At 39.3% G+C, this 144,179-nt stretch overlaps 2 protein-coding genes across 11 annotated transcripts; both read right to left on the bottom strand.

The window, feature by feature from the left end:
* Positions 1 to 18,041: 18,041 nt before the first annotated feature.
* On the bottom strand, positions 18,042 to 20,631 carry LOC115905581 (baculoviral IAP repeat-containing protein 5.1-like). Its single transcript, XM_030951966.1, has 4 exons — positions 20,480 to 20,631; positions 19,735 to 19,844; positions 19,331 to 19,445; positions 18,042 to 18,230 (listed from the first exon to the last, which is right to left on the bottom strand). Exons 1-4 carry the CDS (start codon positions 20,615 to 20,617, stop codon positions 18,042 to 18,044), a joined length of 552 nt encoding a protein of 183 aa, XP_030807826.1. The 5' UTR covers positions 20,618 to 20,631.
* Positions 20,632 to 26,498: 5,867 nt separating this feature from the next.
* On the bottom strand, positions 26,499 to 98,961 carry SLC39A10 (solute carrier family 39 member 10). Of its 10 annotated transcripts, none has more exons than XM_030952187.1 (11): positions 58,568 to 58,603; positions 57,259 to 57,343; positions 44,344 to 45,417; positions 43,269 to 43,470; positions 39,105 to 39,274; positions 37,934 to 38,152; positions 36,508 to 36,628; positions 34,825 to 35,193; positions 32,934 to 33,014; positions 31,018 to 31,208; positions 29,538 to 29,696 (listed from the first exon to the last, which is right to left on the bottom strand). In XM_030952187.1, exons 3-11 carry the CDS (start codon positions 45,406 to 45,408, stop codon positions 29,538 to 29,540), a joined length of 2,577 nt encoding a protein of 858 aa, XP_030808047.1. In that variant the 5' UTR covers positions 45,409 to 45,417; positions 57,259 to 57,343; positions 58,568 to 58,603. The 10 variants fall into 10 exon arrangements, with proteins under 10 accessions (XP_030808044.1, XP_030808047.1, XP_030808048.1 ...); XM_030952188.1 differs by lacking the exons at positions 57,259 to 57,343; positions 58,568 to 58,603 and adding exons at positions 49,216 to 49,320; positions 49,829 to 50,383; XM_030952184.1 differs by lacking the exon at positions 58,568 to 58,603 and having other exon boundaries at positions 26,499 to 29,696; positions 57,189 to 57,335.
* Positions 98,962 to 144,179: the final 45,218 nt, after the last annotated feature.

Here is a 144,179-nt window from a genome sequence, read left to right as displayed (position 1 = left end):
TAGTGCTTACCCAAATCAAGACCACTCGAGCTTTATATTTCAGTTTCATTATGTATGACAGGGATTACAAAGAGCACGTTCGAAGTTCAGAGTCACCTGATGGATTCGGGTGATTTTACCCAGGTCAGCTGTAATGCTGCTGATGAACCCGAGTCCATCAGATCACCTCGGGCGGGTTATGGGGCTGGCGCATTTGGGGTGTGAAGGGTTCCTGAGGGAACTGTGTGTGTTGCGAGAAAATAACGAGGTGCAGGGATGTAGTTACAGCCTGCAGAGCAAATGGTGCGGGTTCCTCTCGGAGCTTTGCTGCAGCAGCCGGAGCGGCAGCTCCCTCAGTTGGCAGCGAGGGGAATTCCCACCAGGCATGGGGATGATGTTCTTTGCAGTGAATGGTAATACAGGGGAGAAGTTTGCCTGCAGAGGCACTGGCCTTGGAAAGCTTCAAATCTCTGCTGGACAAGGCTCGGTGCAGTTTCTTTCAAAAATTTTTAATGTGATTTTAAAAATTCAAAAATGCAGACCTTCCAGTCAGTTTGCAAGAACAGTAAAGTGACATCAGGGAAGGTAAAAATAAACTATAGAAATTTAAACAAAAATCATTGCATAACTGGTGAATGGGATCATGATTTATTAAGCCCAGCCAATTATGCAATTCTTCAATTTGAACCTGTCATCAAACTAAGCTATGACAGCCATTAAAACAAGATGTTGAAATAAACTGAACTTAGACCTTTGAATCTCAAAATATTGAACCAATATTGAATAAAGCATATTCAATCACACAATTTTTCTCACTTAAAATAGTAGTAGTAATAGTACAATTAGTAAAAGGAAAAAAGTTTATATAAAAGCTAATACAAATTAATTATAATATTGTTGATTTCATCTTAACTTGTTCTGGTTTTAACTTTTGTGTATGTTTTATTGTGTATATAATATGTTAATACAGTAGCTTGTGTGTACAACTTGTAAATAAATGTATTGAGGGGGTGTGCTCAAAAATTTCTTGCTTAATCTTTCTTGTATGATCAAGAAAGTTTGGAGGTCACAGATGTAGAGGAGTATGGTAGTAAGCAGTGTGGCTGGTTGGTAATGTAGGTATTTAGAGAGTAATATAGGTATTTAGTTAGTGATATGGGCATTTAAAAGCTGTTTTTCAGAAAGCACTGTGTTTGTGTGTGATGGCTTGGGGTTTATATTGATGCCCATCTAGCCACTGTAAGCAGCAGATAACAGGTAATTTCTGTAGTGTGGGCAGCATGCCAGGAGAGTTGAATTGCATGTTGTGCAGGCTTCTGAGCAGGCAGGGCAGCCAAACAGTGAATATCTCTTGGTTTCCCTGAATTAAATTCAAGCAATTGAATTAGCTGTGGAAGACTCAATATCCATTCCCAGTACACTGAACTAATCAAAGACCTGAAACCTGAGGGGTAGAGAACTTGAATATGCATTTACTGCGGCACAAGAAAACTTTAAAAAGCACTCACTGGCAAGGTGTGTGAAGTAATTTTGCCTTTACAGCCTTTGTTGAATGATCATTTAAAATTTAGCAGATGTAGAGGTTGCAGTTTGGGAACTGTAAAATCCCATCCCCTCACTTCACAAATATCACTTCAGTAATCAACCCCTGCTGTTTCTTTGATGTATTCATGTTTCAGTTCAGCAAAGCACTTACATTCACCCTTGAAATGTAACTTGTCTTTAGTCACTTGCTGCTCAGCAAAGTTCTGGTGCATGTGCTTGGTATTAAATGTTTGGAATACAGGTGGGTGCCTCAGCTGAATTTGGGTCTGAGTGATTTGAACTTTTGTTACAACGAGGTTTAATATCAGGCATAATTGCAGCAATTTTTTTCAAAGAAAAAGTGAAATGTTTGCTCTCTGAGAATGTGGTGCCTTTAAGATGAACATGTGTTATGCTATAATTTTGTGTTGGCGAATAAACAAATTGCATTTCATCATGGGTAATGTGTGATATTATACTGGCATGAAACCCCTTCTGAGATTTAAACTGCAGGTTTACTGAGCATGGTGAGTTATCCCTGTATGATCCTGAGTTGATGTGTCATCTCAGTGGTGTGACTGGAATACTACAGAGAACAGACTGGACAGAGAAGTGAACACAGATGAAGTAAACTTCTGGCACAGGCTGTGTAAACTTGTCAAAGCCTCCCACATTTCTCCATGTGCATTAACCTGCCTTGTTACTGGTAAATGCAAAGCAGAAGATTTGAGATGCTGCATTCCTCTAATCCAGGTGATTCATAGTCCTGGTCTGCAAGAAAGACACTGGGAAAGATGTCCAAAGCTGTGGGTTTACCACTGTCTTCTTCTGAAGACTTAAATGTTTTGTCATGCATTAACTTGCATTTTGAACCATTCCTAGAAAAGTTTGAGCCTGTCAGTGAAACAACCAGCAAAGAACTTTTGATTGAGAAAGCTTTAACGAAAAGGGATTGCAAATGAGATTAAATGGAGTTCTTGACTATACAGAAACAGGAGCCCATATTTTGTCATCTGTAGATGATATTCAGACCACATTGTCAAAATTCAGACTATGAGAGGATCTCCTTTCATTAAACATTATGAAAAGAGAAAAGGGTAATTTTCTGTAATAGTACATCACCAATTATTGTAACCAACAAGAAATCTCTTCTGCTTAATCTAAAGCATTGAGACTTCAAATGCTTTTGTTTATCCTCCTTAAGCAGCAAATTAATCTTGTTTTAAAGGGATAAAGCTTTTGTCCCTTGTCAGCCACACACTATTTAATCCCTTCAAGCTGATTTTTACTCTTAATTAATGATGTGGGAGTACTAATGCATTGGAGATGTCCCTACATATTTTTAACACACTCTGGTACTTAAGACAGCAGATCTATTATATCAAGACCTCTGTCTTACCAGCTAAATCATTACCTTTGTTTTACCAGCTAAAATATATCTGAAGTAGAGATTGAAAGGTTGAAGGCTTAGAGAATTTTGTCTAAACTTCCTACTTAAAATATAAAGCTACTGAATTGTTTCGCTCTTCAACAATTAAAAATGTTAGGGCTTATGTAAAGGAGATGAAGAAACTGAAGAAAGACAAATTTCAGGGATGTGATGAAAGAGTTAAATATTTTTCCCAAAGCAGAAAATTAAATTCTAACATTAAGCATTGTGTTCAAAATTCTGTACTTCCATTTTTGAGCATAGATTTTAATCTGGTTTTGTCTCTTTTCTCAATGAAGTACTAACTTCTTAAATCCTCCAAACATAGCCATATTGTGAAAACCCAGAAGCCTTTCCTAGAAAGCTTGGCTGTAGATATCTAGCTACTATGGATACCTCAAAACTCCCACTGACCTGCAGAAATGCTCTTTCAGATTTCATTACATATTCAGTAAATACGAATACATATCCCTGCATGTGCATTCCAATACGTATTTATTCTCTAATTGCTGCAATATCATAGTATAGGAGCTCCTTCCTTGTTAATGTCAAATAGTTGGGTTTGCCTGTTTAAAAAGAGTAATGGTGATGCCATGGTGATTTCATCATTTCAGTTTTCAGGGTGTTCTGATGACTGACAGTGCCAATGCAAGGTATTACTTCAGTAACACTGGGCTGTTGCTTCAGTCCTTGAGATTAAGGCAATTACACAATGGCTGCTCTCTTAATAACCTAACAAAGCATGGAGAGTTCTGGGCTGATGCCAAAAAGAATTCCAAATTCCTTGTCTTCATTTTGGTGTAAGCAAATAAACTGACCTTCCTAAACTTCCTCTTAGAAACTGCATTTTCTCTAGCTCTTGGCAGAAGCAAGGTCACCAGAGATGAGGTACCAGAGCTAAAGGGTGAGAGAGGGGCTTTGTTTAGAGGAAATGGTGCATGTTGGGTACAATGGTCTGTTGTTTAGAACCTGTGGCACTGAATAAAGGAAGAAGTTAAATAAGTTTTCATATATTTTATTTAACAGGATTTGGTGCAGCCCATGTATGGGTGTGCTGTTGGGAAAATTACAGCTATGGTTCCAGTGATGTTGGATGAATTGTATATTTGTACAACAAATGAGTTGTTGAACCAATATACAATATCTATCTTAACAGCATGCCCTTTTGGTAATAATTCCATCTCTATTGCCCAGTAGTATGGGAATTGTAAAAAATGTTCCTGTTTCTATATGGGAAAGAAGAATATAGGGATTTGTTATAGGGTTATAAATAGCATTTTATCTTAATTTTTTTTTTTTTTTTTGCAAATTGCTTATATCAGTGAATTGGGAATAGGGAGAACTGCTATCATCACATCTGTGTGATACTGCTGAGATATAAGAAGTGTCAAACGGTGGTGATAAATAATTTTTAAATGATGCAAAAAAATTGAGAATACTTAGAACAAATGATAGACTAAAGGACCTTGAATTTTTTGCTTTCAAAGGAAAGACTGAATAACTATTGAATTACATTAATATGTACTCATAATGGGTGCAGTAATACTGAACTCCTTAATCCATCAACCCAATATGTTCCACATCCACACTTGGAATTTGAAGTCAGATATAAAATATTACTTAAGTATTGGGCTATTTACTACTTGAAATGTTTTCATTAAAACCACATCTTTTTGTTGTCCTGTATGCAGGACAAAGCCTGCTTAGTTTTGGTTCAGTAGTTTAGGTGGCTTTCCTGTCTTTCTTCTGCAATCCCAACCTCTCCTAGTAAACACAAATAGTGGTTGGGGCTTGGGTGTTTGTCAGAAGCCAGATTCCATAACCTGTTAGAGGGAATTAGTCCACAAATACTGGCACATGCTAAAACACACTGTTTGTCTGTTCATTGGATTCACCTCATTCAGGAGCTCCTGTCACCAGCCTTACAAATGATCCAGTTGCAGAAAATAATGTGGCATTTGTTATTGCAGGAAATCATATGAGGTGAAATCTGCTGAAATCTTAAAGCTTCCACCTGTTGCACCTGCTGCTGAATATTCAAATTGCCCCAGAGGTCTCAGCAGTCTACTGAAAATGCTTTGCTGGAAGGCCCAGTTAATGCATCTGAGCTGATGTTCCTCTGTGGGCAATGCAAAGGAAACTGTTGTTCATACAGGAGGTTCTGGGTCAAAGGCTGAAGGTTCAGGCTGCTTGGCTTTATTTGGAGCTAATTTTCAGTTCTGACATCAGGGCCCAGATGCCTGAAGGAAAGTGTATAATTCAAAAATTGACTAAAAGAGTTGATCAAATCAGTTTTTCAGGTACATACTGCTGTCTTAAGAGTATAGAGTGAATTTGTAGTGTGTACCAAAAAATTGCTTCTGATAAAACAGTGATCCGTATTCTGTTTCATCTTAGCTTCCTTACTTAGGTTCTTTAAAAAAATCATTGATTCAGACAGAATCAGAGAAACATTGGTTGGGAGGGGCCTCTGGAGTTCAGTTAATCTGACTCCTTTCAAAAAGCAGAAACTTTTGGCACCACTCCATCAGGCTAGGTGCAACTTTGTGGATCCAAATTTTAGAAATCTCCATGAACACAGATTTCTTGCAGATTATCTCCAGAGGCTTCAGAACTCCTAGGGAATAATTTTTTCCTGCTGTCCAAGCTGAATCTCCCAAGCAAAGATTTGTATGTGTTACTGGCTACAGTTAAACTCTGCCTTAATTTCCACTTCACCAAACTGAGCAAGTCCAGCTCTCCCAAACTCCTCTCATGCATACTCTGCAGATTCTGATCCTCAGGGAATTACCAGCTACCCTGTGATTCTGGTAATCTTGTTATATAATTCTAATAATGACTCAAAAAAACTGCCTTCATTCTGAAGATGTTTGCTAATATCAAGGGATTTCTAGTAGGATATTGCATTTTTAGTGTATTTGTAAGTGGGCTTATTGAACTGTTCAAAAAAAGGCAAGAAATTGAGAACTTTGCTGGGTATTTCTGAATATTGTGTGCTGAATGATCAGTTTTGATAAAATCATCTAATTCAGATATTCAGTGCAATTACAAAGTTGGTTGTTTTTTGGTTTTCTTTTTTTTTTTTTTTTTTAATCTGCTACGTGCTATCACTGACAGGGAAAAAAAAAGTTCGTGCAGGAGAGTGTAAATGAGAGAATGTAAGTTCAGCAGTGTCAGGCTGATGTTGGCTAAACGAGCAGGTACCAGTTTCCAGAAGGTGGCACTGTCCTTCCACAAATGCAGAGTCTGAGGTTCATGGCTTAAAAGGATGCTCTTCTCCAGACTGTATGAATGGTCTGTGTGCTTCTTAAAGCATAAAGCTAATTTCAGTCTGTTCAGGCTGATTTTTTTTGCATTTATATGACATTGGGTAATAAAATTGCTTTATTGGCTCAGTTTTTCATTGCAAATTTGAATAATCATACATTATTCCTTCATTATAAATATCTAATTCAAGCAAAGTGTGTTGATGAGGTTTAAATTACTTAGTGGTTTAATTTCCACTTCTCATAAATTTTAAGAAAATGTTGGGTACAGAAGTTTTTCTGTCTTTCCAGGGCAGAAAGCAGAAGGGAAAAAAAAGACGAAAAAAAAAGCAAAGCTGAAAAAACATCCCAGGCTGCAATCTGTGATATATTAAAAGTTATATTTAGAAACTATATTATTGATGGTCTTTTAATAGGGTACTCAGGCTACTTTTGTACACTTGATTTATGTTCTTTCCTTGATACTCCCCCCACCAATTGACACTGGCAGTGTCACTGACAGAATAAGTTACACTAATGTTTTGAATCACTGGGAATGATGCCATTCCCTTTTTTATTTCATGCCTTAGTTGTAAATAGGAAACTATGTTGAAGCAAAAATTAGTTTTTCCTTAGCTTTTTCTCATGTGAAATAAAGAAAAAAGCAGGAAGAATCCCATTTATAAAACTGGCAACACAGCTTTGATTTGCTTTACCAGTTGCAATTATTCCATTTGCTGTTGATAAATATACTAAGAAAGGGAACAAAACTTTCCTCTTGACAACGTGTAGTTATACAATTGTGCATTAAAGACTGTTTTATAAACCAAATTATGAACTGTGCTGGCGTGCTGAGGTCTTGATTGTGTGTGTATAGCTGAAGTTTCTGCAGTTTGGTGTGATGTGAGAGGCAGGAGGCACAGGGTGAATGTGTTCCTGCACAAAGAAAGGCTGTGATTATTGCAGCAGGGAGCTGCACCCCGTCTCGATCCCTTAGATCAGCACACAGCTCTGGTGGTGTCACCAGATGGGAAGGGTTTGTGTGACACCAGCAGGGCATTAAACCAAAGCTGAGTGCATATTGCAAACATTCAGAGCTTCTGGGCTCAAACTGAACTTGGAATTTACTGTTAAATTCTCTGAACTGAAGCTGAGAAGGACTTGTGGGTCCAATGTGCCTTGTCCGCCTGTGAGGAGTTTTTGTTTTTGGGGCACCTTTGGCAGGCCTGGCTCTGCCCAGCAGTGCAGCCTCTGTCCTTAGGTGTCACTGTCCCATCAGTGACCCCAGCTGCTGCTCTGCCTGCTCTCAGTGCCTGCCCTGATGGGCTGGGTCTCCTTTTGGGATGGGCTCTGGACACTGCTCCTTCTGGGAATCCTTTGGGCACATCTTTGTGCTCTGATGTCCATAATTGTCACAGTCAGCAGTTCTTGTGAGCCCTCAGTAGATTGATTAGGCTGAAATTGTCCCTGTAAGTCTCTGTGGAATTGCTGATGATGGATACAGTTGTGTGGTTTGTTTTCATCCTGGATGTGAGTTCCTGGCTGTGTCCCTTCAGGGGCAGGCTCCAGGCACAGCAGAGGGACCTCAGGCTTGGCTGGCATTTCTGTCACCTCTGTTTCCATCTCACCTCTGGCCATCCCAGCACCACCAGGGTCTGGGAAATGCACACTGCTTTAGGTGGGAGAGGAGATGCCTTGGCAGAACCTGTGTTCCCAAGCTTTGGGAAATGGAGCAGGGCATTGGTATTAATCAGCCCCCATTTCCTTGGAGGACTTTGCCCTGATATGTGACAGTGGTCACAAGGGTTCTTGAGTTGGGGAAGAGATGAGAACATTGACTCCATGTTCAGAAGGCTTGATTTATTATTTTATGATATATATATGTTACATTATAACTATACTAAAAAGAAAAGGAAGGAAGGGTTTCCAGAAGCTAGCTAAGCTAAGAATAGAAAAGAAAAGAATGATAACAAAGCAGCTGGCTCCGACAGAGAGTGAGAGCCAGCTCTGCTGTGAGTGGTCACCGGACCCAAACATCCACAGGGGACCAATCACGGATCCACCTGTTGCATTCCACAGGAACAGATAATTATTGTTTACATCTTGTGGCTGAAGCTTCTCAGCTTCAGCAGGAAAATTCCTAAGAAAGGATTTTTCATAAAAGAAATGTCTGTGACACTGATAGAACATTTTCAAGGGAAATGTAGGTTGGATATTAGGAAAGTTTTTTACAGAAGGGGTGATAAAGTTCTGGAATGGTCTGCCCGAGGGGAGGTGGTGGAGTCACCATTCCTGGATGTGTTTAAAAAAAGCCTGGATGTGGCACTCAGGGCCATGGTTTAGTTGAGGTGTTGGGGCATGGGTTGGACTCTATGATCTTGAAGGTCTCTTCCAACCCGGTCATTCTGTGAATTCTGTGAATTTTGTATTGCAATGTGAGGGGTTTGGATCAGTTCACAATGTCCTGGCATGGAACTGAGCTAGAATAAATTCAGTCATGGTTTAAATTCAAGCCTGTACAGGACCTGAGTAGAAGCATTTGTTTGGTTTGATTTCTTCATTGTAAATGTGCATAAGTTCCTAGATTTCAGTGTGTCTTTGCTCCCCAACCCCTTACTTGGTGAGCAAGATTAAAAACTGTAGTGATGATTGGGCTATAAATGGGTCATAAGGCAAATTAAATGCCAGAACCTGATGTTCAGACAACTGTATTTCTTTAAAGGTCTTTTTGAAACCTTTTTGGCATTTGTATTAACTGAGATAACTTTCATCTTATACATAGCTTTGCTAATAATTGACGTTAATTTAATTTGATTAATTTGGAAAGCACTAGAAAGAATTTGGCAAGCACTCGATATCTTAATGTATATTTTGTCATCTGTACATTGTACAAATACAAGAAACCCAAATACAAAAAACTGTTGTTTATTCAACAATGTGTCTTGACAGGTCTTACTCAGGTGCTGTTGTGAAAAGAAAAAAAATACCATTTCTTGTCTTCTTAAAACAAGTAGAACTTTGTTTTGAGAACAAAATTCTTTAAATGTTTATTTAGTTAGGAAATGTCTCAGGATCAGGGAATACCTTTCTTAGATCACATTACTGGTTAGTGTTAGTACTGAAATCAGTGTTGCCTGTGTACAACTGCTGTATTAATACTACTATCTTGAGTATATATTTATATATTTTATATGGAAAGAAGGATTATTCTTTGCATTGAATTCTAATACTTGATTACTGGTTAAAATGTGTCAGTTGTTAAAAGTACACTAAAAAATCCATCAAAATGTATGAATTGTTCATGTTGCTTAATTGCACAATGCAGTTAATAGTCAGTGTAGATTGATGTTGCTCCAACAGAATGATGGGAGTTGTGCTCTTTGATCAATTGACCTTGTTTTGAAATGATTTTCAGAAATAATCGTTCTTGTGCTGAATAATTTCATACAAGCTGCCTAACTACTTCTCTGGTGAACTCTGGCAATGAGCAAGGACAGTAAATTGTAAACCTGACAATGGTTGAGTAAAGCAGAATGTGAAATAGAGATGCATTTTGATTATGACTTCCTGCAGTGCTGCGTGGTGATTCACTTGAAAAGACAATAATATTTTTTATCTGGAATAATTTCTTTTTCAGAACAGACATCTGCTGATGGCAGTAACAGCAGACAAGATACTGGAAAAACTGAGGAAGAGCAATGAATTTCTGGAAATATTTCTTAAGGGACTTAATAAATACTTAGAGAAAAAGCATCTGGTTTTCCCCATATTCTTTTTTTTTTTTATTGAGTTAGGAACTTCTTGAGGTTTTTTCAAAGGCCAAAGACCTTAATTGGTATGGAAGTATTTAATAGGGATCCTGTTAAGTAATATAACCTTTGCTGTAAGGAGAGCAGCTGGGTTTGGGTCCCCATACACAGACTTGACAGTGTGCAGTGACTGCAGTGCAAAGTCATACAAAAACAAGAGCAGAAATGGAAACCAAAATACTCGTTCAGTCCCAGAGAAACATCCCTACAGTGCAAAGAATGGGACAAGAAATCTTGTGAGGAAAAAAATCCTAAAGGCGTTGGTTTTGTTTGCTGGCTTATTTTTTAATCATGGAAAACTATTGTGGTAAGGTTGTGCCTGGTTGCTCTACTCAGTTTCCTTAATGCTTGCTATTGCTGGGAAGGTATAAATAATAATTTTTTATGTACTGGAGGTGGATTAGCTGTAGAAGAGAGAATTCTTGTTTATCCTCATTCGTTTCTATGTTACAGAGACTGTAAGTAAAGTTTTACATCTTTAAACTGATCTTCAGTAAATACAGTGGGAAGCATCTTGCAGGGGGTAGGACCCAAGAATTATTGCTGAGGATAAACCTTTTTTTAATCTAACTTTAAATGGTCTTTTAGGTAAATTGTTCAGATGTTTTTTCTTAATTATATATTCTTAGGTAGTATTGGAAAGAATAAAATGGAAACAGTGAAAGGACATGGGTATTTCCTGTGTTGCAGGAATTAAGTTGTGTATGCTGTTTTGTTTGCAGATGTGTGCCATTGATGTTTTACATTTGGGTATGTAAAAGAAACAAAAGCCTCTCAAACCCTGTTGGGCTACTGGTGAATGAAGGACATTGTACTGGTATCATAGTGAAAAGGAACTCTTTAATACAGAGAAATAAAAGTAATATAGTAAAAAATAAGAAATACAAGAAAACATAATCACGCCTAAGACCAGACATTCCACTTCTTAACTTTTACAATTTTTTGCAGGCAGCAGAGGATTTTATGGGACAGGATAATAGACAGACTGAGGACACTGTCACCTTGGTGTGAGGAAAGCTGGCTTAGCAGAATCGAGTGACTCTGGGAGCACTTGTTGAGCTTGATGCTCATGCTGAGGATGTTCTTGCATCTCTGGTAAGCAAAAAAGGCAAAGATGAGAGTGACTTTGAATGGTTAAGTCAGCTTAGGTGCTGCTGGGAGGTGAGTGATACCTCTCAATCCTATTAGAAGGTAATTTCTGTTCACAGTTTTTCAGTTTCTGCTTGCTTGCTCATACAGGGAATGGTTACACTACAGTGAGAATTTCTGCTGATAAGAGAATACCTGGAACAATCATTTTATGGATTGCTAACTAGGATGGCCAGTAGCCAGACGTAAACAGTTTTTAATTAAAATTACTTGCTTCATCTCTGCTGAGTCTCAGTGCATTTGCTGAATTTGCAGGGAATGTTACAGACAGAATTTGTTGACTCAAAGACTGTATTTTGGTTTTGTGATGCTGCAGGATAAAGAGTGCTATAGGGATGACAATTTGTGTTAAAGATTTTAATTTACTTATAATGCACAAATAAAATAATATTGACAGTACTTACTGGAAAAACATGAGTGTTTTTACTGGGTAGTGGTAGGATACAATGTTTTACATAAATCAGGACAAGGTCTCTTGTAATACAAAAGACATTTTATGTGAAATATAAAAAAATAAAAAAGTAGGGGTCAGCATTAACCATAACTACAATTATTGGTCATGATTGCTTCTGTTTACCTTTTAGAAAGTCCATTAACTTCCTCGATAGCTAGACAAGACAGTTTTACTCTGCAATCCTGCGAGGAGGATCTTATTTTAGGTAATGTTTAGTTTAAAAACCAATGGTTTTGTTTGATACTTTAATTATCTATTGATTGGCATTTTTTTCTTTATTTGGCTTGCATTGAAAGGAGTGTCTCAACAGTCATTGTGCCAAAAAAAGTGAGTTTTTTGTTTTTCTTTAAATGGGTCATAACCATGGAGTTTTATAATATGTAAGTATGTATTAAAAAGTAGTTAAATTTAATTAAATGGATTTGTCTATCTGTTGAATTTAACACCAAAAGAGAGGGGAAATTACTGGTGGGATATTATGCAAAAAACCAATAGTACAGATCAATTCATGTAAGATAGCTGATAAGGTGTCGAGCCTGATTTTCAGCTGTGAATTTTTCTAAGTCATGGAAGCAACATTCTCTTCAGATAGCAACAAAGTTACCATCCTCTTAGAGTGTTGCACAAAATTGGGGCATTCTTGGAATGTCCTTGGAGGTTTCTGGTAGTCCCATCCAGCCCACAGGATATTTTTTGGTATGCATAGCCCTTGATGCATTGAAGAAGTGTGTTTTTTTCTGATGCTGTTTCTGATTTGGAACACCTGGAGCTGAGAGTTGAGCAGTAAATCTGCTCTGGGCACGGAGGTCAGTGTGGCCCTTGAAAGCTGAGTCATGGCAGGCTTTTATTTGGCATGCCTTTGTCAGCTAAAAGATTGGTAACTGCATGCTTGGGGGACTTCTCAATTTGGGAAGAACTACTAATATTGCTGTTAGAAAATTATTTTAAAAGGTGGACTTTAAAGAGCTGCAACCTACACCAATATGAGAGAGGTTTCATTAATTGAGGCTAGTACTTGTCAAGTCCTGCTTCAGCTGGTCCTAGGGACATTGTAGCTTACTTTGATGCTTGTTTTTGGAATGATGAAGAACATTTTCAGTACATGTTACATCCAGTATTCTCCTCAGAATAATATCCATATAAAAGAGTGAAATCCTCAAAACTGGAAAACAGATCCTTGGTTGTGAAAAGTTGTTAATATTTTCTTTTATTTTGTGTACATACATTTTATGAGAATGGGTACTTATTTTGAAAAGCAGGTCCAAGTTAATGAAAATTGCTAAAAAATTAAGAGACAAGAAAATCCGTCTGTCATTTGAGGATAGATTTTGGACATTATCCCGATTTCCCCTTCTCCTTCAATGCACTTATTTTGGCACTAGAAATACTGCAGATATAGGGCATTGACTGTACTTCTGGAAGCAAAACTACTTGTTGAATTTAGAGGATGTATGCTGGCATTCTGATTGTATATGTAATTTTTTTCAAGTAATTACTGTATTAATAATTCAATCACTCAGGCTAAACAGTCGACAAATGTTAATGAATTCAAGACTTGTACAGTTTATCCTCCATTTCACTTTTACACAGCTTTGATCAAAATTCTTTTTGAACTAATGGAAAGATGATTAGCATTTTAAAACTAAATAATGATAGTTTTTAATTTTGAAAGATGAGATAGAATCTACCTCAAAATGATGGTACATATTATGCCTGTAGTTGTGAGCTTATGGCTGGATATTAGGACTACAGGAGCTGTATAAAATGCAACTCAAGCTTTTTGCAACCACAAATTTTTTCAAAAGCAGAATTAGTGAGCAATCCAAGGATAATTTGCAAACATACCCAGTGACTGCTTATGCATTCCTGTCAATGAAGAAAGATTTTATAGATGATGAAAGCTGTATGTGTTGGGCTGATATTAGAGAACTATTCTTTAATTATTCAAATGCTAAGTCTGAAGTGGGATATGCTGAAAATAATATGTGACTGAAACTTTGAAGTAGGGAAAGAAGTAATGCAGGTTTTAGCTGAGTTTTACCCATATGCTAAATTTCTATTTCTAGACTCTGCTTAACATGCCGGTTTCCTGTGTTCAGTTTACAGTCTGCAATTGCTGGTAGCAGCTTATGTTGAAAATGTAACCTGGCTCCATCTCCCTTGGGTCTCTCTGTGGGCACTGACAAGTGACTGAGCCACATAGAAATTTGGGAGCTCAGCAGTTCTTCCAGTACATTTCTGACCCACTGCTGAACACTGTTATGTGCTGTGAGAGTCTCTTTCTATCCCTGCTGATGCTACTGCCTCATCTGACAGATATTCAGGTTTCCAATCCCTATTGCTTCTCCAGACCTATGGTGTTAATCAATTTTCCCTTATCTGTGTTTATCAAATCACTCAAATTCCTTGTAACTTTACCAAGTTCACACTTTATTGATATCATGCTGTGCTGGTGGGTTATAAATGTATTTTCTGAATTAAAGCATTTTTCCTGTGAAAGCTTTCTTCTCTTGTGGGTAGGCTGCACAGAGTGCCTTTCAGATGTTTTCCTGAACCTTTCTAAAAGGGGGAAGGAAGGCATCAGCTGGTGATGGGTCATTCCCAAGTTCAGTCTCTGATCCATAACAGAGAAGGTTACTGCCATTTCTCCACCAAAACTTCCTCTCCTAAATTTAGGCTTTCTTCCACAATATCCATTTTCATTAGTGAAAAATTCTCTTTGTTTTTACTTGAAAATATTCACTTATGCATGCAACTGTATTAAAGCTGTTCAGAATTTCAGAGGGATATTATTATTTTGAATTAAATATAAAACTAGATGTGATTAAAGTTTTTAGCAAGTAAGAACTCTTATTCTAAATACATTCTCTCAAAGGGGAAAATTGGTTTTTATAAACAAAGAACTTTAGTATTCATCTCTCCTCTTAAATTGCACTGAGTATGTGCCTGCTATGATTTCATACTGATAGGCTTTTGCTGTAATGACAGAAGGGAATAAATTCCCTTAAAAAGCACTTTGAGATAAACATTTGAAGAGCTGATATTTCAATTTTGAAAGTTTGTATTTTTCCCTTTGGTAATGCAAGAAGATGGCCTCTGCTGATGGCTCCTTAGGGAGCTATCAAACAAACAAATGAATAAAGAACATGGAAAAAGCCATAGTTTGCATATAATCAAAGTCGGAGCCCCTCAGTTTATTACAACACTGGAAAAGTGCATTCAGTTTGGCAATGCTGGAAGGTTGATGACTAATGAAAGTGTAAATTACTGAAGGACCTGGAGGGGGCACAATTAGCTAAAAAATGAAAGTAGTGAATATCCAATGTTCTCATAGTTAAGGGAAATACATATGTTTTTTCTCTCCTTGTTTTGAGTCAAGTGAGTATTATTGAAGCCTTCACTCCAAGTAATACTTAAAACTATACTGAGGTACTTCTTAGCACAATATAATAATATAATAATCCATTAGATTTATAGATTTGTTTTATGAGAATTGCCATTTCTTTTTTTTTCATATTAGAATAATAGTATTTTTACACATTATCTTGCTGGAAAATCAGTTAACGTGAGAATTTTGAAAATAAACGTGCAACTCTGATTTAATTTTAAAGTGATTCCTTGGCTAAAACTTGGGAAGAGTTCCTGGCATTTGTTTATTCCTCCTCCCCTGCCAACACTTTTTTTACACTGCTGGGTGACTGGTACCACAAGTGTTGACATTTCTCATGTCTAATACTTCACCTTGCAATTCTGACAGTCTTTCATCCAGTCAGGAATTTATTTCATTAATCACTTTCATCACCTTTCCCAGCTTGGATCTCCTGATGCTAGCTGCTCACCTTTTTTATAAAAATATTTACAAGACTTAATACAGTAGTCACCTCACATGCAAAAGCTACATTGGGCTTTTTTTATTTGTAGTTAAGTTTAGCAGACCTGTTAAAGATATTGCTAGTAATCATTTTAGTCAGAGCTTGATATTTTAGGATCATATTTGAATGTACCTTTGAGGTAACCTTTAGCACCAAGGCAGTCTGTGTTCTGTAAATCTAATTCTTTGATTTTAAATCTTACTATTTTACATCTCAAGAAATCCTCTGTATCCCTGTGTGCCTGAATTAGAGTATGCAATAAATAAAATTACCTCACTTTGATTCTGAACCTTTCCTTCAGCAGAAATACAAAGATATAGAGCTTGAATGCCTGCTGCCAGTGTGGATTCCACCATCATCCCCAGGGAATGGTTGGTGTGAGCCCTTTTTGATGACTTTACCCAGTGAAGGCAAGAAGCACTCCAGTAGAGAGTCCAGCAGCAGCTGAGGAAAGCCACAAGAGCAGCAAAGGCAGAGGTAGGCAGCCCTAAAGAAAATTCTCTGTGAATGAGTAATTCACATAGCCCTGTTTGGCTTCCTTCACTAGTCAGGCTCTTTTTACAACAGGCTCTAGGCTGAGATTCTTTTAACCATTCTTTTCTCATTCAAACCATGTTACTTTTGTGACTTGAAAAAAATTTACATTTTGTCCCACAGTCATCTTTGTGTCAGTCTTTTGTGCATAAATTGTATGTACATCCATTTAACTGATGAGGAACCATAACTTTGAAAGGACTTAATGCTAATAATAACTCAGTAATTATTACAGTAATAGTATTAAAAATTATCCATTTCTTATTAACTGAATGGAAGAAAACAGAAATAGATTGAAACACTGATCAAACAACATAGCTTGCTCTCATTCTTGATCTGTCAAAAGCTTTACACTTTTTAATGATAATAGATTACAATTAGGTAATTACAATTACCTAATTTTAAAGATAATAGATTACAGTTAGGTCTCAGAATGATCACCATGCCTTGTGAAATACAGGAATGATCCTTTGAGTGACCTAGGTAATTGGGAAAAAGCTAGAGAGATTTTCCACATCTTTGTTTCTACCCTGAAAAAAGAATTTGAAGTAATTTCTGATTCTTACACTGCATTGCAAACCACCTGAATGGACTTTACATTATTTTGTCTGAGATATTCAAGGTATTCAGACAAATAAAAAATTATCCTTCTATCTTACTCTTCATATCTGACCATAACCACTTTCATGTCCGGGTAACACTTTTGCCAGTTCACTTTTCTTACTGTTAATTTAAATGATGAAAATCTATTACCAATATTCAATCAAGTGACCCTGGACTTCTTAGACTCTTTAAAAAAAAAGGTTAATTGTGCATTTTTTTCATTGTAAATACCAAGGCTTTAGAAATACTTTTTAATTAAAGAAATAGCATAAATTATGCAGAGAGAGAAAGAACAAATTTTTGGTTGGAAATGCTCCTAAAAGAATACAATGAGAGACATTAAAGGAACTAAACAGTTCCAGCTTCTTCACTTGACCAGACTGTAGGAAATGGGCAAGTAATGAAAATAGGGCTTTCTTTGGGCATTTACAAAAAAAAAAAAAAATTAGCAAGTTGAGGACTTTAGTTCTTTGGGAAATAGTCACTTCATGGATTGATGTATCAAGGTAAGGGATAATTTACTCTCAAGACAGGGAATTTATAAATGCTTTGAAGAATGTTGAAATACATGTTTTTAGGAACCCCAGCATGAGGATTTTCTTGCAGAGTGGAAAGACAGGTCCAGGGGAGTTTCAAAAGCTGAGACCTGACAAAGTAGTGTACAAAACTTTCACCTTATTGAGAAAGGTCTGTCTGCATCTTAAAACCAAAAATATTTGCAAGCATGCATGCGCTTGTATTCTACAACAATCTCTCATAAAGGAAAATAGAAAATAATAAGATTTTAAAAGAACTCCAGCAAGTTTGAAATTGTAATGAAAAGCTTTTAAAAACAGAATAGTAGGACTTCAGCTTTTGTTGTTTCAGTTGCACACCAAAATCTCCAGAGTTCTTCCTTCAGACTGTCTTCACACCTTGTGCCTACCCTTATTCAGTACACCTGCAGTTTTTGCTGGATGTCATTGTCTGTGTCAGTTTGGTCTGATCTAGAGAGATAGCTTGGGGTAAGCAGGAGTGCAGATAATGCAGGTGCTTAAGCAATTCTTGCTGACACACAGACCCATTTCGTTCCCTGGAAAGTGTTTTGAAGCAGAACTGTTGTGATTTGAATCTAGTATAAGGTTTTAACACAGATCACAAAGTATTCTTGTTGTGAATCTTTATTCAAAAAGAAATAAGTCAGCTTGCTAAAAACCAGAATAGAAGTATTGGCTTAGACATTTTTCATCCACTGGCAGGGTAGTGGAAGTGCTCTTATCTCCCCACCCAGCCATACGATGGAAAGCACATGGTGAGAGCCAGGCCATCCCTGTCTGTATCACTCCTGAGCCAGGAGCAGTTCTCTACTCACACTTCCTCACACACCTGCTCAGCTTTGGATTCGCACTCGGACAAAGACAGGAATGTTTGCACCAAATGAAGAGAGCCTTGTAGAGCCAGAGGTCACAGCTCACTTGTCCTGGGCTCCTCCGGGCCGGCAGCTGCGCCTCCCGGCTGCTGGGCTGGAGGCTCGTCCTCGAGAGGCAGCGGTGCCGGGAGTGAGGGTCTGGAGCCAAAGTAATTCACCAGCCTCTGCCTCGTCGCCGCGACTTCTTCTTGAAAAGAGTTTATTGTGCGGCTGCCAACTTTGCACTTGAATCAAAGCAAGAGATTGAGCCGTTCAGCAGAGCAGTTTAATTCTGTAGTTCAGCCACATTGCAGCCCCCTCTCCTCAGGCTGCATTTCGGGTGTCAGTGCTTCATGATAGCAATCCTAGCCTGGTCAGCCTAGTGCACAGCCCTCCCAGCTATCGGTGACATATCCTTGGGGCTGAGTGTCCCCACCTGAAGCTGCTGCTTCAAATGTTTTGTATGCTTTACTTAGAAATACGGTCGTATTATGGCCAAGACCCTCTTGTATCTTGAAACTTTGCTCTAAATCATTCACAGTTCAAGTTAGGTAACACCACTTTCTCACTCTTAGTCCACCTTCTAAGATATCACTGTGCCACATGATCCTATTTTTTTGTACTTTAATCTGTTGCACAGTGACCTTAAATGCTTAACCTTGACAGTCACCAGGTATATATTTAATACAGAACATTATTAGAAAGGCAGAGTTCTTATTTGTGCAAACCCACCAACAAGTAATATGCAGAACCTTTTACTGTTCCTCATCAGGGAATTTGGTTCACTTGATTCTTACTGTCCATAGGATTAGGGCTCATAGATCAGCTGATCTTGATCAACTGAGCTGCTCAGTTGTGTGCTTTTTTACATGTCAGCACTGTGGCATGAAGCCCCAGAAGTGGGGAGGAATAAAATATTTGAAATGAGCTTTAAAGTTTGATTAGGCACATTTATATGTTAAACTGGGCATGTGAAGCAATAATCTGGTCAAATTTTGTCTTTTCATGTATGTTGTTCATCCCTCCTGAGAATTATAGAGCTGCTTATTGTTGAGTTTTGTGCATTGATTATTGCAGCCTATATATTTTTTCCCTGCTATGATGAGTTGTTGGAAAAACTCTTCCAAAGGAAACAGGTTTGCATTAAAAAGCCAGACAATGAATTACCCTGAGAAGTGCTTAGGTGCAGATTTCTTAGCCAATAATGCACATAAATTATTATTTCAGAATAAGTCATGTTCTAGCCTTAGACAGTCATTCCTGGCTAATGCTTGGAAATCTTAGCAAGAGAAGTTGTTGTTTATATTCTGGCTTTGAATTTCAGATGACAGTGGCTAACACTTACAATGAAGGTCCTCAGCCGTGTCATCTCCAGCATGTAGTACTCCTCCATTGTCAGCTCATCAAAGTGCTTGGGAAGGGATAAAAAGTCACAGGTGTGACGTTTGGTGTGTTCCTCCCTGCAGTATAAATCCAGAATAAGAACAGATGTTAAACCCACAGTAGTTTCATTTCAGGAGAGGAAGAGATCTGTACAGGCAGGTCTCTTCAGTACTTGTGCTATCAGCTGAAATAATATCATACAGAAAAGATGCAATAGATTTTAGTAGATCTCAGATAAAAGCTAGTTGAACAATTTCACAGTTATTAGGCAAGATGAGCTTCCAGTTTTGTGCCCTGTGTCATAGTGGAAATTGACAGGGACAGTAACTCACTGTAAAATTACTAAATTGTTATATCTGTGCTTACCATGGGTCATCATTTGGTTCCCAGCCCACCAGTTCTAACAAGCAGAAGAAACATTTTGCCACATCTGGTTCACTTGCACTTGGACAGTGGATGAAGCCAGCCTTTGCCATCTGCAGGGGACAGTTCAGAAGTTTAGAGCATTATCCCACATACACTACTCATATTTACTCATATTTCCTGACACTTTGGAATCATATCTAGTCAGGACTCCAAAAATTAAGTTTGTTTCAGTAACCAAACACCTTCTCAGGTAACTCTAGCAGTATGACTCATCTGAGATTCAGGTTGGCAGTGTCATGAGTGTGCCAAAGTAGAAGTCAGGTGGATTTTTTATTTAAATAATTTCCATTTCTGATTTTGAAGTAGTGATCATTCCACTTTTTACTTTATCATTCCACAATTACTTTATCCTTCCGGCTGGATCTGTACTTGTTTAATGGAGGCTGCTTTGTCACAAATAGAAATTTGCAATTAGAAAGACTATGTAATACAAGAAATTAATTTTTAAATGACAGGAACAAAAAAAAAAGGGGACACTGTGGACTGAACAGAGAAAAACCAGTCAATCCCAACTACAGTATTTCTGAGCAGGGAACAGAGGAAAGCTGAGTATTTAACTCTTCATCTTCAAGCTTAGTGGACTCCTCTCAAACCTGAATACCTGAATATACTTAACAATGACTTTACATTCAGGTATAGCATATATAAATTAAGGTAGAGGCAAAACAACCATTTTCAGACTTACATTCTCTGGAGTGCACTTGCAGTTTTCCTGGAAGGGCCACTTGGTGAAAGTTTTTAAACGGGTCTCATACTCATACATCTCCTTGAAGTCAGTTAAGAGCTTGGAAGCTGAGCTGAGCTCCTGCAGCAGTGTCTCCATCTACGCAGCCTGCAGTCAGTGAAGGGCAGAGCCTCCCTCCTGCTCTCACATTTAAGGCCTTTGCTAATTGGTGACACATTGCACCTGGAGAGCAGGGGAAGGCCTAACACAGCCTTAGTCCCTTCCTGACGCAGGTGAGTTTATGGCAGGACATCCAAGGGAAATCAAGCTGCTGGAATTTCTTTCCCTTGTGTCATAGTCTGTGTCCTTGGTCACACAGGACACAGAAACATTTTTAACTGAAAACTTTTTAACTTTGCTTTTTTAACTGAAAGCACCTATGGTAATTGCAGATTTTACAGTTGAAATGTCAAAAACTGCAAGTTAAAAACTCTAGTTACAAATACAGAAACTTTGCTTATAAAGTTTTAAAAAATACTATCCTGATTGCAAGCAAAGGGGTTGAATTGACATTGCTATTTGAATCCTTCAGGGTTTCTTGAATTTCACATTCAAAGATTCTTAGGATTGTCTTTGCAAGTAGTGTTGCATTTCTTTAAAGAGAAAGTGGTTGTTTTAAAATATTATAAGTATTCAGTTCTGTTTTAAAATATTGTAGAACATGGCCAGATGCTGGATAATAATATTTTAAAGGTGTATATCTGTAAGGGTTTACAGTATCAAAGTATTAAGTTGTCATTTTATAAACTGTCTCCTATTTTGGTACAGAGTCCAGTTAAATTCAGTAGAAGTTTAAACATCAGTGTCTTCAAGACTGCTGCATGCTGCAGCTTTCTAAGCCAAGATCTTAACACCTCTGAAGGATGTTGCATTGTGAGACTTGAAAATTTAAATCTTCTCTGAAATACAAATGGAGTAAGTGCAGAAAATAATCCAGCCCATTATTCTGTCCAGATGTGGTGACAGAAATGAGATTAAAGAACATTTGTATAGGACTTCCAATGTCAGCTCTTAGGGCATTGTTTTTGCCTACATTTACAAATGCTACATCATTGATTCCTCTGGGACTGTACTGATGTCTATTGTATATGCAGGAATACTGTCCTTGAAATTTATATTCAGATATTTAGAGTAACATGTGTTACATGAAAATAAGACACTTTAATTCCTTTTTTTTTCTTATTTTTTAAAATTTTATATTTTTTCTTTTTCCAGATAATACCAATGGTGCAGGATTTTATCATTCATAACCTGGGCCCTCCAAGCACTGGTGTTAATAGTTTCTCCTGGTGATGACTCCATGGCAGCCTTTCTAAAGTTTGCTAATGATCAGGTATTTTAATCTCTTTTTTACTGTAGTTGATGTCTGTGTATGTATGTGTGTGCACGTGTGACTGTATTTGTATGAAGCAAGGAACTTAGTTTAACTAAAAGTTGAAATGCCAAACCAAACCCAAAACCTGTTTTTAACTGCCCAAAAATGTGGTAAAGTTTTTAGATCTTATGCTTCTCTTTAACATAAGACACTAATTCTTGTATATGGATTGTTCTCAGGAATGAATAATTTGTCTGTTGTTTAAAAGAAACTGTAGGTTAAATATTTTGGCATATTTTATCATCTTGTGATGCCATGATCTATTTAACTAATCAGTTTCTGTAATTTCAAATGGAAAATGCAAAAATGGAGCAAAACCATAATATTTTAAATGTTTCTTGTAAGCAGTCTTATCTGAAAATGCTATTTTTTCAAAAATGCATTATGTGTAATGTATTATTTAATCAAAAACACCACAGTCATATGGGACCTTGGAGTCCTGGGTGATATTTATGCATCAGAATTGAAATACAGATTTTTTTTTGCTTTGATTATTTTTGTGACATTTAAAATAAACAAACAAACACAATTCCCAGCAGCCCAAATCAGTTCTTATGTAGAAAAGTACTGCTGGAATACTAGAAAATAAGATTATACATGTACTAACACATCCTAAGATGTATTTCTTGCATTTCCTGCCTATAATTCTGTCAGAAGTCTGTGCTGTTGAGAATGGCAGGTACATTTCAAGTCTAGCTGTAAAGGTGTCCTGCATTTTATAGTAGTTTGTCTACATTCTTCAAGAGAATACTGTTTGCAGAAGTGTTCTGAAACTGTCAGAATTTCATAAATCCAGATTACATGGATGGGAAGTTGGAGCTTTTCACTGGAAGATACATAAGAGGTGGCATGACATGAAAGAAAATATTTAAATTGTATTTTAAACAATACGGTGCATTTAATATCTGATATCCACTATCAGATCCTGACTTTTACAGTAAGTGCAGAAAACCTGTGAGTAATGTTGCAACTTTGTAAATCAGTTAAAGCCAACCCTGATGAAAGTGTGTCTGTGATCTGGGGGAAGAGAGGCTCAGAAATGAAATAGCTGTCTTCCACTGCAAGGAAAGTAGTTTCAATTATTGCCAATAATGGAGTGCACTTATTTTTTATTTTCTTGCTTGTCTCATACTTTATCAATTGAAACTTGTTGCTATGGCATTAATAATACAGCTCTCTAGGTGGGGTTTTTTTGAAGAAAAAGGTAAGACTGGGAAAACCTATCCACTGTTTTAATAATTGGATATGTGTTTGCAATCACATTTTACATTAATTTGCATTATTTTTCTATATTTAATGTAGATAATCTAAATGAGACTGTGTATTTAGCTAGATGGTCTCAATTGAAAACCAAATCAAACATTTCTACTTGATGTCTTTGGCCAGAAATAAAACTTGGTAAGGATTAAAAAAAAGCTAAAATATTTTATGAACAATATTTTATAACATGGTGGTGTTAAAAATGTATGGGTGCATGGTCTCATACATACAGTTATACGTAATGTATTTTAATTAATTCTACACGAATAAATAGCTATAAAAAATAAAATTGCCTAGAGGTTTTAAGAGACTCTAGAAATGATGCTCATGACCATTTAAAGATCTCCTGCTGAAGGCCTTTGGTTGTCAAGAAAAGGTTTCCCCTGACTCACAAAGTGTGGGAGCAGGAAGAAGCTGGGCTCTGAGTGCCTCAGCTCTGCTGTGCAGGACAGGAGAAATGAACTGTTCCTGCAAGGTGTATAATATCCTACTGCCACCCCTGCTGGCTGGCTGTGATTTATTCAGTGCCAGGGACAAGAGCAGCCCCTGGCGGAGTGAAATCAGCCGGGACGCAGCTCTGGCAGAGGGCATTTCCTTCCCTGGCTGCAGAGGTGAGTGTTTGCCAGAGCAGCCTCTCGGCAATTTCCCAGCAATACATGGCACTTCTTCATGGTCCAGCTTCCTAAGCAGCCCAGCATGGCCAAAGTCTGTTCAAGTTAGGGATGGACAGGAACAGGGGTGTTCTTGTCACTGTCAGCCTGCAGTGATTCTGGTTATTAATGTGATTAACAGGCAAGTGGCTCAAGCAACTTCACAGAGGTATTTCTTCCCTGAAGGCGAGTGGAGGGTGGAGGGTTCTGAGGGGGATGTCCTCCTATTACATGACCAACGGTTCTGAACAAATAACAAATGTAGTTCCTAGCAGGGAGGGAACTTTTTTTTGCCCTGAAAGATAATGATTTGTATGTTGATATTGATATTTCTTTGGACTGGTTTGCTTTATCCCAGTCCTCAGAGCATCACCCACTCATGCCTTCCTGCAAGTAATTTCATCACTCATAATTTTTTATTTTTATGCACCTAAGAGGAGTCCAGCTTCTCCCAACCTCAAGAATTTAAGCATGTTTGATTTTCTAAAAAAAGGAAATAAAATTATGAGCCCAGCTATGGCCTTGTGATAGCATACATTTACTTTAGAAAGATGTCAAACAAGTAGAGATATTTTTAGGAAAGTTTTCCATCAACTTGTATCCAGGGAGTTTCAGCTGCATTACTATGGAAATTTTTGGTGCTATTACTCTTCAAAAGCAGCAATGGCTGGGTGACTTGAGGGATGATTATTAATGAGTATTTGAAGGGCTGGAGATGAAATGGTTCAAGCATGAACTAGCAGCAGTAATTAACAGCTTTTAAACTTTCCAGTGAGAATTCTGGCTGCCTTCCAAGTGAATTACAGTGATAGTGATAGGGCTGCCCAGGGAAGTGCTGGGCTGCTGCTCAGATCACTGTCCTGTTCTCCTGCAGGAGCTGCCAGCTGATGCTCCTCACTGTGACTGGGGAATGCAATTACGGTGCCAGAGGCACTGACACTGGGATTGGCTCTGTGAGTGTTCTGAAGATGTTATTTCCCTCGGAATTCATTACAAATGTGAATTATGTACTTGATCCAAGTGGTGTTTATTTTGCCTCTCCTGAAGATATATGTCAGAACAACAGAATTAACAACAGCTTTTTTTTTTTGAAATAGATGTATCTTTACTGAAACTGATGTGTGTCTCAGTGTTTACTCAGTCACCGTTTGCTTGGTGGCTTAATCTCATCTTCTCTCAGGCCTTGTTTCAGTGACTTCTAAGAAAGGGACATTATGTAAACACCACCCAATTACTGCCATCTAAATTGACTCTGTGTGAGTCAGCACTCAGGGGACAGTAGGTGAGAAACACAGCCCGGTGAAGTCAAAAGCATTTTAAAATAGGCATAAAAGAAATAGTTCATTATATTTACTGGAGGCAGAAAGGCCACAATAATCAGCTTAATTATCGGACAGGAGTTGTGTCAGTCATCAGCAAAACACCTTCAGGTGCTTGGCAGGCAGTGGGCTTGGAGAGGGGCTGCAGCCCCTTACACTTGGTATCTCATTTTAACAGAATTTTTGTCAGCTCCCAGAATTTTTCAGGAATTATCTTTGTATCATTTATATCTTAGTTAACACACTTTATTCATCACTCTACGAAATCATGTAGTGGTTTTGAAGTACAGCTTGTAGCCTCTTGTGGGCTGGTTGGCTGCTTCTGCATCTTTTTTTTTTTGCTCTAGAGGTATTTTTCCCCACCTTTTCTCAGTACTGAAGGTGTACGGAATATACAAAGACACTTGCACAGAATCCTTTCCCAGAGATCTTTGGAATGACCACAAATGCTGCTGTTACCAAGGATCAGTCAGGAACACAGCTGCTATTTGATGACATTCTTTCACAGGTACGATGCAAAGCCACACACCACCTTACCCTAATTTTCTACTGTATATCCATGTTAGTATGCTCACGCTCCGTCTTGAGTTTTCACTGTACTTCATGGTGTTGTATCTCCATTCTGGTGAAATTACTTTTCCACTCAAGAATGTTTTAAGGCTTTTTTTTGGGGGGGTTCTATTTTTTCTGGCTGTCTTCCCAAGGAAACATTTTGTGACTGTACAGTCAGTTTATAGATCTCCTGCTTCCTCCAGCTTTTAACAGTTTTTAGCCCTTGGCCAATTCTAGTCCAGTGTGTAAGCCAGGTACAGTAGTGCCACCACAGTTCAGGAGGAAAAAAAAAAAGCACATCTGTAGGCAACTGGATTTTGTTAGTTCTAAGCTAGTAACTTTTACTGCAGTAATAGAGGGATTCTATTCTGCTGCTTCAGAGGCAGCAATGCCACACTGAATGAAACAAGAATAATGAGGAGGGTTTACGGGTTTACAGGTAGTAAACTCATGCTCTGGGCAGAGCATGTTTCTGAAGGATGGGAGTGAGAATTTCCCAGGAGGGGCAGCTTTCTCTGGAGGAGGCTATGGACCTTTTCCCTGAGCAGTCCAACGACTACAGGATCAGCAGACAATCACAGTAACTTTCCATGGAATCCTCCAATCCACTGTTTTGTTTTCAGTACTGCTCCTACCTGACTGCCCTGCACATAAATGTAGGACAGAGTATTTATGTTGGTTTTTAATTGTTAAGCAAAGTATTTTGACACCTTCCTTTTCAGAATTTCTTTTAGGGACTTGTAGTGATGTCTGCTCAACTGAAAGGAGTACTAAAACACAAAAGTAATCAAACCTTAAGAAACTCAACAAAAATATCTGCTCCTTGAATATTTTTTTTAATTTTCTGAAGGCTCCTTATGTATAAGGAACATACATAAAATGAACACAACACTGTTGACAATGAACAAAACAGCATTTGATAATTTCCAGCTTTATAAAATTTTTTAAAAATGATTTAGTTATAACAAAAAAAACCAATAGCTCAGCAAGTTATCTTATTGGACCATTATCACATTTTAAACCATAGACTCAGTTGTTAATGGGGACAGGAAAGAAAAAAATAATAAAAAAAATAATCACACTGCATCTAGCAACTACAACATTTTCTAAGCATAATCACAGCGGATTGAGTGCAATGTGATTTACATCAGAATTCACATGGGATGTCACACAGTGACAGCATTGTAAAATATACAAGTAACATTTATGCCCTCCAACAAATACAAGTTAAATGAGACTCTGGATTCAAGCCAAATGGAATGTTGAAGCCAAGTAGAAATGTAGTGGAATTCAGATTGTCTGTAACATGACTCAGAGGTGTACATTAGAATCATCTGGAATTCAATACTGGTGGAAACATAGAGAAGTCACAGCTGTTACACTGCTCTGTTACACTTGCAATAAATACTAGAAAATAAAAGTAAACAATCTATATTCCATGAAAAATATAGTACCTACCTTCAACGACCATGTTTTTCCCTTGTCTGAAGATGGTCTTGGAAGGAAGTTAACTATTTTCCTACAGAGGCAGTGTATTGAGCTATAACCACATTCCAACTAACACAACAGTAAATATACTACTGGAAATACAGAAATCTTCATTTGAAAAGAATTAAGAGAAATAAATCTTAAAAAAATTCATTTGACAAAACACCAGCTGCATAATGACCCCCTTATATTTCAGAATTAGCAGAAAAGAAAAAAGTTAAGTCAGTCAGTTTAATACAAAAGAAACAGAGATTGTTTAAACTCAGATCTTCAGAAGGTATCCAGGAAGTTTTGTCTCATTGACTTAACATGGGCACTATGCAAAAATGTCATCCAGGAGTTTTACACTGCAGAAATTCAGCAATCTGAAGGTAACAACAGTGTGTTTGCTAATTAGGGTTCTACACTAAATATATTTAAAGAAGAAAAAAGAAATCCTGAGTTCAGAACATTAAATGGCCACGTGCCTGAACTCTGGGCTTTTGGCTTCTTCACTGAAGAAACTGCACCCTTCTTTGAAATGGACCCTTAATACTGTTTCCTGATACTGCATTAGGAAGAAATACTGGCAACCAACTGATACCTTTAAAACACATGAGCTGCTCTCAGTAAAAGCTAAACTGACCAATGAAGCTTCCAAAGGAAAGGGCCACAGGAAACACAGCACGTTGAAATGGAATGCAGAGACCCACTGGCTCTCATTAAAGGCGTCAGGATTAAGTGTTTTTAGCAGCTACACTGGCACCAAGCAGACCGGAACTTTAAAACTTACGGCACACAGTCAAAGTACAGCTTTTACCTGGCATACACAGTAGAGAGACAAACTGGATGTTTGGATAAAAAGCTACTACCATGCTTAGGACTGGTACTACAGAATCAACTTGCACTCCCCACAAACTCACAATTTATTTTTTTTTAAGGAGATGGGTACAAGAAGAACTAACTCATGTCTGGCAATAAATGCCTGTCAGCACAATCTGATCTAGGACAGCTGGTCCCAGCAAGTTAAGGCCCAAATTTTCAGTCTATTCTTCTAAATGACACATACCATGGTTCTACCACATCTGCTTTTTAATAATCTAATTTAAATACCAAAATTGTAAAAAAATATCATAGAAATGAACTCCTTTATACTGGGAGTAGAAATCTTCTTACATATTCTTTACTGCCAGAAATGGCTGGTGTCACAATGTCTGATATCAAGGCATTGTAGGAACAGATTTGATGCGCTGTTACAGTATCGTAAATACCCTAACCAGTACAACATCCACAGAGCATAATTTAACCCTTGTGTCCAGCTTCAGCAACTAGCATCTTGCACCTTGGTTTAACATGAAGAGGAGAAAACAGTCCAAAGTAATCATTTTAAAAAATGGAGAAATTCCCACATGGATTCTCTTGTTAAAAGAGTTTGCACAAATTCACAGCCACAATTCTTCAGTAGTTTATGCTGCAAGTGGCACACAATACATGTTTAGCGTCTGTAAGAAAGAACCAGAAACAGCTCAATAACTCCAAGGTCAGGGATTTCCCCAAGCTAACACTAATTCTACCGCATTTTGCATTTTCCTACTAATATAAAGGAACAAACATCAATTGAATCTCAGCTGGGGAAAAACATCATCAAACTGACCCTCGACAGAAGTTACACTTTGCAGAGTACATGGCAACAGCCTGCCTTCTTACACAGGAGCTTTGCAATGATGGAGTGCAGCTTAACACAGCTTGTAAGAATTTAAACAGTGTTTAGGCTTGGGGCTTCTTTTTAAAAATTTAAGCCAGCATAGTAGTTTCCAGCCATGTCCTATTGTAAGACTGAATACTTCAAGTCACCACTATGCAGAAAAATCAGCACAGGATTAATACACATATATACAGAGGTGCACAAGTATATGTGTGCACATCTGTCTATATCTATACAGATCTATACATACATAGAGCTGTGAGCTACTCAAGACTCATGTGGCACAAAAAAGTTTCCTTGGGTTCCTCGCACAGGTGTGAGTTTCAGCTGCAACATCTGGGTTCTGTCCAAATGCACTAACGGAATGGTATTTTCCCAAATGAGATCTTGTCCTGTACTTTTTCTTTCTTAAGCAAGCAGTGCTCCTTATACAGCACCCTGACCTTGGCCCTTATTTCTCAGATTTAGGGTTTCCTAAACGTCGCTCACTTGAGTTTAGGAGTTGTGTTGGGTAAGCTCATCTGATGGGATTAGAGAAAAGCAGAAGCTACTCTAGGCAGAAAGGAATCTCCTGTCCTTGTAAGCAGTGCAAGCACCACGTGTCCTCTGAGCAGTGTGCACACAGCCCACACAGTGCAGACTCAAAGCCAGACCGCAACAGATTGGAACCACAGTGATTACCAGCATCAGGTCAAAACTGGATGTCAAGCACTATTTTGTCTTCATAGAGGGCAATCACCAGCATGATGGCAAATCCAAGAAGCAGGCCTAGATTCTGAAGAATAAACTGCCCCACAGGACAGTAACCATGCTCTTCGTTATCTCCATCTCCATGAAGCATTTCTGGAAGCTAAAAAATACAAAACAATTGAGGAAGTTATTTCACCTTTATTCCATTTATACATGGACAAGGTTACAAGGTGATATTGTCAAGGATATCTCCAGGGCTCAGATATAAAACCAATACACTAAGACACAGCTTAAACTCTACTGAACAACTACATTCAATAAAAACATAATCACGTAATGTATTTACAAAACAAACTAAAAATGCCTTTCCTTGAACTTTCACAGGAGTATCCATGTAATTGAACATTAAGTTCCTCAAGATAGGGTACAGTCCAATATTCTTCAAGTCCTGCTCTTTTAATTTTAAATTCAAGTCATGCTCAAATAAACATATGACTTTGATTAACCGAGCCATTCATTTGTCATTTGAGACGCTTACACATACTCACATACACATCCTTTTTAAATATGGGGTGGTGTAAGGAGTGGATAGAAAACCACACCTCTGTGAACCTCTGCTCACAGCCAGGGAGGAATCAAAATCTACTCTTATTGTGTGCCAGGTAAAGAGGTCTTTGAGAAGGAGGCTGATTATGCAAAAGCCAAGACAAAACTGGTTCATTTTCAAATATCTCGTGCAGAAGCTTTCCTGCTAATGGGACTTTGACTATTTGGTTACTATTATGATGGCCGAGGGAAAGGAAAAGGAATGATGAAGGAATGAAAGAACTGCCTTCCTTTCTTTTATGCATGACATCTTCAGTCAAAGGATAGGAAATAAGAATCAGACACAGAGCTTACAAGGAAGTGATATTTCAGGCATTACAGGCTACTATAGAACACCTGAAGTTGCAAGAAGGATCATTCTACCCAGACATTCTATTTAACAGTTTAGCAGGCCCCGAAAAGGACCTATCACCTATTAAGAGATTAGAGTGACTTTATAACAACAGTATATTTACAAATTAAAGTCTCCATAATGAAGTGGAAAGCATGATGAAGTACCCCAGAAATGAAAAACAATCTCATCACCTTTGGGCTGGTAAAGACAAGAAGTGAAAAATTGCCTTATTTAAATGAAGCTCTGAAGCAGCTTAAAGGAGAGAAATCAGGACTGAATATCGGCTGGTAACATGTGCACAGCAGCACTGCTGCCTGAAGAGTCTGATCTATGGTGCACACACACTTGGGATAATGCACCCGTGTGTTCTGGAAGCAGCAGCATTTTTCCACCAGGTAATTTTTTAAAAGCTACTCATCACAACAGCTCAGGATTACCAGCTGCTCACAATAAAAGTTCAGACTGAGCCTGACCAGCAGACTGAAGTGCAGCACCCCCAAAGCCCAGGAGGCCCCAGCCCAGCCCTGCGCAGGAGCCGTACCATGTCGACCAGGGCCACATAGAGGAACATGCCGGCGGTGATGGCGAAGATCCAGAGGGTGATGTTGTTGGCGTACTGGCCCACGGCCGTGCCGATCAGCATGCCGATGTAGGCCATCATGGCCGACAGCAGGTTGTACACGATGGCCTGCTTCACTGTCATCCCCGCCTTCAGCAGCACTGCAAAGTCACCTGCGGGGACAGCATGGGCTGTCAGTGCCACTGCCAGCAACCCAGACACCCCTCACCAGAGAGTGCTGCTGCTGCTGCTGCTGCTGCTGCTGCAGGGGCTCATGGGCACCCTGAGCCACAGGAACCGACCCCCTTGGAGAGCTGTACTCAGGCACAGCCATCCCTTGGGTAACTATGACTGAAAGGTGCCTGTTCATCCTGCTGATTGTCAGAAAGGCAGCAGTGATTAACTGTGAAGGGTGAATGGAGGAGTCTAGCTAGGTCTGCTCTTCCCACAGAGAACACACCCATGTGCACACACTCAGAAGTTCTCCAGAGCACATAAAACCAGAGGCTTAGTTAGGATCAATAGCTGTGAAAATTCCTCTTAGCTATACACACCTCATAATGCAAATCCAGGAAGAGGATAATGAGGCATTTGTCCCCACAGAAGATGACAATGAATTTGAGCACTAGGAAGAGATACATTCACAAAGAATGACTTCGCATCCACCCTGAATCTGGGTAAAGGCATGCCAGGGTAATGTGTTTTATTCTGAATTCAGGACAGCTCTGCTAATTTAGGTGCTAAAAGTAGATATTCTATAAAAATCTAGACTTCAGTCTTGTAATCAGCTCTAATAGTTTTACTTCATTCAAACTGAATTCTTGTGATCATGAGAAGTGTAAGATGATGTACAGACATCAGGACAATTAATGTAATATTCTTATACCTATGCCTGAAATTATCTGCCTAATCTAGTATCAAGAATTAGAATCAAAACATAACAAAATTAAAAAAAAATAGGTGTAAACTACTCACCCCTTATACAAGGTTCATTTCATCATGCTATGCTGTCAAGTTCTAAGCATTTTAATATACACTGCGATCCTTTATCTATTGCAGCAGCTTCAGTTAACTAATGATTGTACAGCACAGGTCAACCCATGAACACCTGCTCTATTATTTCCCCCCTATGCCCACGATTTACCTAGAGCTCAGGAGCTGTCTATATAGAATGCTCTCCCTCATCACCTCTAAGGTTTTAGAATTGCTTGTTTTACCTCACTTTTAATCATTTAGACCCAGCAGCTCTTCAAGTGAGCAAGCTGTGAGTACAGACATAGGTCAGTCTAGCACAACTTCACATCAGTGGAAAACCAGAAAATTCCTCCTCTCTCTGGCTGCTCTTTTAAACTCTCAGAGTGCAGTAAATTTTCATACAATGTGAAAACAACAGGTTTCACCATGGTTAGCTACCTCCAGAAGAAATGCTTCAAGTAGGGGGGAAGAATCAATGGCACTGGCAACAGTGCCTACAGGCATTACCCTAAATGGCCACACCTGCTGAACTTGGCCACAGTTGGAACAAAGCCTCTTCTGAAGATCCCCCACATGGAATTTTACTTATGTAATAAACCTGTGTTTACTTATGTGACTTAACTTTGTGTAAGACAATGCCACACAGAGTAGTGTGAAACTCTGTAAAATGCAGAGCTATGTAAAATGTATGCTCCTAAGAACATTTTTAAAACATGCTCAAAAAGTTTTACAGAAGTGCTGTAACTAGACACTACCAACATAATCCTGTAGCAGTACCTACTCTGAAGCAATATTTCTCCCTCACCCTCTGAAGTTCTGGTCACCTCTGCAGCTTCTGCACTGCATTGAGCTTATCACAGTATTACAACAACTTTTAGATAAGGATTTTGTACAGATGGAGCACAGTTTCTATGCTTAGTTACCTAATTCATGGGGAAGCTCGTGACAAAATACTGCTATAGATGTACTAATTCCCCCTGTCAGTCCAGCACTAAAAGCTGCTCCTAGAAAAAAAAAAAAGGAAAAAATTAAAATTATATTTCACAATTTTCAGGTCAGAAAAATCAATCGACTTTGCAGAGCTGACACCATTCTGTTAGAATGCGCACTAATATTTTTCATTATGTCTGTGTCCTGTCTGTATACAAATGAGAAATACTGGAAGCACCCTGGATGTGCATTACCATTGCAGGCTTTATTACTTATTTATCTGAAAGACAAACCCTGGAGAGGAGAACATAATTGGCCAAAAACGAGACATAAAGGCAACAAGCCAATAACACCACTTTTAGGAACTCTCCAGTACATGAGGGCAGTTAGAAATGTACATGAGCAAGAGTCTGGCTCTCTCCTTTCCAGCTTGCAAATCCAAACTAATATTTAAACCATAATCTCTCTAATTTTCAAAGAACATTTCAGCAATATTAGTAAACCAGATCTGGAAAATAATACGGGTAAAATCATTGCCATAAATATCTTTCAGTACTTTTGCATAAGCTAATTGAATTCAGTTAACTTTAATGTCATACCTTAAATAATTCTGAGATGAGAAAACTGGTATTAAATTTCTGTACTGTAGCAGAGAAAAGCACAAAAAGAGCCTGCAGTGACCAGTCTAAACAGGCAGCATAAAGCAGAAAGAAAAGACAATCTGAAGACAGAGAGGGAATTTAACTTTCCTTGGGATTCTTCATAGCTTGACACATTAAAAAGATGAGCATACTTTTCTAAAATCTACATTTTACCACAAATTCAGCTGTTTGGGCTTGACCCAGAAATATTCAGAAATGGAGTCTCAATACTGTGAAGTTCTCAACAGAAGGCATGACAATTGTTTTTGGCCCTAAGAGCCATTGTCTAAATGTCTTACCTGTTTTATGTGAAATTGAAGCAACAAGTTAATTTTTAAGGAGTTTAGTTTCTTTAGAAGTTGAGAGAAGGAAGTGGAGGAACTATAGTAGATTCTGTTGTTAACTAGAGACCCTGACAAATGCTTATCCCCCATCCTTCAAAATGGATGTGTTCCTTCTGCCATTAGTTCAGAACCCTGCATACCCTTACTCTTAAGCAGTTACCTTAGTAAAAAATCAAAAGTGTGCATTTCAATCCTCTCACCATTATCCTGACTTGTATAATCCAAATTAATACACTTTACAATTCAAATCATATTTAGAACATTGTGTGACTCCAAGTTAATTTAATAAATCTAATAAAATCTGTTTGGTACTTCCAATTTCTTCTGCACTTGGCTAGAAATAAATCTATACTAACTGTGAGCCAAAACAATATTTTGCTTAAATAAAAATTATATTATCCTAAGTAATACTTTTAAAATATTATTTCTGTAACCTGAATCACAGTGCATTTTTATTTGCAAGTACTGTGTAATTCTATGTATTAAGAATAATATAAATAGTATTATTATTATTGTTAGTAAATATCATTCTAAATAAGGCTGAAAGGCATTTATTTATAATTCTAAGGCAACTGAGACCCGAACAAGAAAGGTGGGTTACTGTGCTCCATAAATCCCAAGGTTTGCATGCACCAGTCTCTCCTTGGCAGAGATTGTGATTGTCACTGCTACTCATACACTAATTTTAGTGCAAATAGCACAGAATATTAACAAAAGGTAAACTGTTAAACTATTACAATTGACAGCCTTTTTATTTCTGCTCTGCAGGAGACTGAACAATGGCAGTAACCACAGGTGCTAACTGGAAGCCTTACCTGTGATCACTGATAAATCAAATATTAGCAGAGTTACTAAAGGTAAGGAGAAACTGTTGAGGAATACTCAGTGCTTTTGCTTACCGATTGCTAAGCCATCACTAAAGTTGTGAATGCCATCTCCCATAATTACCATCCAAGCAATATTAGCTATCCCAGTATCTTTCAGGTCTTTTCCAGAATGACAGTGGCCATGGGAATGATGGGAATGTTTGTGATGCCAGTGGTGACTGTGTTTTCTAGCTATCATTTTATCTTCTCCATGGCTGTCATACTCGGAATCGTGCAGCTCGTGCTCTTGGGCGCCGTGGGCGACGTCGTTGTGAGAGTGGCGCAAGTTGTTCTCCTCTTCTGCAGACAGGTAGTTCTTGGCAGGGGGCTCCAGCTGCCCGTCCAAGTCAGTCAGTTCAGTTTCATTCAGCCGGTCTTCAGACAAAACTGAGTCATCTGCTCCTGCATCCAGTCAGTTGGGAGAGACACTGAGTTAATTCCTGTTTAACCAGCAACCACTGCACCCTGACCTAAGGGTTAACTGCTCTGGGAAAGCAAAACAAGTATTTTACACATCCCAGTCCTGCAACTTTGTTGTCAGCATTCAATCCGAAAACTAAGTCTGTCATTGAGACATTTTTTCACAAATGTGCATGTACAATCTATAAAATTCTCCACTGCAAGGCAGCAGCATTGCATCCATAGCACTCAAAGCCAGTTTGAGCCCAGCCTACGCTGGTGCCTGTAATTTTGCTACTGACAAAGTTTATGGTTCAACACTGGCAAAGGAGAGTTGCCAGAATGATGATTATGTCTTAGAGCTGTAGATGGGATCTGAATGGTTAAGGAAACCCCAGCTGGCTCTGTCTGCATGTGCCCATACAGGTCACAGCTCAGCCTCCACTGCCATGCAGACATTTCAAATATATGTTCCAATCCCTGCACTGCTGAAAACTTTCCCTGTTCTGTGTCAGTGCCCCAAAGCCCATTTGAGATTGTTTGCGTGGAGAAGGCTGCAGTTCTAACCCTCTCTTCTACAAACCAATCAAATTAAATAAACCTAATTTGTGCAAATGCAAATTTGTATAGGTTCTTCATCCACAAATTACTTCTGCAGCCATGCAGGCAACAGAATCTGAAGGTTATGAAGCAAAGCCTTTGCCCTTCTCTCCCCCTGTGACAAGGGGGATAGAGCATTTCTTCTGGGTACACACAGAATGAGCACCCACAGGCTGTCATGAAGGAAGAGTGTGCAAAAGTTGTTTTGGATACTTGAGGAGTATTCAGGATACTCGGTTGTATTTGTGGAAAGAAACAGATTTTGTTTATCTGTAACTGGTCAGATGATGAGATCTTCAAAGTGGAATATATCCCCATTTATTGTGTGGGTGTTCATTTTTGATCTAATTTTTGCCAGGGCTGAGCTAGTCAGTAACAGCTTAACCAAAACAACATAAAAACCCCAAAAACAAACGAACAAGCAAGCAAGCAAGCAAACAAACAAACAAACTCCCAAAGATCCACAGCCACTCAAAACATGACTGCTTCAGAAGTCTGAGAACCATCTCTATGGCATATTAGGAACTGTTCAGAGTGCTCTCAGATCTAAAGAAAACAAAAAAGATTTAACAGGGAAAAGCCTATTAAGTCTTATTAACAATGATTTGCATAATAGCAGCAAAACTGTACAAGAGGTTACATGCTACACACCATGCCCCAGTAACCTGCTCCTACTTTGCATCTCCCAGTCAGACAATTCTGACAGTAACTGCCTACCTGCAAGGGGTTTCAGCTGAAGCCAGTCAGCATCTGGTCTGTTATTTAATTTGTGATCAGAAAGTTTCCTTCCAATTGGTGATTCTTCAGGCTGGGGTTTTTTGCACCATTTCTGCTTACTCTGCAACAGAAAGCAGGTAACAATCTGGTTTGTGACAGGACATTGATGGAAATAACAGGTACAGAAATGCTGTCCAAAAATCTCCTAAATAGATCAAGCTACTCTCTCTAACCATGTATGACAGAAATATGTTACTTCAGAATACTGATCTTTATAAGGCTCAGCAACAATCCCTATTCCAGTGGGAGTGCTTAGCTACTTACCATGGAATCTCACTCCCAAACTCTTACATGAAGATACATTTCACTTCAGTAAGAGGGAATATTCTGACAAGGATTGCTCTTATAGCTCAGAAATACTTCCATGCTTTTTCCATTTCTAATAGCAATACTTCTATTAGATTTGTTCAAGAAAGCAAACTTGCAGCAAGAACAGCTCCTCTAATTTGTTCAACTTTATTTTTTTGTTTTATATTCCTGTAACTTCTTTGTACTTCCCTTTAAGAAAGCAGCAAGCTTTTCTCTATCTGCAGCCTATAGAGCAGATCCCAAGGATTTGCCAGAGCAGCCTAGGGGATTTAATTATTTAATTAATCTCAGAGAACATATGCACGATAAAACAGTTTTCATCCTTTTATCAGAAGATCTAAGAAATTCTTTCTCCAACACAGAAAATCTTCTGCTGCCTGTCCGCTCAGACGGCAAGTCTGACATGAAAATAGAGAAGGTGAAAAGTTTTCACAGTCATTTTGGGAGAAGCAAGTTGGAATTTCACCAAAATAATTTTCTCCTCAAAGCTGAATGACAAAGGCAAAGGCTAAAACTGAACTTTCATCCACCATCACACTCCCCAGGGTACTTGCTCTCCTTTTATACCCCTACCATAAATACAGAGTGCTTCCAGCACTAAAAATCCAATCATTTTTTGAGAAACAAGTTAAAATTTGACCAGCAGTTTACAGAAAGCAGGTCTGAAAATTGTAGCATTTTTCTGATGTGGAGAACCTGGATACCTCTGTTACACTGGCATTGTTAGGTAAGAGCATACTGCTACATTTCTTGTCAATTGTCTTGACAATTGCTGGCTCTATAAGCAGATCTTTCTTACATGATGCTTTCTCCTGTTTTTGCAAAAAAACCCAGGAAGCTTTAGATGCAGCTTCCTCCATCAGATTTCTACACTGTTTTCCCAAGTTCCCTTGTTGAGAAAAGCAACTTCTTTAGGAAGGGGATCCCTCACATAACATCAGACGGAATACAGAGCAGCAGCAGCAGCACTTGTTCACAGAGCAAACACAACTCCTCAGCACTCACAAGGCAGCTTTAGGGAACGCATTTTTAAACAGCAAACAATTTCAGCACCTACCTTTTGTTTATTGTAATGTTTGTACATTCTTATACAGTGCTCAATGATGAAGAGAACATAAATGCCTCCAAGTGCCAGGAGCCCCTTGAGCACGGGGTCATTTTCCTCCAGGAAGCCCTCGGCGTGCACGGCGTGCGCGTGGCCGTGCCGGTGCGAGTGCCTGTGCTCGTGCACGTGCCCTTGGCCATGGTGGTGGCTGTGGTTGTGGCCTCCGTGGGACTGGTGGGAGAGACAACAGTGACACCACTGGGGCAGCCATGACACTGAAGTGGCACTGGGCCAGAAGAAACAACAGAAATACCCACCCTTTTTTGCTTTTTCTTCACGCTAACACATTTTGCCACATAAGTTTTTCAATAGATTACTCATTACCCTAATTAGTAAAAAAATTCCTCTGGGAATTTTTTTTTTGAGCGGGTAGATAATGTAGCTTCAGCTTTTCTCTCACAATGCTGAAGATGAGACTAACACTCAGAAACATCACAAGGAATTACCACCATTCTTACACTCCCACTAGCAACCAAGCCTTATGACTTTTTAAACTGTTACAGTCAGTTACAGCCTAAATTCTAAACTGAAATATGAACTTAAAAAAACTCCTAAAACCATGACCAAAAATGCATATTAGAATTATACAAAGAAAACATGTAAATATTAGTCTTTGTGCTAAACAGCTGAGGTAATAAAATGTTTAGAAAACACTTCCCCTTTTAAGAATTATAGTACACCATCATGCATTAAAAGTTGCTCACCTTCCTTGGGCAATTGCTTGATTCAGTACATGAGTGGTTACTTTCTCCCTCAAATATAGCAAGCAGGCAGGTTAATCCCCAGGAAATACTTTTAGGTACTGATACACAGCTATCAGTAAACAAGAGACAGCAATACTGCTAATTTTAAAATACTCTTCTTGGGCTCCTGGGTGTTTTACAATAGTGTGACATCAGTTCAACAATGAATATGCAACTACTTTTCCCCACCTTTTGTTGAGAGAAACACATTTCTTTCCTTTTTGTCAGCAGAAAGTCTCCAAAAGTGTTTGTGTCCCTCACAGTCAAGTCAATCTACAGGTGCATCAGTGAACCTTTCTTTATTGACACTATCAAACAATTCCTCGAAAATTCTAGACTCATTTACAATTAAGAATAAAAGGTGAGGAGATCATACTTACATGTGGCAAGAGATGGAGCAGTGCATCTCCACTCATTGTTCCTACAGCCAGAGCTACCAAGAAAGTTAGAAGAAATTTGAAGCACCATTGGTTAATGATGGGAACCAAGATCACACCTAGCAAGGAAAGCAGGCTAATGACGGTGATAGAGATGATACCACAAAACCAGGCTGTGGGAAGAAATGAACACAGAGAGGTTATCAGAACAACACCTGCAAAACTTTTAAGCCCGATTAATGACTTTCAAGTAGCTCTTAAGAAGGTGACTTTGCTTTAACCTAAGATGTGTGATTGTTCATTGAAAAGGTGCTGAAAAATTTTAAGGCAGTACTGAAGTCCACAGCAAACCAGAACTACACAGGCTTATTAACAGCACAGTATAATACAGTGAGACATCAGAAGACAATTAGCTAGAAAGAGCCCAGCAATTCTTCCTGACTGTTAGTTCCAGGCTTGGCTTTGCAGCCCTTCATGAAACTAAAAACGAAAGGTCTCATACTGGGACAAAACCATGTCTGCTACTTTACTTACAAGGGCTCTACAAGCACTAATGTGTATGTAACACTTATTTTTAATATGGTTCTGATGCAAAATTTTTCTGGATTCTGTATTTCTCCCTGTTTGGAGTCACATGTTTAGTTTGGCACTATTTATTTCACCTGGTGCTTTGAAACATACACCTTTATTCATGAGAGGACTCAACCTTTGGCAGAGGAACTCTAAAACTGAATGCCACAATAAGAGCTTGAACAGCTGAAAGCACCTTGCTACCACCAAATAGCAGCATTTATTTCTTCTGAGAATCTTTACCGTTGCCATTAGAAGAAGTGATAATGGGATGTGGTACACCCAACATATTCCTGTTAATGAGGGAAGATGTGAAAATTTCTACACGACATTGAAAAGAAGGAATTACAGAAGAAACATCCTATAAACAAAGAAACATGGCTCTTTCAGTCAGCATCTCACTCCAGTAAAGTATTTTGTTTAAATTTTAGTACAGAGGCTTTGATTTTCTTCCACAGGGTTTTTCCTAGCTCCACTTTTAATCAAAAATGCATGTCTACCACATTTTGCCAACTTTAAGGTAAGTTACAGCTCCTGACTCAGAATCCCTAACATTTCCAGATTTCAGAGTACAATCTAACTTTCCTTGCATCTCTGAGGGTCCACAAGTAGGGGAAAACATCCTGGAAAACGGGGCAAGGGTATGTGTGAGAGGAGAAGAGGAACAAGTGTGTTGCATCTGCTCAGTGTCAACATGAGGGTGAAACACCCCAAGAATTCTGTCTGTACCAAACCCACTACAGAGCAGATTTATACAACTTTGCCAACACAAGTGCAGCAGCAGGCTTGGTCTGGTTCAACACCAAAGCTCACAACATCTGCTGCTTTAAATTTTATTTTGGGATATTCATTCTTACTAAGTCTGGGGCTGTCATTCCACAACGCTACATAAAAGGAAACAATTCAGCTGAAATGCAAGGAGTACAAGACCACATCCACTGGGAGAAAATGACTGGAAAAAGCTTTAGCCAGTATGAGGTGTGCACTGACAGACTGAGACCATAGAAAAAGAGAGTTGGTGGTGAGATAAAATCTGCTGTCAGATGAGGAACTGAAAAACTGAGGCTGGAAAACAGGAATACGAAAGAAGGTCTAAAGTGGAAGCAGCACCATGATGACCAAAATACTGCCACAGGTCCCCAGACTGATCCCCAGAGCACTCCAGGCACGTAGCCTGGACCAAGAGCATACATGGAGCTGTCCCTCAGTGCTCAATCTAGCACACATGCACAAGCAGCCGAGATAAAAATGACACAGCCTTTGGGCAGGACACTGCCCCAAGGTGGGCACACTCTGGTGCTCAGTGCCAGGGTAGATGATCAACAGCCTTACATGGAGAAAAATGGAAAGGCTGAAGTTTCATCTATCACAGCAGGGTTGGCAGATGCACCTCTGAGGGGCTGGAATACTCCTGTGGATGATACAGGACCTAAAGATGGCATCATGATTAAGATAAGGCACATGGGATTAGAACATGGAATCTGTGCCCCTCTCAGATTGAGCCCCAGGGAGCACTGGCAGCTGCACAGGCAGAATTACAGCTTGGACTGAGACACTTCTCATCAACAGCTCTAAGCCATCTCCAGCTCTAAACTAAATGCTCCCTTGTTTACTTGTGTGACTTCTACTGGCTTCATTCAGTAGCAGAGGGTGCCTTTCCTTTCAAATTGTTCAGGGGCCTCAGTGGTGACAATGCCCCCTCTCCCAGCAGCCACACTGTGAAAGCTCAGTTCTATGGATAAGCCCTTGAAAATCCTCCATTAGAAGATGTCACAGAACTATCTGTAAATTACAGGAAGAAACCCAACATGGCTTCATAAGGTTTTGGCTGTCAGTTAAGTAAATTATCTTGCTTTAGAAAACCACAGTTAGCAGAGGTAATGGAAACCTCACAGGCTGGTATCAATGAACAGAAGCAACACTGGCCTGCTAAGATTGATTGAAAGCTTTAACTGAAACTAAAGTAAACCACAGAAAACTCATGTTTAAAAGTGACTGTATCCTCCTAACTTTGGTGAATACTTCTATCTAAAATGTTTATATTAGCTTAGGTGGGCACATGCTTTCATTTCAGTAAAGTCCTACAACCTACAGGTTGAGTTACTCTATGACTGACATTTGCCCTACACCTCCCACAGTCCCCACATTCCAATAAGGACTTGTTATTTTTTGATTCACTTCCTTACATAAGAAGGAACAATTATTATTATATCAACTGAAATCTTGCTGTAATTAATACAAGAGAATACAGGGAATTGTTATGAAGAATGATTTATCATTATCTAATCAAGCTGACTTGTTTTGCAGGTTACTGTTTGAGAGCCAAATCAATGAGTTAGAACCCAAATTTTTAACAGCTAACTGGCAAAAGTGTTATTTATACTCAAGGTATCAGATGCCATAAAACATGTTGAATGTTCACAATAAGCTTGACTAATTTTGCAGATTAAGTCTCTTAAAACGTTAAAGGTCTTCAAGCTGAGTTATTAATGAACTCCCTTTCTCATTACAGAAAAATAAAATGCAATCTTTTAAAAAGAGGCACTCATCTGTAGAAGCTTCCTAATTAAACTGGTCCAAAGCATGTGCAACATGACAGTTTTGTATAGGGTTTCAACATTTTAATTGGCAGAAAATGCTTAGAGTTGCTCTAGCAATGCTCTTGGTAATCAGGCAGGGGTCAGCTCTTACTACACTGAGACCACAGCACAAAGCAATTTGCTGTTGTACAAAACACCCACTGTATCTGCTCTACAGCAATCTCTGAGCAGCTAACAAGACAGCAGATGTGTCACTAGAGGAGATTTATCTATAAGAAGTTAATTATTTTAATGAATCTGCAATTGGTAAGAAAGATTACCAGCAATGCATTCTTCCCAGCAGTTATTAACATCTATGAGAATGCAGTTATATCAAGCTTTATTTCTAATGATGCTAATATGCACCTATGTACTAATCAATCCTCACATTACCAATATACTTTCATTTTCAAAATACAGACATTATATCTAAGGTTTTTTAGATTTTTAATATTTTAATGCAACTAAACATCAACAGTTCCCTTATAATTTATGAAAGATAGCAGAGGTAGACCTATTTGAAAAGTACATTCAGTTATGAAATAACAACAGTGGATTCTACCCTTAAAGTAACTGCTTTAACAGTAGTAAAAATATTTTAACTTAGAACTGTGGTGATAAGAAGTCTACTCAGTTTTACTCAAGGTACATAGAAAAACCAGAAGATTTTGATTGCACATTTCTCATGTGCTTAGAGAGAAATAGTCAGAAAAGGGAAGTACGAGAAATGACAATTTAAATGCTCTTGTACTTGCTTGTGCCTATTTTTTAAGTTCACCAAAAATTATGCATGTCAATTCTACAGCTGTGTATCACTGCTAAAATACAGAAATAGTAAGACCTAAAGTCTCATTTTCCAGTGAATGAATGGTGATGATAGTGTTGTTCTCTATTCCTGAATTAACAGGTCCAGATCAAATTTATTAAGAAATTTACTGCCAAAGTAACACTGCAACTTTCCAACTTTGAGATAAACATATGGACCACCTCAGTGCCATTAAGAAAAAAAGACACCTACCTGATGCACCTGTTTTATCTTTATTCTCAATTGATGCATTTTTATTTCTTGCAAGATCTTCCAGCTCATCATAATGTACAATACAAAGCCTTCTCTCAATCTGGTAGAGCAAAGCAGGACAGATGTACACAAAGAGCTCAGGAGATATTAGGGAGCTGGCTTCCAGACCATAGTACCGTAGCAGCTGTGTAGCATTTAAGCACTGCAAGCAAATTGTACAAACAAATTAAATATAAAAGCATCTATTTTCATGTATGGAAAATGCAGGACATTATTTGAGAACACAAAGCAGAAACTTTGGTCTAAATGTTCTCCCAGTGCTAAAACATGTCTTAAACTGATCTAAGTGGTTTATGAAAGAAGGAAACAGTAAAAATACCTGCACCGCACACTTGAGTCTCCCAACACCTACATAACTTTTGATAAATGTCACTGAAAAGCAGTTTCCATATTCTTTGCACAGTACAGGCAATGAAGAAAAAGCAACAGGTGAAGAGTAGAAAAATGTAAATCCAAAATTGGTTTTTAAACACTTCTGTTTACCTACCAACCTTCCGTGTTTTGAGTTTCACTTTTTAATACAGTTTGAAACCTTGAACTCAGTACCCCCTCCATCCTTCTAGTTTAAAATTATCACTTTACAAAGTCCTGCATCTGTAGTTAACTGTAAGGGGAAGGGATTATGGTGCTGGCAGAACTAATGGATGCTGAAGGACAAAACAGAAGAGCTTTCACCAAGCACAGTGCTACTGAAGCTACACCTGCAATTGCTTCTTAATCTCTCAGGACAAAGATATCAGAAGTGTGCTGAAAAGATGCAGGTATTTTAGGAAAGAGTGTCCATGCAATTTTCAAAAATGTTAGTGATCTCAGATTCAGAAAGAAGCCCAAAAAAGGTGTGTGTGGTGGTAGTATTCTGGAATATTGGGAAGGGGAAAAGCTTTACAGATCCAATTCATACACTGTATTACACTACGGTCCCAAACACGCCTCTCTGTTACTTGTGGGTATGCGCCTTCAGTCATTATGTGACAGCACTGAAAGTCAACTTACCAGCTCTCCATGTCACACTCACCTCTTCATGCTTGTGCTCATCCTCACTGTGCTCCTTGTGCCCGCGTGCCGCAGGAAGGGCATGTTTCCTTACGCTGATCTGCTTGTGCGAGGCCTCTCGCTTGCTGGTGTGGCGGTGCCCGGTGGCGCTGCCCACGCTGCCGTCCTGGTGGCCGTGGCCAGCGGAGCGGTCACTGCCGTGCTCGTGGTGGTGCACGTGCAGGTGAGAGGCGTCGTGCACGTGGTCGTGTTTGTGCACGCGGTTGTGCTCGTACTGATCGCCGCCATCGTGCTCCGGAGCGTAATCCCACGTGGCGTCTCCCGACGTCTCGCTGATCTTCTTCTGCTTCTTCTTCTGTTTGCGCTGTTTGCGCTCGGGCTGCTCCTGCGTGGTGTTGGTGTCCGTGGCAGGCTCGTGGCTCTGCTCGGCAGGGTCGCCGTGCCCGCCGGCGTCGTGGCGCGAGTGGCGTGTGCCGTTGTGCTCGTGCCGGTGCGCGCGCGGCTGGTGCTGGTGCTGGTGCCGGCGGCTCTGGTTGTGCACGTGTTTGCCCTCCTCCTTCAGCGAGGGCACGGCCGCCTCTCTCTCGGTGTCACATTTGTGATTTCTCTTTGCAGACGCACCGACCGCGGTCTGGTTTTCTGAATCTGAGTGGCTGTGAGCATGGTTATGAGGATGAAAATGCTTTCCTTCCTGTACTTCCAAAGCATACAAGTGAGAAACATGATCGTGGCCAATATCATCATGATTTATCATCACTACTTTTACCTCTCCCAAACCAAGGCTTATTAACAGTTTTTCCAGGCCAAAAAAAGATAATCTTCCATTTTCACCATAGCGATCAAAAATCTTTTCAATGTAGTATTTTTGTTCATTTTCTGCTTCCAACGTTGAAAATTTACTGGGCATAGATTCTGTTCCTCCATTCTGGAAGTATGATTCATTTGAGATCTGATAGTCATTATGGTCGTGCACACGATCCTTTTTGGGACCGTTGTTGTGTCCATCTCCATGGCAATGATTGCACTGATGAAAAATAAATGTCAGCAAACAAATGATGCAAAATTTTGTGTGCATGTGTACCTTCATCTCTGTTTCCTACAAGAAACACAAAGGGATGCACTTAGCTGCAAAGCAATCTCAATGTCAATTTATATGGCCTATCAGTTTGGTACTTATGCCAACTGAATCACTCACAAAGCTTTTTAGATATTGGCAATAAAAGAATAGCAATTGCAGTACTTTTACTGCAGAAATTGTGTTAATGTACTTTTCTTATCCAACAGTGAGACAGACTGTGTATTTTAGAGATGTGGTTTTACAAACCATACTGACAGGAGGTGATGATAAGAAAAAGATTAACAACATTTACAGTCAGTCATATCAGAATATTTTTGTGCATATTTTCAGAGGCATCTATACTTATGATAACCTGTAATATTGAAAATCTTGATAAAACACAAGCTACAAAAGAATGAGAATTATTTTAAAATAACAATGCTGTAATTTCCTGTTCACAGGGATGACAGGCAGGTAATACAGCTGAAAACCCACACACCATTTGTTCTCTTTTTGTGCTGCTGAAGTGCCTCTACTAAACACACACTGCACAATTCCCTGTTTTGAAATCATCCATTATCAATGTACAAATAAGCTGCCATTAACTAACTTCAATGTATTGCTTATATGTTCATATTTTTAGTACTTTTCACTTACATTTGTTTACTGACTTCAAAGATCTATGTGGACAGCCATTTAAAAAGTAGGGTTATATGGAAAACATCTGCTTATGCAACTCAAAAAATACTGTTAATGCTGACAACTGTTGAGCTGAAAGCACTTAGTGCTGATTTTTAGAAATTCTATCATTGGGACAATGTGGTTTTTTAGTGTTACATGTAAAAAACTTACAATTCAACACCAAGTTATGAAGAAGACACTGCAAAAGCTTTTCTTGTGATCAGAACTGAAAACAAGCCACCACTTTACCCTGCAGCAAATGTAGGAATGTGAGGAGACAGGACACAGGCCAGCTGTGCTGTAAGCTCTTACCACTGCCAGTGGTTTTAGTTCCTGATGTGCACCTTGACTCGAGCTGCCACTGGCCCTCCATCCCCAGACACGAGTGACCTGCACCCTAAAGTGCCACTGACTCTCACATGAGACAGGAGAAATTTGGTTGTCCTTCCCAAGCCCCCCACAGCAGCCCACTAAAATGTGCTTTGTGAAACCGGCCAGGTAAGTGCTCTGCAGCAAACCACATACATTTGAAGTCCATCTTACTTTCCCAAAATATCTGTTGGAAGCTCCTATACTTGTAACAGGTCGGCAGAGAAAAGGAAGGAGCTGTCTTCTAAGGACTTTATATGGCAAATAAATGTGTCAACACAGAAGACAGGGAAAAACTTTTCTCTTGTTAATCTCTACAAATCCAAAATATGAAAATTCACTTTTTCACTGGAACTTCAAAAGCTGACAAATTTTATTTAAAAAGCAAACCTCTCTTTTGCAATGCTGTCCCATTTAGAAACATAAGCCCAGAAGAATATCTGGGCTTATGTTTTTACATGTAAACTGCGTCTGCATCGGCATCAAAACTGATTCCATGGATGCCAGATAGGTAAATGGCTACTCATTGTACATTAGTGGCTTATTTTTATAAACAGCTGGTCAATTATCAGTCTGGAATAATCATAGTTTGTCTCCAGTTCAGTCCCCTACATTCCAGTTACTGATTCCGGGGTTGTGCTAAACTTTTTCAAGTACTTCAGTATGGTAAGTTCACCCCCAAAACTTATTGAAATATTATTCTCATATATATATATGTATATATATATAAAGTAATACTACATTTGTAGGTAAGAAACCTTTTCTCCCCCTTTGCCACATACTGGTAATACAGTCAGAACAAGCAAAGTTAAATTATTCTCATTTAAACAAGCATGATCCAGACTAAAATATCTCTACCAGGAAATTCATGACTAAAGCATGCTCATAATCCTTTTCACAACCTCATGATCTTTTCCATGTGACTGTCTCATACAATACTACTAATACATTACTTGGAAACTTTAGTCATGCATCCCTAATTGTGGTGTTTAGCTTTGAATGGTACCTTTTCTCCATGCCCTAGTGGTTAAAATAGTCTGAACCTATGACTGTGTCTCGTTGCTGAAGAGCTGAGCAGTCTCAGAGCAGTTTCAAAATCAATTACTTGTCTGTTTTCAGTTAGAACAATAATAACCCTAGCACAGTATTTTTGATTTTCTATTGCATAATATTCGGTATCTTCCATTGCATATCTTGCTATGGAACAGATACTTAAAAAACAAATGTTCCCATAATAAAAAGTTTCCAAAAGAACAACCAGAAAGAATTAATTCTTTTTTTCTTTTTAAACGAGTTTCATTATTCTCTAGGCAACTGTAAATACCTGTCATGTTTAACCTGTCAGGCGGCACTCATGTGTATAATACTGGAAACCTGAAGTCCAAGTTCTGTACACTTCAGTGGCACAAAATTGTGTATAGCTGATCTCATTATAGGAACATTAAGACTCTCAAATCCCCCTAGAGAATATGCAAGGGCAGCCTGAGGACAAGGCTACAGCAAAGTTGAAAAAGACTCTGCCTATTACTGCTGTCAGCCTTTGCCTGATTCTGTTCAGTGTTTGATTCCCTGCTGCCGGCCCTCCACAGCTCTGACGGGCAGGAGCACGATCCCAGCACAGGAGGGAAGACTGCCGAGCTGTGGGGCAGTGAAATACAGCACCCCTAAAGGGCAGGGCTGGACTAACAGCACCTGCTGCACCTCCCTGAGCTGCAGGGAGAACAAGCAGAGTCCTTCTGACACCTCAGGCAGCAGGACAGCCCCCCCAAGCCAAGCTCCACAATTAGAACATGTACGCATGCAGGGGGGCAGAGATCAGTGTGTCCCACCAGAGGGCATTTCAGAAATGCACACGATGCTGCCCAGGGCACCCATCCCCTCCCCACACAGCAGTGCAAGAGATCATCCCCAGCAAATGGAGAACCCATTGAGCTTCCACACACACAGAAGCTTCAGGTGCAAGCACATGGGCAGTGCCATGGAGAACTCAGCACATCTCTGTGCAAACCACTGTCTGCCTAGCGTGCTTCAGCTACCTAAGCAAAGGCACCTGTGATCAGAGTTGGGTTTGGTTTTGTTTCTTGTAAAAATCTTTCTTTCATTCAATGTCCCTTGGATTTCTGAAATTTATCCATAGTGCTTACTATCTATTTTAACTGTTCTTTTTACATAGCACTTTACGCCTTAAAGCCTGGAATATCATTTGTGGGGACATCTTTGTTTATTTATCACTGACTGTTTCACTGAGACTAGAAAACTAGTTCAAGAGTTAGGCTTTCCTTTGAAACAACAAACTTGGATTCAAATAATGCAGTCATACAAAATCCAAACTCAAATGAAAGCCACATCTGTTATTCCAGCACTTGCAGCCCACGCAGTACAGCATTTTTTCCATGTACAATGCTGACAAGAATATTTTAAGTGCCCAGCTTTCTTCCCCCCAATCCTTTTCGTTGTGTACTCCCAACAATTTTAATAACCTGAAATATTTGTAATATAAATGCACTGATTTCTTCCCTTCCCACGCTCCTTCCCAAGTAATTTCAGTTTCACTCCCTTGTTGTTCAACTTTCTTATCCTTGTTTGCTCTGAAGAATGTTCTGCTCATCTACGAAAAACATCTTTGACTCCTCTAAGTTACTCAGCTTGAATGCCAGAGAGTAAAGTGCCTTAGCAAGACTTCATGGGCACCTACGAGTTCCACACCAAACACATGCTCCAGCTAAGCCAAGAGAGAACCCAGAGAGACAAGAGGTGCTAAAAATAAGGACAAAGCAATATTCTTACCAAACTAAGGCATTCTCACTGTGAGGCACTGCAAGTTCAGCACTTGTGCAATTCATTTCTGTTAGGAACTTCTCAGAATACCAGCTCTATGAGAAATGCCAGTTTCTTAAAAAGAGAAATATTACTTGAAATCATTATTGACTACACAAAGACAGTTTTTCTTACAAGTCCTGGAAATTTAGCAGCTTTTCTATACTGCAGGTATTCACTCCAATGTATGTGCAGGAGAGATGTATGCAACTTCCCCCCCATCCTGAACAGTGCAATCCTTCATAAAAATATTCAGTTAAAAAAAAAGGCTGGAATCTGAAAATCCAAACGAACCTACTCTATATTTTTAAAATTTCATATTTTTTAACAAATACTAGAATACAAAATCCTATTAATCTAGCACAGATTTTTAAGGTAAGTTTTTTTGAAAATTTAATGTGAAATTAATATATTGTTGTTACTGAAAGACATTTTAAGAAAGCCATAAACACATTTTAACTAAATAACAATCTGGTTTTGTTTTATCAGTCTTAAGCTGACAGCAGCTTCTGCTAATGGAAACAGGAAAACATGCTACGGATCAATAAAGTTAAAATTAACCATTTCTAACTTCAGTTCTCACCCATCTCCTGTACTTTCTTCCTTCTTCAATTTCAGTGAAACAGGTTTGTGGATTTCAGTGAAACAGGTTTGTGGATTTCAGTGAACCTCATTCATTTGAAAACCTATAGCTCAGTAGGAGGGGCACTTTGTAAGAACAGAGCATTAACTAACTGATCCAAGCCCTGTTTGCCAAGTTAATACCAGATAAGACTTACAGAGTACAGAAAGCATTTATGCATAACTGAACACACCATGAATACTCCCTAAAAATCTGAACTGTGAAGTATTTGAAAAGCCAAGTCCCAAGCATAATAAAATGATCTTGAACTAATACAGTAGCAATCTACCAGCTCAGTTATCCAGAAAGGAGCATTTATTCTGAACATAAGAAAACTGGAGAGCTTTCTTCAAAGGGTCAGTTATTTGTAAGAAATTGCTGAGTACGGGATCCTTCTCAGAGCTCAAGATAATATAAAAACTTCAGAATACTTGGAAGTTCTGTAAGTACTAGTTCTGCTCACCAAGAATTAATTTGCAGTCTTTCATATATAAATTGGATGTAGTCCATGAAACACCTATTAATGCACAGAATTTATAACAGAGCCAATTTGCTTTTGTGCCAATATTCTGTATTGAATATACTGTTCCATTAGATCCTATTAAGATACCAACCAGCACTTGTAAGATTGAAATAACTGAAAAGATAAACCAGTTACAGCTGCATTTTAATACTTCATTTTTCTTCTGAAAGTAAGCAAATTGTTTTGGTTACAACCAAAGCTGAAGTTCAACAAATATTTTAAGATGGTGTTGCACTTAAAGCAGCAGTGCTGCCGTCCCCCACTGCTTCACTCTCTCGTTCCCATGCCCACAAAACCATTTGTGGACACCAGCACATTTGTTTGCTGATCTGTTCACTGTGCAGCTGTACAACTAGATTCTGCTGAAAAAAAGCCTAGAAAAAGAAAAAAAAAATTATTTTCATGACAGATTACTTTTCCTATCTGGCTTACTATACAGCTGCACAAACACCACTGTCCACGCACAAAAAAGAGCCACCCAGCTGTAGGTGGGAGCACCAGTTACTGATCTGGTTGATCTGCAGTCTAACAGAACATTCTGACAGAGCACAAATAAAACAAATGGCCACCTCAAAATGCACTCAAACAACATTGTAACTTATTTCCTGTTTAAAGCCATTTGAAAATAATTTCTCCAACTTTCCCTTCAGAATAGAATATAACAATATTTCTAATAAAGTATTAAAACCAGCTGCAGTACTTCTATTTTCTCATAACTTACACCACTATAACTACTTCATCCTTGCACCACATTGTAGTACTTGTGGTATGTTAGAAGGCATAAAAGGCAAGTCTTTGATGAGTGTTTAATACCTATATCTTTATAATAAACCTCTCTTCATCACTGCTACAATCAGAAAAGGAATTATGCATGCCTACTGCTAAGCCAATGGCTTATCTCACTTGAAAAAAACAGAAAAATTAATTTAGAAAAGCTGTCAATTATGGAAGTCCACTCAAACATGAGACTAAAGCAAACTTTTACATGTGCTATGCCAAGTTAGAGCCCAAGTTAGTGATTGTGAAGGCCATTCCTAGAACGAAGAGGTTTCAAACTATATACCATTGAATCAAATCTGTATTTTTAAATAAGGGATTTAGTTAATGAACCAACATCACAGACTTTTCTAAGGTGCTCTACCAACAAGCCACTCAAATTCTTCTTAGCAAAGTTATTCAGTCAAGAGAACAAACCCAAACTGCTACTCTTAGCAGGCAGCTACTGGAACCAGTGACATCTTGAGTTAATGAGCTCCCAAATGTGTCTTTGTTCAGTAACTGTGGGAGACAAAGGAGTTTGTGAAGGTGTCTTGGCAGATTCAGAAGTAACACTTAACCAGTCTGACACAGGAATAAAATAGCAGTACATATTTCAGCAGGCAAATCCACCAACAGAATAGCCAGCTGAACCACTTAGTGTCATTTTCATCACATTCCAGGTGAGACCTCAACAGAATTTGTGCCATTTCCCTGACATCATTTATTTTAACCAGGATTATTCTGAAAGATCTACCTGGCTACTCATTACAGGTTTGTGTGGTGATGGAGGCAACCATTCAAACTAATACAAATACTGACTGGCTCTAAAAATCACTCACCATGAACAATAAACCTTTCTTACCAAGGTATTAGCTCAGAAGGGACACAAGTTTAGGATGAAATAATGAAAACACAGAATTCAATATCCAATATTACTCTTCGTGCAAGATTAGAGACAGAAGAGGGACAAGGAAGCACAATATTACTGGTAATATGTGAGGCAGAAATATTAAGGGTCTGGCATTGCTTATTGTCAAGGAAAGTAAAACTGAAGCAAACTGTAACTGCATGTCCAGAATAAAAACCTGCAGAGCACGTGAGGCATCATTTTGGTATTTCACTCCTATTCAATCACTGCTTGATTGAATACAAGGAACTCCTGTATGACATTTTTAATAGGATATGGGCAAAACTCAGCAAAACATGTGGGGTTTTCCCATTGTAGAGATGCATTCCTTTTAAGCGTAGAACAATGTACTCCTCTAGGTGTTTCACTGTGAGAATATTTTGTTTATAAATATAATTAATCCTTTGTCTTTGCTGATTTACTGTTATCAATTAAGCTACAGTAATGGAGAAAATTCCAGTAAATTACTGTATCTATAAAATCTCTCAGGATGTTCCACAAATAAGTGGCAATTTGCCTTTCTCTACTTCATTTCTGTTTTAAGAACTCAACAACAGTACAATACAAGGCAAAGTATCATCTTAAAAGACTGGTAAAGTATTTTACATCACTCAGTGTAACTGTTTACTGCAATTAATTTGAATCACAGAGCTTGATACAAGGGAAACAACAATAATTTGCTATACTTGCTGCATTGTTATTAAAGCATCTCATTTTCATCTGTTCTTTCAGGAGTCAGCATTAACCCCTCACATTCTTCTCCCTACTACTGAACATACATTGTTAGCAAAAGCCAATGTAAGAATTTTTGCCTAAAGCCACCAAAAATGAACTTCTGTGACTCCGTATCACACTGCTAGACACAGATGGATAAATTTAGACTACCCACTTTAGAGAACTCAATCTCTTATCTGGAGTACAAAGACAGCAACTCAGTGAAAAAATAACTAGTTATGAGCATAATACAATGAAAAGCAAAATTTTGTATCTACATCCTGCTGCAGCTACTGAGTATTTATTTACTGAATGTATGGTCTGGGAGCAAGTGGACCCTGTTAATATAATGCAATGCCTCTGCTGAACAATTGCCTCAAAGCACAGTTCAGAACAGCAAGGATGGAAATCTATCCTGTTTATGTATTGTAGCAGACATCAAATAAATAGGAATATATTATATTTAGATTAAAAACTTAGTATTGCAAGGCAACCACGTCATTTTGCAACTGAGATACTGTCTTCTAGAGACAGATGTTCAGGTCAGCACAAAAAAAAAGCTTCTATATTCTGCAAATAGCACCAGACAATATATATGGCCTATATGATACCATTTGCATTTCATGGAATCAAAGTGCTTATCAGGGTGGTGGAGCCCTGGTGGGAAGAGGCCTTCCCTGACAGGAATGGTTACAGGAATTGCACAGAACCCTGGGAAGTAATGCAACCATCATGTGAAACACAGAATGCAATCTGCCACTGGCAGTGAAGCAGCTTTTCTGTACTGCTCTGTACAAGGTATGAATGAAGCAGGACTGAGAAGCAGCCCTGGCTCGCTGCTCCCCCTTGCAGGAACACTCACTTGGGACATTACTAGGGATTGAACTCAGCTGCCAGCTGTACAAATGACATATGGCTATCATGAGCAATCCTAGATGGAATTCTCGCTACTCAATCCTATTGAAAATGCACATCAATATTAACAAAGATATTGCTCAAAAAAAAATCCATAAAAAGAATCATATTGAACAATGTCTACTGAGACTACCTTGAGGATTACACACACTTTTCCTTTGTTTTTCTTTGCTGCTCCAATCTCAGTATGGTTGCATTCTATTATCAGCAATTAGCTGGTTAAAGGGTAACTATTTATAGATATCAAATCACCAGGTGTAAATAATTTATCATTTACAGTTATCTTTGAGAATTCAAGGTATTATTTTTGTCCATTAATAATCATCACCCTAATCAGCTATTTATGAATGTAGTGCAAGTCAGGTAATCTAGGTATCTGCATCTTTATATATAAATTTTATGACAAGCCCTGCCTGGAATTCATGTTGGATTACAGTGGTCTTTATTAGGACCTGCAATTGGTAATTATTTCTAAAGCATTTATAACCTACATGCAGAAACACTGCACAAAGCCTCTGTTTATTGTATTTACAATTTTATACAAATTCCGCATGAAACTTCTTTCATGCATTCTTAACCTGAAGAGCATTTTATCTCACATATGCATTTTATCTTATCTGACCAACCACTATGTAGATTGATGACTTTCAGACATGATCAGTTAGACAGCAGCTTCCAGTATTACAAAGACTTTCTCCCAAAGCTACATTGGTTCGGCTACCTCAGTGACTTCAGAACTGTGTCTTTATAACTTAGGATATTATTCAGACTTAGTCACACTTATTCAGATTTGTTTAATACTGACTTGTGACTGTCAACACAGAACAAAAAGAGGGGCAGGTTTCTCTCACAGACTTCATGAGGCTACAGAGAAGGTGACAGCCAGATGAGAATGAAGCTCCTGGTCACTGAGAGAGAAAGGCCAACAGCTGAGTCATTCCTGCTCTGCAGCAACAGAAAAAGCAGCCAGGAAATGGAAAGAGAGATGAGGCAGCACAATGTGAGAGGAGAACATTTCTAGTCTAATGAATCATGTCCCCCAGCATGGGTACAACACCCTACATGTAATTCCAACATCCCCTTCTTCTCAGAAGCTTTCCAGACTGACATCAGCAAACCATCATCTTCCAAGTCTTTTATGCTGCTTTCCAGCTTTCTGGGTATTAAAACCTGTACAGACTTTGCACTATCACAAGAGGTAATGAAAGGGACTTCAAACAATTATTATTTAGCTTCTTTACTCCTCAGATTTTTATTACATCCAAAGAGCCTGGAGCAATGGCACTGACTCAGTACTAAAAGACTGTGAATAGGGGGACTGACGCAGCACATACCTTTCTCTCCTTTAGGAGGTTACACCGTGGCAGGACATGGTTTCCAGCATTTCAATCAGTTTTTGAAATTTAGAAAAAAAAGGTTTTATTAGCTTTGCTTAAGTGGTACACATTTCCTTACCAGACCTTATTAGGTGTATTTCAAGTAATATCTCAGCTGTAATTAAAGAATGATGTAAGAGTAGTCTTAATTCTTTCTGCATTAAGTGTTACTTCAGGCCTTTATCAGTAAGATAAAATTACTAGTTTCATTTAAGATAACTTCAGTAGCCCACTCCCAAAGATAATACTTTTCAGATGATAAAATTGTTTTAAATAATTGCTCTCTAAATTAAGTTGGACTCCCACAGTAAACCAGGAAGTTATACAGATTTTCTTCACATTACAATAGAAATTGCTTCCCGAAAGGCATAAATTCTCCTAAGGAACTCACCCTGCACCTAAAGCTCAATCCTGTGAAAGAATACCTGCCTGAGGAACAGAACTGCCATTAAACTTTCCTTCTCTGAAACGTCTACTGGCATTTTTAAATGTGTTACAAAAAGTTAAGATAATCTGACAATTCTGAAAACATCCTAAAAAATCATATGCTGTGAAATACCAAGGGTTCTGACATCGTTGATCATCAAACTGAGAAGAAAATGGAATGAGGTTTTCTCATTCTGGTGTAATTTTCATTGCTGACACATGCAGTTATGTCTGTCCATCAGTTTGTACAGATGCCACCATCCTTCCACCAAATTTCACTATAGTAAATGACCAAATTGTAACTTACAGAAAAACTTTAATGAAGTTTGGCTTTTAAGTAGCTTTTGTAATTATAATCAGCAATTTCATCTGATGAAAACACATAAATGTTCTCAAATTGATTTACTTCATCACTGATTTATCAAGTGCCTATCACACATTCAAAACAAACTTCCACTTCTGTAAAAACTGTGACAGAGACAGGAATAAGTCTTTACAATAGGCACAGTCATGATCAAACGACATTGAAACTGGACAGCAAAGGCAAACAAGTCCAAACACAACTTCCTTTAAGACTATATACAAGCTTGAAGTCCATGCGATCTGGGCACTACTTAAACCTCTCTTGCTTTGCAGAAAATGTATTAAGAATAAAAAGAGTAAATTAAAGCTGCTTGACTGACTTAGTGAAGACCAGGAAGGAAACCTATGCCATGTTGGATATATTAAATTTGCCATACATATATATATTTATCTCACTGTCAAAGTAATGATGGTCAGCACGTGCTTTTTCACGTCAAGTAAACTTTCTTGAACATGTCTGAATTACCCTGATGATCCAGTTTAATGAAATTATTTTCTTGCAATGGTAGAAACATCTATTAAGACAAAGCCTGTGAGCATATTTGAATAACTTTAAACCACAGCTCAGCTGTAATTGCACATTATATGACTGACTGGATATATGCTGCAAACTTAATACCCGCGTTTTATGTAAGCCAACCTGGAAAGCACAAAGACCTACACAGATATTAATTGAAACAAAGCTCAATTTTTTTGAAATTTTTTTATGTAGCCAGCATCTCCAGTCATATCACCTATTCCAGATTGGTAACACTGTATAACCCCTCTGCACTCACCCATGGAAACTGACATAATGCCAATATGGAACTGCCACCATTAATCTCATCAAACACACACAATTAATTCACAGTCTGTCCATCTATCTACTAGACCCTATTCTCCTTTAGATATAGACTGCATGGCTGCATACTTTTTAACTCCAAAGTATGAGCTAAAAGCAGTCTAAAATAAAAATGCTGCAGGACACCACCACTAATTTTACTTTAACTATTAATTTAGCACAAGAATTTAGCTGGTAAAGTGTAGTGACACTGGTCAATGTTCTTGGGGACCTCGGTGGTTTTTCCAGTTCTTGTCTTACATTACCATGCCAGACTATTAGCCTAGAGAGTAACCATTAGTCCCTCACTTTGGAGTTACACAGCATGCCTCAGTCTGAATTCCCATTACCCTGCACATCTGAAGCAAAGCACATTATTCAGCAGAGGGAAATCAGACTGCATCCTCTGTTAAAGTCCAATTAAAAAACCCTCATATGATACCTTTTTAATATAGAAAGTTTTCTATTTTTATGTCCCTGTGTCAGTTACTACTATCCAAAGGGATACAAGAACATACCCACTGGAACATGCCAGGAATTACTTTTGTTAACTAGATGACAACTGCTTCCGCTCGGCTGAAAACTAACCAGGTCTTCCAGTGTGCATTTCTCAGTTCTGTATCAGACTCGAGGTTATCACAGGCTCCCTTGGTGTTATGGTACAAGATCCTACCTTAATAAAAAAAAACACATTATGATTGCTACTTACACACATACAGTGTTAGGAGTGCTAGAAACCAGGAGTATTTCTACTCAAGCAACTCTTGTTCAGAGTTTTATCAACTAACAGGCATGAACACTTCTACAAAGAGGCCCAAAAACGACAAAGATAGCTAGAGATTTTAAAGAGCAATTTTATTCCGCAGTTTCAACGTTAAGTGTGTATTTCCAAAGGACGCGGCATAAGCAGCAGAGATGGTTGAGAACAGGAAATCAGTGTTTTTTACTCATCCTTTCTGTGTCCGTACAGCACAGCGACAAAGCCTCCTGACCCTTCCGCCCTTACCCTTATTTAAGGTTACGTGCAGGTTACAGCACGAGTGATTTTTCCTCAGCTGTTAGCGCTAAATCCCAACCGTAAGCCCTCAAGATTTAAGCCCTCAGATGGCCTGGCTTGTTCATCACCCACCGTCCCAGGCTGCCCCCAAACACCACCAAGTCCTGCGGCCCCCGCACGGCCCCCGCACGGCCGCAGCGCCCACGCCGGGCGGGCAGGGCCGGCTCCTTCCCCCGCACCCGCGGCCTCCACGTGGCCGCACCGAGAGCGAGCGAGCGAGCGAGCTCGGCAGGGCCGGGGCGCGCCCAAAGCCGCACTCCCGGCAGGAAGGCTGCCGGAGGGAAGCGGCAGAGCGGGCACCGGGCGGCTCGAACCCGCCGGGACACGGGGCCCACCGCAGCCCCCGACCCCCGCCGCGCCCTGCCGCCCCCCTTTCTCTCTCCGCCCGAGCAGCCCGGGCAGCCGCAGCGCCGCCGCCACGTCCCGGGCCCCCGTTCCGGGCGCGGGGGCGGGGAGGATTTACCTGCCGCATGGTCGCCTCACGAGCAGAGGAAGAAAGGGGGTGGGGGATGCGCCAGGGCCGCGGCGGCGCCTCGCGCTCCGCCGCCTCGGGGGAGCCCGGGCGCGGCCCCCCCGCCCGCCGCCCCCCGGCCCCCGCGCGCACCCCGCGGCCTCGCGCCCCGCCGCCACGTGATGAGGCGGCCGCGCCGCCGCGCGCCCCTCTCGCCGCTCCGCATCGCGGGCGAGCCGCTGTCCGCTACCGCCGCTCGGTCCCCGCCGCGGCTCCTCGCCCGCACCGCCGCCCCCCGCCCCGGCGCGGCCCGGGCCGGCCGCCACCCGCTCCGCGGCGCCGGGCGGCTGTGGGGGAGGGCATGTAAACAAATGGGGTTTTATAGCTACCTCACTCGAGTGCCGTGTGCATCTCCCTCTCCGCTCGGTACCAAACCGCCGCGGCGCCTCCTCCTCCTCCTCCTGCCGCTCCGCCGGCGCTATTCACAGAGCCGGCTACGCCGCGCTCGCCCTGCACACGCGGCCCCGCAGCCCGCGCTGCCCAATGCGCAGCCATTTCCTCCAGCGCTACGAAAGTGGCGTAGCGGCCCTGCCCGCCCGCCCCTCGCTGCGGCGGCTCCGCGCACGGCCCGGCCATGGCCGCGGGGCCCGGGAGCGCCGGAGGGAGCGCCGCGGGCCCGAGGCAGCGCAGCCCTGTCCCGGCCGAGGGAGCCCGGCCCGGGCTGCTCGGGGGGAGCCGGGCCCGCGGGGCCGGAGCCGAGCTGCCGCCTCTGCAGCCGCCTGGGGAGAGGGTCCGTCCGCAACGACGGGGTATTCGTACCTTCCTATCGGGTACCTTCCGTCTCTCCCCAACAGAGAGCAACGGCAGGGTATTCGTACCTTCCTATGAGGGTACCTTTCGGGGCCGAGGTAGGCACTAACCCCGTTTATTTAGCTCCAGAAACTCCTGTCAGCCTCGCTCAGGCCACCAAAGCCTGTGCAGGCAATGAAGGTCTCCCCATGGCGAGGTAGAGCCCCTCGTAACGACACGCTCCACTCCTGGACAACAACTTACAGAGCTAAATAAAGCCCCCAAACCAAACCTTAGGTAAATCAAAACCCTCGCTAGCTCAACGCCGAGGATCAGGGGACATTTTAGTTTATAACGTAAGACCTACAATATAGTGGAGTCTTTGACAACAAATCATAGTTTAAAATAGACCAGCATGTTTTGTAATGGTTATTTATAGAAAGCACATTCAAAGGCTGAAGCACAGTTATAGGAACGTTTCAGATAAGTTTTAGGCTGTTTCATTTTTCTCTTGGAGAAATTCGCATACAATTTTCACAACATTTTCCTCCAAAAAATAACTAGTGCTTCCATTGCAGGCTTCAATCTGGAAGAAACCTGCAGTGTATCTAGAATGTAGCTAGAAGCAAGCCGACCTTCCCTCTATTTGTTAAGGATGCACACATTTTGCTTTTAGATTCTTATATTACTGAATGGAACTAACCTAATTATTTCTAAAAATGTTCCTTTGTTAAACCAGATGATTCATGCCAGCACTCCTTTAAGTCTGGCCTGGCAGAGCCAGAGTCCTGTCCTGTCCTATTCTATTCTAGTAATGTCTGAAGTCCAGGGCATACCCCATGGTTATCCCCCCCAAAAGCCTCCCAAAGTTACAGGATTTTTCCTTGGTAACATGTAAAAGATTACTTCTATTTGTTTAGCAACCTAAAGGAAGTTGTTACCTGTAAGAGTCCAAAAACCGTGTAAGCATTAAACTGAAGTCACGGTGCAAGAGAAAACCAGAGTAAACTTCTCTTGATGTGATAAATGTCCATTCTAATGCAGCTGCTGTACAAACAAAGACATGTAGACCTCTCAAATGACTTAAGAGCACATCAGCTCTGTGCATTACACTACACCAATATTTTGGTATGTGATGCTGAATCTTTTCTGATTAGTCTCTTATTTACCCATGGGGTTCATGTCTCAGTGACAGAATCTATAATTTCATATCTCCTCCAACATATTTTTCTCCCTTTAGTGTATTTATTTTTTGGGAAAAAAAAACCCCAACCATAATCCTTCCCTCATTTTTTGCTATATATCTTACCAAATCCACCACTAGAATATAAACCATACTAGTCCAAAGTCAGTGGCTCACATCAAGTTTTAGGGACTGATATAAAGTGATGATGAGGTAGTATAGCAAACCATTGCACCAGATCATTTTATATGATGATTTGAATGTTTTTTACCTTGAAGCAGGTCCTTTATCTCTCAGAATTTTAGCACAGCAAATAGAATACAGATCTGATTATGACAATAGTTATTAGACATCTATCACAGTGCCACTGTTGATGACTAGACATGACTGATTTATATTGCTGTTTGCTCTAGAAATAGATCCACTGAGTGGAAAAAGAAATTTTACAATTAAGTTTTCTTTTTACATTAGAATTTTTTCAGGGAATTGTACTCAGTAATAAATAGAGCATATGGGGTTTGTTACTTTTTCTGAGTAAAATTCAAGTAATGTAAAATCTCCTTAAAAAAATCAAGAACTCTAATAAAATGAAATAGTGATGCTACACAGCGACTTCCCAGAAACTCACCCAGCCCAGGTGTACCAATAAATAGATCTCTGTTAGTGGGTTCTCCTCCCCTCCAGCTGTTCCCCACTCCAACGTGTATCTGTTCATTGTAAATCCAGAAGGGGCCATTAGCAGGCCTGCCAGCGCTCTGCTAACATTTCCTGCTAACAAACGAGTCTCATTTGTAGTTGGAGTTAGGTTAGAACCTTCCCCGGCAGTCTGCTCGTGGCTTTCTCCTGATACATTGAAAAGCCTGCTTGTATCTAGAATCTTTTCCCTGTAGTTGTACATTGTATCTTGCATTTAGGCTTCTTCTCAGCAGTTTTCACCATACATTTTAGTGCAAGAACTGCACTAAAGTATTTGAGGAAAAGAAAGTAGGACTTTCTATAACACAGGTTCAGAAACCCAAACCAAAATTATTAGATCAGGCATTTACCATGAAAAAAATCTGCGGAGTGTGTTTCCCTGTGAAGTCTGTGGAACAACTTTCTGTGCTGCTGGGAAGCTGGAGCAGCAGAGCAGGGCAGCCAGCACTGCAAGAGTGCTGAGAGCTTGAGAAAACACCCATGTATGCAACAAACCCAGACTGACTTTTCAAGCTTCAGAAGGAATATGTTACCATACTTTTAGAACAGAACTGGCTTGGGGTTTTTTCCCCTCTCCTCTCACAAGGCACTTCCTTGCTGAGTAGGACTGCAGAGCACATGCTCATATTTTGGGCTGAGGAAGGGAATTTTGTATATATATATGTACAGATCTCACACACTGATTTCCTGTCCCTCCTTGCAACAATCCAGTTGCAGGTGAGGGGGGAGAAGGTTGACATGTATATGTATACAAAAGAAGTAGTTTGTTTAGACAAATTATTAAAAAAACCCAACCAACCCAAAAAACCCAACTAAAACCCAAAGCTACTCCATAATTCTGCACACAGATTTAGTTCTTATATCGTGATAATGCCTCTGACTGTAAACAGAAGTAAGAGTCTTATGACTATTCCTTGGAGAACTGGAACAGTAATACTGAAAAATATTTCACCTGGGAGAAATTAATGTAGAAGGCTGGTAGTTGAAGGTGTACACAAATCTTGTTATATAAGTGGGAGAAAAATGTCACTGCTTGTTGCCAAAATGAACTTGTTGGCAAATTCAGCTTTTTATTTTGGTTGAAGAGCCCAACTTAATTTTCTTACTTTTGAAGTACTGATGTCTCATGAAAAAGCCAAGGTAATGGCTTGAAGCGTCAACTTCCTCCTTTTATTTTAAATCATCTTGTCCAAGATTTAATGAGAAATTAAGGCATTTGAATGTTAATGTAGCTGGGTTTGTGGCACGTTACACACATATTTTCTTTCCTGCTCTTTAAAACATTTTTTTCTAGTTTCTGTCCCTGCCTTTCATTCATTCTGGGAGCCTGAAACAAAGTCAGAAATGCCATTTCTTCTGTGACAAAGACCAACAAGTATTGTTCAGTTTGCTAGAGAAATTCAGTGGCAGAATTAACCTTGGGGAGAAAATGGCTAACAGGGCACAGGGGTTGTCAATGCAGACTTGCCAAGCAGAAGGATTTTACCCAGTTCCTCAGGAGTGGAAGAGCTTTGCTACAGGAAGCTTGCTCACAAGTACACTGACAAGAGCTCTGAAGTGAAGTACCAGGGAATCATACAGAAACCATCATTCCCTACTCTGTGTCTTAAATATGACCTGCTGACAGTTGTCGCTTCTGCTCTGAATTTACTGGTGTGTTTTCTGTCAGACCATCTCTGGCTAGAGATATGTTTGCAGATTTACCTGTACTTTCAGTGCTTGGCACTTTGGGCTGTGCTCATCTCCAGGCACTGAGGCTGGTGCTGAAGCAGCAGAGACTTTGCTTATGGCAAGGACAGAAGGGAAGTGTTTAAACATCAGGGGGACCTTAAACAAGCAGGTAGTGATTCTGTGATTAAAGCTTGTGCTTGGAAATAGGAAGTGATGTCCTCTGGGGGATTTTACTGCCTCAGGACTGCCTGGTTTGTTTGCAGTGAATTTAAAGCCCAAGTTCATTGTATTCCATGGCCATATATATAAAAATGGGACTTTTAGTAGAGACTATATATGCTTTTTTTTCCCACCCTTCTGCCAAACTGGGTGCTCTCTCTGAAGCTTTCACTTGGCAGGTTCCTTTAATTAGCTCTATTTGGTTTCAACTGTGTGAATTCCAGTAGTAAATCAAAGTAGATCTGGCTGGTTTTGCATGAACTAGTAAGTATAATTTGAAAGTTACTTTAGTTGTAAGATGGGGCAGAAAAGGGAAATCCATCTGAGCTTTTTTGTTTTGTTTCTAGAAACCATTATTATCCTCCTTCTCTTACAACATGTAGATACCCCTCTGTTAAGACAGTATCTAAACATATGTGAGCATTTGTATAGGTTTTGAAGCAAAAGTATCAAAATCAATGATACCATCTGCATAATTTTAAATACAATATCAATGTAAGTGCCAATGGGAAGTCAGTTCAAACAGAAATCTAGGAATTTTTTCTTTGTTATTTTTAACATGCCAAAACAAGATATAGGTTTTAAAGGTCTTTGTTTTAGAAGTTTTTGAAATGACTCTTTGTGGGGAAGGGCTGGGCTATTTTGTTTTGTTTTTAAACATGGGCTGACATTTTTAGAAAAAATATAAACCCTTTTTCATTGGCTCTAGACTTAAGGTTACATAAACATTAAAGGACATTAGCAGAAGGGTGTGATGCTGCAGGAGCAACTGAAGGCTTTGGTGCACTCAAAGGTTTGTCTGCAGTTTGGGAAACAGCCAATATGACCTTTGGCTAATTTTGCAAGGCTAGCAAACACTGGCATACTTATCCACAGGAAAGCTTGCTGGCAAACGTTAAATGACTCTCCCTTTGTTTAGTTATTATTTGTTTTAAACATAACTGTCTAGTCCTGCAGTCAAAAGCCCTTTCATTGGATCTGAGACAGGCAGGATTTGCTGGTTGCAGGTCTGGGATAAAATTTGACGTGGAGGATGTTAGAAAGTGTGTCACAGCCTTCTTCCTCTCTTGCGGGCTCAGGTTTATTTATCTTTCTCCCTTCCTGCCTGCCTGCTGAAAACACCTGTTTGCTTGTGGCATCTTGTCTGTAGGCAGTGGTTGTGGGGAGATACCATCTTCATTCCAAAGGAAGTGGTGGGTGGGAAAGGCCAGTCAGCTGCTTCCTGCAGCACGAGTGGGGTGAGATTGCAGAGCACAAAGAATTTCTGGTCATGTTCACACAAGACCTCTGTATCAATAAATATGGATATTATCTGTTGGAGCCAGGCAGGGTTCAAAACATTAAACAAAGCTGTGCTAGCTGCCTGGGTGGGGTAGAAATTCCTCTAAAGGCTTTCACTTATAAAAGCAAACGACTGATTCCAAAACTGACTCACCTGACCAAAGAGAAAATATTGGCTTTAATGTAATCTCTTTACAAGCTGAGGAATTTGTTTTACACCCTCTTTTCAAACAGAATGGAAAAAAATTTATGAGGCTAGCTGTGACGTTATTTGAAGAAATCAATGAGGAGCTTAAAATAAGAAATCAAAGGTCAGCATCTTTTTATTCTCAGTCCCTGTCAAATTTTAACCACTAATTTGGTGAATTGGCATTTTTTATATATGACCTAGATTTAGCTGAGTAATGGAAGCATAGCTCTGCTAAAGCTGGATTTTAGTAGGCAGCTGGGGTGAAGTTCCCCATTTCTTTCACCTCTGTTACACATGGGAGTGGAAATGACAAATTTTGAACTCCTGCAATTCTGCCATTATCAGCAGGAAGAATCAGGAAGCCAAGACATCCTTAAGCTGCTGGCTGCCTCTTTGGGGCACCTCTGGGCCATTGCTTCTCTGTGAAATTTTGGCAGTGGAAAGGGAAGCCAATACGAATTTGAATGGATGTCATACAGCCTCATCCCATCTTTAGCACAGATCCAAAACCTCAGAGGCACCTACAGAGAACAGGTGGAACAAGAATATGCAGTGGCAGGGAAAATAAAGGTATTGTTTGCAGAAATAAAGCAAATTATGAAATGGGTGTTTTGTTTGCTTTTCTTTAAACAAACTGTACCAGTAACAAAATCTAAAATCAAGAGAAAGGCTCTCAAAATCAAAAATATCAAGGGCTAGCCCACAGTTTAGGGAAAGAATTAACTTAAGGTCAGCTGTGTTTATCCTTCCATGCCTGGTAATTCAGAACTGGGAACTGAAGGGACCAGTAGGCTGCTGGCCTTTAGGGCACTGTTAAAACTACATGACCTTTGATTTGAAATGCTGGTATGCACCTAAAGCTTGATAATTTTCCCCCATCGTTTACATTTGTAACTTTTACACCTGTATTTCATGATTTCTAGAGAAAATAAATAAAGAGGCAGAAGGAAGAGTGTGAATGATATTAGGGAACCCCCCAGTTTCCAAGCCTTTAAGTCACCCATTGGACAATGCTTTTAGGTGTTGCAACTTTATTTTCCATGTTGCTGCCCTGATCCTTTGCACAGTTGGATGATAATTTTTGGGTTTGATGATGCAAGAAGGAGTGTGAATTTAAGCAGAAAGATCTATGAAGAAGGGAGTAAACTTTAGCTGATGCACAAGAAGATGAATCATGGAGACACCCAAATAGGGTCTAAATGACAAGAAATGTGAAAACCAGAGATGAGAATCAGTGGAATTACAGGGAGAGACAGACCATGGGGATGTGGGACAGTAGAACTGGAAAGAGAACAGAGAAATGGGGAGGCCTGTTACATAACTATTTCTGATCGCATGGCTTAGCAGCCTCATTTGAAATGTTCTTCTGTAAACCAGCAAGCTCCTCTGAGAGCAAGTACAGCAGCGGCAGGACAGGCTCTCACAGTGGTGAATACTTCCTGTTATTGCTTAGAAGAGAACAGAAGTTTTGGAGCATTTTCTCAAGCATGGCACAAAGGAGACTGCTCGTGACAGAGGGGATGTGGTCATGCGTCTTTGCTGACCCATCAGGTGATGCATTTGCCATGTTCTAGAGCACTGAGAGCCCTGAGGAGACTCAAGGGTGGCAATGCCAATAAGCAAGCAGAGAGAAAATAAAGCATTTCTGCAATGATTAGGCTGGACTAACTTTGCTGAGGTGTTGGACTGACATCCACTCTGTCCATCCATGGACATGTCATACAAGAAAATGAACTCACAAGCTCAGGGAAAGAAAAATCACTCTGAGACAAAACTCAATGCCAGTTTCATCAACAGTGAAATTGAAAAGAAAAAAAGAAAGAAAAAGTTACATTTGAAAACACTTGCTTTCACTCACACTGTTAGTGTCTTTCTACTCTTCTCAGATAACCTTGCCTTGTATTTCTTACCCCTCTCTTCATAAATACAAATGAAAAGTCATTCCCATATACACAAAGGGTAAACTCTTAACGATCTTCTATAGTAGCTCTAATGAAATTATTGTGCACTTCTCCAAGAAAAACAGAAGTAAATGCCTTTTCTTGGTTAAGGAGAGCATCCCAAGGATGTTCAAAATAAAATGTTGAAGAGCAAATGCAGTCTGTTCTTTATAAAAGGTTTACATTATTGAATGTATATCAAAATGCACCACAAGTATGCAGTGATGTAATTCAAAGCTAAATATTAATTGAAAAAAAAACCCAAATACTACTGCCTTTTGGACAGATAGGGGCAAAATTAAAGGACTTGTGAGTGAACTGATATTTATTTTTTCATTAATCATGATGCCATCTCTCAATAACTGTCTGCTCATGGAACTGCTTCCAACGGGCGGCTTCCTTTATATGTATGAAGAGTGTATCTGTATGATTCTGAAGAGTTTTTATCTCCTGCTCAGGTTTGTTAGTTATTTCTCAGAAGAAAAAAAAAGCACCCATGAAGGTGCTTCCCCTGTTCATCCATTAAAGTGAGTGTGTGGTGGCTCTCACTGAAAGCAACCTCACACAGCAGCTTTTGCCTGTCAGGCCACTGATGTAGTTACCTACATCCAGTACCTTAAAACAGTTCATAGAATCATAACCTTACTTGGAACAGCATTTACTTCAGAGAGTCACCAGTCTCTATTTTTTGCAGGCAGTTCAGTATAAATGTAGCTAGGTATAATATTATTTGTAGCTGGGTAAGCATTATAATGTCATTTACATTTTCAAATTAGTTTTCTGTTAGTTGTTAGATATATGAGAGAAACCCACTGGATTAATTGCAAGTGCAGTCTGAAGTTTGAAGGCCTATAATCTGTCAGATTTTCAGTTTACTAAAATTCTGAGAACAAGGCTCCAAAGCACGACAGAATATCCTTTGGCAAATCAATACACATAATGGAAAGAAGGAATTGGTACACAGGAGCTTCAAGGCATTGCTTCTTAAAGATAAACAGAAACTAAAACTAAAGTCAATACTTACTAATGATTTCCAAGGAAGCTTGAAATGAGAATATTTTAGTTAAGGCAGTTACTTTAAGAGAGGCTGCTTGGGGCTCTCCAGCTCACGTGAACCTAAGCTGGTCTGGCTCATTGCCAGATTCCAGGAAATTCTCAATCTCAGACCAACTGACAGAGTTTCACTCAAATTTATGTCAGATGACAGAAAAGCAGGAAAGATTTTGGACAGTGTGATTCTGGGATAACATTATTTATATTATGGGATGTGACAAATTCATAGCATAAGAATGACCAGAATTTGTTCCTGTTTTTCCAAGGGGCTTTGGTTTTAAGGTAATGTGCTTTTCTTACTCTCAGAGAAGTATACAGATTTTGGCCCCATTGTCTCAGAAGATATTAACAATATCACAGCTATCACCAATTAGATAAAAAATAGACTGGATATGCAGCTTCTAAAAATAGTGAATCAGAAAAGGAACTGCCAGTGCCTGGAATTCCTGCAGGATCCCCTTCTTGAGAGCAGCATGCACACACTACACATCAGATCAGGCCACTTACACGATGTTGAGTGCCAGCTCCATCATTCAGGACAGCAGTGGCTGATTCTTGTAATTTCTCTCTTTCTCCTCTTCCTCCTGTACAGGAGGGAGAGACTGCATGGCCTTTAGTCATTTCCCTAAACAGGAAGAGTTGCTGTCTATGCAGTTTCTTTTTTAAACTACTGTATTTTTAAGGAGCTGTTTGAAGAGGGTTTTGTTATTTATTATTGTATTGAAATTGAACCTTGAGCTAGTAAAAACAATATTATGGTAGTGCTCTAGTTATAAAACCAGAGCTGCTGTTTTCAAAAGAGGACACTTCAAACTGAGAGGTTTGCAGTGTACAAGCCCCAGTTACTGTGAACAGCCAAGCAGCAATAGATGGTTTTTCAGAGGTTATTGCTGGTAGTTTAACTGTAATCTAAAACATAGAAAAAAGTGATTTTTTCAGGGAAGGGTTTGGTGGATCAATATTACTGCAATGCTTTCCATTTTTTAATGCCACTTGTGTTGTACAGCAAAACAGCACAGAAACTGCATTTTGTTTCAAAAATCAGTGATCTCCTGAGGCCAAAGGACAGAGCCCTTTGTTAAGGACTGTGTAAATCCACTCTTAGTTTTAATATAACCTGATCAGCATTCATTGAAAAAGTGAGTGAGGAGGAAAGAGCAGGACTTCAAGAGTTTGGCAGAGGCAGATGGAACTGCCCCCCAAACATCTCTGTCTCTTCATTGCACCATAATAGTTGTGTCTTCCTGACATATCCCAGAGCTTTCTGTCTTGGTATGGCTCATGTTTAGCCCTTTGGCTGGAGCCACCAGTAAAGTCACGCAGCCACCTTGGATTATAGGTTATAATGCTGTCTAAAGACAACATGCAACTCTGCTCTCTTGTCCTCAGAAAATCTGCTTTCCTGAAGTGTGACAGATACAGTGAGAATTGCCACAGAAAGCTTTTCAGAGATGATAAAATCACAGAATTATCAAGGTCAGAAGGGGCCTTTGAGATCATCCAGTCCAACCATCCATATTGTATTACCACTAACCATGAGATGATTCTTTATAAGGCAGTTCGTATTTTCAAGAATCTGCAAAAGCAACCAACCTCCTTTTTCTTAACATGACTTCAGTGTACAGTCTCACCTGGGTGGAGGCCCCAAAGGGACATTCTGGCTTCCAGTTGTAGGAAACCAGGCCAGCAGTTCTGTTTCTTCTGGGGGCAGTATTTCCATGTCCTTTTCTGACAGTGTGTTCTACAGAAGAACATAATCTACCTGTCAGTCAGTCTCACCTGAGTGCCTGGCAAGATCCTGGAAGATGCTCCTGGGAACTATGCTAAGGCATATGGAAAATAAGGAGGAGAGTGATGACAGCCTGCGGGCATGGCTTCACAAAGGGCAAGTCATGCCTGATGAACGTTGGTGATGGATAAGAGAAGAGCAACTGACTTCATCTGCCTGGAGCAGTGCAAAGCACTTGGCACTGTCCCTCAGTGACATCCTTGTCCCTGAAGTGGGAGGACATGGATTTGGCGGATGGATACTTGGTGTGTAATGGATTGGTTAGATGGTCACACTCGGAGCCAACAGCTCAATGTCCTGGTGGAGACCAGAGATGAGTGATGTTCCTCAGGGGCTGATGTTGGGATTGGCACTCTTTAACATCCGTGACACAGACAGTGGGGTTGAGTGCACCCTCAGCAAATATGCCAACAGCACCGAGCTGTGTGGTGCTGTGCTTGGCACATTGGAGGGAAGGGATGCCATCCAGAAGGACCTGGACAGGCTGGAGAGCTTGGCCCATGCGAACTACATGAGGCTCAGCAAGGCCAAGTGCAAGGTTGTGTGAAGGACAGGAAACACAGTACCTAAACTAGTGCTGGTGGTTCCTCTGTGGCAGCGCTTGCCAAGGTGGAATTGTAACTGAATAGTAACAGGCACAGAGGGATGAATGATAAAAATCTGTTGCTGATAAGGGCTCAAATGTGAGACTTCAGGTAACTATTTCTCCTCACTGGCCAGTCACTCTTCTCACTGCAGGCCCTTGAAGTCTCTCACCACTGACTGCTGTCACACAGTGTCTCTCTCAGCCATGCAAGCCCTGGTGACACAGAGGACATGCTGTGTGTATGCATTTGGTCCTGAGATATTGGTGAGGAATGATCTGCCCAGAATTAAGTTTTATCCTTCAATTACCATGCAGAGAAAGACCTTGAGAACACATTCCTAGTTGACATTTGCATAGTGAACCCACACCGGGGCTGAGTTTCACAGCACCACTGAAGTTAATGCCTTCATAAAAACAACTTCCCCTCAATGGACTTTGTTTGCTTTAGCCTGACCTTATTTTCAGGGGATTAAAATTTAGCAATAATATTTTTATGGTCTTGAACTCTCTTCTGTTTTTGGAAAAAAAATCATGTTGTTAAGTTCAGACAGGAGGCAGAATTTTTTTTCCTTTAGTTTCACTTTGTCACGTTCTAGGAGGAGCAAAACCACACACCAGAAGCCTCCCAGAAAACAAAAAAGCTGACAGAGCTTTTTTTTAGAGAACTTAATTCCACACTGATTTTAAATAAAAAATATATAAAGTGATGTACACAATTGTGATACCTGTAGCTCTACTACTTTGTTGAGATGTTTGAAGCTAGGATTTAGTACAATTTAGTCTTAAGTACTGCAAAGCATCCACAAACTACAGGGTAGGAATGATTACTGAAATGCCTCAAAACCCATATGTGAGTGACAAGGTTTTAATCTTTACCCACACACTCCAAACATGTCTATTATCTTTGGCAGAAAGACAAAGCTGTTCGGAAAAACTGACATTGGTGTTCAGTAGGGAACAGGGAGTCCTGTGGAGACAATGGGATGTAAGACTTTCCTCCCTCCGCCCCCCATTGTGCTTGTGGCTGGTGAAGTTCCAAGAGGAAAAAGATTTCTAAAGGTTTCTGTTACCCTGAAACAACCATTTTCAGTAGACACCTAATGAACCCAAAGGAAGTCCACTTGGTTTAATTTCTTTTCCCTGAAAACAACGATCAAACAAGTTTACAAAGGAACACGGTACTTACCCTTTATCAGGCTCTGATTCAAGAGTTTAAAGCATTTTGCTGGCTTTACACAGGCAAGTGAGCATTTACCTCACTCAGTTGCTTAGTAGCTCCTATCAAATCAATAGGAATGTAAATGTGCTATTAGTGAGTGCATTACTCTTGCTGAATCATGTCCTTTGCATGTCACAGTCAGTACTGAAAAATGTGGTTGTGACCATGCACCAAAATTGTTATGGAAGGCAGAACGTGCCATGACATCAGGCTGGTGTGTGAGTGGTGGGGTAGGAGAAGGGAGATGATGAATATTTTCAGCTGTGAGACTACTAAGGGTTTAGATATTTAGCAAATTCTGCCATTTCCAGAGAAATTTTAGAGGCTAAAATCCAGGCATTTTGAAAGCTGTGTTATTTCTTTAGGTACACTGCATACGCATTAAAAAAAAAAAAAAAAAAACCCAACAAAACCCCAAACAAACCAAACCAGCACTTTGATTTCTGCAGGTACGTGACACCATAACAACCACCAAAACAACATAATGAATCTGCTTTTTTAAGGAAAGGCTTCATACACACTCAATTCAGTATGGACCAAGATGACAGTGCTTGCTTCTCTATTTGATAGCAGCATTTAGGACCCTCTTGTATGCAGAGAAACATTATCCCAAATATTACATGGCTGAATGAGAAATGTAGTATACCAAGAAGCTGATACAAAACCTATGAAAATCAATATGCTCGCTTCAGTCAGCTCTGAAATAAACTTCAACATTAGTTTTGGTTCTCAAGGTTCAGTTTCAATAGATATTTTTTTTTTTGATGAAAATGACAGAGAAAAATATAAAAGATAAGCCTAACATCTACAATGAAGCAGTAATGCTCAGCTATCATTAAGAGTCATGGCTTGCTTTCTTTCACACAGAAATCTTTGCACAAGAAGAAAGCTTCCCTTCCCTCTCACTCCATCATGAAAATTGTTTTAGTTTTTAGTTCCTTGAAGCCATCACAGAAAATTTCTGATTTTGTTGTTAGCAGCAAGGTGTTTGTGTTTGATTGCTTCCAACTGCCAGAAGCCCTTGCAGAAAAGTCTGCAGGGTTGCTATTCCAGAAATTATGTACTGTCTGCCTTGCTGCATTGCCTCTTTGCTTATGTTCATGTGATATAATCCTACATATATCATATGTTCACATATATATCCCTCTCTGTCTAGTCTGTATCTGTGTATCTGTCTTCATAGATATGCCCAAATCTAAAAACATTCAATGCAGAGATGGAATCAGGGTGAGTGATCTTGAAGAGGAATGAAGCAAGGATCTTGCTATGAAGAAAATAAAATATTTATTGAGGTCAGAGGCAGAAGTTTACTAGATTAAGGCAGCACAGTGGGAATAGGAAACTAGCTGTTCCCTGAGGATGGTTTTGTAGCTGAAGCAGGGGAAGATATGCTCAGAGTGCAGTTAGCTCAGCCAAACCTAATTAGGTGCACAGCACTCAGCCTGTTCATAGACCCTGTCTCCAATGATTGACGCTCCTCTTATGATCAGGCTGTTTTTTATTAGAAGGCTGGGGGTTTACCAGAATATTTTAATGATCAATAAGTTGAAAGTAAAAGACAGGCTCATGATTTACCTGGTGTAAATCTGGAAAATACACGCATTATGCTTTGTGTTGTCAAGCATAAATTACCATGTTCTTTCCAGAGTGCGATATCTCTTGTGGGAGTAACTGGTTTGTTTTAGGATTCCTCATGTTAGATAAAATTAATGATGATATTTTCTTCTATTTCCTTATTCAGAACATTTATTTGTATGATCAGCTCTAAGCTTAGAGTTTTCCAGGCGAATTTTTGAACACAGAATGAAATACAGGAATAAGAAAAACCCTTTCAGTAAAGCTGCATTTTTAATCCCAGCAGTGATCTGTCATTCTCTGTTAAAGAGAAGATGCTGAATGTATTTTTAGATCAGCTTAATTCCACTATCTGCATGAGGTTTCTCCTTGCAGTAACAGGGGTAGTGCTTTGCTGTGGAGAGTTGACACCTCATCTGTGTAGAGGCAAGGTGCTTTCTTTTTTGTGAGAGAGGATGGTTTAAGGTTAAGCCAATAATTATGCCAAAGCTATATGGAATGAGTAGTATTAGGTCTACAATAAGAGGATATGGACTTAGAATAGCATTGCAGGGAACACCTGCAAAGTCCTTCATCTGAGAAGTCAGCCAGAGATTTGCTTCTCTTGAGCTATAGTTTTTCTTCTATTATCTCTTCTGGTTATTGAAGACTTTTATTCACGTGCAGATTTACTGGAGGTGAAGTGTGAAAGTGGGCTAATTTAACTGTCCCCTTAGTCCTACCTCTTGCTGTTTTCCTCAGAGTTAGCAACCAGTGATAAGAAATCAGAGAAGGGTATGGGAGTGCATACCAATAGAGATAACAGTGAACAAATTGTTGAGGAGGTGGTAAGCATCTTTTATGCAGATGGAATTATAATAATGTTTTTTCTTGGCCAAGAAAATACAGCTACAGTCATAAAAAGCCATGGGTTTTGAAATTCTGCTAATCTAATTGCTCTTTTGAGCCCCATCTGTTTATACTGGTGGGTACACTTTTAAAAGTCGGAATAAAAGAAAGGCACAAATTGAAAAACTAATGTTCCTAAGCAGATGCACTGCCTTGCGCTTAATTCTCTCCTGAGAAGATTGAAGGGATAACTCAGCCGGCTACCCCACATCTGAACTAGAATTGGAGGTACTGCCCTAGAGAAAGGCTTGGTGGGGGTGGGAGGTGTAAGTGTGGGTGTGCGTTCACTACAAACCTCAGTTTTGGGATGCAGTTCAAATATAGCTGAAGACTGGACAGCAGGACTCCTCACACTGGAAAATACAGTTAAGATGTACAGCATGGGTCTGCTTCACAGAGGGTTTTAAAATGTAGTTCAAGATCATCTCAGGGTAATTAAAATCAAAGGGTCAGGATCTGTTTCAGACAAAATTAAAGAGGTAGAAAATGCTCATAATTATATTTTCAGTGCATTAATAGAAGAAAATAAAAGGTTTGACCTGAAATGGAAACTAATCTGCAATATACACGTGTCACTTGAGTCAGGTACCTAAAGGAATTGGCAGTGCCAAAAAGCCTTCTGCTCCCTTCCCCTTTGCACAGGCGGATGGCCAATGCACTGAAGTAGTATTTTAGGGAAAATTCAAAAGCCATTGCTGGCCTGGAAGAATGCCTGAAAGGAAGAATTTGAGAACACTAAAGTATCTCTTCTGACATACTTAACCTATTTTCCAAGGGACACAGGTTATGAGAGATTTTTTTTATCCTGAGTTTCAGCAATTTCCAGGCTGTATAGTACTGTCCCTGAAGCTCTTGGAAAGCAGTTCTAGCTATTTGTCATTCACAAGCCACTCTTCCCACATTCAGGCTTTGAGTAGATTAAGATTCCAGATTTCTCTCACTGGTACAGCTCTGGGGAAAAGTCTGAGAAGTTCCTTTAGCAATAGAGAATTACCTCAGCAGCGACAAACTCCCTAACAGCCTTAAAATTCAAGTATGACATACATGGAGATCCCCATGAATATATACTGGTGTGAGATGATCTGGCCAGTGATGCTTTTGTGCTTCCTAGGAATCTTCTTCAGGTCCTCGATAGAATCTTTTTTTTAAGAGAATAAATGCTTTGGCATATTGGTCCCATTCTCAGTGAAAGCCTTCAGACTTCTCCCATGCAGTTATTGCAGATTTGAGCAGTTGTACAAGGGTTTTCATGCAGGATTTGCTTTTATCTGGAAATCTGTGGTATTTTATTGCAGTTTCCATGCAGGAAGTTGAGGTTCCCTATATGTGCCACATTTATTACATACATAGAAAGGAGTGCCCTTGCAAAGTCCTAGCTGTGAGCAGACAAGCCCTTCTACCTGCATAAAAGCTCAGAGATGTTGTCTTTTCACCTTAATCAGAATGGAAAACTTAACTGACAGGGACATAAAGGAAAAGTATTATTCTAGAGCTCTCTTTCAATGATGTCTAAAGGATCATGTTCTGAACATTAACTTTTCCAATTTAACATTATCTGTATCAGAAATGATGACATAAAAAAAGAATGGCACGCTGTCGTTCCTAGTGCTACTCAAACCCTATGCAGAGGGACTAAAAGTGACTTAAAAACAGTGATGAGAAATGCAAAACCTAGAAGCTGTTTAATGTATCTGGTATTCAAAAATTTTAATGTATTTGGTTTTTGTTAGTTTTTTCTGAATGGACCTAAAAGCCCACTTAGTGTTTCAGTTAGACACAATTAATTAGTAATATAATCTCTACTGGTTTGAGGAACAAGGCTTGTAAATGAAAGCAAATAATTAGACTATGCTTGCAAGAATTAAGATAAGCATTGCAATGCCTAAGCTTGGAGCTTGAAGTTAGAAGCACAAGAAAGTCCCAGTAAATTACACACCAGGAGAGATGCACAACTGGAAACACAATACAGAGTTTTTGACAGTCAGTTTCACCCTGTCTCTCTGCCAGTAAATCATAATTTTCTTTAGTAGAAAGGAGTACAACTCATGGCTTTACTTTGAAAGAATTGAATAGCCAGTGCTTCTTTAACACCTGGAATGAGATACTAGTGTCGAAATGGGAGCTTAATAGAGTTAATAGAGTTAGTTTCAGGGAATAATGAGAATATATTAAATGATGTGAGAGAACATAATAATCAGAAATACTAAAAACCCCAAAGCAACCAACCCAATACAGCGCTCCCTCTGCCCCAGCACATCCCTCAAATATGTTTCTTGGACCAAGTTAGAAATCATAAGGGCAATGGATATAAGAACAAGTTTGATAGAGTGAAAGGTTAAGCAGTACTTAAAACCTTAAGAAATCTGGACAGGCAAGACACTTCTTAAAATTTATCAGCATTGATTTTTTTGTGGTATCCATTCAGTCCCAAATAAGTTCAGAATTCCTCTCCCCTTCTACTGAGCACTCTTTTATGCTTTCAATGTTCATTTCCTTTAGGCCTATCCCGGAGCAGCCATCACCTGCCTGGATAGTAATCAGATTATGCTAATGGTGCTCGAGAATCACAGATAAAGTTTTAACCTGCTGTGATGTAAAACACCCTTTCTTTTCAAGCAATTCAGGACCCAGTCTGATGCTGTTTTCACACAGCTTCTCATGCAACCTGATACTTCATGTGCATATGCAACCTGCCAGTCTGATTTAATTGCATGACTCAATTTACCTGCAGTTTATCCAAGATCAGACCTTACATGAAATCAAATGCTGCATTTTGTAGAAGTGCATTTGTGAAGACTATCTCTTCTGCTCCCTGAACCCTTTCCTTCCAAAAGTTGTTTTTGGGGGACACTATGATATTGCCACACCTGGATTTGGTATCTGACTTGAGGTGTCAGCCCTTACCTTTGCTTGATTTTAGCTACAGATGATGCTACTAGCAAACTAAATTTTTAATTCTATAACACATTTCTTAATCTAACAAAAACAAAGAAGAAAAGAATCACTTTTATGCACACTTAAAACGATTCCTTGCCTCATCAGAATGTAACCAATTTATAATAAACCTTTTTAAATGCAGGGGTTTGATGAATCCATTTGGACAACTATGTAACCTTTTGCTCCACCACTTTCACATTACTGCTAATCTGTTTAATGTTTAAACCAACCCTAGAGAATAGCTCAAGAGGAAGTGATGTAGTTTGCTTGTTTCTTTTGGAGCTGCTCCTGAGCACATGCCATTAACGCTCTACACATGAATGATGGGAAAATAGTCATGGTGTGTCATTAAAGGCTGGTGATGAACACACTGACAGCATATTTCTCTCATTCATTACTGCTCAAACACAATACAGCTGATGCAGCTATAGTCTTCTCTTATTCCATACCTGCCTACTCTTTTTTTTTTGCAATCATCCAGCAGGTCTTTACTTATCAAGCTCCCTGTTTGCAAAGTAAATGGCACATACTGGGAGCCAGCCTTGTGCTGTTCATCCAGCTGCTAAGTGCATTTGGAGTGATTTGGAGTGCAACATGCTTTCATCTCATAAAGCTCTGCTTAGAGCTTTAGCACCCAGCACTCCCAAGTGAAGGCGTTGCAGAAGTTACAGCACTTTTGAATTCATACAAGAGATGGTCCCATGTATCATTTTTACATCTGATAGCATGTTTCCCACTCGAGAACCAATTTCCTGGAAGAGTATTTTATGCCCACAACAAATTCTAATCTAAAAGTATAAGCCTGAATTTCCATGTTTATTGCTTCTCTTTACAAATGGAAGGATTACTTTTCTCTCTTTGCTCTCTCCCTGATATGTCACAGTCTATAGGATGGGACAAGCTAATTGATTTCTTATAACTCCAAATCTATAAAGTAAGCCAATTTTTAATCCTTGGGTTTACACCTGCATCCTTAGAGTTAAGGATTTTGGAGCAAACTCAAATACTCATTCTGCATCTGCAACTTTCTTAAGAATTCTGTAGAGGTTTTTTATGTTTCACCATTTCATTGTCTGGTAACATACTGTCTGCTCAGCAAGGATAACAGAAAGAAATAAGATATCCCACTATACTTACTGCCTGTCCTGGAGATGGACTCTTTCTTCACAGGGAGGGAAAAGAGACTAGAGATTTTACTCTAATACATGTAAAGCATTCCCTAAGCCTCTCCATCCACAGCAGTGCCACAGAAGACTACTGGGACAATATTTTATGGAGAAGGAAGTCTAAAACACATGGAGGATGTTTACATGATGCTGCTGCCAGGAACTGACCATGAAGTAGGGCACTTTTGGGAAAAAGCTTATCATGAAAACTACGTAAAATTCCCACCTCTGACTGCCAGTAGTGGCTTAGTGGATTCCCCTGAGATGATTTACAAACAAAGGGCACCTAACTGTGCAAAGGACATGGTTATGTAATTCTGAGGCAATTTCTATGCTACAGAAATAAGATTATAGCAGTAATAAATTATTTCCTTTTTTTTTTCTCGCATCAGACAATAGAACATCAACTATCAAAGAATTACGAGAGGTAATTTCTTTCCTGTTGCTTTTACGTCAGTTTTGACAGGAACTAATTACAGGTAGTTTGCTCAGACATGATACTAATAGTCTTTGTGTATTTGCTGGAAAAACTGCACATTTAACTAAATAGAGTTAGTATTACAAACAGAATTAGTGTGATAAACATATCTGAGATACCAAATATCCATCAAATATCTGTCTGTCTAAACTGTTTCAGCACTGCAAGCCAAGTTTAGTTTTCACTGTGTTAAGTATGAACATTATTCAAACCAGGGCAAGTGATCTGTAGATTAGAATTATTTGTACAGGTAACTGAAACAAATTAAATGCTCCCCATTACAAACCCATATTTGAGTGCTAAGGATTTAATCATTCAGCTGGGGTAGAGTTACTTACTTAGATAAAATGCTAGAAATCTGATGCAACTGTTTGTGAAGACTTATTATATTTCTCCTGGGCAAAGATTATAGATCAGAATTAACTTTCAAGACCTAATTTAGATGATCAAGGTTACCTTTCATATTTGCAATAGTGCATTCTCTGTATAAGATAATGCTTTGCCATGAACATCTTATTTTATTACGAGAAATTATATTTCTCGTAATAAAAGAAATGTGTGGAAAGATTTTTAAATTGTGTGAAAAGCCAATGTGAACATACCTACATAGAGAATATTTTAGTACTCAAGAAATAAAAAAATCATCATGATTACAGAGCAATTAGAACTGCTCAAAGATTGTCTCTCAAGTAGATTTCTAGGACAGAAAACAACAAGCAGCTTACTAAAACTTCATATTTAAATATGATCTCTCTTCTAGATGCTGGACTTTCATTACCAGGTTAAGGCTAATGCAGTCCAGATTTGTAGACCTGTGAGTTTTCTATTGAAATAATTCTCAAAGGTATTACAAAATAGTCAGAAACCTTTTATTTCTTGCACAAATAACAAACAAACAAAAAAACTCAAACAAAAAAAAAAAAACCCCACACGCATCAAGTTTGGAAATGGAATGTTCTGAATACAAATACTCTGTCAAACTCACAGGACTTCAAACACAATCTAATTGCAAAAATTGACTGATTGAACTAAGAAATAGTTAAGGGATATGAATTCAGATATCTGCTATAAACGAAATTTATATATATAAATGTAATTTTATTTTTAGCTGATGCAATAAGCAGAAAGAATAACACTGCTACAGGACATACAGGAGACTAATTTATGTACAAACCCTGAGTTAATGAGCGACACACATTTTAACGCAGATAAATGTAAAAGAGTTAGATAGGACCAATGAATAGATATTTGCTGATAAGAATAAAACAGATGTGAGGTCAGGGCAAGTAAAAATAGACACATCTTCTGTTAAAGAGATACCTAAAGCAGCCAAAGTAATTTGAGAAAACATCATTAATGAAGGTGGATTCCAGGGAAGAAATGCCCAAATTGCCTCTCACATAATAAACACAAGCAGTGGCCTGATTTTATACTTTTTTAGATCTCCCTTGATACAGCCCTTTTTCTGAAATACACCACAAATCAGACTCGAGATACAAATATATTTCAGAATGCTCAGGAAGAAAAACAGGAGCTATGCAGGGAATGCTTTGCAGCAAAAGCAAAGCTGTTACTTAAGGCCTGAATACTGAAGACACACAGTACTTAACTTTTGCTGTAATCCCAGTCATTTTCAATGCCTCGACTTGTTGAGTATCTCCTTTCATTGCTGTCACTCAGCTGCCCTTGTAACTCAGCTTGCATTTACCAGCTGAGTTCTGTACAGGCTGTTTAACAAAACCCCACATGCCCTAAAAGTGCAGTCCTGGAAGCCATTTTTTAACTCTCTGGAGGATGGTCAGAGAACCTCCAGATTCTACATGCTCTCACACAAGAAGTAGCAAGAGAATTAATTTGTTTTCGTAAAGGTAAGATTTGGAACATTTAGGATTTGACAGGTAACATGTCACTGAAAGAATGAGAGCTCCAAACAGAGCTGTCCATTAAGGGAATTAATGCCAAAGCAAACTTTATTGTAATCATTTCAGATTTGCTTGGGAAGCAAGGGGAGTGATCTGCCATGGGACATCCTTTCTTGGAGAATAGAGGGTTCTCATCTGTTTTTAGAATTAATGCATTTAAAAACTCTAAGGGTCTTTGGTGATCAATAAAATCCAAACCTCCAAGACTTTTTAGATTAAGTAGGTAGGCTTAGGCCAAGGAGAGTGGAAGAGCTAGTAGCAGACAACACCATGAAGCTTATTCTGTGCCATTATTAAACCAACGCCTGTGCTGGCTGTGGAGATTTCAACTACTGGCTTGAGGTTTCTTTTCTTGGAATCAAGATCAAAGCTCTGATTATATAGTGGCATTAACAATTTAATGTCTTTTTTCCTTTTTTTGTACAAGAGGGAGCCTGTTACTGTTTGTGATGTTCATCCTGCCAAAATCCAGTTTGGGCTGTTGAACGCTCCCTATCCAGAGCAATCTGGTTTTGTTGCTGCCTGTTTTATTGGAAAGAACATCATGCTGCAGGGTATGCATTTAATAGTTAATATGCTTATTATCAAGTGCAGCTTTTGCCATCCTCTGCATTTCACAACCAGGTAGGCTGGTGTTGAAGGATCACAAAATTGTAAGCGTTCTGTTTTTTCATGTGGATGCCCACCAGGTGAAGAAGTGAGATTGAGCAAGAGCCCAAGCTGTTAGGACAGTTTTCCACCAAGGTCATTATCAATGGCCACCTAGAGCCACACAGTGGCTTTAACTCACACACACAGTCTGATTAAAAGCTGGACTATTTTCTGAGGGCAAAGTCATCTCCACAGAGCCTATACCTGGGGCTCCTTCACTCAGCAGCATTGCATATGGATTTGGCTAATTAGCATTGAAGGAAGGTAACTGAGGTCCTCATTGCATATAGAGGAGTCAAAGCAGAGTGCTGATGCCCAATCATCTGAAATGTGGGGCTTCAGCAGATTCTCAGGGAGAGGAGGATGCCACCTCCTCTCATCCAGCAGCACTCTGGTTTGAGCTGGCTGTCAGTAGCTGTTCCCGTAACAGCCAATTTTTTGACAGAGAAGCTGCCAATGTGCAAGGCCATTGATGGTTTGGAGGAAATGCATTTTCTGAATTGTGTAGGTGTTAATTCCAATATATTTGCCTCCCTCTCCAGACCAGACACTCTTCCCCACTTTAGTGCAAAGCCTATTTCATTCCTATTCAGAAGGCAGCAACATGAATATCAAAACTCCATGCTAACAGTGTATTTGAAACCTAGGCTTTTGTGAGCAGGGAAACAACTCACCTAAATATGGAAATGTTTGCTTTCCTGTTTGGAATTCCCCCAAGCATGTACCTATTACAATCCCTTACCTATTTTATCAATGAGCAGCTAAAGAATGATGGTAGATAACAAATATTTAGTAACCAAGGATGCATCTTTTTGCTTAACTCTGGATGAGGGCATCCAGTTCCCAGTAAGTCTGGAAGTCAACAGGAACCCAAGAGCTGAGCTTAGCCTCCCTTTTGGCAAGAAAAGCACCACCTGGTGAACCACTTTGAAAGGCTGCAAGAAGTAAACTGGTTTGCAAACACGTAGTGAAGCCCTTTGTTCTCACAAAGAGAAAGGTGGAGATACTTCCCTGCAGTGACACCAATCAGAGAGGGCCTGAGGATGGCATGAGGGGCAGGATAAAAGGAAGGGATGATGTTCATGGTACACTGCCCAGCTCCATGTGCTTCCTGCACTGTTCCTAGCCAGGTTCTCAGGTACCGAAAAATGATTTGTTTGAAGGTCACCCATTCTTCTGTGTTAAAACAAAGTTTTTGGTAAAGTGTTAGTCATTCACAGAAGAATTAAGCCATCAGAGCTGTAGTTTCATGCCAAGAAATCATAATATGGTTACACTCTGGGCCCAAGTCCAACGTGAAAGTAGTTTGTAAAGTCTAGTTAAAATACTTGTATAGTTTAATAATTTTTTATGCTCTCTTCCATCCTTAAAACCTACACCCATGCATACACACAGTTTGAGCATTATCTGTTTACAAGCTCTTTAATCAGCTGAATTAAAAAGCATTCCTGCAAACTACATGTGTTCATAAGAAGTTTATGGAGGTCACTAGATTTAGCAGCACTGTATATTTACCTTGTCCTTTTCTGAAGGAATGGATTCCTGACAATGATTCCAACTTTTGAGTTAGGAAAAAAGGACAAGGGAAACAAGCATTTGGGACAAAGCAATCAACGATCCTGAATTGGAAAAGCCTCCCCTTTAAGATGAGGCAGTGTGATGATTTGCTGCCTTATCTACATTACATACTGGAACATAGTGCAGAGATCCTGAGGGCAGTACTGGAGTAGAAGGCAGAGCAGCTGAGCAAATGTGGCTCTGTAGGACTGGTCCAGTAGCTGTTCCTCACTGCCTTTGGCTGTGACTGGATGTAGGGGTCAGAGAGGATGGTACAGGCAACAGATCTGAGTTGGGGCTACTCTGGTTACAGACTGGAAAGAATTTGGTAATTTCGGGTAAAAAGTGAAATATCTTCCAGTGGAAAAGACATTTTCTTCCACTCACTTAGAAACCTTTTGTTATCCCCCCCAGCTGTTTCCCCAAGTTTATGATTATCATCTTTATTTTATGAAGTATGTATTTTCTTATAGTAAGCACCAATATCTGTCAATAAGAAGGTCTTGCCTGTCACGCTAAAGCAGCTGGAGTTAAATCAGTGTCACGGTCCAAGAGAGGCAGTAGAAGTGCCTTGTTGGAGCATAGAAAATTATGCTGATAGTTCTGCAGAAATGTAACTTTAGGCTCTCAATCTCCTTCTAGCATGTCCAAAACAGAAAGAAGATAGAATAAGTACTAGCCCTGCTACAGACTGGATGGAGCTCTAGGAAGCTTGTCTGCAGTTTCCAAAGTTATCCTCTGCTTTTGGAAAGGACTGTTTTGGAAAAAGCTCCCAAGCAAGACAATACATCCAGCTTTTAAAGCTATTGATCAGTTTATATGTTTTAGACTTTCACCAGTACAGACTATAAAACTTTTGATAAAAGCAGTCTCCTGATTAACCTTTGCTATTCTCTTTAGTTCCTAAATTGAAGTCTGCTGAAGTGTCCTTAATCTTTGCTACGTGGGCCTCCAAAGCCCTCTGTACCTTTCAGCGGATCCAAAGCCACACATTTGGGATTGTAAGCAAGAAACAAAGAAAGAAGGAAAGCCAGGAGGTCATCAATCTAGGAAAAAGGTAAAAGTTTTAACTATGGCTCCTCCCAACAACTGATTAAAGCCTAACACAGCAGCTTGTCTGGAAAGACTGCTTCCCTCCTGAGGCCCAAGGTAAGCAAACACTGTAAATGCTCTGGGGGAGTGGCAGCAGAAAAAATGTGGAAAATTTCTCTTAGGATGGACTTTTTTGAGGTGGGCCCAAACAAAATCTGAGTAACTCTTCAGCTATGAGATGTGCTAATGTTAGCTATGGATGGGAGCTCCGCAGCTCATGACCGTTGTTAGGTGAGAGTTTATGTGGAATGTTTAAGCACAAAAACTGATGTAAAGTGGCATATGGATGTGTGTGCCAGACAGCAAACAAGTGATGGCCACACACAAACACATGCACATGATTTCTTTTGATGCTGGAAGCTTTACCATTCAAAACAGTTGCCCTGAATGCTGGGTTGAAGATAAGCATTCAGCTTAGAACTGGGCACCATTAACTGTGTGGAAAGTACCTGCAAGTTGGACCCAAGTGCAGTGGGAAAATATGGAGGTATTGCCTTAACTCTCTGCATCTGTGATCATAGGTGGGAAAACTACCAGCTTATAGTGATGTTGGACTGAAACAAAGTAAAGTAAGAACACAGAAATAGCTTCACTCACATTCAGTGGCTGTCACATGTACCAGCATCATCTGGATTTAACAACAACAGATTAGCAGGATCATTAAAAAAACCCAAACAAACAAAACTGAAACATAACTGAAACCAAAAACCCAACTCAAAACCTCCAAACTACGCCCCCAAAATTACAAAGAATAAAGCTATTTTCATTGGAGAGTCTAGAAGAAGCTGTGAGTAGCTATACTGCCAGGTTTACTCAATATATATTATGTATAATTATTAGGTGACATATACATGAACTCATTTACGAGAAGCTATTAGGAGAGCTAAGGATAGACTATTTTGAATTATGATGCTAAGAGTCCAAGCTAACTGTAGGTCCATATAAAGCTACTGAAAACCTACAGCTAATTACAGGCCATCAACAAAGCTGAGAGCAAGCCAGCATCACTAAGGGGAAAAAAAAAAGGAAACCAACCCCAAAAAACTCCACCGAAGAAAAACTAGGAATGGCAGAATAAGTTATGATGTAAGAGGTGTCAATGCCACAGCACCAGCACCATGCAGTAACTCCAAAACAGAGGCTGGATACAGAGTACAAGGAGAACCTTTCCCCCACACCAGCTAGAAAAGCAAGCTAATGATGTGAGTTAACGACATGGCTGAGGTGTTCAAACACTGACTAACCATGGTTATCCCTTTCTCTGCAGTACCAATAACACACCCTGACCGCCAAGCTGAGTGCAAAAACCCCATCCCAACCCAAAACCCCTACCCTTGGCAGGTCTAGATGGAAGTATGGTACAACAGGAGATATTCTGATGCTGGATATGGAAAGCTGCCCCCGGCCAAGTTCATTGTAGTTTGAGAAGAACTTAATAACCTCAGTTGCAGGGAGATGGGCCCAAGGCTGGAGGTGCCGCTCTCTGCATTGATCCTTCCGGCTCTTTTCAAGAGCTGCAGCAGATGAGGGGCGGGGAACAAGAGGAACTTCAAGGTGTCAGGAAGATTTAATGCTGGCAATAAATTATTGAGTTGTGTTTCAAACATCACTGCTTCCTGTCATTGAAGCTACAGCCACAGTCAAGTCAAAATGTGTCTTTAATTGAAGCATGTTGGGCTAGGCCTTCTGTGCAAGTCTATTTGTTACAACTAGATTGCAGTAGGCATTGGGCTTTACTGGACTCAGAAATCTCAGCCTTAACATTTGCTATAGAGGTTTAAGGGAGAATTTGTGCATGTTACTGAGAGTAAAGTTAAGTGGATTTCAAAGAGAAACTTTCCAGAAATCAACACTAATTATGTTGCTTTGGTAGTAAGAGATCAAAAAAGTCATTACCAGATTAAGCATATTTTTCATTTTTTGGAGGCTTTGCTAGATCACATGGCTCAGGTAGTTAATTTAAAAACTAGTCCCTCAGAGTTTCCCACTTTGCTTTACAGATAATGAGCAATTCTAAACACAGTTGGTTATTATACTTTTGTAAACTATTTGGTCTCTTAACTTTTCTTGATAAAACATTATTTGTGAAACAGAAATGAACCAAATATTATGGAGCATTTCAATACTTAGAACAACAAAAAAACCCACAAACCCCTTACAATCCATCACTAGTTAAGTTTGAAAATTCAGTTCCTTGAATTAAATTCTCCTGCACTTAAAATTACTTTTACTTCTCAGCCCATATCCATAAAGTATTGCTACTCATAAAACAAATCAAATAGATATAGAAAGAGACAAGAGCAAAAATTAAAAGCAAAGTCTGGTGAGCAATGCCATTTCCAGTGGAGAGATGAATTTCAAGAAGGTGTGATTAATTACTGGTATTAAGGGCTGAATTATAACTACAGAGGTTCTAAATAGAGGCAGCATGTTTGACTTAATTAAGGATGGGAACAGCTGGGAATATGGACAGAAAGGCTGAAGGAATGGTAATGGCTACTGGCACTTGACATGACTAAGTGACAAAACAGGATGTGATTGTTGTTGTTTCCTTGCTTCAAGTCCTTTGGAGTCAAAAAGCTAGAAGGCATTTTAAAGTTTATTTCTTTCCAAGCTCATACCTTATTTATCCTGACGTTCTAAACTCACACATCACTTGCTAAAATTCTTTAACATCTAGAGGATGACAAATGCTTTATGAGTTGGATATAAAAATTGCCCCTTTATGGCATGGCAGCAGCAGGGAGATGGGCCTGGAATTCAGTTTCCAACAATCACAATGCCAACACAATTGAGAGCCCCAGGTCCAGCTGGGTTGGTTGTATGCTTGTCACGAGACTAGCAGTGAATACATTTTAAACTGCTGACAGTGGGATCCCAGGCTATTTCTTTTTCTTCATGCAGCATTTGTTAACCTCAGTTAATATTCTAAAGAAGTAACATGATCCAGGTTTATTTATGTCTATAATCTGTTCCATCAATCTGTTAAATCATATGTTTACATTTTGAGTAAAGGCCCAATTACTAAACTTTATTCACCTCTTCCAGTGCAACTTTAGCAAGAATTACTGCTGATGGTACCTCATGATATTTTAAAATACACTGCAGTTAGGTTTCACACCACAGTAAGGTTCAATCTGCTGTTACTGAAGCCCACAATATTTATTGCAACTTGACTGTGAAAATTCCTGTTTATTAAATCTTTTAACCTGTAGTTCAGCAGCTCATTTCTCCACATTTCTGTGTGCTTACCATTAGGTCAGCAGTACAGTGTTCTCAGAAGTGGATAAATGCTTTGGAATGCTCACAGGGATGCAGTGCTGTCACATAACAATGCACATAGACACAGAGGATTAAAGGCAGTGATACAGGCTTGCAGGCAGCTTTGCCCTACAACAGGGGCAGACAGTCCCTGCAGGATCAGCAGAAGGCATTTTACTTGCACACACAGATTTACAGAGCTTTACATAGGAGGTACTCAGTGAAGCAAACAAGATTATTGATCCGCATAAAATAAGCATGCATGGAACTCTTCAAAGCCTATGGACTGAAGTGTCTGCCCATCTGTTCCCCAACTAAATGTGTTGGATTTTCACTGCCCAGTCCCTTGCACACACCATTTCTCTAAAGGCCCCAAGTTTGTAACGTGGAGAGTAAAATATGTGTATGTGCCTTGTTCACTGCAGAGAGAAGCAGTGAAATGAACTCCATCTAGTTAGGAGTGTTCAGCTTAAGAGATGACTTTTAGTTCTCCCTGTACACCTGTTCTGACCATAAAACTCATACTGTATCCCAGGAAGCTTCAGAGCCTGTGCTTGAGGTGCTGCCACAATATATCCCATGTTTCAGTAAAAAAACCACCAGAATTTATTTCTCTAATGCTCTAAGACTTTCAGTTCTCATTTGAGTTTTATATTGAAGAGTCAATAAAATGATTTGTCAATTCAGTTTCCTTGATGCTATCAGTGTTTCTAAATGGAAGTAGATTTCTTCCAAGACACAGTATGCTTTTTTTCCACAGAGATTCTGTCTAAGCTGCATTACCTGACTACACAGCCAAATAAAAAGTGTCAATGTAGATATTACTGTGAGTCATTTGCCAGACAGCTGGCAAATGTAATTTTGCTGTGTGCCGAAACCACAGTTCAGCCAGTCTGTGAACAAAGACTTGCTTTCTCATATTTCAGATTTTCAACTTGCAGCCTGCTCCCCAACACATTAATTAGGGGCTGATTGTCTTTGATCTTCATATTGCAAAGGTTTTATGGCCTTGCTTTGTACAGAGCATAGTATTTAGAGAAAGAGTGAGCTGATCTCAGCTGGCTTGTCTAGATGCTAATGATGTAAATATACATCTCTGGAGAGGAGCTCATTCTCCTCAGTTACACTGACACTGAATCAAAAGCCAGCTGCATGCAGCAGTGTTCAGATCAGGCCACTATCTAGTGCTGAATATTTTGGTTTGCACCAAGCAGAACTAATGTGAGACAAGATAATCTGCATGTGCCTTGTATTAAAAAAACCCCTAAAAACCAAGCCCATAAAAAAACCTCACGCGCCCCAAACCATGACAAGAAAAAGCCCTACACATATGATATCCTGCCATATTATAATTTTTCAGCTGCAAGATTAAAAGAAGATCAGATAATGAGAGAATTGATAATAAGGAAACTTGACTAATTATTTGTGGCCACAAAGGAATTCTGCTGGGAAGAGGAGAGTGGGCAAGCAAGACCAGAAGGAAAGGAATCTGACTGATGAGGGTGGAAAATGAAGGAACAATTCAAGACTTCACACATGCCAACACATCACTTTCAACTGCTCTTGTTTTTTTGTAGTTGTTTCAGGCTCCGATTAAGACTTTTGTTCCTTCAGTGGGTCACTGGTAAGATTTTTTTCACTGCTGTGTTTGTCATGTAGACTCTAATGTGAACCTAGAGTGCTGCTTTTACCATCATCAGGTCATTTGTGTGCTCTCCTTTTTCTCTTTTGCTTTCTGTCCTTCCCTTGACCACCAGTGCCACCTCTGAAGATCTTGATTCCCTTCCTGCTGCAGAAATCTGTTTTCTCTCTGAGCCATGACCATGTTGCTGCATCTTTTGTGAGCTTCATGTCAGTAGGTCACCACTAGCTGCAGTAATAGCAAGGTTCAAGTCACCTGTAGGTCAAGGAGTTAAATACTTCTCCATGTCCATTTCCATTACTTCACTGGAACAGGAGTCCCAAGACCTTCAAGGTAATTTCCTGCTCTGCCTGAGATTCCTGGATTGTTGTCCATGTGCGACTCCCATACTCTCTTTAGTACTGGCCCAATTTTGTCTTCATTCTCCACTATCCTTAATTTATTTCCCTAAAACTTGTAAACTGGAAGATTATTGACTCCAGCCTTCTAATTTCCTTACACCAACATTTCAACTGAACATCTGTGGCTCAGTTGTAATGTTAATAAATATTTGAATACAGGAAATGGGATGCTGTAGCGCTAGAGATAATATGTATGTTCACTCAGTTCTTACAATAAACATCTCTTCCACATCTCCTTTCCTCCCCACTGCATCGGCTATGATAGATAATCCCTCAAAGCTTTGCTCTCCTACAGAGAAACTGGAAAGAGAAAGGGGAACTAACTGCTCCATCTATCAAGATTCCCTCTGGCCCAAATCTGTGTACACTCCCGCAGGGGATTTTCAGTGGAAGTACATTTTGTGCTGCAGAACATGTGTTAGTTTACATCCTGTTTTCATTTCTGCAGAAAATTCACTTCCTAAACAGTAATGGGGGAGTTTTTGTGTTCTCTTGATGGGCCAGGCTGTATAAGAAGCCATGTTCTCTGAGCAACACAAAAACCTGGAGGCTTCAAATGGGCACAAGGTGTGCTGGCCTGCTTGAGACTCAGTTACTGCGCACAGAGTGCTGTGCAGGCCAGCAGGATTACCTGAAGAAGTAATCCTGCTGGCCTGCACAGCACTCTGTGCACAGTAACAGTGTGGTGTGTCATTAGGAAAAACAATTATTAATTAACCTGCACAGGAATATATACCCAGTACAGTACTTCCAGCTGATTCCTGCCTCTGTGCTATCCCTTCTAAAACACAAAGAAATTATACCTTACTAATGTCTAATTATTCACCATCTCTACTACCTTTGCACCATTTCCAACAGCACCACATTTCAGAGTATCTGGTACTCCATATTTCTTCCACCTCTATATTCCGCTCACTCATTTGATAAATTCTGTGGTATGGTAGATTAATAGCTTCCTTTACTAATGTTAAGAGTTTTTGCTACTTTTATCTTGCCATCTCTAAAAGTCCAGCCAAGAATATGCTGAAAACTTGCTTTTTCCTAGGTCTTCATTAATTAAAAAAAAAAAAAAAAAAAAAAAAGAGGCTGGGAGGATAATTGCTTATTTTAAGCCAGTAGCAACTCTATAAGGTTATGCAATTGTCAATAAAAATCTAGTTTGACCTACATACATTTTATTAATGATGATGAACCAAAACAAAGGAAATAAAATCTTATTATTACTATTTCACAAGATTAATAATATTTCATATGAAGTTACAGAGAAACAGATACAGTGTTTTATACTATTTTCCAGTATGTACTAAACACTCTTTAAAAGCATCCTGCATTTCAGATGTTAGGATGTAAACCCTCCAAGAATAAAATCTCATTTGTCCCTCTCACTTAGCCAGTCTCATAACAGGTAAGTGAACACAAGAGATAAAGCCTAATCTGAAATGGCTAATGTCAAAGCTTCTATGTTAAAATGTATTAATGTGCTTGCTCATCACCCCTGTCTCACAAGGCACATAAATGTTTATCATTTGGGCTTGAACATTCCATGCCCAGTACATGGCTGATTTGGGACTTTTATTTTTAAGAGTGTGGGTGAGTATGTGTGTAAAGCTCTGCCAGTTCTAGCTATTTACCAAGAATTATGGTAACAATTGTCTGTATGTACAAAACAAATGAGAGAAACATGTCAAGGAGGGATCCTGTGCTGTTTCAAGAGAAGAAAAAAAAAACCATCCAAGTTTGGCCAAGTTAAAAGTTTTTGATAGAAGCTCATAAATGCCATTTGGACCCTTCAGCCCCAGCATCTAAGTATCTGGCTGTGGTATAGGTTTACACCTACTGATTGTGCCCAGCTTCCTTAGAGTTCCTAGCACGTATTGGCTCTATTGACAGCTCTTCAAACTAGAAAGGGGAAGACATGGACATTCCTGGTGGAGCTAATTTTGGATCAGGGCAGGCACTGAATGCGGGAGCAGCCTGTCCATTTTCCCTAAATTCTTGAATATTATTTTTCTATGATAGTTGGACTTGATGGTCTTAAAGGTCCTCTCCAACCTTAACAATTCATAATATTGTATGACATTCAGGAAGAGGAGGGAAAAATTTTTTGGTTTTAAAGCGGAAGGTCATAAAGTATTTTGAAAAGGAATCAAGCAAAATGAAAATCTTATAATTTGACTTATAATTTGACTTATAATTTTGGGAACAACCCTTGTACTAGCTAGGTCCCATGCAAAACTGTGTAGAAAATGAGTCTGCATGTTCTCCTGCTGCCTTTTTTTTTGGTGGAAAATCTTATTTCCATTATATTAATGACTTTGAAATAAATGAGTCATCTCTACACTCATTAAGAGGAATGTAAAATGATATCCAACCCCAACATCCTTCTCACTCTGCAGGCTAACAAAGAGAGAACAGCACAATGGGTACAGCTCTTATCTTCTAAATCTTACCCTAATATCAACAAAATGCAAATGAGTGCCTACTTTTAAAGTTAAACATACATTCTAAACATTCAGTCTATCCTATCCTGAGTCAATATTGCAGCTGTGGGCCTCATGGCATCTTGAAGCTTGTTGTTCTTCCCTAGTACCTCTATTACAGCTCCTTTTCTGTTCTTTGGACTTCCACATCTCACCAAAGTCATTGCAGGGCTTTCATTTCCATACTGTTTGAAAATGGCAGGCATAGAAATAAAGTTGGCTCTTCATTTACTGTTCTCCTGCCCCCATCAAATCCCATTAAACAGGGGGAAGCTATAGAGTTTACTTCATCACAGGGCCCCAGTTTTAAATCAAGAGTTCGGAGTTGTGGGATTCCTTTGTTGTATGCCCATTTTTGGCACAGCTAGAGGTGGATTTGGTGTGGCACGTTACTGACTCTAGCCCTGACTTCTTGTGACCCCCAGTGTGCACTCAGCAGTAATCCTGCCTTTTGGGCAGCAGGGAAAACCCCAGACTGCATCTCACCTAGGCAGGAGGGAAGGCAAGGCTGCCTGAACTGCACTGCTTTGTTTGCACATGGTTGGGTTTTTCCCTGGCTGTATTGAACCTTGTTTTGTTTTAGCCATTGTTCAGGTCTTGGCTGTACAGGACTTATGTTCTAGATCTCTATTTTTTCCTGTAATTTATTTGCCTTATCAGTAAAGATGGTTCCCTGTGGAGCAGCTATACTTAGTTGATTTTGGATTCAGTTTTAGTCTTATAGTGACAGCTGTGCCCTCAAAAGCAGCTTGTAAACTGTTCCATGGAAAGGCATAAAGCACTCCAGGGGCTCACCAGAAGAGGAAATGGGGCCACAAGTGTAGGACAGATAAGATCCCTAAGGGGATAAAAATAAAGTTTAACTACAGAAACCAATCATTTCAAATGAGACTATGATAATATGAAGGTAGGCAAGGGGTTTTGGAGAACCACACAGATGAGCTTTGGGTGACATGTATTAAAGAAGGAAGTGTGGTGCAGGCAGACTATGAGGAAGCCAGGTCTATTGCTTCTTGCAGAAGAAGAAAAGTGAGATTTCCACTTTGTTAAATAGTAGTAGAACAGTTAGGAGAGGAGAGCAGCTCTTTTGTGAGCTGTTGCAAAAAGCTGGTTTAAAAATTACTTCATTATCAGCATAGAACAATCCTGTTGGAAGGAGAGAAGCCATATTCTTGCCCTCAGACTCACATCCTTAGCTACTCCTACTCTACTTTCCCATGTTTCTTGTGGCACACTGTGCTTGTTGGGAGAAGCCCTGCAGCTTTTCTCAACCTCATCAGGATCAGCCTGGGCAGCACCAAATATATCCATGGGCAACTTCTGTAGCACTCACTATAGGAATTCTCTTCCCTGCTCATACAGCAACTGCAGGGAACTTCACTAAATTTAAAAGCTCTCCCATCAAACTGCTTAAAAGTGTCCAATGTCTCCAAAACTGTGAAAAATGAGGCAATATAATTCTAAAAACATTGGTAATTTTAGGTCCTTGTCTTTGCATTCTAATGAAGCTTGCAAAGGCTGTAGCAAATTATATACCTTCTGCACACCTCTTATAAACACTAAAAGTATTTGGCTGGTGGTTCTTTCCTTCCAGTCTCTTTGATTTCCCCCTACAAAGATTTGAAAGCATACCCCATAACAGGAAATCCAAAAACATTTGCTACCTTTGCAAAAGCTATTTTACCTGGATTCATTTTACACTTCTGACAACACTCTGCTAAGATTTCTCTGAACTATCACCATTAAGAAATGTTCCAGTAAGAACAAGGGTATTGTTCAAACATTTTCCATCTTAATTCCCACAAATGTCTCAGAAGAAAAACCCAGCCCCCCTTCAATCTCTTATGAGGTTGGAATATGCACCTGGACAGATGGAAAGAGAGTATGTGAAAGCTGCACTTGCATTGAAGGCACAGGTATATTTTTAAAGCAACCTGTATCATCAAAACCTTTGTTTACTTCAAGTAATTTAGTGATCTGGTTTTTTATATGTTGTCACACAGAGTTCATCCTGATTTTCAGCAAAGAATGGCATCAAGCAGAGAGGAAGACTTTTCCAGAAAATTTGCTGTGCGACCACCCAGCCTTGGCTTTTTGCACTGGTCATTGGCCAATCTATCTGCATTTCAATAGGGCACTTGGTCATCTTGACCTATTAAGAGATGCACTTGAGGCTGATGTGATTTGGTTCAGGAAGATTTACAGAACTCACCCTTCATCTGTCAGCATGGTCCCAGGCAAAGTTTGGGGATTTCACAAAAGAAGGGGAGAAAGCCCAAGGTATGGTACCTGTTGCCATTTAATTGCAGGGGTTCCACACTGCTGTCTCCTATCACAAAAGTTTCATACCTGCTTGGTGTTTCTCATGAGCAGCTCCTCCAAGCACTGACTCTTTCTTCTTCACAAAGCAGCCAAGTGACTCCAGTTCCCTTCTCAACTAACCACCCCACTCTTTTATAGCATCTTCTTCTCATTGCTTACAGCTGTGGCCTGGTAAAGTCAGGCCTGTTCCTAATCTTTGCTAATTGGCCCAGCTGCAACTCCTTAGGGGTAAGATTACTTTCTACACTATCTTTATTTTCTTATATTCTATCCCCCTACAGTACCTGACTCAGGTATGCAAATAATTACTGTCCAAAATGTTGGATTACATAGGACATTTTTCTGTAGCTGGGTTATTCTGGCTTGCATAATTATAAATAGACAACATATTTAGATGGTGCAGAACTAAAAAAAAAAAAAAGATCTTGTTTTCTTTCTCTATTGTTTTCCAGGGAGTTTGTTCCATTTTGCAGTATGAGAAAACCCCCAGCATTCCAGTGCTTTAGTTCTGCACACTGCTATGGCTCATCAGATGTTCCCAGCACTGCAGGTGCTCTGTGACTTTCTTTCCCCTCTAAAGGGACAGTCACTTTCAGCATGGATGGCCATAAGCTGTACACCCCCTGTTTGCTCAACATTCACTGGAGGCAATGTAATTCATCTGTACAATACTTGGCATCAGTTTCAATGATAACTTTTCACTTGAGACATGTCTATCAAATGTTCTCAAATGGAGAAAAAGATCTTATTGGAAAAAAAAAATAGTAGTTCTCCGAAAGATGTTATAAAAACACACATGTAAGGACTGTAGACAACATGTACAAGATCTTTCATTTCACTTATCAAATGGTTTACCTGTGCTTAAGAATACCCAGAACACAGCTTAGTCTGGCAAATGCTAAGTTTAGCCTCTTCTTACAGAAGCATTTTGTCATATAGTTGTTTATAAATATTCTCTTCTTCTTTCTTTCAAACTCCTCATTTCCAATGAAAGTTTTTCTCAAACAAATGTAAGCCACATCTGAGAGGTTGTTTTGTTTTGCCATACATAAGACCTTGAGATTAATTGCTTAATGCTTTGTATGGGTAAAAGCAAACCACAGAAACCTGGCAACAATATTTGAGTCACTAATTCTCTTTTTCAAGCTATGTATTAATACCAAGTAGCCCCCAAATTAGCACAGATTAAAAAGAAATCATAAACCATGCTAACATTTAGTGAAGCACACTGACATTTCTGTTGCATACTGGAAAGAACTGCAGCAGCTCCAGCTGAACTGTGCTGAAGCTGAGTGCGAATAAGCAATGTTCCTCAATGGAAACACCCAAGAAACACAGACTGCAGTGTTCCAAAGACTTTGAGAGATTAAAGTTACTAGCAAGGTGTGGCTCTGATCCCATAAAACACACTAGCTACATCACACATGGAATTTTATGGTGAGCTGAAAGGAAAAGTGAGTAAAGAATGTTTGCAGGGTTAAACTCCTATCGTGATGAAGAGAAAGGGTTGTAGCAACTTTATACAAGAAGTGCTCAAGTAAAGGAGAGAAGAAATCTGTAGATTTTTTTTCAAGATTTAAATGTTTGTCTTGAATATGATAGAAGTTTTACAGACAATACAATTAGTTTTTCTCAGTTTTCCTAGGCCTTTCAGTGCAATCACCCAGCTACATCTGAAGCCAGTTCTAAGAGCATAAGCAAACCCTGTTCCCTAAACAAGATTGTCACCTAAGCCCTGATTATTTCTGGCTTATTGAGAATTTAATGGGCATGGCCAGAATTCATACTTTGGATTTGATTATTTTTAGTCCTTGTGGCACCATTTCCCTCTCTCCTGTTACCCAGGAGACAGCTACCCATTGTTTTCTTTTGAAGAAAACCCAAAGCTGTGCAAAGCAATACAAAGCTAAGCCTCCTGGTGCTATGTATTCCACACCTGATAACACCCATTTTTGGCTTATTCTTCAAATATGCCATTCCTATACAAAATAGGTTTACCTCCCTCCATAACACCAAATGTTTCCTGCCTTCTTTCCGCAGATTTTGAGGCTAGGAGCACATGTAATCCCAGTCATCCACTGATATCCTACAGATCTCCCTTTGCCTTACAGAGGCTCAGTGAGCAGGAGCATCAACAGCAGACCTTGCTTTGTTCTAGCAGCCTGTCCTGATTTCATGCACCTTCCTAATGGTGCTTTTCCTTCTGCCATCCAGGAAATTCTCTTAGCTAAAAACCACTGCTGTATTTAATATAATTTCTTTAAGGATTAAACAGGGTACAAAAATCCAACAGAAGATGCACTGAGCCTTCTCTGGTAACCATGCTGCCATTTCCTGATCTTCCATACTCTTACCTGCTGTGACTGTGGCCAGTTGTGTAGCTGGATAATAATAACATCTTTATAGAAGTATTCAGATCATCTTCTAGAATCATTTAGGTTGGAAAAGACATTTAAGATTGAATTCAGCCACAAACCTAATGCTGCCAAGTCCACCAGAAGTGATGGGATGAATGAATATGCTTTTCCAGGTGCTCTGTAGAGTGCAGCTGGTAGTGATGATAGTGAAGATAAGGATTATAATTTTTGCTGTGCTTCTCTTCTAGTAAAACATATTTCCTCATGGACCTCCCCAAACTCCCTGCTGTACTGATCCCACTATGCATCTAGAACTGACTGGAGTGTGGGTGGACAGTAATTGGAAGTGTTCAAACCGACTGTTAAGCTTCCTGTGTGATCTTCCACCATCCCAGAAAGTGATCCCCTCCCCTGAAGGCCTTACAGACAAGGAGTGCAAAGCCCCCGACTCTCGGGTTTCCCACTGTCCTTCCTGCCTCACAGTGTAGGCTGGCTCAGGCTGATGATTCACAGATCCATCTATTTTCAGCATGGCTTCTTGGCCTTTTAGGTCATGGCACTATTTTGCTTGCAGGCACCTTGCTTGTGTGGAGATACCTGCCTGATGTCTGCTCCCAGCAGTCTTTCAGCAGCTGCCTCACGTGCACTGCTTTGCTCCAGAGCAAGCTTATCTCTGCACTAGCAACACACTGCACTTATCTGAGGCAGACATTATCTTCTCATTTGAGTGCAGCCCATTCACATCACAGAATGCATGCTCTCTACAGCACATATCCTCGTGGGAGGTCTCCTATCGGCTCTCTATGAGCTTGTTTGCTCATTTTGATGAGCTGCTAATTCTGTTTGATCTGGGGAACAGGCACAGCTACAAAATACACACAGTGCCCCCAGCACCAAGTCAAGACAGAGGACACCCAACAGAAGCTTTGGAAGGAAGTGAAAGATTTTGGCTGACTTCCACTGTCCAGTCCCATGACAAGAACTGCTCCGCACAGTGATCTGACTTCAGGTACACAGAGCCTTTTAAAGAGGCTTTGCTGAAGTGTAAAATCCTCAGAACATCTTGGTAGAGATTGGTAGGTAGTGATCTTAGTTATGATTGGCTCCAAATCAATTCTCTGAACACCACTGAGTCTTAAAGGCAAATAGAAGAGAAAATCAGCTGAGAAGAGGTTATTTAGAGAGGTCTGTGTGTTTCTCAACACTATGACCACCACAGCTGTCAGGCAAAAATGATGCAAGTAAAAACCCAGTAATCCTGAAATAAGCAGTGTCTAGGTAGACATTAGACAGCTGGCTGAGTACAAAATACTCCTGAGCCACACCTGCCCTGGGAACTGACCAGCAGATTTGCCTGGTTAATGAAGACCTATAAAAAGCAACCTATACAAAGACCTATACAAAACCCTTATACACAACCTGCTGGGCTTTGTCTATAATCCATATTTTGAAGATGTTGTTTGTATAAAGTTATGGTATTATTCAATCACACTATGAGCAATGCTATCAGCATCACATAAACTACTTCATATATTGCAAGTTGATAATTAAAAACTATTAACTTTTTTTGATGCTCAGTCCTACAAGAGAAATCTGACCTTGATCTTCTGTTTACAGAACAAACCTATTACATTAAATCTGCAAAAAAAGAACAGTACAGATCCCATGGAAGTCATTGGCCTGAACTAGCCAAGCATTTAGTTTTCTAGTGGAATTCTGAAAGGAGGATTATGGTACTAGCACACACCTATTAGAAGGATAATTATGCTGAAGAAATTAAACAACCTACACATGATGCCTCAAGCTGTTGTAGAGTTTTCTTGCAGTGTGCTTTAGAAGGCCATTGGCTGCATCCACTTTTTTCCAGATGCAGGGAAATACCTTCCTTTGAGACTGTGCCAATCTAAACTACAGAGGTAATCATAGACCATAATGGCTTAAAATTTAGACCAACTTGAAGATGAGAGCACCGAGCTCATGTTCAGGCTGGAACTGTGACCCTGGTTGTTCCAAGTCCAAGGACAGCCTACAAACAGACTCTGTTCTTATATAGCATTGTAAAACATTTCTAGCAGTCTTCCTCTTAATCTTTTAGCAAGAAATGCTTCTTATCCCAGACTTAATGGGGTATGACTGGGCAGCACAGGAGAGCTGTGCCAACTGACAATGCTTAACAAGGGCAGAGCTCTAGCTTTTCATCAAGAAAAAGCTTTTAAATAACAAGTCCCCTTCTGCTGCAGCTGGCAAGCTGTGCCTGAAACGTACCTCCCTAGCTCTCCTTCTGCAGCACTCTGCATGTAACATTACAGAGAAAATAAAAATTAGAGCAACTTCAAAGGGGTTTTTTTTTGGTTTTTTTTTTTTTTTTTTTAATTAAGAAACCAACTGTAGCTGTTTTAATCATCAGGAACCAATACCAACAAAGGCTTTATTCTTGCTGGAGATATGCAATAAGGAAACATAGCACTAAGATTTTCAAGGTGTCCCTTTTCCTATAAAGATTAGATTAAAAATGTCAGTTTGAACCAAACAAAACCCCCCCTTCCTCCCTCCCAACCTCCACACCACAAAACCCAAACCTTCTGAGACAGAAACAAAAGCCAGAAGTCCCTGGAGCCTGTCTGTTGTTTCTGGAGGTGGGTCAGCTGGATACTGCCTTAGTTCTGTTTCCAGTTAACTGATATTTTTAGGCTATTCCCACTTTGTGCATACTATTTGCTGAGAAGAACACAAAGCTGCAGTAATATTATCTAAATGTCCTAAAGCCCCTCAAACCCTAATTGAAAACATTAATAGATTGAGTTCTGTTCCATATTGTCATTTTGACAAAGGCACATTTATGGTTTATACATAATTACATTACTAATACATAGCAAAAAATGTTAATTCTTTACATGTTCTCCTTATATCTAATAGTTTTGCTCTTGACTAAGGACCAGTCCTTAAGTAACACCTGCTTGCTCATAGGAATACGACTTCAAAACCCAGAGAGAGCAAGGGTCCAAACCCATCATTACAGCCAAGTACAGCAGTTTGTAATACTGTGGGTAGTTCTATTACACCACTGGTGAGGTTTGGCACAACTGAACCTTCCAAGACAAAGGCAGACAATGAATCAAAGTAGATCCTCTGTAACAAGCTTAAAATTTTAACAGCAAAAAGCGAATCATTGGCCTTGAAGCGCAGCTCCTGCAGTCCCACAGCACACAGCCCATGCTCAGCCTCAGCACACTGCACAATTTTCTCAGCTGTTGCTCAAAAAGCAGAGCAGTGCAAACACACTTACCTTGCTGTCCGTGGGCTACAGAGGTCTTGGCACAGGCTGGATCCCCTTTATACTGCAGGCCTTCCACTGCTCCCTCTTCCCAATGCTCAAGTAAAGGAGAACTGTTTATGCTACTGCACTGATAAAAATCACCTCAGAGGGGCCCAGAGCTGCCCTCATGGCTCATAAATTATATAGTTTTACTCTGCTTGGCACAGGCTTGAACCCTGTTATAAGTTAGGTTAAAAGACAACACAAAGTTTCTGCCTTTTCAGAGCCCTTCGGCAGTTTTGCTGCAAACCACAGGGTCTGGTCAGGCCTCTACAGGTGTTCTTAATTAGGAGAGAATCCATGTAAGGTACAAGCCTTAAAGATATATGGCTCTTAAGCACAAGCCTTCAAACCTCAGCCATATCACACCATCATCTTCACCGAGTTATGCTTACAAAGAGCACAGATAAAATAGTGTTTAATCAGAACTGCTGCTTCCCTTTGCAAGCAAAAGATAATGAAATAGCTATCCTGGAGTATGAAAGCATTGAGTTATCTCATCCTAATGTGAGTGCATGGTTGAATCACCTTCCTGTCTTTGACTTGCTTTACCACTTGGATTTAAAAAGTACTTCTGTCCTTAGAGGTAAGAGTTGTGTATGAAAAACCAGCATGGAGACTTCTTGCAGAATGTGATTATTTTTGGGAACAAATCACCTGGTCTCTTATTCACATTTTCAAGAGAAGACTGAATGACTTTAAAAAGCAAAGACTTCAGAGAGACAGCATGAAACCGTGCATGGAAATAAATACACAGCTGTGGCCTGGATGGTCATTAATGATGCACAGCCTGTGAGGCTGTATGGGAGTAACATTCTTCATTTTGAAAGAGTCAGAGGAAAAAAGCCACTAGCAATTATGCCACACAGTGCCATGAAATATATTAGACCCTTTCTTAATGCTGGATAAAATGAGACAGGTTTAGAAAAGCGTTGTCACTGCCATAACCCAAAGGATTCTCCAAAACAAGAACCTTGGCTTTCCAAGCACCAAATTTCCAGAGCAATCTGTCAAGGAATTTATCATATAAAGCAGCTAGAAGGTCTGAGACCCTAGACATTTGTCTTTTCAAAGGTCATAAAGTATTGTCAGTGGAGCATTTTTCTGCTCCCTAAATTATGAACAGCAGACCTGTTCTGTGGCTGAGTTGGTAGGACCTTAATTTTTGTTTGTTGAGGGAGTGAGGATCATTTATGGCCCGTGGAAATTCCCTACCAGGTTCTCTGCAGTGGGTGTGTGCTCCTGGGGTTCCTGCTGCAAACCACTCTGAAGATGTTGCAACATTTCAGGGCTCTTCAGATCACCAACTCCAGAAGAATTTCAGGAAGATGTCAGGATTGAGGGAGCCAGGTTGGGATTCCACCTGTGCAAAAGCAACACAAGCCAGTTATAAAAGGCTCTAGGCTTGTGCTACCATATTTTGAGTGCTGTTGTAATACCTGGGGCATCTCTGAAATTTCAGGGATAACATAAGGCCTCTGTCTTTCCTAAGTATTGGACTGTGCCATCTAACTAAAATTCTGAGAGTCACAAAGGAAGACGGAATGTTCATGCTCCTTTTGAACCTAATTTAGCTGCTATTCTGAACCATGTCCTATAACTGTCCTACCTCTCTGTTAATGTTTATAGAAAGCCTAGGAACATTATCTTTTGCCTTTGGGCTTCTCATCAAGATGTCTAAAGCATGTAAATAACTTTATAGAATCAACAACTGAGCTGTGAGGAAATTTGGACCACCTGATAAGGTCTCAAAATAAAGTTATGCAATTTCTGTAGTGGATTCAGCAGACCTAAACATGAAATACATTCATAGGCAAATCTTCCCAGAGAGAATCTCTAGGTTAGATTTTGATTGTATTTATCTTAGCTAATTTACAGATGACTTTAAGAAGGGTGGTTTTAATGTCTCTGTACTCCCACACATCCATGGCTATTTTCAGAACTACCCAGGATGCATTTGCATTGATTACAGTGCCCAAACAAGAGCCTGCCTTGATACTAATGCAGAGCAGCTGGTTTTCAGAACCTGGGCTACACATTGCTACAGCAGCAGCCTGAACTGCAGCTGCCCTGCGGCAAAAGCAGGAAGGGATGTTTTGATTTCCTGATTCTGGGCAGTGGATGTTGTAAACCAGAATATATGGGATGTACAGTGAGCAGCATGGCCCTCAAACTGGGCTGGAATAGGCAGGTTTCAGCAGCAGATACTCAGACTTGCCTATAGGATGCATTTGGCCATGATTTTACAGCCACAACTTGAGTTCAGGGAAGGTGAGAAAGAATCAGTGCACATCCCTGTCAGTGTCCCATAATAGCAATACTGTAACATAATAATATTTTTATTCAGTAGCTGTTGTTTCTGAAGGCTTCTAAATGCTTGATGAACCTTCTTCCCCATCTTTTATTCCAGAAACCCTCAGTGTTCCCAGCCTCTAGTTTAACAGAACCTGACTATCTCCACTGAATTCAGAAGTCCCCTGGATGGACTTGGTGGCTTAGTGTTGGTCAGTGTCACCAGCTGAATTAGGAACCTTCATTTGGTGGTGGAACTGCTTACCAGTGCTCTTCTGGAAGTGTATTTTAATTCTGGCTGTCTAGAAAGTCCTCAGCATCACCTCAGAAATGTGCCAAATCGACATTAATTTTCAAAAAGTTCAAATATGAGAAGCAATTATGTCAAATAAGATTCTTGGCTGAGAGAAGCTGATGTTATCATTTAAAAAAAGATCTGGCAAAGCCACAGTGTTAATGACATGAAAAGTAAATAAGCACAGGAGATAATGCAAAGATGCTGAGTTGGGCAGGAAATTATTTCTAATATGAAGTAAGTCTCTCTTTTATAATACTCCACTAAAATGGATGCATTTAAATTGCTGTTATGTGCCCTTATTCATTGCTGTTTACAGAATATTTAAATGCAGAGTTCATTTAATTCTGGCTAGGTCAGTAATTGTGGTAATGAACAAGGTCGACCATTTGCTTTAAGAGGAATAAATGCTCATTTACAAAATAAAATTACTTTCTTTTCGTGATTTCATACAGGCATAAAAAAAAATCATGACCCTCTGCAGGCACAAGTGAAAAGTTAGATTCCGTGAAAGCTTGATTTAAAGTCATGACAGTTCCTTGTGCACTAAAAAATCTGTCACTGCTATGAAACAAGACCCTATTTAATACACACACATGTCAATTTTCAGTAATAAAAGTTTCAGATGAAAAAATTAATTATTATTTGATTAACTAGTAAAATGTGGTGGTATAAATATTACCAGATAATCAGATAATTTCCTTTTCCCACTGATAAATTCTTGATAAAGTTACTTTAGTACCAATTGTCTACAAATAGTTTTGATTAGGGCCTCCATATTTTCAGTCAGTGGTTCCACTTTGAATTGCTGTTCAATGAATAAATGTGATTTAAACTTGTAGTGAGAATGTCACACATATAAACAATTGTTTAATTCACAAACTAGATGATGAGGCTGGCTAGGTGTGTCATTGTTCAGCTTTTTAAAGTTGTTAACTTGCTTGTCTTGACTTTACAAACAGAGAAATGGCCGCCTGATTTATTTTTTTTAAATAAATATCTTCAGCATATTTTGTAATATAACCCAAAGTTAAAGAAGTCTTCTTTAAATCTGCTAACTTATAATATCATGCAATCCAATTACATCCATTCTCAAAGGGTTCAATTCAAAGTTTTGAAACTAATACCAATCAGTTTCTTCATTATTTCTTAATAAATCACAGCGTGATCAGTGGGTTCTGTGAGACACTTCTGTGTCTTCTGCATCCTCTGTAGAGAATGCATTGGAAGCCAGGTCCATGTCTAATTTGGGATATAGCATGACAAGTTAATGCAGACAAGAAAACCACAGAAATGAAACTCAACTGGTGTACGAAAAAGGTGGGAGTGGATTTAGGGTGTAGTTTTTAAAAGAACTTCAATTTCAGGGCAGTGGTGCCAGTGTGCTCACTGACTAACTTGAACCCTGGCAGAGAATCTGACAGCTCTGCCTGGCCCTGGGGAACGAGAGAAAGGCCTCCCAAAACTGTTCTTCAGATCTCTCACTGAAGAAGTGGGATGTTTATTTCTGTGGTAGTATGCTGTATTTAAAATTTATAAAGTAATAATTTAAAAGTAATAAAGTTCTTTCAGTTTTGTAAAAGAGAAGAAAAACATTCAAATTAGGGCTTTGTCCAGTAAGGCAGGAGATCTCTTTTCTGGTTTTAGCAGTAAGACATACTTTAAAGGTGCCCAAGTAAACCAGCAAATTATTTATTGCCTGTGCCAATTTCTCAGCTATAAAATAAGTTTAGTAGTGCAGGCAGAGCAGCAAAATGCCACATGATAGGTATCTATTTCATGATGATGGTGAAAAGAAACAGGAAACAAAATGAACTGTGATATGCAAGACTGAAAGAATGTCACTGGGACAATACAGTGGAAAAGGACAAGCAATTGGAGAAAAGAATATGAAGGAAGAGAAATATGAAGTAAAAAGCAACAAAAAGCAGGTGGGAAACAGCCTGGTACTGTGATACAGATACTAATTTACAGTAAAGGTAAGTATGAGGTCTTATTAAATACACAACTATAGTGCAAAAGAATACTCTTACAAAACTTGTTTTGTCCAGATGCCTGTGCTCCAAAGTCCCCTAAAATGTTGTTAAGGTATATCTCCATTTAAAGGCCAGAAGGGCTCTCCTGGTCTGACTTCTCTTCCATATACTGTGAGCATCACATCCAGCATTCGCTGTGTGGAGCACAGTAACTGTGCAGAAGGAAATACCTGGCATTTTTTAAGAATCTACATTTCTCCCATATTCTCTGCACCTTCTTGGAATATCCAAAGCTTCAATTTATTGAAGGCACTAAGTATAGTTTCTTCTTTCATGTGGGCAGAGATCAGTCAATGTGTCCTTAGAAGAGTTGCCAAGAACTAAACTGACTTTGCTATAGTTTTCAGTTTAGGCTCAAAACCTTTGTAGCTGTTATTTTCTTCATTTAACACAAGCTTTCAGTTATAACCTGTGAATCCAATTACAATGTCTTACTCAGAGGTTTTTGGTTTTCTTAATTTCTTTATAAACAACAAAAATGTTCCCTTAAAAATGTAAAATACATTTTAATTTATGAGTTCATTTGAAGAGATGCCATCATTCCACTTACTACCCTTGTGTTAAATTAGTACTTTTCAATTCATAGACTTCACCAATGAGCCTCAAGGACTTTGTTCCTTCCCTGCACATAATAGGACTTCCTACCTTCCTTTCTATCCTAAATAGAAAAGCGAAATCATTGCCAGTGTTTAGGCTCTAGGCAGTTTTTGGCCTCCAGTTTTATTCTCACAGTTTTTTCTCCCCCCAGTGCAGAGGCAGTGATTATGCCTGTGGGGATGTGACGTGCTGGTGCCTGTGTGTGCAGGAACCTGTCCTTGCCAGGGACGCTCTGCCTGGGCACCGAGCACAGGAGTGTTGATCTCACTGTGAGCTGAGGCTGAGCCCAGTACCACAGGGCAGTGCTCCTCCTCCTGCACAACCATCTGGAACACAGGCATTCCCACCATGCATGGGTTTTTATCATCATTTAACCCCGGGCTTCCTAAAGTTGGAAGAAGGGAATTCATGAGCGGGGGACAGTATTGTGTCCTCAGTGCAATTTTGGGCATAGAACCAAGTTCTGGGGTTTGAAAATGAGCCTTCTTCCCTCAAGTTTGCTTCCTGTTGATCTTACTCCTTTTGCTACTTCAACTGCTGAAGCCAGTGTAGTTTACTTCCTATAGTCTTCTTGGAATTATGATATTGCCCCCAAAAATTAATTTATATTGGTTAAAATTACAGAAGCCAATGGATTGCTTATCCGTTTGACATGTTTGCATTTACACCAGTCTCTGATAGTCTGACTTACAATATTATAGTTAATTTGGAGTTAAGAGTAGTTTACTTATTGAATCCAGTTTGGTGGATCCTAATAAAGGGAAAAATATTCATCTGCATTTAGAAATACAAGTATGTAACTCTTCTGCTTATGTTCCAGCGAGGAAGGCAAAGAACACTCAGGACTGAAAGGATCAAATAGAAGGCTACAAATTCCAAGAATTTACTAGATTTTTATTTATAAAATCTTACAAGCAGGGGATCTAAATGCTCCACTGACTTCCAGGGGCATGCATTGTTTAGCAGATATTCCATTCAGAGAGCACTTTCTTGTGTAAAAGGGATTCTTTTGTTTGTGAGATTTTTCAGCTATTAGGTGAATCTTTATTATATGCCCTTCTCTAGTGCCTGAGACTGTTGTTGGAACTTGCATTCATTCTCATATTCAAAATGATGTAATGAGAAAACAGCTAATGTGCTTAGTTTTTTTAAGGAACTAACATGGGAAGCCTTGGAACACAAATTTTGGTAATTAACATGTTTGCTGACAGAAGCTATTTGTGTGTTGATGGCAAGCTGCTTCTGTACTGTATTTTATGTGCAGATGAAACTGCATGTAGGTACCTTCGGAGCTGGAACATGCCTGATATGGAGCACCTTTCCTATCTTTTGGTAAAGTGCCTGAGGAGCAGGACTGAAGAGAAATTGCTTGGGCATGGATACTGACCTTGAAGGGTAAATCTCAGCTACAAGGATAATTTATACCCTCTTTTAGGAGACTGTGTTGTGAGTCGTTCCTATTGCAGGGTAATGTGATGGAGCACAATGCTGCTGCTGAAGCTGAGATATCCCTTAGGTGTCTATTGAATCCATTAGGCTCTGAAAATTGCAGCTCACTGATTATTGACTTACTCTGCAACAGTTTAGTGTGTGTGTGGAGCTTTCACAATCAAAAAACTCTGGCGATTCCACATTAGAAAGTAATTTTCCATATGGCTTACTGGGAATTTAGGCACATAAACAGATACTCAGCAGTGATAATTAATGTAGTTTATTGAACAGCTTTCAGATTAGGGACATAATTTTCAGAGCTTTGTCAGTTTCTGTCTGAACATAGTGTTTATGTGCCTGGGAATTTGACTTTTCCTCTTGTATTTTCCTTTGTTCTCCATTTGGATGATAAAAGGTAAATGCAAAGGTAGGATTGTGCTGATGCAGTGGAAACATACCTCATTGCAGTTTATACACAGAACCTCTGCAAGAAATTATGTTTATGTGATCATCTCATCTTGCCACAGATGTTTTAGATTAAGCTGCTTCCTACACAGTCTGCACAAAGTACATGAGCAGATACTGTAATATGTTGCCTAGAAAATTGGTATGGAGTAGGAGCTGATGTGAAATTACAACGAGCAGTTTAAGTGCAGACGTGGCCATATCCAATTGTTTGCACTTAAATGTTTATGAGCAGAGGAGGAGCTGCAAACAACAAGGACCTGCTCCATAACCAGGTCTGCTGGGTCTCCTGAGTGGATATAAATATAAATAGCAACATATGGGGAAGGGATTCATTTGTACTCTAAACAGTTCTGCAACATCTTTCTTTTGATAGAAGGAAAACAACCAAGCGCAGCAAGCTTATGACACTGTGCAAATCTGTCACAGGCAAGGAAAACACAGCCCCAGCCTCATCTGTTCTGAGCCTCCTCTGAAAGGAGAGGGGGAGGGCGTGCTTGGGAATTGCAGCCGTGCACGTCCTGTCCAACATCCTCAGGGAAGCACCGGCAGCTCTGAGTGCGTGCTCCGGCAGGGCCACCCCTCTGTCAGGACAGAGTGCCCTGGTGCACAGAGTGCCTCCTGAGCTGGCACCCAGCTGAGCAGCAGCACTGCCACTGTCCCTGACCTGACTTCTGGGGAACAGCCTGTCGCCTCACATCTGGGGCTTTTGTCCTGCATTTGGCCTTCACAAATTATTTGGGTTTGGAAACTGGTGTTTTTCTCCCCTATAGGTTTCCTCTCTTGTTTTCTCCCCTGCTTTTCTTTAGTTTTGGTGTTTGTTTTCTTTTGTTTTTCATGCTTTTAGGTAAAATTCGGCGCTTCAAGTTCATCTTTTTTAGTAATTGGGGATGTTTCTCTGGTTAATGAAGGTCATGGGTAAGGTTCCAGGATTAAGTATTGTTAAAAGCTGCTCTGCCAAGTTCCTCTTAAATAATCCCCAGCAGAATTATCTTCTAGTGTTTGTCATGCTAACATAATTTCAATTCAGAATTAAAGACAAATGCTATTAGGACTCAATGAAGCAAATGCAGGAAAGGATCATTTAACATAACACTGATAAAACTGGCAGTAGATTAGAGGAAATTTCTTGTCTATGCAAGTGTTGTAAGTTTCTGCATTTATGACATTTTCTTTTAAATCTGAAGGTTTGATGCATTCATTTTATGGGTAAACAGATTTTTCTTATTTTGTTTTGTTTTTTTTTCAACTTAGTGCAAGGCTCCTCAAAAAATAAATGCTCTTTCATGTATAAATTTTGCAGCCTGATTATGAACTAACAATATTTTTATACATCATTCATAATAAGAGAGAGAGAATTTTGAAGAGATTTGAACACTTAAGAGATAATATACCGCTATAACTTCATAATACTTTGGTAATTTGTAAAGCTTGTTGTGGGCTCAAGCTAATAATTGTGACTTCACCTAAGATTCATAATATAGGCAGAGAGTCTGGTAACACAGAATCTGCATTTCAGTGACTAATATCATCCAAACTCTTCAGTGACTAGTCTCATCCAAAAAAGGTCTGTTCTGAAGTCAGCAGATACTGGGTCAGACTTTAAAGGGAATTATGCATAATTATATTATAAAAAGGTGAAGTTCCTTTTAATTTTTGTATGAATACCTCAGTGACCAACATAATGGATTCCTTTTATATTTTTTGGTGGTTTTTGGAGTGAGGTGGGGCAGGGGGAGGAATAAAAGATAAAAGTATACCTAGTGGGGAAAAAGGATTTCCATCATATGAAACATTTCAAGGTTTCTATCTCCCTTTTAAATATGAACCAGTGTGAAAAAAAATTTAGATTTTCAGTATCAATTTGGAAAATGCTCTCAAGCTTGAAATAGCTCATTTAAGAAACTTTAATGCCTTTTTAAAATTTTGACTCTGCTTTAATATGAAGTATATTTCAACTTTTTATTTTACTCTATTAAATCCTAGGAATTGGTCTGTATCAAAAGAGATGTAAGCACACTTTTGAAGAAGTGCTTAATCGTTTTTCATATGACAGATCTGGCTTTCTCAGTAGCAGCTTGTGCTATCACATTCTGTTCAAGCTGACACAGAGAAACATAAAGACTCCTCTGATAAGAGCAAGAAGTTCTTCTGGTGCTCCTGAAATATCTCATCCTGGCTACAAGTTTTAGAGGAGCCCTACAACAACTGACACTGCTTCTTTACCTCATCAGACAGGACTCCTCATCTCCACGAAGCAGCCTGTAAAAGCCTGTGAGTATTATGGGCCAGGATGCAGATGCTGCTCTTTCATGGAAAGATTTATGCTGGCAGAACTCACTTGGATGCCTTTGAAGAAAAGCAGCTGGAAAAACAAGGTGTCTAGGTGAATTCTTGAATTTCTTCCAGAGACAAAGCGACCCAGACTGATAATCTGTGCATTCCTACAGTGGCAGGAAAATGCATAGCCATGTCCCAGCAACAATTCCCTCTCCCAGCTTTACATATTTTTTCCTTCTATTCAGACTCATAGGTGATACTGTAAAACAGGCACAAGACTTTGATCTTTCCCAGAGTCTAAAGGTTTCAAACTGTAAATCCTAAGAATGCTGCAAAAGTCATTAAATGCGATACTGAAGAGGTTCTTCAAGTCAAAAGATTTTGAGATTCTACTTTAATGAATTCTCCAGCTGTTATCACTTGCACATAATCCTTTTTAACTGTGCTTCCAATTGCTTTTGAAAATTCAAATTCAGAACAGGTATTTTTGGTCTCACCCAGCTTTAACTGTTCCTTAGTAATATCTATGCAAAGTATTAATTACTAAATTGAACTTGCAAACATTTAAAAATGGTTTCCTTCTCTCTTTGACAGTATTTCATTCACAGCACAATTTCATTCATCAAAAGCATTGAAGCATCTCAGGATACCTGCATATTTATTTTTTCCCTTGGCTCCCAGCTGAGACACTAAATCTTATGCTTTCTTTTCAGACTTTTTGCTGCTCTGTGGAGCAGTCAGGCTGAGAATCCTCTGCAGTCCTCTGGGGTTAAGGAAGATGGTGTGAAAAAGAAGCCACAGAAGGAACACCTGTGCAACTAGCAGGAGGAAATATTGTTTTGGGAGCAGAAAAATTAATTGCTGGATATTGTGGTTGTGTGGAAAATTAGGTCACCCTAATTTTTCATACTATTTTAAGACCAGGTAACTAATCACAAAGCAGTAGTGTATAAGGTCAGAGAGTTTTTATGGGGCTGTTAGACAAGTCACAGACACCTGTACAAGCAGGAGAACTCCCAGGATGTGTGAGTTCTGCAAGGAGCAGCTCAGCAAGGGTTTTGCTCAGTATCCTACCATATCAACACTTCATTTTGTGCATTTTCTGATCAATCATAAAATCTCATCCAGCTGATTTCCAAAGCCAACTGGATCAGGTAGTCCTCTGTTCCTTAGACACAGAGCCCCTCCCTGCCCTCTCCAATAGAAATTCTCCAGGAAATGTCTGATGTAAACCATGCCAAGGTGCCACCAGGCTGAATTTCTTGCTACAATTTTAGTATTTCTCTGGATGTGACTTGTTCCTTATAATGACAATTATTTTGGTTATACAAAATGTCTGCCCTACCTTTTCTCCTTGACATGTAGAAATTTGAACACTACTGTGTCGTACTGGATTATTTTCTCCTTCTTTTTTTTTTTTTTTCTTTCTCTTTTCTTCTTTTTGAATGCTGTTTTGACAGCCAATCAATTTTTTATCTCTCTTTGAAGAAGCTACTCAAAAGGGCAGGAACACATGAGCTAACTTCAGGGATGGTAAAGGAGAGGTATTTTTAGAGTAAGGGGAACACAAAAATAACTGGTTTATTTATTGTAAAAAGCTGTGGAGGTCCTTAGCTTTGAGGCAGGCTGATGACATGTCTGCCACACTCATGACAGACACTTCAAAGTGCAGAGACATTCTACAGCACTTCAAGGAATTTCCCACTCTGCAAATAATGCTGCAGAAGAAACGCTCAAGTACAAGCAGCACAGCATTGCAGAAAATCCAGGTGTGATGTTTAACAAACCTTCCAGTTTTATGAAGTAGTGGAATTCCATTAGGAGTGTGGACTATTTGCTTTAACACAATCATTCATTGGGATAAGAGAAGTAGAACTTGCTCTGTAGGTTTGTAACTGCTGAAATTAATAAGTGTGGCTCATCACTCTCTGCAGTACTATACCAATTTACTGTGCTCTTTTATCTCAATTACTTTCTATGTGTGTCTTATATTTCTCTATTAAACTTCAGTAATTGTAACACTGTGGTAATAACATTGACATACTCAGCATTATATGATGGGCTATTTTACATTACTCTGACTGCCTTATTTACATTATAATTATTAGTGTCTATATAAATGTGATTCATTGAACTAATAAAGTTTTCAGACAACTGCCATAGCTCATTGATTTTTTTTCTGTGCAGAAATTTACCTTGCACTCTTAGTTGGCTTTCCCTTCTCTTTCAAGGCTGGCATTTGGACAATAAAGACCTTCCTCTTTAGCCCCATAGAAATTGTATTTAATACCTAATTTTATCTTGATTTTGTTAGGCTGACAAAGCAAATGGGAAGTACCAAAGCTGTATTTTCTCAACTGCTCTGTTCTTTTGTTCAGAAGTACTGCCAAAAGCACCCTTCTCGCTCATCCTGATCATCACCAAATGATGATTTTTTGAGACTAAGAAGTTAGCACTCGGAAATATTAGTGTGGTTCATTAGCCATGCAATTCTCCCCCAGAGGAATTTGGGCAATGCCTTTTGAAATGGCACAGTTGCTTCAGCCTTTCTCTATTTGCAGAGCTGAATGAGTTCATGCCTCATGTGCTGTGTACCCTGTGTGTCCTGCAGGGACCAAGTCTGCAGCCACTCCTACCACAACTTAAAAGTCTGTTAAAATGTGGTAAATGAAGATAAAACATAATCCAGATTATAACCTCATGCTTTTCAGGTTTTCATTTACTGGAGTTTTAGCAAATCCTTCAAACTCCATCTAGCACACCACCAGCTTATAACTTTAAAAACTACACATAGTAGATTTTGTGATAATAAGAAGATTGAGATAAATAACAATTATCAAAGAGATAGGTAAATATGGACTGTAAAAAGTTAAATCTATTTATGGTTCTCCTCCTGTGCCCTGGTCTAAGACAACTCAGTTGTCAGCCGTTTCATAGGAGATTGAGATTTCTCCCTGGTGGAATGCAGTTGTTCCCAGTTGCTTTTCTTACCAAACAACTGTGATAAGAGGGATTTCACTCCATCTCTCTTGTTTCTCTGAGCATGTGTTGACAGTAAGATGTGTACAGCACTGTGGGTTGGGATAATAATATGTTATATTGTGTGTTGGCCCTTTGTCCTTGGCATACATTGATTTTTTTCCCCTGAGGTGACCTTCATATCCTGGCTGTGTTGAGCACGGAGGGTATTTATTTCAGACTCCTTCCCTGCATGCTTAGCTAAATCCTGCTGATGCTACCAGAAATTACAAAACCACTGTGTCAGGAGATCCCAAATTGCCATGTCTGTGGGTCAGAGATCCCAGAGCTGCGATTCCAAGCGGCGTTAGAACCCACTTCTAAAGCTTTTCGTTTTCCAGCGTCTGACTTACATTTCAGATATTTATTCCAGCTGCTGGAAGCACTCATAGCCTGTGACACCACCTGCTGGGTAACACCTCTGTGAAATGTTTATCTCACTGTAATCACTAGTGTTTGTAAGGGATAAAGGACAATGTGATTTAAACGAGGAATAGAATTTAGAAACAGAATTAAGTTTAGAATAAAAATTTAGAAAGATTTTGCTCTTTTGGGGGTTTGATACTTTATCATTAGTGGCACATATTCCCTGCTCTGTTTCTTGGTGTAATACTCATGCAATTACACTCCCTATAGCTTCTTCTAACTAACCATGTGAAAGAAACCTGCAAAAAGGATCTTTACACAGACAGTGACTAGTAAACTTTACTGTAGCAGAGCTTATGCCCTGCTATAGTAATATCAAGATGCAAAGCCTTGTTATTTATGCAGACAGTTCTGAATGGAGGAGCAAACAGTAAGAAAAATGGCTTTCAAAGTAATTATTTTGGAGACCAGGGAATAACTGTGGTATACAAAGCTGATTTATCTCTGTTTCTTTTCTGTCCACAGCACATTAATGCAGTACTTTTGGTATCTTCTTAGTGGAAAGAAAAATGGACAAAATAAGAAATTACTCAGCAGCCATAGGGATCTGGTGTCTAGGTCTGGGACTCTAATTATACTCTAGGCTTAAATGATTTGCATTTTTACTGCAAAGTACATTGTGGATAAAAGGTTAAAGTTTAAATCCAAAGTAATACAGACCCTCTTTTTCAGGCTCTGATCCAAGAATCTGTGTTTGTGGCTGTGTAAGGACTGCATAGTCATTCCCAGACTACATGTGGAAAGGAATGAGAAACAATATAGCTCCTGAAATGTTAGCTTCTAGACAGGAAAATGCCACAGATCTTCATTAAATCAAAGAGGAGAAGCATGATTTGACCCCTTTTTGTAGTGCCCCAAAGGGATATGAGGTATAACTGAGTTGATATTATGAACAGAAGACTCTGAAAAGGTCTTGAGTGTTTGAAGGGCTAGTACCAGGGAGCTGGTAAAATCCACCACAGGATATTAATCAGATATCCAATGCTCCTTGCTATAATCTGGCCAGAAAATAGGCAAGATTCTGATGGAAATGCTATCTATTCCTGGGTCTGCTGGTCCTTGAAAAAGAAGCTGTCGATTACTCAGTAATTCAACTCAAAGTTGCTTCTATTTCTCCCAGGTGATTCAAACATGGTGGAATAAATCTGCCCCTCTTGCATCCAAGGAGATTTGTTGTGCACTATAAACTGTCATGAAGCTCTCCAGAAGAGAATGAATAAAGCAAATCTGTAGAAAAGCTAGTGCTCCCCAAGGATTTATTCTCTCCACATTTAAATATCTCTTTTCATAGTGCTATCTAGTGCAATATGCAGCCCACCCATGAGTAAATATCAGGCTGTTGCACTAAGACCTGTCAGTTCTGGGGTCCCAAAAGCTGCTGCTCCAAGGCTTCTCCATTACTGTCCATCCTGAGCTACAAATCAAGAAAGGTGCACATCCCACTTCTTCACAAGCTCAGATAAGGAAATCAATTTTACTTCATGGAAGACAAACCTACTGGTCTGGAAGATTAATGAATAATTCCAATCACTTTATAGCAAAAGAGTCTCGGTGATTGATCCCAAACCAGACAAAAGCCTTGTCTTGCATCACAAAGCTGGGATTCTATATAAAGGGAAGGGGAGAAGGATACATAATTTGTGCATGTCACTAAAGTGCTACACATCCAATATAAGTAGCAGTTTATGCAGGAAAGTCCCCGAAGTAGAAACAACCAGTCTGTGGTGAGCTGGAGGATAAAAGCTGGAATGCTTATCCATTGCAAGGATCTTACTTGCTTCGCTTCCTTAGTCTTTCACAAGCACTAAACCAAGCCCTAAAGAAGCATTTACCACATTTGAGCAAGATACTTAAGTAGATTCTCTGATTATATCTGACAATTATTTTTATCTAGGCTATTTTTCTGTGAAGATAAACTGCAATTACCTGCAAAATTTAAAATACATTGACAATGTAATTATATTGCAGATATTTCTGCACTGTGGATATTGTCCTTCTGAACAAAGTGATCTTTCAGGACTCTTCATTTGAATGTCTATTTTAAATAAAATAATTAAAGAAATGGATACAAAACAATAATTTAAATAAAAATTTTACAGCAATGCCATTAGGCTGCCACCTTCATGTTTAAAAATATGCATTAAAGCCAGAACATCAGAGTAATGCAATTAAGATATGGCTTGCAAATGGAGCATCTATAAGTCATATTTCAGAAAAAAAAACCTAAAGAAGAGCCTTTAATTTGCACTAGAAGCAAACCTTAGCTGTTGTTTGCCTGTGCTAATTTGGTTTGTTGGTATTTACTTAAGTCTGAAGTGTTCAGATCCAAATCCTAACTTCCCCACAATTGAGAGTATTGCTTTGTTCTTGAGCTTTCCATGTATTTGCCACATCAGTCAGTTTTTCTTTGAAGTTTCCTCCTGCTAAACTCATCCTATGAAGACAGTTTTGCCCCCTATCACCCTGTGAATCTCATAGGCAAAATTTTTGGCATCATCTTGAAATGCCAGCAAATATTTAAGGCATGGAAGAAAATCTTTATATAAGAGAATGTGCTGGAGAACTCCATTCTCATGTTAAAAAGATGCTATGGTTTGTTATAGATGTATCACACCTGTAAGTCATAACTGGTAACTTTTGGTTTTGTTCCGGTGAAAAACAGGTTGATTCTGTTAATTCTGTGTATTATTTTATCATGGGTCTGTTGAATTGTAAATGCTGAATTGTAAATGCTGTGTAGACTGTTTCCTGGAACCACATGAGTGCTATGATGTTTCCTCACTTTCCCTTATTTTCCTTTCAGAGGGGAAGAACATACTGTGAGTTATGGGACAGGTGCAAGAGAGCTTGTGTCCAAAGGCTTTGGCTTAGAGAACAAGTGACCACATGGATCTGGTCAGATTTAGGTGGTTTAAAGACCATTAATCACTTGGAGCCTTGCTCTGTTGCTGCTGCAGCTTGAATAAGTGGGAGGATGGCCAGGGAAGAGAGGAGAATAAGGGCACTGTGGCTGAGGTGAGTCAAGTACACCTCAGGTTAAACAAAACTCTGGTGCCTGGGAGGACACCTTGGCCACGTTTTGCCTGGAGCTTGCCAGGCAGCTGAGGGACCAGATAGAATCTAAAAAGCCACGCCAGGCTTCCTGGAGGTGTCCAGCATGCTTGGGGTTCCATTCACCACACACTGCATTTAGCTTTGATGGCTTTGAATAACAACCTGCTTGAAATCTCAGTGGGCTGTAGGGTTTCAGAACCAAAATGCTGGAGGAAAGAGAGAAACTGGGAGGGTTCTCCTACTCCTGTGCTTGTTGCTGTGTCTGAGCAATTTTAGGTCTTAGCTCTAAAACCTCACTGATGCTTTGCTGAAGGATTGTGTACTTGTTGAAGGATTGCTCGTTAAATACAATCACTGATACACATCAAGAAACATTTTCATTAATTACATGAGAAAACATTATTACACATTTCAATATTTTAGAAACTGGGCTTTCCATGTGGAATTCCTAGCTATGTATGAAAAGTTACAAGAATAAGAATTGATTTAGAAGCTGAACCAGTATATGTGAGAAGTGAATTGATGATGGGCTTCTAGTGTGTTGCCTCACATGAAACATCTGGGGTTTGCAATCCTGCTGTTGGCACAGAATTATTATCCCTAGCAGCCCTTTGTCAGGATATTTTATGGTAATGCATGCCAAGAAAGCTGACTTAGCAGTTATATTATGTACATTATGTATAGCTGTGCTATGTAATAGTGACAGAGACTCTAGATTGAGGAAGTTAAAAACAACAGAAACCAAAAAAGATTATTTTTAAATGGCTTACAAATATCAATTATATACACATTCTGATAACTTTGCCTTTGCTAAGGAACTTGGATTTTGCAGGCAGGAAGATCTGACCTCATTTTAGAACAAAGAGAACATATTTTAGCAGATGTTAAGTTAACTTGATTGTCAGCTAATAACATGGAAGTAGTTATAATCCTAGTTATATACAGGACATGATGTTGAATATAAAGTACCTAAGCATTTTTCAGTATTGATTTCAATACCATGGTAATTAAGAACAGGTGCATATAAATTAGATGTGAGGCACTCTAATTGTTACTAATGAAATCCTTTACAATAACTTTACATAATGAAATGCATAATTAAATATTAATGACCAAGATCATTAGTGGCAATTTTATTCCACTTACACATGATTTTGGCCTTAGGTGAAGCCTAATGTTTTAGTAAAGCTGTCATTCATGCTGCTGCTCCTCTGTTTGCTTTACAACTACATCATATTCTAGCCTTGAAAACCTTCTGGATATTGATTTCTTTTATGGATTTAAAGGATCACTGCTTCAGATTGCCAGCATAGGTGGCAAACCTAACAAATTACCCCAGGTATTATGATGAAGCAGGAAATTTTGTGGCCTATCTCTAGAGAGCATTCAGCAGGAAATCCATCCAACCAGGTAAGTCTGCATGTTTTAAAATGCACTTTGATGTTCTCTAGTGGCTTGAGGTAACACCTGATACTTCTCAGCTTTGTTTTCAAGTGACTGTTGTCACTGCATTCAGCATTGCACACCCTTTTCCCTTTGGTGCCAGCCCCTGAGGAACACATTGATGAAACAGCTGTTTTTCCACAGCTGCAGTCTTATCCTTCAAGCTGAAGCCTAGCCTAGCCTTGTGTTTTTATTGCTTCAATACAAGATGATTTGGGAATAAACTGCACAAGACTTTGCCAGGATGCTGCACTAGATCTGGCACAGAAATTCCTAGAATTTGGCCAAACAGCAAAGAGACTCTCAACCTATTTGTGTGTGATAATTCCTGCCCAACTGAAGAAGAGAGATAGCTCGTGTTTCACTTGAGCATCTGCACTTACATTTAAGTAGCTGAGGAGGTTGGGGTCACAGTAACATTTCTACTTGATTACTGATTCAAAATCTTTGCTCCAAGAAATGCCAATTGCACAGTGAAAAGCAGGAAATATTCCTAGAACTGTGTTTGTCCAAGCTTTGTAATACGGAGTTGCCTTTAATGGCTGCAATTTCAAGGAGTTATTTACAGTGTGCTTACTACCTGTAAAAATGCAGTAATATCTTTAAAAAAGATCCCATTTTATACCTTTTGCTTGTTCTACAATTGTTTACAACATTAAAAGGTTGAGTTTAAAATATTAAAGTTTATTTCTTCTACAACTAGTATAACAATTAGAAATAGAAGAATTTCCAAAGTCTTGGGTATAAGCAATCTAAAGCTCAGTAGCTGTGGAATGGGTAAAATGGGACAGGACATTCACCAAATTTCCAGTGTTTCTTCCTATAATGTGATTAGAGTATGTTTGTTCTTACCAGATGCTTGCTTAACTATTTGTGCTAATGCTTAAAAAAGAAGTTGAACCAAACAGTGTTTTTCTCCTCTTGTAATGCTACATAAACTGTCTTCTCTGTTTATCAATGAATCAGTCAGAATCTATTGATTTTTTTTCCCCTGGTGCTCTTGCACGATCTCCATTTATTTCATGAAATGAAACACGCTTTATTTTCATTGTATTGCATTTCTACTATGGCTTTCCCCCCCCTATTTTCTCTTTCCATGCAATACTTTCTATCTGCCCTGAGATGCATAGTTTACAAAACCACAGCCAGAAATGCAAAAACTTATAAGACAGAGAAACTGGGAAAATAAAATGGCAGGTGAAATTGAATAGAAATTAATTAAATAAAGGATGCACAGCAATCATGCATGGAATGATGAGTTCCAAGCTGAACATTATGACTCAGAAATCTTGGTGTTGTGACAGTTGTGTGAAAAAGACAACTTTGTGCTCAGTGACAGTCAGAAAGGCAAATGGAATGAAGCACCCTTCTAGTGCCTGCCTTTCAAAATAGAGAACTCTAAAAGTGGGAAGCAGTTGTACATACACATAAACTCTGCCTACTCCTACATTCTTCCCTTGGCATCACAGATGGAAGAGAAATCCCCTTTGGGGTGATCCAGTACAGGTGTGCTGCCTTCCTACTTTAAGCAATACATTGAGAGATGATATTTGTGTGTGGGTAATATAAAGACCAGTAATAAAACTATGATGGAAATTCTTGCTTAGCTACTAATAAATTGGGGTTTGGAATGTCTGTACCCAATGCTTACCTGACTCTTGCTCTGGCTTCAGCCCGGCTGTGCTGTGTGTGTGACCAGGATCAATATATTCACTGCTGTCCTTTCCTAGGAAAGAATTTGAGAATTGTCAGAGAGCTTCCAGTCCTTAAGAAAGCTAACCTGTATGAGACTACAGCATGAAGAACACAAATTGCAGTTTTGATTTCTGTTTGGCTTGCTGCAGACCAGGAGACCGTTCAGTATTATTTTTATAATTCTAATGTAGTTCTATGCAGTCCAATGTAGTTCTGTTCTCCTCCTGTGTTTGTTTGGCAATGAGAAAGGCTACTTGTTCATAGCTAAAAAAATTATATATAAGAAAAGTCTACTAAGTGCAAAAGTAGGGGCAATCCCTTCAGGGAGTTCCTAAGCAAAAGGCTATGGCAAACTGGGAATACAGCAATTGGTGCTGTATTCCTACTTGGTTTCAATGTGCTTGCCTGGACATCTGCCTTCAGCTGTTATCAGAGACTTTTGGTCCATTGTCAGCGTGTTCAATCTCATGAGTCTGATCACAGCATCTGTGTTTGTATAGTAACAGTGGCAAGCTACACTTTTACAGTCTTTTAAGAACCCAAATATCATAAGACACTATTTTCAGATAAAAGTATTGACATATAATAATAATTTAGATAATAACTATAAAGGCCTCAATTCTAATTCAGCATCTTAATTAACTCAATATTATTCTCAGATTGGGAATCTGATCACTCTGAGTGCATGCAAATCACCCTCATTTCAGTGGGTGGTTTGAGCAGACAAGGAATCCAGGAGCTGGCGTGGAAAACTGCCGGAGAGAGCCCATCTGGGAGGGAGTGGCCAGCTCCTTCTGCAGGAGAGAATCCTCACCCAGTGCCCAGCAGTGGTGCCAGCACAGGCTGTAGTTAGTGCCAGCTTCAGGGATGGCTCTGCTTAGGCAGCCCCCTCTCCCTGGGAAGATGAGAGCCTGGAATTGGATTGTGGATTCTGCAGGGATCTGGGGCAGGGAATAGGGGCAGAGTTGATGGCAGGGAGCTGGCAGCTGTGGCTGCTGAGCCAGTGGGTGGGTACAGCTGGAGCTGTCTCAAGGCAAATGGCTTCATTCCTGCTCTAATGGATTGCAATCATCAAGCCTAGAAGTCGTGTGTGTGCATTGCTGTTGCCAAATTAGAGTTTGATAAGAAAGGACAGTTTTCTGGTGCTGCAGGGAGAAAATGACATTTTAGCAGCCACCACTAAGGATATTAAGATGTAGCAAAAACCTCTAGAGAAGTTCACATATTTCTTATGTGAACAGAGGCCACTGCCTCTGGTATAGTGACTTAACTGTGTTTATGTTGATTTTCTACCACCAGCTTTCTTTTTCTTTTCACATTCATTCATAGTTTTCAATGGGGTTCTAATAAATTTCAATTTGCCAGTAAATTTTACAATGATAGTCTTTCCTTTTGCTTTGTTGTCCCTGCACTGCTGCCATTTACAGAGCATCATTTCTAACAACAGCTTTCTAACAAATGCAAGTGAATTAGAGAGAGGAAAAGAACTGAACCTCTCTGAACCTCCTGTGTGAAGGGCTGGGGGCAACAGCTGGATTTCCCAGTGATTTCTGTTCAAAGATGAAAGATTTGAGCTATTTGTTTTTTCCTCTGGCTTACAAAAGGCTGTGGTTCATCTGCTGGTGAATAGTGTTGGATACAAGAGACATCAAAATAAAAATGATGCAGTACTTGTTCTCACTGAAAAACTGAGTTTAAAATTATGTTGACTTTTTGTGTGTTTTGAAAGTCTATACATAGAAAACAAATTTAAAGGAATATTACTTTGATATTCTTGTGTAAAGCAGCAAGAGGAAGATATGCTGCAGCAGGGTGCCTTCTCTCATATAAAATCCTCAAACTTTAATTTTATTCTGGAAAGAAGGTCATTCCAGAAGAATTTTCACCAGTAATCCCACTTCAGACCTTGTGCCTTTAGGAGATATAGATTAAAGTTTTAGCCAAAAGGAAATTAAAATAAAAAGCCCAGCAATTTTGCCTCTGAGAAGAAAAGCAGTGACATGCTTCAACAAAAAATTATATACCACAGGCAATTTACTGGGGAAAAACACATTTTAAACTTGAGGAGGAAAAAGCACCTTCAACAATGTCATATGTATCAGAGTGTGTGTACATCTTCAAAGTCAAATCTGCCTAATCTCATAATAAAAGAAGGTTTTAGTCTTATCAGCAAATGGAAAGATGACATTAATACAGACAATAAAGACAGCATATTCTGATCATGCCTTAGCCACCACAAAGCTATTAGCTCTGATAATGGAATTTTTAATGTTGATCATTACATAATAAAAACATATCTAGATCTGCAGCTTGCTGGTGTTCCGTAACACAAAAAATATTGTACAAACTATTGGTTTATGCAAATTTTCTGTATCTCTGAAGGTCATATTTGTCTCTGATTCTCCCAAGTTACTGATATTCAGTACTCCTAAATGATCACACTTGAGTGGTCATGGATGCCTGCATATTTCAGTGGCATGAAGTAAAAACAAGAAATATTCTAGGTAACAAACTTAATTTTTTGTGTTTTTGTATGTGCCTGCATTCTACTTAATTTTTTGTGTTTTTGTATGTGCCTGCATTCTGGTTTTGGCCATATGAAGGCAATCGCCTTTAGCTGTCTAAACCAAATGGATGCTTATTATGAGCTGAGGCATTGCTGGAGAAAAATGAACCAAAATATTTTGCTACTCTCTGACTCATTGAAGCAGCACTTCATGTACTGATTCTGAAAAAATATTTCAGATACACTGACCCTTAATTAGGAAATAATATACTGCAATGGCAAGAACACTATATCTATTACTATTATTATTATTTACTGTCATAGGAATGAGTAGATTTGGAAAAACCAGTGTCTGGAGCAATTATGCTTTGAAATTTCTGTGATCTCTGATTTGTAAGTTTTCCTTGCTTGGGAAAGCTGCTTGGACTTAAAAGGGAAAGCAGGTGACATTGTGATGAACATATTGCTGTCATTAATTACCACTCATGGCCAGCCAGATAAACTGCCATTGGCACTCAGAAATACACACACATTCTATAAGAAAATACTAGTTCTTTTTAATGTGTTGTTTCTAATAGTTTCTTAAGAGAAGAAAATGTTTCTAAAACTCTTCAGAAAGTGAGATTTCTCATTTTAGACTAGAAGTATCCTGAAAAGCAGATTATTATTATTATTCTGGCAAGTGTTAAGAGTCACACTTGCAAAAAAATTGCCATCACACTTGAAAAAAAAATCAGGAGATTGTATGAAGGTTTTGTGTTAGCTATACTGTATTTCTGGAAGTGCTTTTGAACTCAATTATGAAACATTGTGAAACTAATTTTAGAGAAGATAAAGCACTGGTGAAAACATGTTTATTCTATGGCATTATGGTGCTGTTCAGGAAAGTAAGTATCAGAATTTTCTTTGTATTTTTGAAAAACACACAAGTAAAAAAAATATAAACATCTGCTGGTAGCTGATGCAGACTGAAATGATTTTTGCTGAGCAGAGTCTGTAGTGCAATAAGTAAGTTTTCACTGACAGGAAGTTTCTGTCTCTCATGAGCACAGGGGTCAAACTCTTTATTTAGCCTCAGTGCATGGGGTGCTCTGAGTGCTGTACTGAAACCTGGGCTGCTGCCCTGCTCAGGCACAATCCCAGCACCAGTGACACACAGCCTTTTGCTTTTACAGCTCTTCTCACCCTCCCCCCCAGCTTCACTGCAACATGAGGGAACAACAGAGAGCCCTTCAGGATTTAAGAACATCAGAGACTGATTTCCTGTCCATTATATATGTGTTTTCTAGGAAATGTGGGCCTGCTCCTGCTTTCATTGGGCTTTATTTGTAAACTTTCATCTGAGGCACACAAGTGATTTAGCCTGGGCAGTACCAAGCTGAAATGATAATGCTGGAAAGTTAAAAGATCTTTCCACTCTGAAGAAGAGCAATGCCTTTCATAGTGACAAACACACCTGCAGGAGTGCAGCCTTGCTCAGAGAGATGGAAAAATGATTGCCTTTACTTCCTCTCATTTTGTGTGTCACATCACACCTGTCTGTCACCTTCTGAATTGTTAAAGATTTTCTTCCCTGCAGAATCATCCTTAGTTCTGGGCAGTGCCATTGATGATGCACTGGAGTATCTGCATCTGAAAAGTGACTTATGCCATGTCTGATCTTCATTAAAAAAAAAAAAATTAAATACCCCCCAATTTCTTGTAATGGCCACTTTTTGAACATGTGCCCCTGTGCTGCAGCTCTCTGTCCATCCAGAGCAGACTAAACACAGCAATCTCTGCTAGCCTGTGCTGGACTGTAGGTTGAGTTTGCCCAGTTCTCCTCTTTGCAGAACAACAAAATTTCCCCCTTACTGTTTCTTTTGAAAGTTTATTGAGACCAGAAACTGCCTTTTAGTTCTGCATTACTTCAACCTAAGGCAGTGACAGAATCATATTTTCTATCTCCATTTTCAGGTTCAACGTTGGCTTCAAAGGGAGGAGTACTTTTCTTCCTCTGTTTGGTTTACACCACTTTTCTGGATGGAATTGAGACAGAACAGCAACTCTGTTAGACTCTGGATAAATTGCTTTAGGTAATAAATTTCCTTTAAAAACATTTTAGACTAATACAGCAACCTGATCAGTTTGTGTGGTTGGACACCACATTGACAGCATTTTTACAGACTCTCCCAGCTTTCAGGAAGCCACAGGAACTTGTAAATTATTTTAGAGAGAGAAGGTATTTTAGACAAACAATGAAGATAAAATGTGGAGCTGACAGACAAATAGCAAGATCCTGCCAGATATTATGTCTGTTTGCATGGCTAGCTGTTTGAGAAGTAGAAAAATGAGGCTGTCAGTTTTGTTACTGACAACTGCATAATTCACCTCCTAAGTAAACTCAATTTAAGGCATAGCTATGAATGGGGAAAGGCCTAAAGCTAGATTATAGTCTATAAAAGGATTAGGGCCTGATAATTGTATAATGGAGAGTAAGCAGCTACTTCTGTTATCAGGAGTAGCAAGAGGTGCTTAGTAAAGCAGTTATTCAATGTTAATAATGGAGAACCTTTGTGACAGAGCATTGCTTTCCATGATTTATCCAACCAGAGCACAAATGTTGTTAAATAACTGGAATGAGTTTAAGAAATATAGGCAGCTTGTCACTGTTTAATTTAAGTCCAGGTTCTGCTGTATAGCTGGAATAATCTTCTCTAATTTCATAGCCTGCTTTAAAAGAGAAACCTACTATTTCTTTTCATAGCTGTCTGGCAGAATTCCACAGTGCTTTACAACAACAGAGTGTCAAGGAGCTGCATTTCCAATCCTGAGCTGCATTTCCTATAAGGCCATGTATTCCGTGTCATGCTGAAACTCAGAACTGACCCAAAACCTTTCCAGGATAACTCCTTGTTTGACCTTTAGCAAAGGGTGGGGACAGCCCGGCTCTGTTTTCTGTGAGTGAGTCTTGCCCTGGTGCTGATGGGCAGACACCTGCAGTGCCACATCCTCACTAAACAAATGATGTGGCCATGCCTCAGTGTGCCACGTCCAGGAGTACAGCAAACCAAGAGACAAAGAGCAGAGGGAGCATGGAGGGGAAAGGAAGTGCTCAGGTCTCAAGGTCTGCGAGGAGCCCGGAACTGGTGATGAACTGGGGTGAGATCTGAACTAGGACAGGGACAGAGAAGCCAGGCTGGAAATGGGGATGGAACAGAGGAGTTTGCAGCTGCTGTGACATTCCAGCTGCCACTGCCTCAGGATGGACTGGTAACTTGCACTGAGCATTGCACCTCTTCCTGTCTGCATGGCCAGAGAGAGCTGGAAACTCTCTGGTAAGAGGTGCCTTCTTACAGGACACAAAATCCAGAATACTCTGGCAGACTGCTAAATAGAAATATTTCTCATTTTAGCTGCAAAGAACTAAGAAGAGATATTTGAAAAGCAAATCTAACCAAATCCCAGTTGATGTGGATTTACTGTACAAGGATTTACATAATTTTTGAGGAAAAATTACTTTTGAAAGTCATGATTTATAACTCAAAAAATGGAATACAGATTGATTATTTCAATACAATTGCTCAGAGAAGCATTTGACCACAGGACAGAATTTCAAAATTGGACTTTTAAATTCAAATTTAAAGAAAGGCTCTCAAAATCAACAGCACTACATGTGATTAATATTGACATAAAAATAGAATCAATTTTTTTTCAGATTTGAGATTGATCCACTAAGGATAGAATATACTATGAATAGGAATGTGAAATTTAGATCTGGGTCTAAACTAAGATTGGATGTGTTTAGACCTGAGTTTTGATGTAGCTCTTTACAGATATAACACTCAGTTGGGAAGCTGTAATTTGAATGTACCAGATTTGGATGAAGTTTTTCATCAGATGAGTTTCTTCATGGCATAAATATTTCAGGACTAAAGGACCTGAGTATGCAATACACTTCCCAAAATATTTGCAAGGTGCATCAGTTCACTAGGTTAAAAAGAATTTTGTTGTCTTGAGTTCTGTCCATAGAATTTATCATTTGTTTACTCTGGAAATGTTAAGGATCCACTTAGGGATTACAGCACCAAATTTCAAAATATTAGTGAATCAGAATTACAAAATCATACTTAATTTTATATTTTCTTAAGGTTTTTTATTTCTGTAACACCTTCAGAAATCTCAGATACTCTTTTACTTGCTGTTCCACAAATTATGCACTAGGGATTAAAATGTCTGTCACAAAATGTGTTTAAATGACTGTATCCTATTTTTGCCCCATATTTAAATGACAGCCTTGCTAAAAAAGAGAGCAGTTAAAATATTCACCTCAGCATTTTGCAGAGTGCTGGTCTGAAAACTGCTGATATGTTGTTTCTCTTCAATTAGAATTAAAAACACCCCAAACAACCAAGATTCAGCCAATGCCAAAAATGCCTTATGAAAGGTACTCTGTGCAGAATGAAGATAGGATTGGTAATTCTTACAGGAAATTTAAGTAATCTTTTCAACTCTACACACAGAAAGCAGTGGAAAGGTGGGAGAAGAAACACAACTCAGACTCTGAATGAGTTCAGAGAAAGAAGACTTGATTCCCACTTATCCCCTGCTCCCAGTTATCTCCCAGTCTGCAGTCCCACGTGCTTTGCCAGCTCCTCATTAAGCTTCCTTAAAGCCTGTTGCCAACTCCTCTGTAATTATCATGTCTATGAAAATGAATTTTGCCGCTCCTTCCAAACAAAGATCAGGACTCCATGTGCTGTTTGTCCTCCAAAATGTGGCAGGTATGGTTTTCCCACCTCTGATCTTGCCCAGCTGCCTTCCCTCAGTATCATAAATTTCAGTATCATTCCCCCTGTCATAAATTAGTAACCTGGAACCACCAGAGCCTGGGGGTTTGACAGGCTGCTCAGGTACTGGGGAGCAGCCCCTCGCTGTCAGAGCCCTCATCTGACTGCTGTCTGAGCACTGTACAGAAATTGAAGCCCTTTATCTCTGCCACTCACAGTGGAAAGGGATGCACTGAGCTGGCAGTGGGTGACACTAACACTGCCTCTCCAGACACTAAGAGCAATGAAACCTTCTGCCCGCCTCCCAGATTTAACACCTTACAGAATTGCTAAAAATCACCCACTGAAAAAACCCCTCAAAACATAAAACTGTTTTAAAATGCTAGTTAGCCTTTTAGCTATATTGTTATGTTATGGACTGAAATAATGAGTTAGAAAACATTAACAAAATGTTCATTAAGAATTCCTGGCTAAGTATTTATTTCTGAATTATAAGAAATGAATATACATAGCATTGAATATATATATATATATGCAAATAGGTCAATCAAAATCTAAGAGAATTATTGACCAATCCAGGATTAGTGACAAGTTACAAGCGTTTCACTTACAAGTTACACTTGACAGGTGTTCTAATTGAAAGTAACTTTGAACACACAGCCACCTCTACTCCTGGCCTGAAGGCTCCCTCTATCTTTCACCTTATTTAAAAAAATATCTTAGTGCTGCTGATTCTACATAGATCTGGCAAAAAATGTAAGCTTCTTTTCTGACTACACGTTAAATGAAATTGTGCGCTTTCACAGCTAAAAATGGGTCTAAATGTACAAAACATGCAAGGAATAACAGAAGGACACAAACAGTAGTAAAAGAACCACCTTTGTGGGTGAGTGTGTCACTGTGTTGAAATTCAATTCAAATGGAGGCTTCACCAATTTTTTATTGATTTTAATTCTCAAATATCTTGTTTCTATATTAAAAATTATTCTAATGACAACCTGATGTAATTTATTGCCTTTAAAGGAATGCATAAAAATTCTCAAGTATTCATCTGGAAAAAATGAGTTTAAGAGTAACAGTTTCAGTACCACATAATTTTTCCTTTTCATATTGTTGGAAAGGCAATATGTATAATGCTGTGCCTTGTTTTTGTATATTTGGTAAGTCTCTCCTAGAGAAGATATTTCTCCTTGATGGTTGAGGAGATTCCTGTGAGCATCTATTTTTTGACTGTCTCTTTTGGGTGTTGTATAGCGTAACTTGTAAGATTGTCCAATGAAAGACGGTGTGATAAGACATGTTAGAGACAACTGCTGTTACAGACAATGAGAATTGACTGTAGCTGAGTGAGACAGAATTCTGGTGGAAAGTAAAAAGCCAGCATACAACAGCTTTGTTCAATGGAATATATAAAATATTGCCACGCATTGACATTCACCAGGGAGTAGCTAACTCTTACAGATTTCACCCTACAGGAAGCCCTGTGCTATTCTGCTCTTACAGCCCACCACAAAACATGCTCAGAACACAGGCAATGTAGAAAGCACAGGGAAAAACCTACAGGTGCACAGGATAGACCTGTGTTCCCTTGCTTTCTCTGAAATACAGAGTGCGTGGTTGTTGTAAGATATTTACCAAACTGAGAACTGATCATAGGGGAAATTACATGGAAGAAGAGTACTGCTGCTAGAAGACACTTTAAAATATTCATAAGGCTATTGAAGAACCCCAAGCAAAACTTTCATGAGGATGAAGTGTTCATTGGAAAAAGAACCTGCACTCTGGAGCCAGCAGCTAGAGTGAGTAACATACAGCTGCTCCCAATACAGACCTCACTGTATATATCTTGTTTCAAAATAATCTGTATATTTTTGATATTCCCTAAAGGACTTCTTGTCTTTATGGGGGTGTGCCTGACTGAAATGAGCAAGCAATTTCATGGATTGTCATTCTGGGTGGAAGACAAGTGTAAGGCTGGAATAAGACATTAATGCAGGACATAGAAAAGTCTCCAGCAGAGACTTGCTCAGGTCACTCTCAAATGTCCACCCGAAAAATACCCACTTGTGAAAAGGAAAATAAGAATAGAGATAACCAAGCTGGAGTTTGCTGACAAGTGCAGACTGAGCCACTGCCTCTATTTTCAACAACAGTGATAGTGAGGAGTGTCTCTTTGAAGGCAGAGAGTGGGCGGAGGGCTTTTCAAGTACAGAAGTAACAGATGGAAGAAGTGGATTAAGATAGCACTGGTGGGGTAGCTGTGGGTAGCAAAGAGCAACAAATCTCCCTGGTCTGGATGGCAGGAGCCCAGTGACAGAAGAGTCTGTGAGGAGAATGCGGGGTTGCAGCCACCTTGGAGGTTGAGAGGCATTTGGAAAAGCAGCAGCAGCAGGAGTCACAGACATGCAGTCAGGGCATCAGAAGGAGCTGGATGCTTTTACAGAGCCTCACCTGCATCTGGTCACCAACAGGCCCTGTTATGTCCATGAGAAAAGATAACTGCAGCTGCACAGTGGCTGAAAGGATGCAGAGCTGCTGCAATAAGTCAGAAAGAGCACACAGAGCAGCGCTGCTCAACTGGTGGGGATGTTTCCTCCTCTGTGGCTTTTGTGTCTATCCTGAGCTTTGGGAATGTCTTTACAAACTAACACAAGGCACAGACAGCTCTCTCCAGTGCTTCAGGATCTCCAGATTTGCTATCTTAAAAGCTGGTGGACATTAAAAAGCTTTTAATTTCTGATTTTAGAAGTGCTCAGTCCTCAAATTTCCACAAGGCTCAAAGAGCATTGCAAAAAAGTATTCCTAAAACTGTATTTCTGCAAGAAGAATTTAATTACCTTTCCATTGCAAAGCTAAAATTGCTTATTTTTCATTGCAGGCTGACAGATTCTTTCATTCTTTGACATTAAGAATTCATCTCAATAATGTTAGTGTTTTACCTTTGAGTTATAGAAAGTTATGAAACAACAGAAAAGAAAATACCACTTCCAAAAAACCAGAAGTAATTTGTTTAGTTTTCTTTCTGTTTGTTTTCTTTTGGTCTTTATGAATTCAAACTTTCAATTATACAATAAGAAATCCTAGTTCTGCAATTTCCTTGCAGGCAGGTTAATTAATCTGACATGAACACCATCAGAAGGTTAAATCTTTGTCATCAAAGCTGTGAATTCTGTGTGAGCAAGCTCCTGTTCCCATTGGAGTTAATGCTGCTTGGTGCAGATGCAGGACTTTCCTCTTAGGAGAAATCTGAGGATGATATATTGCTAATTTAGAGAAAATCTGAAAATTAGAACAATAGCTTTAAAAAGATTAACCAAGAACCATAAGTAGAAGAAGATATTTTAATTTAGATGTTAAATGAAGTCTAATTTAACTTTCATGTGTGGGGAATTATGAGTAGCTACTAGAAGAGTATGCATTTTGGAGCATAGGATCTCCAGAGACTGTGATCAGAAGGATGGTGATTCTCTTTCCCATTCTGACACATACTTTCCCAAGTTTTCAGACCCAAAACATTGTACAGTAGAGTGCTATTTGTAACAATCATGAGAGTTCCAAATAAACTGTATTCACAGTTTTTCTCAACTTTTGACAGGGACAAGTCAGAAACATTGGTAATTTAGATGTTTTCACTCTTTGCTAAATAAATTTTAAAGGATATCTCTCTGAATAAGCTCTCAGTTAAATGTCAGAACACATTCCTGCTTCAAAGCAGAGTTTAAAATGTGTGCAAAGGTTCCTTCTTAGCCTCTCTGCATGCCTTCTCTTTAGTAAAAGCAAACAAGTAACACAGCTTTAAAATCACTGTGTGAACCAGAGTCAGCTGGGCATCTCAAAAGTCCTTCAAATGGAGACTTGATCAAAATCCTCACAAAGGTAGGGATTAAAAGCACTGAAGCTGAGGTATTAGAGAGAACACACATATTTATCAGGTCACTGTGTCTGTGACACAGTTCACTTGAATGTCTCAAACATTCCCCGTGCCTACCAAGAGCTTTGCTCTGCTCTGTGCATTGAAACATTCCTTTGGCACAAAAGACTCCAAACATTGTGGTGGCAGAAGGCTCAGGGTTATCACACAAGTGCCACTGGTACCTTTCACACAGCTATTTTACTCTATCAAGTCAAAGTGTAAAGGACAAGTGGTCAAGGAAGAGAGTCTGAAATATACAGCAGTAATTCTGAATAAAGCAGGGTTTCTCTTGCAAGATCATGTTTTTTCTCCAATAAGTATTGATACATTTTAAAGGAAATTACTATTGAGTGATAGTTGTGGAGGGAAAAGGGAGTGGGTACTGGTTTCATTTTTCCTTTGAAAATACTTTCATTGTACCTTTCTTGTAGCCATTTTTAGATAATTGAATGAAAATAGGTCATCACCTACTAGATTTGGTTGATTTGGTGGGCACTAGTCCATATAACAGAATGGCCCAGGTGATTTGCCAGGCCATTAATAGGTCCAGCATTCCAACCAGGTGGAATTACAATCTTTATGGACATCACTGGCTGGTATTTGAAATCAAGTGCAAATGAGTGTTGGCATAGCACAGGTGATGGTGCATGGGGGAGCGAAAAATTTTAACAGAGGGCAGAAAATAGTAAAAAAGTCCTGTTTTACAAAACATCCTGGGTTGTGGCTGACATGAAACATACTTCCTGCAGGGTTTTCCTATTTCCTTGCTCCCAGAAAGGACCACTGAGGTCTGGGAAACGCAGATGGACAAAGACAAGTGAAATCCAGGTTGACATCAATCCCTTCAGAGTTCATGGTTAAACTGCAGGGTGATGGGAATTTTCCATGTCTTTTTAGCATTAGAAATCTCAAACCCAATGATTCTTTTGGAAAAGGGAAAGACCAAAGACTCAGTCAGCTAATGAGAACATAAACTACTGAGATCAAAGTGTCAGTACAAGCAATTGGTCTAAAATATGGGATCCTAATCACTGGAACTGATGGATAAGAAGAGAACCATTTCACATCTGACAAAGCAAAATGTAATTATTATGAAAGTGGTGATAGGGCAGGTAAATGACTTGCCCTCAAATTTAAAAAGTCAAACCTAGTTAATTTTATCTCAGCTAATAAAAACAGCAGTGATAAGACTGTTACAGATTGGTGAAAAATTAATGAAGTCTTTAATGAACTTTATGGCAAATTACATAAATCAGACCTAACTTAATAAAAGCCCAGAAGATTTTTAGTAGTGATTAGATTCTTCAGTTGCTGAATGATAAAGAAAATAACTCCAGTAAAATACTCTCTGTCCTACTGGAAGATTCTGCAAGACATTAAAGTAGAACAACCAGAGCCAACTAACAATAGTTTCATCAGAAAGATCATTAAATAAGCTTAGACTTTCATTTTGAAATTATCACTTGAAGAGCTGACCAGAGCATATTTTGAAAAGCCCTCATAGCAAACAACAAAGTCAATGTTTCTTTTTGGATGAACATGAGGAAAGAGCTGTGCGTGCTGTGCAGACACATAGATAACATTTCGCACAGTGACGGGTTTTGCAGGGGTTTGGGTAAGTGATAAGAAGCCTTAGTTTGTAATGTTTCAAAAGTTATTTAAATAAACCCTAAAGAGGAACAAAAGACTAACTCAAACAGAGACAAGATGGATTCCAAGGGCTCTCCTAAGATTAGGGTTCCTCCTAGCAGTTATGTGAGATAAATTTGCATTAAATGCTCAAGTGTTTGGATGTAGACATATTTATAAATAGGCAGAAATTTCAACGGGGATATTTAGTAGTAGAAAGAGACAACTCATGGGCCTGATTTCTGTTACATGTGAATACATTTGGAAAATGTAAATTTTCTTCTTGCCTCTGTGATGTACTTGCAATTCAACCATCAATAATCATACGTTGAAAACTGATTTCAGATTCAGAGGAGAGTCCACATTTCATGCAGGTTTTTCTAATTTATGTTACTTTTCAGGGACCAGTAAGGGAAAAAGAAGAAAGATTGTGCCTTGTCTCCTAAATCATACCAAGAAGCCTTGAACCAAATTCGTCTCATGAGAATCACAGGCAGGGTCATTAAAAAGGCTGATTTATTTTAGAATTTATCAACTGGTGAAAAACATTGTCCTTCCTCTTTCTCAGAGTTGTGGAGTTGTATCAGAAGTAATATTCAAATAAACTATGTCTGAGCCTATACAAACGGAGAAGTCCATTACAGGAGTTAAAGATGTCACAGAAGGGTAAATGAAGAAGAGGATTGGTGGCTTGCTTCCAGCAAGATGCACTGAGCAACTGGCAGACCATCAGATAATTTGTAAATGCAATAGCCTTGTATTACTCTTTGATAAGAACACTCCTCCAGTCCAGTCAATATTGCCACTCTGTACCCTCTACAGCACCAGAGGTTCCCCTCACACTTTCCGTATTTCAAAACACCAACCCAACAAACCTGTTCTCTGGCTGCCTGGAGTCACGCCATTGCAGAGAGGCACAATGAGAACTTACTGAGTGACTCCATCCTTGTGGCTTGCTGGTGGTGGAATTCACAGAGCAAAAGTCAGAAAATCTTCCCACAGTATTGCAATCAGTTAATAGAAATATCATTTAAGAGTTGTCAGCTTAATACTTCCTAAACAAAGTTATCCTACATTTTCCTTTTTTTTTTCTAAACCTTGTTTTCAATTTCTCCTTGGTACCATAAAGTAGAATTATGGTAAATTTCCTATTTGAACCTCAAATTATAGCACAAAGCCTTCACCCAAACTAATCCTCAGGACTTTAACATGAGCCTATTTAAAAAGACTTGTCCAGACACTGGCAACCATGGAGGCTGTTCAATAAAACTAGATATATGGATGTTCCAAAGTGGAATTTTACTTCAAACATTGACAGATCATCCAGTACCCACACTGAAAAGCAAGATGACCTCTGATTTCCAGACTCTTTGTGAGATGGGACTGTACAGGAGCTACCACTCTGTTCAGTAAGTATGGCACACTGATCCAACCAGAGCAATAAAATGCAGCAGAGCAATAAAGAAAAAAACCTGTTTTGATAACACCTCCTCAGCAGGACACCTGAGCACTCAGCAAACATTTGTCTTTACACAAGGATGCTTTTGAACTTGCCTTTGAGCACCACTCTAGGAAAGGGGACCAGAGCGAGCTGTTTGTGCCTCACACCGTGGGCGGGAAGGTGAGAAGGGAGGCTCATTGCAGGCCTGGAGAGCAAAGCTGACTGAATAAAGTCAGTGAGCTCTTTCTCATCAGATAGATTGTACAGGAGTGCTTTCTAGCCCAGCCACAGCAAGGAAGGAGGAAGAGTTTGCCAAGGAGCATTGCCCTCTCGCACACAAGTCTGGGGCCCAGGAAAAGCTGTGCTGTTTCCAACCTTGGAGTTTTCCAGAATATATCTGGGTACAGCCCCAGGTAACCTGGTCTTATCTGAAAGCTGCCCTGCTTTGAGCAGGAGCTGTGATTAGAGACCTCCTGAGGCCCACCCCAGTCTGAATTATCTGATGATTCCCAGTGCAGCTGGTCCGTAACTGTGCCCAGGCACAAATACAAAATTTTCCTTCAAGGCTGTCCTTGTAGCTCTCATTTAAAAAGAACTTGGAAAAATGTGTCCAAACTATTTGTATATAAATGTGTAACAATTTGTGATGAAAATGTGCTCCATGCAGAATTGTGCTGTAACCATGGCAACTTCCATTGAGATAGACATCCATTGTAAATCTAGAAGGATCTCATTTAGAAAATATTTAGTTGTACTACTCACTATTTATGAATATTCCAATAATGTAAAAACCACCCCAGTTTCTTACAGAATTGTTTTAAAATAGTGCAGCTGTGTGATTAAGAATGCTATCAGAAGCTTTTACATTGAACAGTTTTTAAATTTTATTTTATGATTCTTCTGCAACTTAGATATTTTGGAGACTAATTTGGAATCCTTTGCTATAAAATCATTGCAGATTTATTTAGTCTGGCTTATAGTGTTCCACTCTTCTTTGCCTGATTATATTGTTTCACATCTAGACTACTGGGAAATATATTTTAAAATACTCAGCTTCTTGTATGAGGATAAATCCACAAATAAACAAAGGTTCACCCCTCTTAGTAGCTTAGCTGCGAGTTCTCTTTAAAATCCTCAGCTCTCTGCTGCCTCTCACGGAAGCAAAATGCTTCTCTGTTGTTTCTGCCCATATTGTAACCTTTCTCAGTGGAATATTGGCTTTTATTTCTCACTAACCTTCTGTAAATTCTCAGACGGTGGTCTTGTCTCCAAGGTATCAAGCTCAGTGTTGAAATCTGGGACAGTGATTTTGTGTCTTGCTGACAGGCTGATTTACCTACTTACAACCACAATTTAGGATACACAGAAATATGTCCTAGGAGAGCTGAAAAATTTGCAGGGGACATTAATGTTACAATTTTTCTTTATATATATTTTTTACTGTTGGTTTACTAATGCAGTCAAATGAAGAAAGAGAATGAATCATGAATCATCTAAGCTATGCCTCCTTTTCTTAACACTAGAGCAGAACAAATCCCATTCAAGGTGTATTTCTTTGCATGGGAAGGCATCAGCCAGACATCAATAAAGTTGACATGTGCCAAATAGCATTTTAGAAATTCAGAGCAGCCTCCTCAAAAGAGCACAGCTCTGGGGACAGAATAGCACTGGTGATATTGGATAACAGAGCCTATTCATGAAGCAGAGATACATGTAAATGGCTGAATATATTGGTAGTGATTTTAATTTTGTTGGGGGATGTCTTTTCTTTTGATACTACTCTGATCCCATTTTTTTAGGGCATAAAATCAGCATCTACAGATGCCCAAGGGCCTTCTAACAAACTCTACCTGTTGATTAACTGTGCAAAAATATCAAAGGCCTTGGGGAACCTCCAATTACATGCATCCAGGCTTGTTCAGGCCTTGGTTTCTGTACTGACAGCATCTGCATTTCTGCAGATTTTAGAGGGAAGTAATAACTTTTCCTGGAAGAAAGACAGACCTTCTGAAATGGCTTGGGAAAAAGTCAACAAGTCCATTATTAAAGCCCATCTGAAATGCTTAAAATAGACTCAGTCTTTAATATAGATGTGTCTTAATAAATGAAATCGAATGTGTTGTTGAGGAAAAAAATACTTCCACTACTCTCCTGATAAATTTGTCTAATGGAAGAATACTTAACTCATGAGAGGTGTTTAATTTTTCAGGACCTTTTATGTACAATACCAAGCACACTGATGTAATTACTCAGTTCTACAGTTTCCTTCTCAACAAGAGAAAAGAGAAATGCTGCTTGTACATATAGAACTCTCCAGCCAGACTCCCTTTTCCATTACTCCAGCTCTGATACACCCAACTATTTATTCATGTCTTGACCATTTAAAAAATCTCTTTACAATCAGAACTGTCTCAGGGAATTTTCACTTTATCAGCAGTATTGCATCCTGCTACAGAGATAACACAGCTCACATGGTAACACTGCCTGCAGGTTACAATTCTCTCTGATATCTTCATGGAAAAGGAAGAAATGTCATCAGTTTTGAAGGCAGCTATTTTCTTCAGCTTGCCAGAGAGTTAAAAGCAATTAATTGCATCTCATAAAAATAGCAGTCTTTTACAGAGTGTTTACTTGTCCTGTTTTTTCACTTCCATTTAGTACAGTGGTTCAGGACTGTGCTTTAGAATTTAAGATTTGACCTACACCTCATTTTTAAATTAAAGCCAGTCCTCTCCTGCTGTGATCCCACTTTTCTAAACAGCTCCCTCTCATTTTTGAAAGCAGCAGGACGCCACATGAACATTTCTCTCACCCCACAAGGGCACATGGGAAGGGCAAGATGTTTAGCAGTGAAACAGAATGAGTGAACCAAATGCACCTGTGGCTCTGGCTTCTGTCAGGTATCATTAAAACCTGTAGCAGTAAACTTTCAAAACTGTTTGGAAACCAGAGTTTGCCACCTTACAGGGTTGAAATCAACACAGTCAGAGCCCTTCCCACAGGATTTCTGCCTCACCTGGAGAGCAGCCACTGAAACACAAGGAGTTGGTTTTTCTCATTGGTGCAGCCAAACGGAGGAGAAGGACTCCTGTGTACATAAGCAGGGTTGGATGGATGTGCCTGGTTTAAGGTACATATTAGATCCACACAAGCTTTTAGCCAGGGCCTTTGGAAGTTTCAGCCTAGTTCATATTTCTGAGTGTCCCTGTAATAAGGGAAGGTCTTTTCTGTCATGTCAGTCCTTCCTGCTATATTGGAAAAGTAACAGTGAAAGGGACATCCAGCTTGTGGGATGGATGTGTTGAAAAAGCTTTGTTATAAATATAATTACAGTGACATGCAGTAGTTATGAATTGAAGTTTCTCCATATTCACTAAACATGAATCTGAATTTTCTGAGAGCAGCCATTCTTACATGGAAGCAAGAACTATTTTGTTCTGACTATGGCTCACAGCACTCACACTTGTGGCACTTCCTCATGGCAACCTCAACTTTTGTTTTTTTCACAGTATTAACAAAAGCCAGATCAAAAATATATGGTTGCCCTTTATCATGGAAAACCCAACTGTGCTGCTGCAGCTGGCTAACCAAGTGCTAGAGCCCGGGGACAGGAATTACTCCCTGTGCTCTTTTCTGTCACCCACCAAGCCAAGAGAATGCAAAACTACCTTCTGAAGAGTTCTGAACTGTACTTTTAAAAGCCTTCCCCTGGTCGAGGCCCATCCTTTCAGTTTCTCTGCATGAGTATGCTCAGATAGGAACATCAGCACTCAATCGCCACAAACCTTCCACATCTCATACAGATGGAGAGTGGAAGGAGCTGATCTGATTGCAAGTTCCATGTAGCTGCTCCTTTGTGGAATGCAAGTAACTGTACCAGACAGTTACACAAAATACTTGTTTGGATAACTTATCTTGGCTACTGTCAGAGCCAGATCAGGAGGAAAGCACAACACACCCAAGATTTCAAAGCCAGCACCCACAGCCAGTGACATCATTACATGAGGATCTCATGTTTGTTACTAGACAAATGAGATGGTATTTCTAACCCTTAATTATGGACCAAACAAAAAAAAAATCCGGAAAGCCTGGAGGTCTCTCTGTCATGATACTGAAATCTGCTAAAACCCCAGGCTGCCTTAATTCACATTTGGGACTTATGCCCATCTTTACTACCTAATTAATTATAAAGATGAACTTGCAGGAAGTGCAATTATCTGTATTTTCTGCTGAGTTTCAAAGTGTTTGGCAAAGAGATGGGCAAAATCTTATTTGTTGAGCAGGAAATTTGTCAGTCATTATCATTTCAGGAAGCTAAAAGTATTCGAAAATTTGCCAAAAAATTTCAGTCAAAGGAGGGAATTTTACAAGAAATGTTTCCATTTTAAATACATATTTGCTCAAAATAGCATTTTTAATTTTAAAGTAGATCAATAAAAAGAAATAAAATATTTAGAACAAACTTTTTGAAATATAACACTTAATTTGGTTGACAGTATAACATTTTGTGTTCTGGCAAAAGATCATGAGATATTTTGTCTCTTTGAAATCAAAAATCCTTTTCTTTATCAGCACTTTTCACATAGGACAGAAAATTCATATCCCATTACCCCACCAGTTCCCTGGAGCCCATCACGGTTCATTCCTGACAACATCCGCTTGCATATTAATTCCCAAATCTAATGTGGGCAGTCCCAAACCACAACGATGCTCAAATACAATCTTGTTCAGAGCACCTTCCATGAGAGGGATTCTTCAATTTCTAGCCCAAACCCTTTTAAACTCGGAAACCCCCACCACTTTAAATAGCCCTGCTGTTTGTTTTGAGCTGTTTTCAGAAGCCAGTGTCAGGCCTCTTTGACGTGGTGCTAACATCAATCACAAAAGCAACAAACTGCAGTTGCTGAAAGCAGATTCTGTGTATATAGAAGGATTTGCTTCTCTGGGAGCAATGAATATAATACTGTAGCAACTGTAGAAAATGACAAACGAGGTTAAAAAATGCCTGATTAATCATTGGGGCCCATGGTTATAGGAAGTTTTGGAAATGGTTCATTTTAAACAAACAACTTGCACAGACAAAAAATGACAGTAAATGTTTACGTGCTCCCTGAAATGGCAACGGGGATTTTGGTTGGATTGGAAGCAATTTGAAACTGAAAAACAGTAATAGTAGCTTGTCACTGAATTGCTAATCGGGCACAGAATCTAAGGAGATCATCCACAGGAGGGAACATCTTTTGAGTACATAAACCTTGTTAACTCTTATTCTAGAACTTAAAATGCTTTGTTTTCACCTCAGACTCCAAACTGGATTAAAAACCACTACCATTCTATTGTAAGAATCAACAAAAGAGATTAATCTAAAATAGCTACTCCACCTTACATAAAAATTTTAAAAAAATTCACAAATTAGTGACAGTGTAAAAAAATTCCAACTGAGCAGCTGAAATCCTAACTCTTCCTATGAACTGGAGTAACAAGGTGACAGGAGATCATGCACCACTACTGGAAACTGTGAAAAAGCAGTTGTCCATTCAGTCTTTTCTCCTAACACAGAAACTGTGTTGGGAACTAGGTGGAGCAATGCCAAGGGAACCCTCGCTGTATAAACTTGTTGTTTCTCTTGCGTGTAAAGTTGCAACAAAACACAAACTGCATAGACCTCAAGAAGAATTCAATAAACCAAAGTGAAATTGGTAAAAAAGAAGTGCAAGGCTACTACCTTGACCCTAAAGTCATCTATGCCATTACATAAACTATCTCCCTCCTCAATATGAAACCCAAGACACTGCTATGAAGATCCTGAAAATGCTTTACTTCACTTGATACAAAATACTGACTAAACACAGATAAAAACCCAGAAGTGTTATGTACTTCAGTGTGATTGCAATAACAGGTACACTTTCTACAAGCAAAGCCATCTCAGATTTTTAACTTTTTGCCTCTCTTAACCCCTGCAAGATGGAAGAGGAAGCAAAAATAGAGATGGAAGCATTAGTCCTGTGAAGAATAAAGTCCCACAGCTGCTTTTTAAGACTTGAAATGAAGTTGCCTAGGAGCCATCCTTCTTCACTGCCTTTTCTGTCCTTGCCTCCAGAAAAAGTCATCTGCAACTTACATTAGTATTTTTTTATTGCATCACTTCTTGGATTTGCTTTTCTACTACTGTTAGAGTGCCTTACTGTCTAATTTTATTGTGTGAGTGCCTGACAGTCTGTGATCTTCCAATCCATCTGTGCCCCCCATGCTTTAGAAATATGTACTTCCAAAATCACAGCATTAGTTGGCCTAGTGACCTCTGCAGCTGCTGAGGAAAATTCCTGCTTTTTTTGTGCCACAGGACATGCTCTGTGTCCAGTCTTCCAAAGGGAACTGCAGCAGACAGTCTGCAGGTGATACAAGTTTTGATTGTTCTGATTTTATCACTGCTTTAGCATAGATACTGGGGCCTTATAGGGAAAAATAGGAGGTTGATATTGTCTTGAATATCATGTCTTAAAAGTCCTCAAGTTTGGTGTCCTGTTGTCACTCCTGCTCACTGAGAGGATCCTGCTGGTCTTTATGTTGTTGCTATTGTTGTACAGTAAACATTCACTGATTTTGTTCTTCTGATATCTGAAATCAGAGTTGTTTGCCCCTAATCTCTCCCCAGAGCAGTTTTCCTGAGCTGGCCTTGTTTTCTGGTTGTTACTGAATGTGTAGATGTTTACAGGGACAAGGATGGAAATTATTTGAGATGACTGCTGCAATGTTTATTCATTAACTCAGTTTAAGAATGCCTACCAATGCTGAAGGAAACATAACTCTAATGAAATACTTACAAAATGTCAGAGAAAATCTAAATTAGTCTCTGAGGTTTTAGAAGTATTCATTAAAATATATCAGAATGCAGAATGTTTTTCAACCACAAAGACAACCCTATTCCTGTAAATTTCATTATGCATTTTCAGTTGAAATAGTCATATAACATTTAACATAAAGTAATAAACCTGGTGCTATTTTGGTCCAATCTACACCATTTGAAAGAAGTGTAAGAGATTTATTTTCTAAAATATCAAAAATCAAAGAGAAAGAATGAAAATCCATATTTGAGCAAGTTCTGTATAATTCCATTTAATTCATTTAGGAATGTATAGGACAGTTTCAAAGCTGAGAAGGATACTCTCTAGGTTCAAGGTTTTCCAAAATATTTCCCCTTACATTTCCACTAAAATTAAACTCTGAAGGGTTCAGAGTACACTGAACAATGATTTTCCTTAATGAAGCATAACCATGAAAAAAATACAAGACTGGTTCTTCTATTCTGGGATAGAGGAATTATCAAAATGCCTGTTCTTTCAATTTTCTCTTTATACCAATCACCAAACTGTTCTCTATTTTATGAAAAATGCAAATGAAATCTTTGTTGCATGTCCTGGCAAATAGAAGCAGAAGTAAAAGAGTAAAGTAACTTAATTGGTATATGTGCAAAAGGGTGAAATAAAATTTGGAAAACTAATTTTCTTTTAAAATTATAATCTGCAGAAACAATATAATCTTTCCCCCAAGAAATTGGAGTAAATGTGGTCCATGCCCAAAGGTACCACTGATTTTCAAGTCTTGAAAAGAACCTAAGAAGCAGCAGGAAACATGCTGAAGCCACTTATAATGAGGGCAAGATTGTTGATTAGTTCTACTTTTTAGTGTGGTGAAAAGTAGAAAGCCTAGAATAGGAAAAGCTGAGGTTCTCCTGGTGTGTTATACAAGGCAAGTTAATTCTGACAGAAAAAGGAGTTAATATTTTTAATTTTCAGTCCTTCATTAATGTCTCTTTTCCTTTCTGCCCTATGTGAATAGGGTATTACTCTAAAGTTAACCTGCATGGCATGATTATTTCATTGAATGATTTGCTAAGACCTCATGCATCATTACCTCATTGAAATATAACGAATAATCATTTATGACTTGTCAGTTAATAATGTGCAATAATAAGGGCTGATAGAAGTTTAAACCCACACCCGAGGAGGTGAATGCCACATGCAGCTGAAGTACCCAGGGCATTCTTAAAGAAAACCCTTTGGCAACTGCACTTTTACTGAGAATTCCTGACAGAGAATTTAGTCTCATGTCATATCAGCTGTATGTCATTAAGAGATACAAATGTATGTTTTATTTTGTGTATCAATGATATGCATTTGCCAGCAGATTTCTCTGTGCTCAGCTGCTTTTAGGCTCCTTAAGACATTTCCCTTCAAGTTCTTCTAAATAGTAGATACAAAATTTCTATGGAAAACTGTAACAGTTTATTTATCCTGGGACAGAGGTGAGAGTATTGTATTGGTGCAGAGAGCATGGGTTGTTTTTCTTTTGTATTGACAAAAATCTGTTAAGATTATGGTAGTGAGTTGTTAATAGATAAGACTATAGAAGCCTTTGAAAACCTCAACAAATCATTTAAAATAAAGAGACCAAAGAACAAAAGGATATACTCAGTCACAGAAAAAAGCTGTATCAATACTATATAAATAGCATCTAGAGAGGCTCCTAGAAAATAGAAAAGCCAAGAATTCACCTTAGTTACCTTCAGCTGACATTGACCATATTGACTCAATTCTTGCTGTAAAAATTGGTCCTACCCATGGCCTTTGGAAGCACAAAATAAAAGATTTTCCAAGTTTTCCTTGAAAGTCTGGCGCTTCACCACTCTAGTACCAGGCAGAAAAATTACCAGAATTGTCATGCATCATATCCATTTTGCTGGGGTCAACAGAGAGCTTACCACAAATGCATATTTCATTTCCATTAAAAAAAACCAGTGACAATTCTAAAGTGTTCCTGATAATACTGCAAAATTTCATGGTCACTTTGTTACAGCTGATTTGATTGGCACCTCGAGGGAGGCCAGTAAATATTAGACAGCTCTCAGCTTTTTTTCCTGCCAGTAGAGATTCAAAATGCTTTTGATGGATTCAGAGACTGTTTCATATGATATTTTATTAACTCCTGCAAACTGTATGAAAACAATTCAAAATATCTCTTAGATAAAACAGCTTTAGCAAGAGCTAAATTCAGTCCCACGATTCAGCAATATCCCATATGGTGCCTCATATGTCACAAAACCTGCCTGGATCTTGAGAGTGAAGGTGATTTTTTTTCCCTGTAGGACTTCAATCTACATTAGAACAACGAAATACAAGTATGCTGTCCCTCCTGGATCTCCATCTTGGAAAAAATGCTATTTTTATGCTGCTCTATGCTTAAATCAACCTGAGATAAATTGAGTATTTATCTTCTACTGATTACTACTTAAGGTCTTGGAACTCTCTTGATATTTGCAGATGTGAACCACTAAAGAACTTGGCTTATTAATAATTAAATTCATACAAAACTGTTGCAAATGGAGACAAACAGCATCCTCTCCAAGCACCTGCTGATGCAATCGCCCATGTTGGCCTCAGGTGTGAGATACAGATTTCAAATGAAACATTTGGAACCATCCTAGTTTGCCACAGATGGACAACAATAAATATTTTTTTTCATTTTGTTTATTCTCTGTGCCATCTCTGATGCTCTTTTGCAAAAGAAGATGGCAACATAACTCTCAATTTGCTAAAGCATGAATGAAGAGTAGCAAAAAGATTTTTAATGTGGGAAATGCGAAGCCATATGGAATTCCTTTTATGGCATAAACAGTCCTTTTTGCAGTTTTTCTTATTAGGTAACTTTCAATTCATAACGAGAGAACATCAGATTTCTAGGGAAAATCAGGCAATTCTGGCACTAAAGCAGCTGCCACATTTCTGAATGGTGAGCATGGAGAGGCATGGCCAGAAATGGCTGGGAATTGGCTTTTAGTGTCACTTCACACCTACACCAGTCCCCTGAGGCAAATGCCTTGCACCCAGAAATGTTACTTTTCATTTAAACTCAAAATGTTTAAAACCCCCATGTACAAACCCAGTTATATTTACAACTGAAAAAAAATCATGAAAGCAACTATTACCAACAAACTTCATTTTGTGTCTTACAAAATCTGACTGATATTGATATCACACAAAGAGAATGGCTGTTGAGCCATTAAATGGAAGAATGGAACACATGAAGAGGTTGCCAAAGCAACACCAGTATATAGGCACACAAAGGAATTAATGAAGAGCTTTACACTTTCTGTATAAAACACACACATAGAATGAGAAATGCTATTTTTTAACTGCAGAATTGAAGAACTCACTGTTAGCAGATTCTGATTGGCAAGAAACAAAAACATGACAGCACTGTTCAAACACAGAATTTACTGAAACTCAAAAAAAATTATGTAAAAATTTTTAAATCAACTAGAACATCAATAGGAGACATTAGTGTGGCTGTAGTCCCTTTATGGTGATCCTGCTCTGACATTTCCACAAAACACAGTGGGATCCCTTGCAGTTTTTTCTCACTCCATCCTGACACATCAAGCAGCAGTTGAATTACTTGAATTCTCACAACTCTACCAGCAAGCTGTATTTTACTCTGCTAATTTGTTACCCTGGCAAGGGATGTGATAATTACTGAGATCACAAGGGCACCATCTAAAAACATTGTCACCTTCCAACTCAGTGGCACAAAAACACTTCTCTTACATGAACAGCAGAGAGCTTACTATTTATGCCAAAATTCACTTATGGGAATAATTTTGTGTCTGCAGTTAAAATAGCTGCCTTTTTTTCTTTTTTTTTTTGATTACATTTTTCAAAAGCATAGCAGATTGACCTAAGTAATTATTTTTTATCCACAGGCCTCTATTTGGTCTGTCTTTGCCATCAGTTTTAATGCAAGCAACTCCAAAACTACTATTTTCCATGTGGGTAGCAGGACTGGCCATCCATTAACTCAGAGACTTTCCAAAGAGTGCTATTCCAACTAATGCTCATTCTGCAATGTCACTCTTGTTCCCTCCAGTGCTCCCTTTGTTGGGCTTCTCTGCCAGGTAGGCTGCAGGCCTTTTCTGTCATTTGCCCAAGTGCTCTTTAACACTGATTCCCTTTCCTTTGTGTTTTTGACCACAGAAATGAAAGTGCTGGACTTCTGTGCACTGTAAGCTTTGGCTAGGATAATCAGGTTATTTGGTAAGAAAATCTGCTTTGACTTAGTCTTACTACTTGCCACAAAAAGGAATACCTCAGGCTAGCACATTGTTGCTTTGTGTAAGAACAGTGATTACCTAATTCCAGAAAAATGGCTGCTCACAAAGCTACCAAGAATCACAGTTTGATTGATAAGGGAGGGGATAACTCTCATCAGAGCTGTTATTTTTCTGATTATATGAACGAGGCCATCATTTAAAGAGCTTTCTAGCAGTAGGCTCTAAGTCAAGAGTTCTGAGAATTTTTGTTTTCTCAGTAGGGTTATAAGTGGGCTACCTCACATCTGTCCTTCACAGAGCTCTGCTGAGGCTGAAAAGAGTGGAAGACCTTGCCACTAGAAATCTACCATTTAAAAGGAAGTGTGGGAGAAAGAATTGTGCATTATTCTAGCATGACTGCCCTGAAGATTCCTTACCCAGAAGCACTTTTTGCCGCTCATTCTTTTTACTGTTCTATAGTCAAATAATTATAGTGCAGTTGCTGCTTTCCTATTCCTCTTTGAAAACAGTTCCACGTGTTTCTCAACACATACCTCATTAAGAGCCAGAAACTGCCTTATTCTGGAGGAAAGAAATTTCATGTAAATTGTATTATGTGGACAGAAAGAATTGGAGCATAAATTTTAGGATGATGTTTGCTTACACAACAAGTGAGAACCTGTGTCTGCTTATTAAAAGAAAAAATATTCAGTGACATAATCAGGACTGTTTAGAAGAAAAAACCCAAGGGTGGTGTTTCAAAAACAAAGATAAACCAGAAAGATACTTTGGAAAAATCGCCTCGAAATACAATGCTTAACCACTTGGTGTCACTCTTAACTCGTGCTCGAGTCAGCTCTGCACCATCGATGCCAGCAGGAAACACAGCTGTAATAAAGAAAAGTGACAGACTGGGCACGATTTCACTAGCTGTATTTTGGAAAGAAAATTCAGGTGTTCAGAG

This window comes from Camarhynchus parvulus, chromosome 7 (genome assembly GCF_901933205.1).
Source record: "Camarhynchus parvulus chromosome 7, STF_HiC, whole genome shotgun sequence".
Taxonomy (NCBI): domain Eukaryota; kingdom Metazoa; phylum Chordata; class Aves; order Passeriformes; family Thraupidae; genus Camarhynchus; species Camarhynchus parvulus.
Note: the sequence above shows the minus strand (reverse complement) of the source record. Positions and strands in the feature narration are given on the sequence as shown.

Bases quoted from the DNA above. Each gene is read 5' to 3' on its own strand.
- LOC115905581 (XM_030951966.1), bottom strand. From the start codon at position 20,617: ATGGAGACACTGCTGCAGGAGCTCAGCTCAGCTTCCAAGCTCTTAACT. The intron at 19,446-19,734 runs GTAAGCACAGAT...TTTATACTGCAG, and splicing joins GAACCAAATGATGACCCATG to GGAGGAACACACCAAACGTC. The intron at 18,231-19,330 runs GTAAGTGTTAGC...CTTTGATTCAAG, and splicing joins CACGGCTGAGGACCTTCATT to TGCAAAGTTGGCAGCCGCAC.
- SLC39A10 (XM_030952184.1), bottom strand. The intron at 35,194-36,507 runs GTAGGCAGTTAC...GACTGGATGCAG, and splicing joins TCAGCTGAAACCCCTTGCAG to GAGCAGATGACTCAGTTTTG. The intron at 33,015-34,824 runs GTAAGCAAAAGC...TTTTTTTTCTAG, and splicing joins TAGTGATGGCTTAGCAATCG to GAGCAGCTTTTAGTGCTGGA.